At 46.2% G+C, this 128,310-nt stretch overlaps 4 protein-coding genes and 1 long non-coding RNA gene across 6 annotated transcripts; 2 read left to right on the forward strand and 3 right to left on the reverse strand.

Annotated features, from left to right (window-relative positions):
- The first annotated feature begins 6,172 nt into the window (after positions 1-6,172).
- GCSAM (germinal center associated signaling and motility) lies at positions 6,173-17,285 on the forward strand. Of its 2 annotated transcripts, XM_072811653.1 has the most exons (7): positions 6,173-6,599; positions 8,933-9,001; positions 11,945-11,989; positions 13,010-13,056; positions 14,948-14,976; positions 15,833-15,927; positions 16,027-17,285. In XM_072811653.1, the coding sequence occupies exons 1-7, from the start codon at positions 6,571-6,573 to the stop codon at positions 16,142-16,144; spliced, it is 432 nt and encodes a 143-aa protein (XP_072667754.1). In that variant the 5' UTR covers positions 6,173-6,570; the 3' UTR covers positions 16,145-17,285. The 2 variants fall into 2 exon arrangements, with proteins under 2 accessions (XP_072667754.1, XP_072667753.1); XM_072811652.1 differs by having other exon boundaries at positions 6,429-6,599; positions 15,833-17,285.
- Positions 17,286-21,389: 4,104 nt separating this feature from the next.
- Positions 21,390-50,835, reverse strand: C35H3orf52 (chromosome 35 C3orf52 homolog). Its single transcript, XM_072811548.1, has 6 exons — positions 50,549-50,835; positions 45,291-45,420; positions 36,900-37,027; positions 31,080-31,150; positions 27,364-27,545; positions 21,390-22,839 (listed from the first exon to the last, which is right to left on the reverse strand). The coding sequence occupies exons 1-6, from the start codon at positions 50,684-50,686 to the stop codon at positions 22,835-22,837; spliced, it is 654 nt and encodes a 217-aa protein (XP_072667649.1). The 5' UTR covers positions 50,687-50,835; the 3' UTR covers positions 21,390-22,834.
- LOC140624646 (uncharacterized) lies at positions 33,108-36,628 on the forward strand. The gene is made up of 2 exons (XR_012024100.1): positions 33,108-33,197; positions 34,959-36,628. It is a non-coding gene; the product is annotated as an uncharacterized lncRNA (long non-coding RNA).
- Positions 50,836-57,851: 7,016 nt separating the features above from the next.
- On the reverse strand, positions 57,852-93,342 carry TMPRSS7 (transmembrane serine protease 7). Its single transcript, XM_072811722.1, has 17 exons — positions 93,138-93,342; positions 89,994-90,124; positions 87,450-87,517; positions 86,123-86,316; positions 85,113-85,151; positions 84,179-84,407; positions 82,545-82,675; positions 80,444-80,556; positions 74,836-74,942; positions 71,335-71,471; positions 69,330-69,437; positions 66,683-66,793; positions 65,746-65,862; positions 64,684-64,855; positions 62,252-62,520; positions 60,541-60,677; positions 57,852-58,730 (listed from the first exon to the last, which is right to left on the reverse strand). The coding sequence occupies exons 2-17, from the start codon at positions 90,084-90,086 to the stop codon at positions 58,560-58,562; spliced, it is 2,196 nt and encodes a 731-aa protein (XP_072667823.1). The 5' UTR covers positions 90,087-90,124; positions 93,138-93,342; the 3' UTR covers positions 57,852-58,559.
- A 16,679-nt stretch (positions 93,343-110,021) lies between these two features.
- Positions 110,022-123,749, reverse strand: TAGLN3 (transgelin 3). Its single transcript, XM_072812575.1, has 4 exons — positions 123,468-123,749; positions 122,162-122,336; positions 112,243-112,345; positions 110,022-110,495 (listed from the first exon to the last, which is right to left on the reverse strand). The coding sequence occupies exons 1-4, from the start codon at positions 123,645-123,647 to the stop codon at positions 110,354-110,356; spliced, it is 600 nt and encodes a 199-aa protein (XP_072668676.1). The 5' UTR covers positions 123,648-123,749; the 3' UTR covers positions 110,022-110,353.
- Positions 123,750-128,310: the final 4,561 nt, after the last annotated feature.

Consider the following 128,310-nt stretch of genomic DNA (forward strand, 5'->3'; position numbering starts at 1 on the left):
TATTTGCTTACAAAGCCCAGAAATGTCTGCTTTTAAAATTTTTAGATAAAAGGCTTTCTTTCCTTGGTCCTTTGATTCTTGGATTTATTTTTATGTTTTTTAAAGATTTTATTTATTTTGAGAGAATGTGTGCAAAAGCAGGGGGGAGGAGCAGAGGGAGAGGGAGAGGCTGAGCAGGGAGCCTGGAGCCCGATATGGGACTGGATCCTAGGACATTGGGACCATGACCTAAGCTGAAGGCAGACGCTTAACCAACTGCGCCACCCAGGTGCCCCCCTTGGATTTCTTTTTAATTTAAATTTTAACTTTTATAGCTTACCTTTTACAGCTTAAACCCAGCCTGTAATTTTTCCCCCAGATACTTAATCATCTATGTTCTATGTTAGTCTTACCAATGAGAAACCTGAAACATTGCAAATGAAGGAATGTTCTTCCCAAGGGCTATTCATGGTTCAAAGAGTGACAGGAAAGTGCTATACCCTCCGCCTGCCATTTTATTTGTAAGAGTCTTCTCAATGAGCTGAACAAATCCCCGTTTTGTTGCCAAATAGTCCTCTTACCATTAAAAAATAACCCTCTGTGTTATCATGGTTCCTAGCAAGTCAGTGGAACCAAATGTGAATGTCCCTCCACCAGAAAGCAAAATCTCAGCCCCAAAGTCCATTTAGGGAGGTGCTGACACTCTGCAGCTACCTCCTGTTTCAAGCCAAATATGCATTAATGGGAAATATCAGCAATGAATAGCCATAGTTTCAAACACATAACTGACTGCCTGATATTAGCCAGGACTCCTAATCAGCTCATGCTCTGCAGTTGAAAAATCGCCCTCAAGAAGACGTCTCCATATTATCACGCCATGAAGTCTTCACTGCCTCCCCCTCCACACACCCCAGGACCTTAGGAAAGGAAGCAGAATAGGCAAATCTTAGCTAAGCTATTGGATTCCTGACTCTACAGGAACTCTTAAATAAACCAGTTCTTCTCCTACCATAAGATGATCCATAAAGATTTTCCTTTTGCGTAAATATCTCTCCCAGGTCCCTTCCTTAGCCACAGTCTACAAAGGAGTAAACTAGAGCCAGATTTATCCCATCCAGTTCTTTTTTAAAAAGTATTTTATTTATTTATTCATGAGAGACACAGAAAGAGAGGCAGAGATGCAGGCAGAGGGAGGAGAAGCAGGCTCCAGGCAAGGAGACCCATGTGGGACTCGATCCCGGGACTCTGGGATCAGGCCCTGAGCTGAAGGCAGACGCTCAATCACTGAGCCACCCAGGCGTCCCAATCCCATCCCTTCATTCTTGAGACTCTTCAATCTCAAAGTATCCCTCTTATCTGAAAGGTCTCTAACCTGTCTTGGCAGTGGAAGCCAGCCAGGTGCTCGAAAGCCACTCAAGAATTAGGAAGCACAACATTTATGCCAAACATGCATGTTTCAGTCTTTCTAGACATTGGAGTGACACAGACCAGAGCTCAAAGGTAAGTTCATCTTTCCATAAATACCTATTGAATAGGGCAATGAATAGACAGAAAAAGTCCACACTCATTTTGAACTCAGGGTCTTCTTGAGCAAGTCGCTTAGCTTGTATGAGCCTGAGTGTCCTCCTCTCTCAAATAGAGGAAATAGTATGTATCCCACACAATTCTTGCATGAACAATTGAGAAATTATACCTAAAACATTTAACACATTGCAAATCAAATAGTTATTTTGATTATATTAGCCTATGATCTTGAGATACAGAAAAACAGTCCTTGCATTGGTCATCAATTCTCTGCAGGAATGCCAAAGGATAGGAAAGTAAATTTGAAGATTTCAACTCAACCTTCCACTGATTTCACCATCATCTGTTTACAGAGATCAGGGTTTTATTTCCACTTCAATGCCTGTAGTTTCTCATGTATTCTGAGGTCAGTTCTGAGGATTTGGAGGAGGATGAAAAGGATGGTCTGATTCAAAGATTTGTTATTGTGGCTTCTTTTTGTGGGGATGTGCACTGCTATGCTTCCATTTGTGAAGTGGAGATTAAAATTATTTAGTCCAGAGTCATTTTCACAACAATAAATATATGTATTATGTATCAATGTTCTGCTCATCTCTGCTACCTCACACAACCATGGGAAATTTTCATGATGGGTCCCTAACACTTCCACTCAGCTCAGCTTCTCCACCTAGTGGCCTGAGTGAAAGTGAAGCTCAAAAGTTTAGGGGTGATCTCCAGCAATGGCAAATTGATTTCCAACCCTCGTCCCTGTGGCATTGACTCTCTGGACTCAGAAAGCCTTTGCTCAATGTTGGAACTAATTAAGCCACCCATGGGGCACTGTCCAGGCTGTATGCTCAAACTGCTCCACCCAGAGTCTGGGATATCTTCATTCAGACTGATGAGGAGTCAGCAATAGCCCTACTAGTTGGTTAAATGTCCTTGGCTGTTTTGTTTTCCCTCCATGGTGCTGAAAAATTGCGGTTCCCTTCTGCTGACCTCTAGGCAGTGTGAAAGGTACAGAAGCCATTGAGGAGAGGGACTTCTAGACTGAATTGAATTTTTTTTCATTTTTTTTTCCTGAAGGTCATGGGGAAGAGAAAGGTTAATTATAAGTTATAGCAAAGTGTCAAGACTTCTTCACTCTCTCTCTTTCCTTCTCTCTGTCTCTCTCTCTCTCTCTCTCTCTCACACACACACACACACACACACACTCCACTTTCTTCATACACAAAATGGCAGACTTACACACAGAAAAGAAGGCTTTAGATAATTTGGAAGACATTCCCTCAAATCTATCGTAGCTGTCCAGCTATTCCTCCGAGGTGGGGGACTGGGAGATTGGGCACCATCTTCGATGATGATTCCATTTCAAGGAGACAGGTCCCAGATCCTGGAGGAAACATTCCTGGGTTGCTTATTCAGCCTTTACAAAGATTTACTTGCCTTTCAAAGACAAAAAGAACTTAAAAGTTTTCTTATGTAAAAGCTCTAAGAAAAGAGAGGGGAGAAAGTCTCCGCCCTCATTTTCAAAAGAGAGAATTAAACTTCTTATCTTTTCATTTGTATTTGCCCTTAGAGTACTAAAATGTTAGAAATAATCATGTATTTTGCTTTGAACATCAAGTGCCCTAGACTGGCATCGCCCTCTTTCCCTTACAGTTCCTCCTGGGGGCAGGATATTTTCTCCTCCTCCACAAGGACTGTTGGCTCTCTTCCTGCTGGTAGTAAAGCCCTCCTGGAAATCCTCCTCAGAGACAGACTTTAGTTAGAGAAGCAGCTACAAGGGCACAGTGATGTGTGGTGGCTCTGGGGTTGCACAACGAGTGCCTTCCCCATGCTGCTCCTGACAGTTGCGACTGTGATCCCTGCATTGCTCAAGGACAAGCAATAAAGCATTCTGTATTTTGTTTTATCTCATTTCAAGGAGCTCCACGAGGGCAAGGCTGTATCTGTTTTGCTCCACATTGAACCCGCAGTGTCTAGCATATGGCAGATGCTCGACATCTGCCAGTTAAAGAAATGGAAAGACAAATGAGCGACCAAACTGGAACCAGCCATCAAATAGAAGGATAACACCCAAAATCCATGGTTCTTGTCCCCAAGTTCATTTCTTTTTTTTTTAATCTCTTTTTTTTATCTCTCTTTCTCTCTTTTTTCTATTGATGGTGTAGTTTTGGGATGTAGGTGAAGTTTGGTGGGATGACGTCCAGAGCCAACAACCAAGAAAGAATTCTTGAAATGTCTTTGATGAAAAATGGTGGTTTTATGAAAGCCCTGGGACAGGACCCGTGGGCAGGAAGAGCTGCTGCCTCATGGTCATCTGGGGTCATGCGAGGTGGCTGATTACATACTTGAGAGTTGGGGGAAGTAAGGAAAAGGGAGGATCCAAAAGGATATTGAGTTGTTAAAGACTCACAAGACACTGGAGGCCTTGCCGTTGTCAAGTTCAGGTTGGTTTTTTCCCTCTAGCGAGGCATTAACCTTAAGACAGGGGATGTCACACACGCCCCACCTGGAGGAATGTCACACATGTCCCACCTGGGAGGGTAGAGATTGCAGGATGTCAGCTTGTGCTTTGTCCTCAGCTTGCCTTCTGCTCCCTTGAACCTGAGACATAATTTACATACAGTTAAATGCACCCATTTTTGGTATATAGCTCTTAGATTATGAGAAATGCCTACAGTCATGTTGCCACCACCACAAGACACAAAAGAACAGAAAAATTCCCTCCTGTCCTTGCTTGAAGGTCAGTCCCTCTGTCACCCCTTGCTTCTGGCCACTGATGTATTTTGTCCCTAACGTTTTGCCTTGTGCTGACTGTCATAGGAGGTAGACTTGAAGTCTACTTCCCTTAGTAGACTTCCCTTAGCTTCTTTCCCTTAGTGTAAAGCATCTGAGATTTGCCTCTGCTCTTGCAGAGATTTGGAATCCATTCCTTTTCATTACCAGTCAGTATCATAGGGATGCAGCACAGTTTGTCTAGCTGTTCACCCCTTGAAAATCATTTGGATTATTCCAGGGTTGGAAGAGCAATTCTGAGTAAAGCAGCTATTGCATGCAGGTTCTTAGAGATCTTATGTTTAATTTTTTTTAATATTTTATTTATTTATTCTTGAGAGACACAGAGAGAGAGAGAGAGAGGCAGAGACATAGGCAGAGGGAGAAGCAGGTTCCATGCAGGCAGCCTGATGCGGGACTCAATCCCAGGACTCCAGGATCATGCCCTGAGCCAAAGGCAGATGCTCAACTGCTGAGCCACCCAGGTGTCCTGAGATCTTATGTTTTATTTCACTTGGGTTAATGCCTAGGGGTGAGACTGCGAGGTTGTATGAAGAGACTATGCTTATCTTCATAAGAAACTATCATGATGTTTTTCAAAGCACACTGGGCCAGTGCTCAGCAGTGCATGAGACCTCCTGAAGCCCTGCATCCCTTGCAGGCCTTGATATAATCAGTTTTGCGGTTGTTTTCAATGTTAGCCATTCAAATAGGTGTAAATAAGAAAACCACAGACCTCAAATGGCACCATTTAGGCAAAGTCACCAAATGAGGACATAACACCCAACTGCATTTCCCTCAGAAATGTAAGTCTTAACTGGTAAGTCAGAAATTTTCTGATCACCATCAATGAAGTGATCCATCATATGGGTCCTCTCTATTCCTGAAAGGAAGAGGAGGTAATCTACTAATAAGACCCCCTGTCTGTCCCTCTAAGGGAAAGTGACCATGCCTGGAATAATTCTCTCTTTTCTTTTGCTGATAACTTTCCTGTTCCACTCTGATGAAAACATTCCATTTTGTACAGCTCCTCAGAGCATCTCTACTTGCTGGATGGGACGCTGCCCAATTCACAAATTGCTTATAAGACCAACTAAATCTTTAAATTTACTTGATTGAGCTGTTTTTTTAACAAATACCTTTTTAACAAAGTATTACATTGTGGTTCGATTTACATTTCCCCTAATGACTATAATATTCAGCATTTTCTCAAGTATATACTTGCCATCTGTATATTTTCTTCAGTGAAATGTCTGTTCAAATGTTTTGACCATTTTGTTATTGGGTGTTTGTTTTCTTAGTGAGTTTTGAGAGTTCTTTATATATTCTGGATAAAGTCTTCTTATCAGATATATGTTTTATTAACAATCCATAGACCAATTTTCTATTGGTCTATGGATTGACTTAATTTGTTTTAACCTTTTCTTGTTTTACAACAAAATTCCCCCTTTGACTTTTCCAAGACTACAAAGTGATTTAAAATTCAGGAATTTGAAGTGAGAAACCACATGGCCTGTCTGTAATTGCAAATGGGGCTTCCCCAAAAGCTCCACGCTCTCATTGACCAATGGCTTCTGGTTAAGGCCAGGGGTTGAGAAGGAAAAATTTTTCTCCATTCTGGCTAGCCTAAGAATTAAATTGACATGAGACAAATTAACAGGAGAAAAACAAAAGTGTAATCACATGTATACCTCCTGTATACAAGGGAGAGACCCAGGGAAACTGGGCAATAACCCCAAACGGTTGAAACCATCACCTTAAATACCTTTTTCAGCGAAAGACAAAAGAAGATGTTGAGGATGGAGAGTTCTCATCGCGGGAGGAAAAGGCAGAGTGAGCAAGGGTGATGTTGTGATGCAGATATAATGGCCTTCTGCACTAGGAACAGTTTCTAGAGGTTTAGAGCTCTCTTCCTGATACCCTCACATATGGTGATTTCCCTTGTTAGTGGAAAGGTCTCTCACGGTACTGTCATTTCTACTTGATTTTTCAGAGCCTGTTTTATCATGTTTGAAGTTTCTTTAAAGTAACTGGCTTAAAGTAATCACTATGCCAATGATGCATATTTTGAAGTGGCAAAATGTGCTCCTTTTTATGGGTTCTGACATTTTAGGAAGTTGAGCATGTGTGCACCTCAGACTCTCCTCCCCCTTGACGTCCTCCTCCCAGGCTGCAGGAGGTACTCTTCTCCTTTCAGCTCTCTGCCCTGAGAGTGCGGCTGGAGCAGCACCGAGGCAGTAAGCCCCGAGCTGCCCCTGCGAGAGCAGCAGGCTGGCTGAGGGGAAGTCACCAGGAGAACTGACCAGAATGGGGAACTCTCTGCTAAGGGAAAACAGGTGAGTCCAGATTTCTGAGGGGCAGGCAGTGGGGGATGGGACAGGGCCTTGCAGCCAGAAAGAGTAAAAGGTCTTTGGGCAGGGTTGGGGGAGCCCAGTAAAGAACTGGAAAAAAAAAAAATAAGTGCCTACTGATCTTCAGACCCTACATTCAATTCCTCATAGGGTTGACCTTCTCCCCAGAATCAGAGTGAGCAGCTGGGGGAAAACCTCTGAAAGGCAGAAGGACTTCATCAAAGGAGGCCAATGTAGTGAACCATGACTTAAGAAATGGAACAACTTTCTGAGGGCTGGGTTTGGGTGGGGTGGGTGGATGCTCTCCTGAACTCTGAATGCCTGCAAGGAGCTCAAAGACATCACTACTTTTTAAATCGCTATTTTAGTTCCAAATAAATAGCAAGTTTCTGCCCACACTTGAGGCCTCATCCAGTGCACTTTCCCTGCAAGGGGTAAGTAGAGGTCATTAAAATTGGTCAAGAATCTGGCTTACTTTTTCTAGACTTCAGTTTCCTGATTTTAAGAGGAAATAATAATACAATACCTACCTTGGAAGTTTCCAGTGCATGTGATGCTAGCACAGTGCCTTACACACAATAAGGTTCAGTAAGAAAATATTATTTTTTTGGACCATCAGCTTCATTAACCTCAAAGCAGTTGTTGTAAGAATTTGTACCACCCAAAATAAGAGAATCCCTAGTGAGATGGTCTAGGGAGAATGAGCTTGCTGGGACAGGGGGCGGGGAGTATTTTTAAGGGTTATGTTTGTTATCCCAAGGTTGGCTCCTGCCACTGGGAACTGGGACACAGGACCCAAAATGCCACCTGACAGAAGAAGGCTTGGCAAGCCCGTGGGATGTGGCCTGCCCCTCCCTGAGACCCAGGGTTTTCTGAAACTCCTCCCTAGTTCCTCACAGGCCAAGCCATCTGCAGCTCCTGCTTGTTATCAGCTTATAAATCCCCATTTTCATATCCATGTATGAGTTCCTCAAATGTAGAGACTATTTAAGTCATTTTTTTAAAGACTTTATTTATTCATAGAGACAGAAAGAGAGAGAGAGAGAGGCAGAGACACAGGCAGAGGGAGAAGCAGGCTCCATGCAGGGAGCCTGATGTGGGACTGGATCCTGGGTCTCCAGGATCACACCCTGGGCTGCAGGCGGCGCTAAACTGCTGAGCCATCTGGGCTGCCCTATTTCTTAAGTCATTTTTGAATTCCTGTTCCCTGGCATTATTTCTGACAAATAGTAGGCCCTCAAAAAGAGTTTGATGAATGGCTGGAAACATGAAGAAATCACTGTCCTGAGAAGAAAAATAAAATACAGATATAATGTGACTGAGAAATTCATGATTAATGTGACATCTGAATTTTTTTTTAGGATTTTAATATAATTTTTAAAGGCTTATATTTCCTGGGATCTGATTTTCACCTTCACTTCTAGTTCCCATTTATCATCCAATCAGCAGATCCCCACCGTGGCTCTCCAGATCAGATTTGTTACAAAAGCCATGGAAATCTGCCCCCCTCACTAAGCAGAGTGGCACCTAGTCCTCTATGAGAGGAGTTCAGAGTCTTCCTTACTGACTGGTGGTCCTCAGACAAGTTACCTAACATTTTCGGCCTCAGTTTTCTCATTGGTAAAAAATAGAATCATATATACCTCATGGATTTATTCTGAGATTAAATGAAATATATAAAATGTATGTGTTATATACATTTAGTAAGTGGATTGTACGTGTGTGTGTGTGTGTAGAGAGAGAGAGAGAGGTTGAGAGAAAGTAATAAACATATAGTAAGTAGTACTTAATTTTTAGTTCCTTTTTCACCATATTCTCAAATCCCCATGAATGAAAAAAAATGGTCATACAGAAACCCAACCTGCACAATGAACAGATTTATTTTCTTTATTTAATCCTTTCTTCTCCTCTTATCCCACGTTGTCTGCTTTGATGCTATGAGAGATGGTGATTTCCGTGAGACAGGGCCAGTACCCTTCCACACCCCTATGCGCAATCCCGAAGACTACACCAAGTGGTTAGGCCTCTCCGAACACTGATAGTCTCATGGTCATCATGAGGAATCCTGGCCGTGTGGGAACAAAGGATTTAGGACGCGTTATGCGTGAAAGTCATTGGAGAATGTCAACTGTCAGATAAAAGGTTGCCATGTTTGTTAAGGAGGAGCTGTGAACAGATCTGAGGCGACAGGCAGAAGCTGGGGTGATTCTGGGGTTCCACACAAATGGCAGAAATGACAAAAGTGGAAAAATTAGGAATGGAGGTGGGAAGCCTGAAAAGGAAAGAACTTAGCTCATCCCTGATATGTTGGGTTTTAGGTGGCAGCAGGACACTCAAGAAATACCCTGGACTCCGAAAAATCAAAGCCGCAAACAGAGAACATCCAGGTGAGAACAAATCCAACAAACCTCCTCCCAGCCTTTGCCCAGGAAGAGTAAAGTCTGTCGGGTCCTAGACTTGATGTCCACCATGGAGCACCCTGCTTGGCCCAGCAGCAGTTATTGTCATAGTAAAGGTGAAGACAAGACAAAAGGCAAAAACACTTTGAACCTTTGGGCAGGAGAAGTGCAACTAGAAATAAGACCTATTTCCTGCTGTCTCTGTTTATTTAGCCCAAATACCTTTGTCCTCAAGCTCCATCCTGACCATTCCATTTTAAGCTCTGAGTTTCTATTTCTGAGGTGACCGCATCTCCCACATCATCATAATTGTTGAAAGGTTTGTGGAGAGAGACACTTGCAATTACCCTGATGGTGTTAGACCAGGACTTCTTCATTAACCCTTTCTGACTAGTCCCTTTGAGTGCCCGGGAATCACTAAAATATGGAACCAGGGTGTCAGGATCCAAGAATTCCAAAGAGTGTCAAAGCCAGTTGTTCTGTGGCCTGTAGAATTATCTGTACTTCTCCCATGGTTTCAGGAGAAGGTTTTAAAAGAATATCAATTAAATTAAAAAGCAACCACTGAGCCAAAGCTTATGTTAGGAGCTGGGGACCCCAAAGTTTCCCTCAACAGGGTACATCTCTTCAGTGCAAGCTAAGGATCATATATTGGGGTGATATCACTGGACATATGTTAAAGCATACAGTCCAAATAATGAAACAGACCAGAAAAGTCATGGGCATCATAACAAGGGAGAGACTGGGCGGTCTAGAAGGCCAGGGAAGCTTTGTGTAAGAGACAGGAACCCGGAATTGCTGGCACATAGCCGGGTGTCACAGAGATGCATCTGGTCTCCTGCAGAACCCACCCCAAACCAAAACGTCCCAGTTGAAATGCAAGAAAAATCTACAAAAATTTACATTACAGAATAATTGAGTGGGGGAAATGACCAGTTTGAAAACAGCCTTTGCCATGTTGAACTTTATTTGACCCTTACAACTCCAGGAGGTAAGCAGTCTAAGTATCCCCGATTTATGACCGATCAACGGTGGCTCAAATTTTCCAGAGGTATTAGTACAGTCAGTAAGTCAAAATCAGCTATCTCTTTTCATCTCCCAAATCTCCTCAAGTGAACCTGGTTTCTGAGCATGGATAAAGATAAGGCTCGGTGGTTTCCTTCTGGTGTTTCTTTAGCCACAGAAACAAGAGATATAAACAATGGCTGAAAATAGCATGACAGCCTGAAGAGGAGACATGCCTTTCAGCCCCAAAACTCTGATGCTGCAGGGCCCCGGGAGGTTGTCCCAACACTGCCATGCTGGTGCCCACAGCCTCTCCTCCTCTATCACCCTTGGCAAGGGAACTCCCTGGGAAGCTCGCTGGGGTTGATCTTTCTGGATGGTATTTTACAAATGCTTGTGGGTAGTGTTACGGGTAAAGGCAGGGCTTTCACATTCAATTTTGCAGGTAGTTGACTATGACTCAAGTTCAGAAAGACGCCCAGCATGATACTTCGACTTCAGCCTGGATGTCTGACTGCAGAAAGATCCTGAGCCTTTCTGCCTGCCCCAAAAGAGATCACAAGTCCTGTTTATTTTCCTGTACTTTGAGTAAAGGAGGCAGATTTGATGAACTGAGCCAGTTAGAGTTGCTCTGTCCTTGGCTACCCATTCATTTATCAAATTATTTATTGAAAACATATTTACCAGACACTCTGGCACATGCCAGTGATATATACCATGATGAACAAAATGAGTGGTCCTTGACTTTATGAAGCTCTAGTGTAGGATGTAAATAAATGAACTGTTACATAACAAAATTGAAGATCTACCCGTCTTTATTAAAAGGTTCATGAAATCAGCAGCACCCCAGCTAGCAAGTAGAGAGGCTCTTAAAGGAGTTCTACAAAATGGAATGTTTCTATAGAAGGAGGATGGGGAAGAGAAAGTTATCAGCAAAAGAAAAGGATTATTCCGGGCAAGGTCACTTTCTAGAGGGAAAAGGAAAGTCTTATCATGCATATCATCTCACCTTTTTGTGGGGATGGAGAGAGCCCAAGTGACAGACTTGGTGGCACAGATTGAAGAATTGCTGGCCCACAGGTTAAGACTACCTTTCTGGAGGAACCTGCAATTAAATTATGTACTAAGCACCAGTTTGGGAACTCAGTCCAAGTGATACCATTTTTGAGCCGGTGTTGTTTTCAGTTTTTTTCCACCCAACAACCACACTATGGTGTCTAACTGTAATATGGTATAAATAGGAGAACTTCAGAGTGCAGTAGAATTCTCCATAAATATTGCCTAACCTGTACCAGAAAGAAATTTCTAAAATGTCCACATACTGATGCCTGGATTTCCTGGAGATGACTATTGTGTGTCCTTTCTCACAAGAGGCCAAGTAAATCATTGAAATCCGAGATAAGCAAGCAATTCTAAGTAACTTGGACACATCTATCATGCTGGAGTGACTCCTTCCTCTCGAGACATTAACTCACCCTTTGGAAATATGAAAATGATGCTTATCAACACCAGAAAGTTCCTTCCTCAATTAGGAGTTGATAAGCATCATCTTCATATTTCCAAAGGGTGAGTTAATGTCTCGAGAGGAAGGAGTCATTCCAGCATGATAGATGTGTCCAAGTCATTTAGAATAAATACTATCTTGGACAAGGGCAGAGAAAAAAGGTTTTTTGCAGGGGCACCTGGATGGTTTTGGCTCAGGTCTTGATCCTGGACCAGGACCGGGCTCCTTGCTCAGCAGGGAGTCTGTGTCTACCTCTGCCCATCACCCCGCTCATGCGTGCTCTCTCACTCTCTCTAAGGTAAATAAGTAAAATCTTTTTTAAAAAGAAGATTTTTCACAGAAATGGTCAAGGGAAGGGAGTTATCCTAATAATGCTGTAGAGACCAACATTGTGATTTGGTGTCATCTCTGGGTCATTTTAGATGCTGTTACTGCTACTTTGCTGAAGGGTGTTTCTGCCTTCCGTGGTGAGTGGATAATTATTTTCAAGAGTTATTTGCCTAAGTGTGGTTTCAATGTGATATTTGCTGTAAATCACCTGTAACTACCCACTGTCTGTCACCACAGGCGAAGCCTGTCACTACCCAGACACAATCATCTGAGAGGCAGGCAGGAAAGTGAATTGAGTCAGTCAGGCAAGTGACAATTCGAGCCTGGCAAGAAACAGGAACAATAGCCTTGATGGCCCTCCACAAATGGGAAAGCCTCAGAAGCAAGGACGAAACTGGCTCCCAAGGTAGAAGAAGGACCCCGAATCCCACTGCGAAGGGCCGGGCTCCATGTACAGAAGCACACATTTCTGTCCCTCGCACAGAGAACGGACAGCTGGGGTGCTCATATAAGTCATCCTCCACGCTGGAGTAAAAGACCCACTAAAAATAGCTCAAGGTCCTTAACTGACTCATAAGGACATCAACTAGACTCTCTAAGCAAAGTAGGACATATGGTCTTGCTGCTTGGAGCACATGTCCTTGTCTCCTGAGATGATAATGAGTTTCCTGTTTATACTGTGTTTCTTCGGGGACTGGTCTCTACAGAGTAGTTACCTCTGTGCTCACATGGGACATGTTTGATTGCTTGTTTGCTTGCCTCCTAGGAGATCAGAGATGGGGTTTGGGGTTGGAATCGGAAATAATCCTGGCTCCTTATCTCACATGACATAAAAGAAGTTGATACTCTGTTAGGGAAAAATATCCCCCAGATAGTTACCTAGGACATCACCATAGTTCTCTATAAATCAATCCCTCTTCAGCCATAGAAAAGGGAGAAGTGAGGAGAGAGAGAGACACACGGGCCGAGGTGGAGATTTCTACTTGGTCTTACTTTCATTTTTCCTTTTATCTACCTTCGTTTTCCTCCATGCTGGAGGAGGTATGACTTTAACAAATGAAAGAGCTTAAAGATAAGGTTTTGGAGTTGAGTGTCATTTCCTTTGAGAGCCTCTGAAGGGCGAAGATCACGAATTTCCCTTCTCTTTCTTTTTTCAGTAGAAAAATATGCATCTTTAAAGCAAAACCAGATTCCCCAAAGGAGAGTAAGTCATTGCTTTCTTATCTTTTCTGCACTTGATAGACTTGCATTTCCCAACTGCCCCTTCTCTGTGCTTCCCAAGCTCTTTGGGCATCCTGCCAGTGTCATACTTGCACATCCATCTGTGTCATTCGTCCAGCTGCTTGGGTCTTTCTCTGCTAGACTGTGAGACTGTGAGGCCATTGGAAGCAGGAACCGGCCACTGATCTCTGATCCCTCCCTGAGGTCAGGAGGCTGGAGGGGTGAACGGGGAACAATGACCGGAAGGACAGAGGTGCCTGAAGTGCTTCCGAGAAACTAGAAACTAGAAACCCTTGCGACCCAGAGGGCCCGGAGGGGCAAGGCCTCATGGGCAAGCTTAGGATTGCCGGGTTTTGTCCTGAGAACTGCACAACTATTGAGGGGCTTTATTTTATTTTATTATTTTATTTTATTTTATTTTATTTTATTTTATTTTATTTTAGAGGGACAGCACAAGCAGGGGGGAAGGGCAGAGGGAGAGGGAGAAGCAGACTCCCTGCTGAGCACAGAGCCCAACCTGGGGCCCAACCCCAGGACCCTGGGGTCACAACCTGAGCCAAAGGCAGACGCTGGCCGAGGGCCAGCCAGAGGCCCCTGTCGGGGGGCTTTAAACCCAGGCCCGGTCTGAGGCCCCTGCATGAAAAGACCTCACCTGGGCTGCAGTGCAGAGACCCCACTGTGCTGGCCGGTGGCAGGAGCAGATGCTGGAAGATCGCCAAGGAGGTGAGGCCCGGGTCCCTGGAGACAGGAAGCCCTGCAGCTGAGGAGGAGGAATTGGAGAAGGACGCAGAGAGAGAGAGGAAGTATAGGCCTGAGGAGGGGCCACAAGATTTCACTTTTCTAAAGAAGAAAAGTGAGGGGGTTTGGGCCTTGCCTTCCTAGGTGCAAAGAGCAGAGCCCGATCCATTCACTCCGAGTCTTGCAAACTAGCTTGGTGCAGTGTGCAAGCGAATCAACGGCCCTGCCAGCCCAGCGTCACCCCGGGGAGCCCCAATCTCCGTCAGAGCAAACCGTGGGAGCAGTAAGACCTCGACTGCTAAGAGTCACAGACGGTCCCCGTGGTGATGACCAGGGACGTCCCGAGGGCCGTGGGAGTTTCCGGAGCTGAGAGCATGTGGAATGCCGGCCCCGGGGCAGGCCAATCCCTGTAATCCGGGGCGGCTCCCACCTGAGAGCTCCCTACGGAGCTGCTGGGTCTGTGAGGGGGCGGCAAGGGGTTGGGGTGCCCCTGAGCCCCATGGCCTTGGGAAACTGGCCTGCTGCTGTTCCCATCTGCTGGCAAATGCAGGAACGGGAATGCTCAATTTAAGAATTTCCTTCCAGCAAGCTTTTCTAGAGCAGCAGGCCCACACGGTCACCCCTCCAGCCCCCCCAATCCCCCAAACCCTCCCCACCCCACCCCTGTGGCCTGCGGTGGACACAGGCGCCTCTGGACACTGTGGCTCCTCTGAGGCCCTCCGCCGCCTCCCGTGCTGGCCTGTGAGCCCCTGGGGGACAGGACCTGTTTCTGATCTGTCTTGGTCTCCACAGTGGTACAGGTTGGGCATGCTGGGAATTTTGTGTGAGGCAGGCAGGGGTGGGGGGCTGGAGGGAAGCGTGGTTTCCCTCTCAAATCCCCACCCAGTGTGCCTCCCTCCACTCAGCCTCTCTGCCTGAGCTGCCTGCCCCCCTCTGCTGTTTCTTGTTCAGCTGGTCCTGGGGTTCCCCTGGGGTGCGCTGCAGGTTGGGGTGGCCTGATGGGCTATTGGTTGGCTCTCTGACTGCTTCTGTTCCAGTCTCCACACTCCCCGCTCCACCCAGCCTCCCCCCTCTTCCCCACCCTCTCTCCTCAGGTCTCCCCACGGCCTGACGCTGATTGTATTTTCTTTCTCCAGGTAAAGAAATGTCATCTGCTCCCACGCAGGTAATGCAAACATCTCTGAGCCTTTTGCTGAGGTGCCCCAGATGGCAGGAGTTGGCCTCCAGGACCCCTTCAATCCTTGATATGAAAGAGAGACTTTAGATGCCAGTGCTTGTCAGCCCTGGTGGCCGCAGCAGCAGCCACCTCTGTTGCCCATCTCACTGCGAAGGGACTGATGCACACGGAGCCCCGTGCTGACGCCAGGCAGTGAGCTGAGAGCTTTGCCTGTAGTGGCTCATGCACCTGGTACAGCGACCCCAGAAGACCAGCACTATTATTTCCCCTCCTTCACAAATGAGAAAACTGAGAGTTAAGTGATACTGTCCCCAAGCCAGATAACTGGCAGGAAGTCAGGGGCATGATCCAAAACCAAGCCTCAGTCCCAGATCCAGGCTCTCCCTCTTGTACTTTGCTGCTTTGCTCTTTATCTCCTGAGATTCCACTGACTGGGAGCTTCTCTTGAGTGGTTTCCCTTTTGAATAATGCAAAAATCCCTAGAATGAGTAGTTAAATATCATAAGCCAATCGTGTTAGGGTGGCCTCGGGTAGTTCTTATGAGCAGGCTGCCCTCAAGGCCTGAGACTTGGAATTATACCCATTGGCAGGGGTCACTCTGGAACAAGAGGCAGAGAGGACCTGCCTGGGGAGGCGGAATAAATATTCTAGACAGCGTGAGCTCTCTGGATGCCTGGGCTAGGGGTTAGGTGGAGGCAGCCATTTAGGAAAAAGAGCCAAGAGATGGAGGGGAGATGGTCATGGAAGACAGACCTTGCTCGGGGTTGGGTCTGTGTTGAGCCTGGAGTATGCAAAGGGAAAGGCAAGAGGCCCACTCTTGATAAGATTCTTCTTTGCCCAACAGGACAGTGCTGACCAGAGCTCCTCGGAAGATCTCTGCTACACCCTCATTAATCACAGCGTCCTTGGGGGAAAGTCATCAGGGATCTCTGCTGAGAGGTGCTATGAGAACATTTCCCCTAAAACCGAGACACCCAGGGAGTCCTTGGGAAAAACCGAGGTTTCATACGCACTTCTCCGTGTGCCTTCCTCTCCAAGGCATTCGTCTTCCCCAGAAGATGCATATGAACTCATCATACCTAGGAGAGTCTTCTCCTACTCCCTGCAACAGCCACATCCACCAACACCACATTTGGAGAACCGGGTTTCCTACTGATAACGAAACAGTTGGACCAGCGCCCGTCTAATAGCAGTAACTATTAGATAGGGGTTGTGGGGCTTTGGTTGAAGCAGGCATGGCGTATAGGGCCCTTCAGGCTTACCCCACCTCCACACACAACAGCCCTTTCTTAAGGGGTCTCTGCAGAATCTGGTTTGCAAACCACAGGGCCTCATAGATCCTGTTCCATAGTCATCCAAAGACCAACCACCCATCCTGAACACCGCTCTTTGAGAAGGGAGTGGCTATCTGTGATTCCAAATGGCTTTGGAAATGGTAGGAAAGGCTTCTTGGTCCCCTACAGCTATGAGCATCACAAAGGGTCTGCTCCTCTGTCCAAGTTCTTCTTATAAAACGTCCACAATGATTGTCTTCTAAAGTCACAAGGAAGCTTTTACCCATAGTAGTAAGTGTCCCCAGGGGTGTTCACTTGTTCGACACATGTTTGAAGGCCCAACCCCTCACCCAGAGCCTTCCAGGTGAGAACCTGTGTGTGCCTCGCACCCCATGCCACTTAGGTATGTCCTTTGACTCGTTGACCCTTATGGGTTTGTTGGTTATGTGGTCTGAATCAGTATGTTCTGGACCAAGTTTTTATATAATTTTTAATATAATTTTAACCCATATTTTTTAACCTGTATTTCTCCCTAGAAATCTTATCAAGAAAATCATAGCATTAGAGAATGGTAGAGTAGAAAGACCTATGGAGACACTCTAACTCCATTACCCTTTTTGCTTAGAGAGGATAAGTAGCCCAAGGCACCTTGCAAGTTAGTGCCAGAACTTTATCCAGAGCCTGATTTCCTGGTTTCCAATTCAACACTCCTCCAACATACTACATAGAAGAGGCTATACTCAACTGGGTGGTGTATGCGTGGATGAACTAATATACTATGTATAACATATGAAAAAAATGTGTCCACATGGGAAAAATAACACACACACACACACACACACACACACATCCCTTCTCTAATGAGACTTTCTGTATGTTCTGATTATTTTTCTTAATTTTTTCCTCATTGCTCCTGGAATTCCATCTATTGCCTAAAACAGGGATCAGCAAACTGTGACCCAGGGGCCAAATCTGGCCTACTGTCTTTTTTTTTTTTAATATAAATAAAATGATTGGAACACATCCATGCTTATTCATGTATACTGTATACATGTTCATACTGCTCAGCCATAGAAGAGTTGAGTAGTTAGTTGTGACACACTGGAGGTCCCACAAACCCAAGAACACTTTTTTTTTTCCCTTTTCAGAAAAAAAAAAAAAAAGTTTGTAGACCCCAGGCCTAAAGGATGATACTTGGAGATAAACTTAACAAACAGAAGTGTGTTTGGGTCTTGTAACTCATAAGAACTGGTACCAGTAAACTGGCATGAAAATATTAAACCACAAATGAGATGGGCCCAAGAATAATTAGCAAATTAGACTATTTCTATAGTCACACCTGCATTCTCAACTTCCTGTTCTATTTAACCCGTGGCCATTGTCCTAATTTTAAGGATGTTAAAATAGTAGAGGTTTGTTGACAAAGTAGTAGATACATTATGTGTTTAATTACTGTTTTGTCCCCCAAAGTAACTAAATAACTATTATTTAAAATGTAGTTTAGTACATTTTATGCCATCTGTGATTTATGCATTTACGCCAGTGAGGAGAAACCCAGTGACATCAGGTGGGACGTATCAATACAGGTTCGCTGAGACTTTGGCTGGGCGGTGATCTTCAGCTAAGAGCCAATCACATCTGGGTATCTTATCCTCTACTAACTTCCTATTTTCAGCAAAATTCTCTCCCATGGAACCCCAGCCTTGACCCTTGGCCAGGATTCACTTAGGGAAAGAGTATGGACACTAGAATCAGATAATCAGTGACTCACATCATGGTTCTATCCATCCCTTCCTCCCTCTACGACCTTGAGCGTGTAACTCGAAGGTTCAGCTTTATCACCCACCAACAGCAGAATGATCTAATATCTGCAATCCATTTACTGCAGACCTTGAATAAATGCTATCAAAGAGCAAAGAGAAACAAACAAACAAAAAAAAAACAACTTCATGATGTATGAAGAAAAACATGTGTTGACGTGCTTGATTTTCAGGGTCACCCAGCGATCATCCAATGGGTTAGAAATTGCTGGGTTTTATCCTGGAGTTTTTCATTTGGACACTGGACCATTGTTGAAGTTGACTGGCTTAAATATTTTTAGTATGACACAGCTTATATTAGTTTGAGTCTTAGCCTGTGAAAGTATTACTTGTCCCAAATAGTATATGCCTTTTACTATATATAGTAAATATATAGTATTTACTCCAGCAATATATTCAGTATAAATGCTGAGCCAACAAAATTTGTTCTCAAGAAATCTAGAGAGATGAGGGAAGGGGATCACTTTTGAGTAGGAGAGCCCTTTGGGAATGCTTTGTCTGTATATAATGCTAGTCCTGTTTTCCATAGATTTCAGGATTTTGATGAACGCGATGGAAAATACACATTCACACACACTCACACAATGTTTCATTCAATTTCAAGTGCTTGGGGATGCCACCCTTCCCGGAAGGAATTCTTGGGTTCTTGATAAGAAACCGAGGCTGAGGGTTTAAACTGCTCCCTCAGGTCACCCCCCCCCCCGCCCCCAGCTCATCTTACACCTGTAGCAGCCAGCTCACACAGACACATTTTATGCGGCAACTGCAGGTTTTGTGGTTTCCGTTCTATGTTTGTAGTAGCGTCTATAAATAATCCTTTAGGCTGTGAATAAATTCTTATTCAGAACCAGAGGTAAAAGACAAGGGCAAAGCTAGGTCAGGACAACTGACCGTTGATAACAAGTAAATTCAAATGCTGACATTTTTAGAACAACCTTGGGTGACAGGTGCTTCCAATAGTCTGAGGAATGGAGGGAGGGGCAGAGCTGGGACAGGACAGGGGGGTCCCCGGGATGCCACAGGATCCCTCAGACAAAAGGAGATGCTGTTTACATTGATCTGACTCCCTACTTTATCCAGCGGCCCCTTGTGCTCAGAGAGCAACTTGAAAGTCACTAGATCTGAGCACCCCTCAGTTCTGCAGGCTGTGAAGTGGGTCAGCAGTTCCCCCCACTTACCCACAGGGGGTGCTTTTGCAAGGCACTCTGGGGAGCCCTGAGAGGTCATTACCATCCCAGAGTCTTCTGCTGTCTGATGATGACCCCACTGAATGCATCCCCTCCCCTCTCACCATCTGAGTTCCTGGGGGTTGGGGGGGGTCCCAAATTTCAGTCAAGCCTGAAGGAAACATGGCCCCAGGGGCCACCAAAGTCAGAGGCCACTGACGGTGTGAAGGTGCCAAGCACGTTGGACTTTGCTCCCCAAAGCTGCGGAACTCCAGCCTCATCCTCCCACCTCTCCAGACCATGGTTCCCTAAGTACAAGATGAGGGACTGCCTTCGGATGCTAAGAGCATCTGCTCTCTCACCATAAAAGAAGGACGAAAAGGCGTCTGTGGGCCCCACTGCCAGCAACGCAAGGACAGTGAGGATGAGCTTACTTTAAGGCAATGAAGCCATAATGGAATCAGGGAAGGGAAGACGTGGAGAGGCTTCTTTCATTTTTCTCAGCACCGATGAGATGCTAAATAGGGCAGGTGTCCATGCAGAGCCCACAGCTAAAAGGGAAAAGGGCGCATGGGTGGCTCAGTCATTAAGCAGCTGACTCCTTTTTTAAAAAAATGATTTTTATTTATTTATTTGATAGAGTGAGAGAGAGCACCAGCGCGGGGAGCAGAGAAGCAGGCTCCACTGAGCAGGGAGCCCGATGTGGGGCTGGATCCCAGGACCCCGGGATCATGACCTGAGCCAAAGGCAGACGCTTAACCGACTGAGCCACCCAGGTACCCTGAGCATCTCACTCCTGATCTCAGCTCAGGTCCTGATCTTGTAGCTATAAGATTGAGCACCACATTGGGCTCCATGCTGGGTGTGAAGCCTACTTAAAAATAAAATTAAAATAGGGCAGCCCGGTGGCTCAGTGGTTTAGCCCCTTCCTTCAGCCCAGGGTGTGATCCTGGAGTCCTGGGATCCAGTCCCACGTCGGGCTCCCTGCGTGGAGCCTGCTTCTCCCTCTGCCTGTGTCTCTGCCTCTTTCTCTTCGTGTCTCTCATGAATAAATAAAATTTTAAAAAATCTTTAAAAAATTGTTTAAAAAATAAAGTAAAATAAAACAGAATAAAATAAATAAATGGGAAAAGAAAGAACGTGAGCTTCACCCTAATCAGACACAAACATGTGCAAAGGGAAGCCAATCTGTTTATTCCAATCCCACCACGGCTTCAAGTTCAGCTCCGGCGTCCTTCCTAGGCAAGGCCTTCACTGACCACTCTCCCTTCTGACTACCCACAACCCCACGGTCTGTCTCTATTGTTCATCCCAGGCGGTTTTTTCCTGCTGTTTCCTATTTGGTCTGCGCAGAGCCTTGCTGCCTAATGAGACCAGCAGCTTCTTATTATTGCCCTGCTCTTCACTGCTATCTCCCAGAGTTTTCTGCAAAACACATCATTAAAAAAAAAAAAAAAAAATCTACGGAGCTAAGTTAAATTGAAAAGTAGAAAAGAACTGAATGCAGGGACAGAAATTTTGTTGGGGATGGGAGCAGGGGCACGCTCCACTGCTCTGGCTGTACCCTTCCTGCCCACATCTCAGTGACTTCCAGAAAAGACCAGTGTCTCTTCTCAAATCCCTTGGATAGTTGTTGGAACCTTACTATGCCCGGCATTATGCTCATCATGAAGATGCCTGATGACCAATAAATTCATCTCCTATAGCAGAGCAGTGTAGACGTGAATGCCTCTTCAGACACCTCACAAAGTCCAGTTGTCCGCATGCCACTAGAGCCAGAGTCAAGCCTATGCAAAGTTTTCTGTATGACTTGCAAGGGGTCCAGGTAGCTGCGTCTCAGCGCTTTCCAAGGGAGAAGGGACGAACACACTGTCCTCCTTCCAGCTCCAGGCCCTTCGGACACCTGGGCCTGCCAGGGGAGCCCCAGGAGGAAGCAGAGGGGAGAGAGCACCCCGCTGCTCTCCCTGGAACAGAGGAGGACCTAGCCCACTGCAGCCCATCCGGCTGAGTCTTGCTCAAAAGGGGAAACTGCCGTCAGGGATATGAAAACACCAGTTCCAGCACCATTTACCGCAAGAAAATGCCAGCCCACGTCACTGGCCTGGAGAGTCGCACCTGTGAAGCAAACGTGATCGTGACAGTGCCCGTGCAAAAATAATTTATTGTAAATATTTTTAAATCCCTCCCCATTAAAGTCATTCATTACATTCTAAAAAATACAAACACACAACAATTTACATTTGACATGTGAAAAATAAAGAGGAAGAAGGGAGGTGCACCTATTTGGCTGGTTTGAGGAACTGGCCTCAAAATGAGACACCAGGTTACAATAAATGCATCCTCTAGTTAAATAAGAAAGCGAATTCACATTATCCAGAGTCCTGGAGCACAAAAAGACCAGGGCAAATCCAGCCTGAGACACCCCCTTGGACACTCCCCATACACAGCAGCCCCCCACACTGACGTCTACCCACGGCCAATTTAACTGAGATCCTGGAGCTAAGAACATCTCCTTATGGGACCACAACACTCTCTCCTGGAAAATTTCCTGCAAACAATTTTTTTCCAAGGAAACAAACACTCTGTTTCCTCGTGCTGGACAATTCTACGTCCGTAGATGATCAACACAGTCGCTAACATTCCCCCCAGCCTGCAAACAAAGTGGCATTCAGCCTCCCACAATTTACTTCAAACAGAAAGTGGTTCTTTCTGTTTCCAACCACCCTCAGTAAGATACACAACCAGTGCCTGCAGACACTGAGTTTTGGACGAAGCCTAGTCCCAAGGGACAATAAAAAGCCATGAGCCAGCGTGCACGAGGTAAGCAGCCTCAGTGATCCTCTGATGGAAGCTGGAGAAACTGTTGAGTGGGAAAATGATCCCAAACGACAGCAGTGTGTTCAAAACTCAAAACGCTCAAGGACCCACGTTTCCAAAAGGGGTGTTCCAGAGTCACAGGTGCAATGAGGAGGGGCGAAGTAAGAAACACGCATCTCATTTCTGTAGCTCCACATAACACAGTAATGTTGGATGGCGGGTCTCAGGCTGGTCTGCTAAGGTATGCAGCCGCAGGTTCTGGAACCAGACCCAGAACTTTGCTGCTTTGGTCTCCCAGGTGCCTCCCTCACAGTCCTGCTTAGAGGTAGATCATACATCACATCGGGCCTGGGCGAGTGGGAGAAGGATTTCAGTGAGTGATTAGCTGTGCGGTCCCTCACCTCCTGCCTGCACACTCTTCCCACCTGCACGGAGTGGACCCGCCTGAAAGGTCACCTCTGCACTATGGAGTAAGTGTCCCCATGTAGGTGGAAGCAAGCGGTGCTCTAAGAATAGCAGCGAGTTCCACCCACCGTCTGACTTCCTGCCTTTGCCTACACCCAGCTTTGCCCCCACATGCTCTTGCTGGACGCAGAGCCTGGACTTCCCAAGTGCAGAATCAGGAGAAAAAGGACAGCCTCCACCCCTTCACGTCATTGCCAGTCCTTCTCTGGTAATTCACAGGATCTTCTCTGGAAAGCAAAATGCATTCTCTCATCCAAAAACTCAGTGGAGCGCTGCTTTCAGATACAGACCAACATCCTCCACTTCATTCTGGAAAGAGAATACAGACAAACGGAGGTCACTCATTTTTTAAAACCGTGATTATTTTTTAAAGATTCTTTTTTAAAGATTTATGCTTTCATTTTTTTCCCCCGTTGGGTTTGAATATAAACTCTTATGCAAAATTGAAATGCCTGGAAATTCCTAGCAGAGGAAGTTTCCTTTTCGATCAACACACGCGGACACGCATACAAGTGCACGCGCGCACACACCTACCTCTGAATGCTTTACGCAAAGCAAATAACACATTGCTCATTTGTTTTGGCCTAATTCTTGGTAAATAACATTCTGTGAGGCCTTTTGGGTGCTGAAGATATTTAAATACTCAGTCCTTTTTCATAATTTAACTACTAACCTCTAAATTTTCAGTTTGCTATTATGAGAAAGTCTGATGAGGAAATGGTGTGGACTGGGCCTGACCAAGGAGGACATGCCCATGTAAGGACCTGGGGACACCACACAGAGAGTCCACGCTCTACCACAGGGTCCTCGCGGTTGCCATTATGGGCTGGGTAATTCTTTGTCGTAGAGAGCCATCTGTGCATTACAAGATGTTCAGAAGAATCCCTCACGCTACCCCAGACGCTAATATCTCACATACACACCCGTCAGGACAACTAAAAACGTCTTCAGACATTGCCAAACACCCCTGGGGTGCAGTGGGGGCACAAAGTTGCCCCTACTTGAGAATTAGTGCTCCTTGGCTAAACTTCCCAAGTTTCCTGGACAATCTATAAACAACCCAAATGATTTTCTTTGATACCAAGCAGTCCTTTTAAGGACAGAGCTCACATAGTGGCTCCTCCGCCAACAGGCAGCTCATTGGTTCAGCCCAAAAATGTGCAGCCAAGATTCACTGTTCTCATTGCCTACAGTTTTTTCCTCTTTTCTCTCACACAAATCTGGTCTGTGCCTTTGTTTCTCATTTAGTCTACTAGCTGACTCCTTCCCATATGAGAAAACACTACCAAATATCTAACTCATGTTGAGATGTCTAAAATAACTCATGCTGCCATTTTATATTTGTAAAACAAACTTTCTCTCCTCATCCCTGGGCCCCCAAACATCCATAAGGTGAAACAGGCCAAAAAAACAGGGGGGAAAGGGAGGTGAGAGCTATTAAAACAAATCCTTGGGGGCACCTGGGTGGCTCAGTGGTTGAGCATCTGCCTTCGGCTCAGGTCATGATCCCAGGGTCCTGGGATCAAGTCCTGCATCGGGCTCCCGGCATGGAGCCTGCTTCTCCCTCTGCCTGTGTCTCTGCCTCTCTCTCTCTCTCTCTCTGTTTCTCATGATTAAATAAATAAAATATTAAAAAAAAAACAATTCCCTGAACCTTGATACCATCATGCTGCATGAAATTAGACAGAGAAAGACAAATGTTGCATGATCCTCACATGTGGGATCTAGAAAGAACAAACTCATAGGAAAAGAAATCAGACTGGTTGTCGGGCAGGGGACTCAGGGGGTTGGGTGAAGCCATGGCACAAACTTCCAGTTATAAAATAAATAAGTTCTATGGGTGTAATGTACATGGTGGCTAGAGTTAACATTGCTGTATGGTAACTCTGAAAGTTGCTAAGAGAGTCAATCCTAAAAGTTCTCATTATGTGGGAAAAAAATTTTTTAAAGAGTCATTTTCTGGGCAACCCGGGTGGCTCAGCGGTTTAGCGTCACCTTCAGCCCAGGGCCTGATCCTGGAGACCTGGGATCGAGTCCCACGTCGGGCTCCCTGCACGGAGCCTGCTTCTCCCTCTGCCTGTGTCTCTGCCTCTCTCTCTCTCTCTCTCTCCCCCTGTGTCTCTCATGAATGAATAAATAAATAAAAATCTTTAAAAAATAAAAATAAAAAAAATAGTCATTTTCTTTCATCATCAACAATAGCCAAGCTATGGAAAGAGTCCAAACGTCCAGCAACTGATGAAGGGATAAAGAAGACGTGGTGTATATTTATTATATATTCTATATATGGGGTGAAATATAATAGAATATGACTCAGCCATCAAAAAGAAATTTCATTCTTGCCATTGCCATTTGCAATGACATGGACGGAGCTAGAGTGTATGAAGCTAAGTGAAATAAGTCAGTCAGAGAGAGACAAATACCCCGTATGATCTCACACACACGTGGAATTTAAGGAAGAAAACAGATGAACATAAGGGAAGGACTAAAAAAAGGAGAGATGGAAGCAAACCATAAGAGATTCTCAATGAGAACAGAGGGTTGATGGAGGGAGGTGGTGGGGAGGGGGGCGATGGGCTAGATGGGTGCTGGGGGTTCAGGAGGGCACTTGTGAGGAGCACTGGGTTTGTATGTCAGTGATGAATCCTTGACTTCTACTCCTAAGTCCAACATTGACTATATGTTAACTAACTAAAATTTAATTTTTTTAAAAAAAGAATCATTGCTCTCTGTTCCTGCGGAACATTATCTCGGTAGGAAACCAGCTGCCCAGCTCTAACTAACCACCCACTAACTGCCTGGGTAATCAGAGTGGGGGGGAGGGCAGCAACCCTCAGGCCCACAGTGCACATGAACACGGAAAACTGGCTCAGGACTCACGGGGTCTCACTGGGTCCCTCCCAGGGGCTCAGCCTCTCCAGCCCACCCCTCCTTAGCTTGCCCCCTCTCTTGGCCAGCCTGCCTTTCCTAGGTCTCTCTTCTTCCTTCCTCACTTCTCAAATGGTCACTGTGTCCTCTTCCTTCCTGTGACTGATGCTTACATTCCTGAGAATATCAAAGTCTCAACTACCGCACATACGTACTCTAGAAAGTGGACATGGGGTCATGGAAACACCCATCCCCTGCAGCAGAAACGTCTGGGAGGAAGGGCACAATCCCTGGCTGACTCCCAGCTGCCCCCCGGGGGACGGTACGGAGTCTGGCCCTGGGGAAATGTCTCCAAGGCTATCTGCTCAAGGTCAGCCCAGGCTCTCCTCAGGCTCACAAGCCACCCCCTCCCCTTCGTCGCACTCTGTATGGCCCTCTCAACCCCATAATCTTCTCAACTCCTCCTCTACCTTCCTCGCCTACATTTGGAAATTGCTGGTAACCCCCAGACTCCAGAGTGGCCTCAAAAAACCAAGACCCGTCACAACACAGCAGTGGCCACCACACAGAGCTCAGGCAGTGGGCCTCCTCTCTCCCTTCTTCACACAGGAGGGGGCCGAAGGGCTCCCTTGTTTCATCTTTTTCTCTCTTTCCTTCCTTTTCTTTCTTTCTAAAATTCCTATAGAGGGGGGCATAACCTCTTCACTCTCTACATCTATGCCCTCTGTCTGGCCCACAGATGCACTTCTATTTATTCCTGAGAGACACAGAGAGGGAGGCAGAGACATAAGCAGAGGGAGAAGCAGGCTCCCTGTGGGGAACCCGAAGTGGGACTTGAGCCCAGGACACTGGGATCATGACCTGAACCCAAGGCGGATGCTCAACCACTGAGCCACCCAGACACCCCCCCACAGATGCAATTTATTCAGATGTTCAGCGAGGAAACTTCATTCCCAGCGAGCTAAGATTTGGCTTCCTGAATGTCATCCTTTCCACTTATTTGGGAAAAAGAAAGCTTGAAGAACTGCGGTACATAACCCTTTGCCTTCTTACACAGGGATTAGCCTACTTTAACTTCCCATTATAAGTGAAATAAGAAATAAGTGTCATTATAACGGACGTCCCTTCTCATACTATGAGTGGCTGGGGAGCTTCATAACCTCACTGCTCTGCTCTTTGGATGCTAGACTGGGGGGCCTGTGCTCGTGGCTAACCCTCCCCCGATCTGCCTTTCTCAGCCACTCAACAGCATTCGCTCCTACTAGTGGGTGCACAGTGTTTCTGATGGACCGTGGATGATGGAATGTCAGGGACAGTCACATGGGGGGCTAATGGGAGCCCAGCAAGGGGTCAGGGTGGGATGGGAGACCAGAGGTCAGGCCAACCTGGTGCAGATGCAAAGGGGCACCTCTTCCGGGCTCATCACCTGCTTTTGTGCCAAGTCTTAACTGCTCTCAGATTGTGACATGTGGGTGGCCTTCCCTGCTCACTGAGTGACATGCCAGTTCTCTCATTCCACCCTTGGTTTCAAAAGCAGACAAGGTACGTTAACCCTACCTTTCTAAGGAAGGCGACTGGTTTGCCTTGTCCGGCCCCTGGGTCACTGTCAGAGACCCAGTGGCCCCCAACAGAGAGAGACGGGTTCCCCCCACTGGGATCATCGTTCAACAAGCTGGCTGGATCAGTCGCCTCAAATGGAACAGTCACTTCTCCCGTGAAACCGCGGCCTTCCCATGGAGCCTACTAATAATTTGGCCAAGTGGGGTACGGGCCTTCAAATGTGGGTGAAGGACACCAAGGAAACATTTAGCCGTCCTCCTCCTTACAATTTAATTGCCCCCCCCAACTACTCCGTCTGTCCGTCTGTCTGTGGAGGGCAGGCACCTGGAACCTCCCCGCCAGCCGCCCTTGCTCTGGTTCCCCCGTTGAGGCCACACGTCTGCCCTCCTGACTTCCTCCACTTACCGTAGAGCAGGAGCGACGCCGGCCCAAGGCCCAGGGTCTCACAACCAGACACCCCCTCGTCATGCAGACTCTGCAGCAAGACGCCCCGCACCAACTCCTCATTCATCATGTACCGCATAAAGCTGTCGTCCTCGGAAGGAACCCCAAACTGCAGGTGGTAGGCTATCGTGGCATTTTCACCGCTGAAAGGCACAGCAGACAGACACAGCGACAAATGTCAGCGGGATCACACTGCCACTCGGGAAACTGACTTCAGCAGGAGCCTATTTGCAGTTCCTCGGGTTCTCCCAGTAGGAAATAGCACAGGGCCCGGTGTCCTAGAAGGACCCTCTTCTGTCATTTCCTCACAAAAAGGTAGGGGGACCCCACCCTCTTCCTTCCATCTAAAACCCACCCTCTGGGAGACCAGTGTTAGAGGCCGTGGAAGGGAGAGTCAGGGAAGGTCCAAGGCTGGCCCACGGTGGGTGAAGCAGGCTCCCCGCGGGGAGCCCCAAGCGGGACTCGATCCCAGCACCCCAGGATCTGCCGCTCAACCACTGAGCCCACCCAGGCGTCCCTGGGTTCTCCTGTTTACTCCCCTCCCATGTTCCCACGCTCCATCCACCCTCTCCCTGCCCTGACAGGCGCTGCTCAGGACTATTTGGTTTAACCAGTTCACTCCTTGGCCTATAAAATGTTCAAGGTAAGCCCCGCACTCCCCGCCCCCGGCTGGCCCCCGACTCCTGACCCCACAGGCCGCCCTGCAAGGGCAGCAGCAAATCCCACCTGCCCGGTTGGTCTCTGAGGTGAGAAACTTTATGTTGGCAAATCAAACTCCAATAAAACATAAATAAATAAATATTTAGATAGATATTTAGATATTTAGAGAGAGAAAGAGAGAGGAACTCGCCCTGTCCCATTCCCGTCTCCCGGCTCCAGCTCTGCAGGGCTCAGCAAAGGGACCTAAGGAAAAGGAGTTTTCATCTCCCTGGAACGTACCTTTCCATCACCAGAATAAAAATGATCACAGGGCGTCCTTGCTTAATTAGCAGCTGACGCCGCTCGTCAAAGGCCAGCTCGGCATTTAGGTTTGCCAAAGGCATCCTGTGACCTTGCTTCGAGAAGGCCCAGATGAAGAGCCAGCAGTCAAATAATCACGAGGGGCCCCATCTGAGACACCCCCCACCCCCCGGACCCTCCCAGGAGCCCCAGTCGGCCCACGGGGGGACCCCCACCCCCGGCTCACGATGGGGAGCCAGTGCCCTCTGGTGACCAGAGGTCACCCAGGCCACCCCTCCGCCTAGAAACCGCGACCCCCAGTAGGGTGGGCAACCCTGCAGTTCAAACGCAGGACACACCAGCAACCCCCGGCCGGGTGTGCTGCTCCGGGCACGCTGGAAGTGCGTGTTCACACTCAGCCGGCCACACGAGCTTGCAGGTGTCATCATTTGCACCCGAGCCCCGCCTCCGATGACTGCCCTCCGTGGTCACCGGCTGGACACACAGTCACTGGCATCCCACGGTGGGCAAGGCTCACCTCGGCTGCCTGGTGACCAGAGGCTGGCTTTCAGGAGACCAAACCAGGTGAAAGGGAGGGTGGCCCCGCCTAACTCTGTCCCACCCCCTAGCGCCAAGGCCCACTGCGGCAGGTCACCCACCGGGGGACTTTAGACAGGAGGCCAGATTTTGAAGCAAAAGGAGAGATTTGCAAGAAAACAGAACCCTGGGGGCTTTGCCTGGCTGCCCCCCCCCCCCCCCCGCCCAAGGTCAGAATGGGCCTGGCAGCTGATGAACCAAGGAGCCTCCCAGAAGGTTCCTTAGGGGCTTGGCCCGGACAGGACTGAGGCCAGTATCCCCAGGCTCTGGCTCTCTCCTGCCCACTAGCAGCAGCATGTTTTGGGGGGTCAATGGCTTTTGTTTCTCGATTCAATATTGTTAAAACACTGCCTGCACTTCTTGGCACGAAAAAAAAATGCTTCCTGTATAGAGCTCCTCTATCCCAAATCCTAAAACCCTTGGGTTTTTCTTTCACATCACTTTGAAAAGCAAATTCCCTAACATTAGGTCTTCAGAGGTCTAGCCACGTTTGACTCAACTTGATGTCTTTTTCCCCCATGTCCACCCCAACCCATCATGCAATCCCACCTCCTCTAGAGCCATGATATGGGGCTGGATTCTTGGAAAGAAGCAGGTTGAGTGTCTTTCCTTTCTGGGCTCAATCTTTAAATTGCAAGTTGGGGCAATTACTTGGAGGAAGATGTGTTGGGCTTTCCTACTGGCATTTTAATACCCACAATTTGCGATTGAAATGAGCTATGTCGGGGCAGCCCCGGTGGTGGCGCAGCGGTTTAGGGCCACCTGCAGCCCAGGGCGTGACCCTGGAGACCCTGGATCGAGTCCCTCATCAGGCTGTCTGCATGGTGCCTGCTTCTCCCTCTGCCTATGTCTCTGCCTCTCTCTCTCTCTCTGTGTCTGTATGAATAAAAAAAAAGAAAGAAAGAAAGAAAGAAAGAAAGAAAGAAAGAAAGAAAGAAAGAAAGAAAGAAAGAAAGGAGCCATGTCATGGATGTCACCCCAAGGTAACACGCACCACGGGGGTTCCATAAGGGAAGATGGAACAGGAATCCATCACTGTAGGCGCTTTCAGACTTCGGGTCCCTATTGGTCCCATCTCATTGTGCCACTACCTGCTTTCCATGTTTCCCCTCCTATCTGCACCGTGTTTATGTTCTGGTAAATGTGGACTTTGAGAGGGGGGATTTCAATACAGAGCTATCTTCCATGGTCATACTCCAGAGGTACCTTAGGAATAGCGGATAATAAAGCTTTGCCACATAAATCTTGTCCTAACAATACAAAAAGACAATCAAATGACTCCCTCACACATATACCTTTTATCTAAGTCCTGTAGACAGAGACACAAATATTTAAGATTAAGAGACGTAAAAAGAAAAACTATATGTGTGCGTAAAAGCTCTACATGCTTAGTACATAAAGCATATACGGCAAATGTAAGTATAGAAGAAACCACACCAAGCCCGTTGATGGCAGTCCATTCAGCGGAAGGGAGTGAAATGTACTGTGTGTATGGAATTGTCTGGAACATGCAGTATCCGGGGGTAGCAGGCTGGGGTGGAAGGGAGAAGGTAGGCTTTTCCCTTATGACATGTCTTTATATTTTTAATGATACAAGGGGCAGGGAATCCTTATGTTCCTCAAAAGCAAAAGCTAGTGTACGGATTATATCATTTATATCACATTACTACTGGAGATCTGTTTTTTTTTTTTTCTTTTTAAGTAGGCTCCATCCAGCATGGAGCCCAATGTGGGGCTTGAATTCACGACTCTGAGATCAAGATGATCAAGAGCTGAGACGAAGAGTCGGATGCCTAACTGACAGAGCCACCCGGGTGCCCTTTGAGATCTATTTCTAGTCCTACCTGTAGCTTATTTGAGCATCTGCTGTTAAACAGGAATGGTTTACCCAGGACTGGCTTTTCCTCTCTTTTCCGTGTGACCTTATTAAGACATACAACTAATAGGGGCTTGACTGCTCTCCTTTGTACAATCAGGAAGTTGAGCTGGTGGGTGTCCAAAGCCCCTTCCAAAGCCAACAGTCTGTGATTTTCTCATTGGTTCCCTCTGTGCTTTGAGACTCGGGAAGTCTTTCTAGATAAATGGTGATCGGTGTCGCTTTCTAGAGGAGACGGCCAACATGGAACTCTCCACATTCTTACCTGAAGTCCATCATTTCCACTGAAGTGAAGTAACGACTGAGAGATGGGGATGAAGTGTACACATCTGTGAGCTGAAACAAACAGGAACAAGTAAGACAACCACACGCATCACAGCTGGATCACACTGCAGATCACCTGACAAAGCAAAACTACTGGGACACAGATTCCACGCTAGCACTAGGATCCACTTATCTGCAGGCTCTGGATCAAGAAACAGGAGGGTGTGCGCCCACCCCCATCAAAACTCAAGTTAACACTCATTTAAAAGAACCTCATTTATAAGGAGCAAGTGACCAGGCTGGGATTTCCAACATCTCTCGCACGTTGCGATGACACCTATGGCCTTCATGGTGAGAATGGTCAGCAGCCTGAGCCCACACGGACCCCGAGGACCCTGGAGAGGAGATAACACTAAAGTGGCTGGGCAGGTAGCAGAACAGGCCACTCAGGACATGTCATGGGACATGTCATGGGACAAGGGCTTATTCTCTGCTTTCTGTAGAGCTTCGTTGTACAGAGAAACAGCCAAGGGAGCCCCATATAGCACTTTCCCCTGGATAAAGGGACTGGATGAGGCTGGTGGATAACTGCAGAGTTCTTACTGGATGCATGAAATACTGTAATCACACGCCAGAAATGACACCTGTGAGCCCACAACCCACGTTTCTCACCTTCACATTTTACAATATTTAGTTCAGCCCTTCACTCTAAGAAACAAAACAAAGCTAAAGCTACTCCTACACTGTTTTTCCTCCCTCCCACCCCCAACTGAAGGTTCTAACCATTGATTGTCCTGAAGTGGGCGTGTGTTCCTTTTCACGCCTGTTTTTATAAATGTAATACTTCTTTGTGTGATCCTAACGATTCATAATGAGTTTGCTTTTATTCAAATAAAAGGTGCCACATTCTACACAGTCTTCCGTGACTTGCCTTTTTTCACTCAAAATTACATTTGCTATTTACCCGAGATGGAGGTTGTTCAAGGTAACTCCTAACTCCTGCAGAGATCCCATTAAATGATTCCATACACCAACTTTCCCATTCCCCTATGCCGGTGACGTGCATCATTTGAGATTTTCTCTTATCACTAACTCTGCCCAAGTAATCATCCTTGAACATTTCTGCGCCTCTTTTCCGTACTTGTGAAAGCTTCCCTTGAGCATGTGCAGAGAAATGGAACTGGTGCATCCAAGAGTGGGTGCGTCTCCAACCCACCTCATTCTTGCCAAGTTGCTCTCCATCTGAGCAGGTCTACGTGCTCCATTCCCCACACCCTTGCTGGCACCTAGTGTTGTGAGATTTTTTTTAAAAATTATTGCCAACACAAGGGGTATAAAACCACTTTACATTGCTTCAATTTGCACTGTTACTAGGGGGGGTTGAGCATCTTTTCATGTGTGTTTATGAACTCCTTTGGGATGGTTCACCTTCGACTTGCCTCTTGGCTTCCTGTCTTTCTCCTGGGTTGTCTGCTTCTTGGCCGTATCTGTATCTTCTGTATCTGAAGTTTTGGTGTTATATTCTGGACATTAGTTGCTTTTACATTACCAATATCTATCTTCTCCTTGTCTTTGATTAGCCTTTTCATCATGTTTCAGAGACGGGAATGCCAGCCAATAGGACTTGAAGACAGGCAGCTGAATGTACTTACATTGTACTTTTGTAAAATTGGCATTTGAAGGTTACATGCCTTTGTCTTTTGCAGATGGGATCCAGCAGAAATCGGGAGGACCGCCCTGGGATCTGGCCATACTCTCTACTATGGACCCAGCTCTGGGGCTGCGGAGAGCCCACCTCCAGGCCTCTGAGAGCCCAGCCACGCAGACTTCTGCCTAGCATGAAGTCTTAGTCTTTGACATGTTTCTGGAAGGCTCAGTGGCATCCAATGGCCTCCTAGTGCCAAGGTGACTGGCCCAGCTGCACCCATTATGGCTCAGTGCCCTAATACCTCATCCGGTGGCAAGTAGCAGTGCCCCGAGGAGAGCTCTGCTCCTTTTGTCTTCCACTCAATTCCAAACAGAATCTCAAGGAGCCTACACTTCCATACACTCCCACTTGAATCACCTGCTGACAATTCAATCCCTTCGAGGCGGAGCAGGGGGGATCAGAGCACCTACGGTTTGTATGCCTCCAGTCTTGTCATTTCTGTTGCGATCTTCATGAGAACATGACACAAGAGGCATTACTCCCCCTTCCCTTTTTACTAATAAAGGAAACAGCATTCGGAAAGGTTATGAAACCTGCTCAAGGTCACTCTACTCATAAGGAATTCAGTGCTAGGTGTTACAGACACTAAAACCCACCTTCTTCACATTTTACCACACTGCCCAGTGGGGATGAAGCAAGAGGAAAGGTTCCAGAGTATCAAGGAGGAAAGAAGCAACAAGTGATAAGAAGTTTGGGAAAAATGACTGAGTCACCTTACAGTTTTTGAGCCCCAGAGAAAAGAATGCTGCCAACAGGCCAATGCAGGAAGTAAGAAAGTGGCTCTCACAGGGCTGCTCAGAGCAACAGGGAGGAGGAGGAGGAGCAGCCTATAGATGGGGTTTTATTTTTCCAAGCACTTCCTTACACACACACACACACACACACACACAAACAAACAAATGTGTTCTGGCAAGGATGCTGTCCTTCTAGCCTTCTCTGTTCCCTCTCTCCTCTCCTTCCTTTTTAATCTTTAGGGCCTAGTATTGTTTTGCGCATAGTAGGCTCTCGGAAAAAGTTGCTAAGCTAAAATTTTACATTAAGAGCTGGAATGGTGTCCCAGATCACTTCTAGTGTCCACTCTGGTTCTTTTTGGCGACATGGTGCCCTGCTGTCATTAGGACATGTTCACACACCTGGGAGCTGTTAACCACACTACTTTGGGCCTGCAGAAGTGAAATGGGGGGCCCCTCACCCCTTGCTCTGGAGTCCCACACTAACACGGTGCTCCCTGAGCTAGGCGCCCAGTGAGCTGAACCACAGTTGGGTAGTCACGAATTCGGGACCTGGGAGGTATCTTCCCCGTGTTACCAGAGGTGCCACTGTTAATTCCTGCATCTAGCGCACAGGCCAGGGTAACACAGCTAACAGGAGGGCTTAAGCAGAGCAAGGGCCCCAAAAGGAAGAGAACTCTGGGGGTGGAATAAGGGAGAGGCTCGAAAAACTGTTTAGAAAAGCAAGACAAGGGATGCCTGGGTGGCTCAGCGGTTGAACATCTGCCTTTAGCTCAGGGTGTGATCCCGGGGTACAGGATCGAGTCCCACATCGGGCTACCCGCAGGGAGCCTACTTCTCCCTCTGCCTATGTCTCTGCCTCTCTCTCTGTGTCTCTCATGAACAAATAAATGAAATCTTAAAAAAAAAAGAAAAAAGGGGGGGAAGCAAGACAATAAAGCAAAAGCGAGGACTTGGTGTTCCACTATCCACTCCCATTCACCTTCCATATCCGGAAACCTCTAGAAGTTGGCCTGAGCAAATGAAAGAATGGGGTTCTTGACCTGACAGTAAGACTAGTATCTCTTAAGCTCTCTCTTTTGTTCCTGAGCATATTTGGTTGAGACACCAGGGGGCAGCAGCTTTTTCACCTCTTGGTGCCTTAGCTCTTATCTGTAAACCAGGCCATTCTTTTTTTTTTTTTTTTTTAATGTATGTAGTTCTTTATATGCATCTTATATGCACCTGTGGGTATACAGGAAAAGTACAGGATTTCCATTTATCAGAGAAGGAATAGCTCAAACAGGCCTGTGAACTTGTCCCCAGGATCATGCCAGCCCCTGATCCTTTGCCACTACACAGCAATGAGCTAAAAATACCTACAGAATCTGTTCATGTTGGCTCTGTGCAAGCAATAGGCTCTTAGCTGAATGAGTAACATCTATTTCCCTTTGACATACAGAATTTGGTCTGTAACACGTGACACATTTGGATGCTGAATCATCGCACTTCTGCACAGCAAATGTAAAACCCCTGGCTGAAAAAAAAAAAAAAATTCAAGAAGAAAAAGGCAAGAGGCAACCTGCCCTTGAAGCAAGTGGAAGAAAAGGATGAAAAGAGCCTTGCAGATAAAATTTAAACAAGCAAAAGAAGGAGGAAGAGAAGCCCAGGTCATCATCCCAGAGCACAAGCTCTTGTGATCAAGGAGCAATCAAATAACATGCACTTGGGTACCCAGAAACTAACTCTGGGGTGACCGAGATGGAATCCCCTCCTGCCCAAGCTTTTGTAGGAATCAGATGGAAACTAAATGAAGGTGACTCACACCATTCCACCTATCTATCAACTGCAGAGAAGAGTGCAATGGATGGCAGGCTAGACTTGCTTAGATTGTCTTATTAAATACTTTTCTGGGTCTGGCTGTGAACCCAACCAATGCTCACGGTGAGGATGCATGTCCTTGTATTGCACAAAGGACCTTCTCCTACATTTCCTGCTCCACAGAACAAAGCCACCATCCACCCACTAGGTCACCCAACCAGGAGCCTTGAGTCATGTTCTCCCTGACTCCCACATCCCACCAGCCATAAAGTCCCATTGAGTAAAAAGACCTCGTAAATGTCTCTTGAATCCTCCATATCCCTCCTGCCACTTCCCTGGGTCGAGGCCCCCACATTGATCACCAGGACGACTTACTGCAGTACCTTCTAACTAAGCTCTCAGCCTCCAGGATTTCTCTACCACCACACAGCAGGACTAAAATGAAAAGCTGACCATGTCAACAAGCAGATGAAAATGCTTCAGTGCCTTACCAAAGAGTAGGAACACCTTCATGCCTCACTCCTGCGGGTCCCCACCACTCTGTAGGCCGAGGCAGCAGGACACTGCGGTGCAGACCCCCTAACGATCTCTGCTCTTTGATCAAGAACACTCCTGCCTCATCTTTCAAGACTCATCCTGAGTAGCACTTCCTGCAATAAGTCCTCCAAGTCCTCCAAGTCCTTTCCATCCCAACCCCAGGTAGTTTAGATGACCCTCCTTGGTGCTTGTCAAATATTCTGTGCATGTCTCCATGAGAAAACACTTCACACTGTTTTAGAACTATCCATTTAACTGTTGCCTCCACTTGGACTGGGGGCCCTGGCACTTGGCATATTTTCTGGCACATCACAGATCTTCAGGGACACTACAGGTTGAATCAAACGTGAGACCAGAGTAAGGAAACAGAACACGGTCCTCCTGAGTAAGGGACAGGTGTGGGTAGGGTAGGGGGCTACAGGGTCAGGCTCACAGGAATCCCCAAAATGCTGACATGTGAGGAAACCAGAGATAAGGGAACAAACCAGGCCACGCTGTCCTAGGTGTGGGTGGGGAAGGGGACTTTTTTACGACAGTTATCTGTGACCAACAAAGAATAACCAGGCCCCCCCAAAGAAGTAAGCTGTTATGGATGTTATCACCGGTCCTTACTCAAACCAAGACATCACAAGAATCATAAGGCCACAAGCTGGTCAGTTCTACATAAAAGACTGTCAGCGGGGGCCCACGGTGGCGACCCTGTCGGGACCCCTCTCACTCCTGACAGCTTTTTTCTGTATCCTTGCTTAATAAACTTCTGTCTCTTTACTCACTCTCCTTTGTCCTCAAGATTCATTCTTGGACTCCGTGAGACAAGAACCTAACTCTCCTGCTTCACTCCAGGGCCCCTTTCGGTGGAGGGTAGGGCTCTTCTCTCAGCCCTTTGCACTATAGAAAAACCACTTCTAAGCATCTTTTTCTGCCAAAATCCAGACAAAGAAGCCAAGCCTGCAGCTACTTACTTGACAGTGCCAGGCCCACTCTTCTGGAAGAACCCGCATTCTAATGTTAAGAACTCTGTCAACAATGCTGAAGATATAATTACCTTTTTGGTGAGCAAGTGAGGCAATTCCTCTTCAGTAACACACTCCTCTGGAATCTTTAGCATGACCAAGAAGGTTTTATTTGATGATAATTCAAGTATTTCGTTTGCATCTTCATCGATGTAAGTTACTAAAAGGAGGGGATTAAAAGGAAAGGAAACACATGCTTACACACATCGGCCAATGAGCACTGATCAAGGAGAAAGCCTGACAGAGTCAGCAAGTACAAGCAGAAACGCTTTGTCTCCTCGGTGACCCCAAATAAAGACAGGGGCTTGCCTCCGTTGTGATAAAAATTTTGTTTGTTTTAACGCATAAGAGGTCCCAGATTCCAGTGAATACAAACTGGGGGCAAAGCCAGTGGGAGGATGTGGGAAGAACATGAATTTCTTGGCTAAATTGAACCTGTCGCTTTAGTTCTGTACACGGGTGTCAAGGCAGGTGCTTGGAGAGGGTCTATACGGGCTGAACGATGGGGGAGGCAGGAGGGGACAGGGATTGGGAGCAAGGAACATCAGTGAATCACCTTAGTACTGGGCCGTTAGAGACCAGGATGAGGAGGGGACGATGTCATGGACCGGAACAGAGCGGGAACTAGACGTGAGCACGTGAACCATGTCTTGGAATCTCCCAGCAGACAAGGGATGGGGATGAAGCCACCCCTCTGTAGTCTGTCCCATGGGAGAGAAATGTTGACCCCCCCCCCTCTTCTGACACACTCTGTTTGTAGAAGGGAAACCAAAGTGCACTCAGAGCCCCAGGGCCCGAAAGCCTGGCATTCCTGGCACAGTGAGTTCTGTGCAGCTGCTGGGGCTCTAATCGTGGTGAGCTAATGGACTGTTAAGCAGTTAAAGCCAAAGGAAAAACACAGCAGGTCAGGAGCCAGGAGCTGGAGGCTGGCACTCGAGGTGCTCACTCTGCTCCCGGGCTCCCCAACCGCTGGCTGGGCTGCAGGATCCCAGCCTCTGGGGCCCTGAGAAAGGCGTGGGTGGCGCAACCAGAGCTCACGCTGCCTTAGACCTGACTCGCAGACCTCATGCTTCAGACATAACCTAAGCAGCCACTTTTGCTGGACTTTGAAAAAGCGGTGGGAAGGCAGGTGAAAAGAAGTAAGAATCCGGATTCTTATTCCCTGAGAAAGTTCAGGAAATGTGAGGCCCAAGGAGCAAGGGAATGTGCAGGCAAGAGTTCACAGGGCCTGAGTGACCAGTGCAGAGAGGCCTGCACAAGGCGGGGCCCTGGCTGGCCTCTGGGACCCTGGGTCTGGGGAGGGTTCCCTCCTTCCCCTCCCAGGAGGGCCTCACTGCGCCTCAGAACGCTGGTACGAACAACCCGAACAACCCGGCTTACGCTCAACACCCTTCCCTCAGGGCAGCCGGAATTTTAGTATGTTCCAGGCAGAGGCCACCTGCTGGATCCAACCCCAGCAAAACCCTCGCACGGAGCCCCAGACGGGCGCCCCGGTGGACAGCACTTCTCTTGTGTTGTTGCGTGTCCTCGCCTTCGTGCCTGGTTTCCTCTCCATTCTGCTACGATGAGTCTCGACTGATGTGATTTGACATGGGGTCTGGGAGCGAATGGCCAAGAAAGAATTCGTGATATGTTTTGGGGGCCAAAAAGGTGGTTTTATTAAAGCAGGGGGACGGGACCCACAGGCAGAAAGAGCTGCACTCAGGTCTTGAGGAGCCATTGATTATTACCTTTAAGTTGGGAGGGGTGGAGAAAAAGGAAGTTTCCAGAAGGATTTTCATTTGTTAAAGAAGACTTATGGAATCCTGGAGGCCTAGCTATTGTCAAGCTGGGTGGTTTGTTTTTCCCCTCCAGCAAGGCGTTAACCTGAAGACAGTTGGGAGTTCCCAGAGGAATGTCCCAGTCCCCACTCAAGTATTTGTCAATGGGCTTCAGGTTATGAAGAATTTCTTTATCTACATTTCCTTTTTTGCCTTTGCTCTCGTCTATAATCATCTCTATGACTATATGCTGAGCCTCATGAATTCTCTCAGCAAATCACTGGATCTAGGAGTGATTTTGAGGACCCCAAACATAAGGAATTATTCCCACACCCTTATTTGTTGCAAGTCATTACATTATTTGGTCTGACAATAAAGTTATGTCCTCATAGCTGAAAACTTGCCAAGTACAGGAAATTGCAGCAAAAAGAAAAAAATACTGAGAACCCTTGAATCAATGAGTTTCCCCCACATTTTATATTATATATATTAAGTGTTGGGGCACCTGGGTGGCTCAGATGGTTAAGCACCTGCCTTGGGCTCAGGTCATGATCTCAGGGCCCTGGGATCAAGCCCTGAGTCAGGCTCCCTGCTCAATGGAGCATCTGCTTCTCCCTCTGGCTCTGCCCCTCCCCCTGCACATGCTCTCTCACTCATTCTCTCACTCTCTCTCTCTCTCTCTGTCAAATAAATAATTTTTTAAAAGTCTTTTAAGTCTTAATGAAAAGGTAATTTGTATCCTACTTTTTGTTGTTGTTACTGTCATTGCTTTATTTGCCTTGATCCTCCTATTGTTGTTAACATAACAAAAGCCATCCCCCTCCCCCGCCGTGTTTGGAATTCCTTGCAAAGAGTACCCTGAAATGCCAGATGTGTTCAGGAGATGATGGAGGTTGTCAACCGTCTCCCAGGAAAGAAGTGGAGGAAAATCTGGTGATGGGTGGGAAGAAAGGGAACTAACTGGGAGAGATGAGGCAGAGAGGCCACTAGACATAGGATTGGGAGAGACTGATTTTGACCGAAGGGCAGTGGCACCCAGAAGGAAGGAGGAGGGAAGGGGAAAGCCTGCGATGGCAGAAACAGCTGGCTTTCCCCGGTAGCCAGACTTCGTTTGAACCTCAGTGTTGGCTAATAGTTCTTAGCCATGGAATCTGAGCCAGTCACTTAAGTCTCTGAGGCTGTTTTCTCAGCACAAATATCAACATGTCCATGGAGATGGGAAAGGTGGAGACCAACACATAAAAGTATCCGGCAGGATGCCCTGCAGGAAGTAGGCAGGTACTGATGAAAGTTGCTATCAAGACACTACCAAGGAATGATTGGATAAGACTGGGTGAGGTTTGGCCACTACCTAGATATAGGAGACAAGAAGGGATCAGAAACAGTTCAAGATATCAGGCCCAGACAACAAGAAAAATAGCTGCTGTACCAAGCCTTACGTACACTCAGCTATGCACTTGAGAATTGCTCAAATCAACCCCATCAGGTGCCTGGGTGGCTCAGTCAGTTAAGCATCTGCCTTTGGCTCAGGTCATGATCTCAGTGTCCTGGGAACGAGCCCTACATGGCTCTGCTTCTCCCTCTCCACCTGCCCCCCACCCAACACACACACACACTCTTTTAAATAAATTTTAAAAATCAACCCTCTGAGATACATTTTGATGTTTTCATTTTTAAATGAAGATGCTGAAGCTTCGAGAAAATGTATAATTTGTTCAGGTCAATTGAGCTAGTAAGCAGGAGAGTCAAGGTCCACTTACAGACTCAGATTCAGCGATTTTTTATATTTTACAAATGTGGAACCTGAGGCCAAGGTGGGTGGGGGGGGGAAGGGTGTCTGAAAGAATTTGCCCAAAGTTGCACAAATGGAAGGGTGCCAGAGCTAGAGCTTGACTATGAAACTATAAAGAGTGAGCTAACTGGGGAAGAAGGGGATACAAACAAATAGTTTCATGCAATGACTGAGGTGGTTATTGCCAGGTAGAGATTTTCAACAAAGAGTATGACTAAATCTCAAGAAAAGTGTGTGGATGCAGCTCTACGAGTCACATGCAAGGGGGGGGGGGGGGGCTGCTGCTTGGCAGTAAATGAGATCCTTAAGGCAAAGGATGCAGCGTGTGAAGACAAGCCTCATGCACCACATGTGGACGCCAAGGGCAGAAACAGCAGGAGACGTAAGGTCCAGAAGTTCTCTAGACCCACAAGAGTACAACACACTCAACAGAGCTGAAGGCTGCAAGTAGGGCAGGGATGCGGGAAAGGCCACTGGGCTTCACGCTCAAGCGATTACTGCTAACCTCGGGAAATACAACTTGGAACCAATGGGTTAGGAGTGAGCAGGAGGCAAGATCCAAATGCAGACCTCTGTTTCTAGAAGTTTGCCAGTGAAAAAAGTGCAAGAGAAAAAAATTCCTCAAAAGAAGGAGCAGGATTCCGATGGAAGAAAGTTTTGAAGGACAGACCATGCTAACCAACACATTGGAAGAGGCCCAAGTTGAGGAGAGCCTGAAGATGCTTAGTGAGACATGGAGATACCATATGAGGTTGGAGACAACAGGTGAAAACACAAGGAAACTTCAAGGAACAGGGCCTAGAGTTCTGCCAAGTTCCTACCCCAAGGACCTGGCTTGTTTGCTAATGCTGTCTACCAGGGGTTTTCCCATGAGTCACCCTACACCAGGGAGCACTGCCCTGTGCAACCTGTCTGCCTGCCAACACACTGTGACAGCATAAACCGTGGCTCTTACACCCAGCTCAAAGGCAAAACAATCCAACCCATGGCCCTTGTGAAGTCCCTGGCTCTATCTCAGTACCGTAGCGTTCCCACTCTAGGAAAAACCTGTATGGGAAGAGAGTTCAGAAGTCAGACAGAAAGCCATAATGCTGGGGAATATCACATAAGGGTCCTTGGAGTGTTAACTCTGATCACCTTTAAATTATATCTCCAAGTATCCACCTACCTGTCACAGTTTGGCTTTTATAATATTTAAAATACTTTGTCCACTCCAGTAGGGGTTTCATTACTAGGGGTGCTCCTCTCCCCTCCCTGGCTGGGGCAAATCGGTGAAAAAGGCAGAAGAACCCCAGAGGATGCTTAATTAACTGATCCTCCAAATTACCCAGAAAGATGACTTTGAGAGAGAGGCGAAGGCTTTTTTTTTTTTTTTTTTTCTCCTTTCCATTTACATCAGGGAATTTATACTTCTTTAGGGAGACAAGGAGAAGCCATCATTATCTTTTCCCTCATGAACTGAAGACAAAACCAAGCCTCCAGACTCAACAGGATTCCCTGGGCTTTGCTCCCCAAATTGGACGCTTTAAAAAGATTTCACTGTCTACCATAAGCCTCTCCTGCACAGTGTGGGTGCAGCCCCAGCTCAGTGCCTTGAGCTGAGCCATGGTCCTGAATTTGCCATCACTTCAATGGCACGTCAAGGGCAGAGCGGTGGGACACCCACCCCAGATACAGGCAATTAATGGTGTACGGCTTGTAGAAACTTAGCAATAATAAAACAGACCAGGGTTGACGGTGGTCCTCAGCAGTGTCAGCGACAAGATATACCTCTGCACCGAACACTTCACCCCGGGCACCCCACTGTCCCCTCCTCAACTCGTTCCCCCTTCTAACTGGGACCTGTTCATGGTCCACTTCTGTGTCCACTCCAGCTCCACGGTTATTAACACCTCAGCCTCTGAGCCGCAGCTACTACAGAGCCCTGTGACGGGAGAGTGAGGAGCTGGGGGAGAGGAAGGAGGAGGCAAAAGGGCAAAAGGGCAAGAGCTCCTGAGGAACCTCACTTCCTTTTTTTGTTAGGATTTTATTTATTGTGATGAGGTAACTGGGTGATGGGCACTGAGGAGGGCACTTGATGGGATGAGCACTGCGTGTTATACTACATGCTGGCAAATTTAATTTAAATTTTAAAAATGTAAAAAAAGGATTTTATTTATTTATTCATGAGATACACAGAGAGAGAGGCAGAGACACAGGCAGAGGGAGAAGCAGGCTCCAGGCAGGGAGCCCAGTGTGGGACTCGATCCCAGGACTCCAGGGTCATGCTCTGGGCTGAAGGTAGATGCTCAACCGCTGAGCCACCCAGGTGTCCCGAAACCTCACTTCTCAATGAAGCCAGCCATACGTGCAGTCCTTAACTCTCCCAACACTGAGCTTTTCCAGCCAGCAGTGTTTTCCACACAGAGCTCAGAAGCTCTGTAAATTTGATTCCTATCACTGAGGCTTGCCAAATAGGCAATGGCCAATCATTGCTTTTTTTTTTTAAGATTTTTTTTATTTTTATTTATTTATTCATGAGAGAGAGAGAGAGAGACAGGCAGAGGGAGAAGCAGGCTCCGTGCCAGGAGCCTGACCCGGGACTCGATCCCGGGACTCCAGGATCACGCCCTGGGCTAAAGGCGAGGCGCCAAACCGCTGAGCCACCCAGGGATCCCCAATCATTGCTTACTGTCATCCCAGAAGAACCTACGGAGCCACTCTGGGTGAGGCTGGGACTGTCAAGGAGGGGAGCCCTGTCCCCACCCCTTTTACCTATTGCATCCCCCCAACCCCACTCCTATACCACCTACCATGACTCCCCCCAAAGGCACAAACCCCCTGAGGGCTGAGGTGCCGCGTAAAGTAAAAGTATTTCTCCAATTTAAAAAATGTGCAAGTCTGCAAATCTCTTTACGGCATTAGCATTTGCAAATACAATCTTATAACCAAATGGAAAATGAAGTTTGCTACCACAAGTGTTACAGAGTTCTTCCCTGAATATTGTCCTATGAACTCTCACATCCCTTGAGAAACTATGGAAGGAAATGGACTCCCTTCCTCTGCAGATTGCTGTGGTGCGATGAAGAGGTCCGATGATTTCTGAGAATGGAGGACAGCTCTTGGGTCTTGTGCTCTAGAATCCTGAATATTAAACCGGATATTAATAGAATATTAATCCTGGACCGGGATGCCTGGGTGGCTCAGCAGTTAAGCATCTGCCTTCGGACCAGGGCGTGATCCTGGGGACCCTGGATCGAGTCCCACGTCGGGCTCCCTGCATGGAGCCTGCTTCTCCCTCTGCCTGTGTCTCTGCCTCTCTCTCTGTGTCTCTCATGAATAAATAAATAAAATCTTTAAAAAAATAAAATAAAAAAATAAACCAGCTGGATCTGTTGCATCGCCCTTGGTTATAGGCCCCAGATGCCAACAGACAAATTAGCCAATGTTCAGGATAGCACCACCTAATTGCGATGGGAAAAGGTTGCATGGCTCAACTTCAGTTTCAACACCCAGGAGTGGGAGTTGATGGGAAGAGGGAGTATGAAGGGTCACATCAAAACTCTTATCCTCAGCATTTCGGAGGAGGTGTAGCACCCCTTATCAACTTCTCCCTACCTCGAAACCAGCCTGTGGCCTCAAAGGATCACCATCATGTCACCTCAACTCTGCCCTAAGTAACTAAGCAAACACGGCACCTTCCTGAGAAACTCACACGCTGGAGGTTGGCCTATGTCATCAGATTTTCCTATTTCTGGGCAGCCCAGGTGGCTCAGCGGTTTAGTGGCACCTTCAGCCCAGGGCGTGATCCTGGAGACCCGGGACGAGTCCCACGTCAAGGTCCCTGCGTGGAGCCTGCTTCTCCCTCTGCCTGTGTCTCTGCCTCTCTCTCTCCCTCTCTTTTTCTGTGTCTCTATGAATAAATAAATAAAATCTTAAAAAAAAAAAAAAGATTTTCCTATTTCTTCATGGACTTTAATACCTTGAGAGGAGGGATCCCTGGGTGGCGCAGCGGTTTAGCGCCTGCCTTTGGCCCAGGGCGTGATCCTGGAGACCCGGGATCGAATCCCACATTGGGCTCCTGGTGCATGGAGCCTGCTTCTCCCTCTGCCTATGTCTCTGCCTCTCTCTCTCTCTGTGTGTGACTATCATAAATAAAAAAAAAAAAAAAAAAAAAAAAAATACCTTGAGAGGAGAGGAAGGGACTAAGAGAAGGGACAGGAGGTGAAGGGCAACTGTAGTTCCTGAAGAAATTTCCCAGAACCTCTTCTGGAGAGACTCAGGGGTTTCTCATCCAATATTGGGTTTATTAAAAAGAATCTGATTCAAGTTTGCTTTGTAAACACATACAACACAAATATAATGAAGGTATTTCCAAAATAAGTTAAAGTAATGACGTCACATAGATACATGGTTCCATAAAGTTTTTAAGATGCTTTCGAATGGGCTATTCATTATTTACCATTATAATAATGGACTAGGTATATCAGATGATATCAACGATTATTTTGTGAAACAACTGAGAAGAAGGAACTTTCAAATAAGCAGGTGTAGAGACACAATAAAATACAAATTAGTGTTTAAGCTAAAGCTTAAGTAATCTTCAAGATCCGGTGAGCAGATTATTTAAAGTAAAACACTGGTCTCCAGACTTCTTTCAGAGCTTATTAAACAAACAAAAAAATGAAATAAAACAAAGGACCATGGATAGCTACCACCCATACAACAATCCCAAATTCCCAAATTTTTCATATGAATTAAAACCAGTTTTAAATTCATATTATAAATCATGAAATAGCAATGAGCACATCTTCCATATGGATGTAAGTCATAAACAAACATTAAAGAAGTTCTTGAAATGCATCACCTCAGTCCTGTTTCAACCCTCTTACCTCCACTAAGACACAAGCTTACGATGATCACTACAATGAGACCTACGAAAACAGAGGCGATGACCATCCACAGTTTGCACTTCCCAATCAGTTTCTTATTACAGGAGCTCCAAGGGTTCTCCTTGTTGGCCTGGAAAGCAGAGGGACACTGTGAGGCGGTGACTGGTTTCCAGAAGCACTTCTGAAGGTTTGCAAAGCGCCAGTGATACCGAAATGAAGGCAGCAGGATCTTGCCATCCAGGGCCCACACTCCACAGTGAGGTTTACAAAGAAGCAGAATGGAACCTCACACAAGAGTGAGGGAGGGGCGCTGGGTGGCTCAGTCGGTGGCTCAGGTCATGACCCCAGGATCCTGGGATGGAGCCCAGAGTCTGGCTCCCTGCTTAGCCTCCCTGCTTAGAAGAGTCTGCTTCTCCCTCTCCCTCCCCCCCTCCCCTCTCTACCCCCACTGCTTGCATGCACATGTGCCCTCCCTCTCTCTCAAATAAATAAATACGTATTTTTTTTTAAATATGAGGTAGAAAATACCCTGGGAGCTCTGAGGTGGGAGGGAAAGGCAGGATTTTGAAGGATGGATGGAGAAAGGCATTCCAAAGCCAGGAGGGAGCATCCTCAATGCTGATTTAAAACGGAGTTGGCCAAGAGGCCCCTCTGATGGGACTGTGGGCTCCAGAGGTGAGTAATGATTGTTAAGATTAGGGACTGTGAAAGGCTGGAGGATACTCAAGAGGGTTTTCGATGCTGCCAGAGCCGTCTGGACCGACCCCGGTGTGTGCTGGGGACCTGTGGAAGGTTTTGGAGCACAAGAGCTGAGCTGAAGACTGAAGAGCAAAAGGATGTATGGTTTAGAGTGGGCGCACCAAGAAAAGGCGAGTGGCCAGGGCGGATCCCACTGCGGGTCACTACAAAGCTGGCACCTTTTGTCCACCGCCCCCTGTGTCACCGTGCAGAGCTCCGGGTTATGAGCGTGCCTGGCTGCCACAGGGGTGCAACCACTCGGGGCCACCTCGTGCCCCTGCTTCCCCCTGAGCCAATAAGGAATTCCCACACAGACACCTTGGGCCACGATAAAATAAGAAAGCTAGCTCACAGGGCTGTTGTACAAACTACATCGCGTACGTGAGGCACCTGCTAAACAAAGATTAGGAACCCAACACGTGGGAGGCATCATTACTCAGTGTTCTCCAGGCCCACAGAGCAGCACTTCTGCGGCCTTGCCCCGAACTGGCACCTGGTTCACTTTCTCTCCCATCCTGATTGCGGCGTGATGGCCACGAGGAAAGGAAATCGTTCACTTTAGGACTACAGTTCAACCTTGCTCAGAGAGAGGTTCCCAACCTGGCTGCACATCAGACTCCAGCGGAGGAGGAACTTAAATGCACACAGCTAGGCCCTACCTGGACACAGGGGACCAGATTGTAGAGGAGGTGGGGGTAGGCCCCAGTCTTTAATGTTTTTTTTTTTTTTCTTTATTCATTTGAGGGAGGGAGAGAGGCAGGGGCAGGGGGAGAGGGAGAAGCAGACTTGATGCAGGACTCGATCCCAGGACCCTGAGATCATGACCTGGACGGAAGGCAGATACCTAACCGACCGAGCCGCCCAAGTGCACACCACCCCCCTGTCCAGTCTGTATTTTGAGCCTCCCAGAGTGAATCAGGTGCTTTATCAGGGTTGAGACTTCCGTTCTGAAGCCCCATCACTCTCCAGGAGCCAGGTCAGACCTCTCCATTTGCGGAGGCCTCCCTGCCACGTCACCCATGGAGAGATCCCCCGGGACGTGAGCTGTCCACACTGCTCATTTGTCCCTGCTTTGTCTGGTTTCATGTTCAAATATAAACAGATACCAGCCTATCTTCCAAGGTAAACTGAAACCAGATAGAAGGAGGGTGGTTCTTAAACTTCCTCGTTCTTATAAACCCACATCTGTGGCTCATTCAGGTATTGAGCACTGAATTCGTGTGTGTTGCTGAGTCATAGAGGGTTCTAGAATTTTTAAGAAGGCACTTTGAGGAATTGCAGAGTAGAGGTCACACTTCGGAGCCTCTTCGGTTCCGGTGTGACGGGAGTAATAAAGGGAACACGTGGACAGAAGAGACTGCTCTTGAGGTAAGTGTGTTTCTGGAGTCCAAGGACAGGGCCACCTCTCACCCCCGCCCCCAGGCTGAAAACTGCACCAGAGCCACCAGAGCCAAGGGCTCAATAAGGCACATGGGGGAAAACGTCCCAGTACAAGGAATCTTCTACTTCCCAGGGAACAGAAACATATCTTCCTACTTACAGAGCTCGTGAGAACAAAATGACCTGCTGCCCTACTCAGTCCTTCTACAAGGGGCAGCCAGGACACTAAGATTAGTGCAAAACGAAAGGGGCTGGAGTCTCAGATGAGCCGCAAAATGAGAGTCGGTGAACCTCTTTGGCCTCTTGTGCCTTCAAGTATGTTTCCCCTTAGAAATAATAAGCTAGGACCCTGGTGGTATGAGGGGACCATTACTGTGACTCCCTAGGGATGGTCACCTGCCAGGGACACAGCCCTCGCCTGTAGGAAATGCCTCTTCCCATCTGACAGCTTCACCATCTGCCATCAGCCCTAGGGGCGAGCCACTGTCCTTTGCAAAATTAATCTTCACAGACTTTAAGTCATGGGGAAGGATCCCACCAGCTTACTCTCACCCTAGGAATAAATTACTTTCAACTCTGCACATGAGTGTCGACCAAGAAATTTGTACTTTTAAGAAGTTCCCCCAGGAACTGTGTCCTGGGAGCGAAGAGCCCCTGATACACTAGGTGTGTGGCACCTGTGCTGAGACTCCCCTAAAAACCAGATCACAACGACACAACACTGCCTCCTTCATTAGCATCTTCTTTCTCTCATGCCCAAGTTCTAGGTCACGAGGAGACGCCACGGGCAGGTTTTTCTGCAGGGTACTTTCCAGAGATTTTTGCGAACTACATCTTATATTCTAGGATTGCATTATATGGCTGGAGAATTTTTGTGGCTTTCCTCCAAACAGTCCCCCAAACAGTCACATTCCTCTTCAGATAAGGATCCAAATACATGACATAGGGCCCTGTGACAATGGCAGGGTTACTTCTCTCTTGGATACAAAGGCTTTTCTTCTTTTTTGTCTCTATTAGGAGCAGATGTTATATACATCCAGAAAAATTTTCTTAGCATGTAAGAAAAGCTCTACTTTATAATCTCATTGTGGGATTTAATCCACTTGTCCACACACTGAAAATCCAGCTCATTCTTGTCCTAAATTCTAAACAATACCTAGCAATGGGGCTAATTTCCCCTCACGTTCCAAGCCCAGAATAAGCAAGGGAAAGAAATTCTTTCCACTGCCTTCGTAGACTCTCCCAGATAATCCCTTCCAACCAGGAAGTCACCCATGAGGTGGGATATCTTCTTCCCAAAGGTCCCAAGCTGGGCGTGGAGCCTTCTTGAGATTCTCTTTCTCCCCCAGCCCGTCCCCCTGCTTGTGCGTGTGCATGGTCTCTCTCCCTCTCTCCCTCTCTCTCTTTCAATACACAGATAGATAAATAAATCTTAAAAAAAATACACTTCAATTTATTCTATGGAACCAAAGAGAACGATTAACACATGAAATGAGGATTCCCCCCTTTTTAAATGTTTCCTGTTCAAATATTTGAATGCCCCCCAAGTGCTCATGCAACCCTTCACCTTCACGCCATTCTAGTTTTTCCTAATTGGTGACCTACAAAGCTAATTCACAAGGAAGTCTAGGCTCTCAGTGTACAGCTGGCTGATGAGGAAGTAATTAGAACATGAAAGAGCAATCTCTCCTGGGTAGGCACTAAACAATTATAAAATACTGATGCCCTACATACATGTGACATGTTCTCCTACTCAATCTGTTTCCAGCGAAGCATGCCCAGGCCTCCCAGGGAAGCCCGGCTACCCACTTTACCTTAACCATTTGACTGCGGGGAACATACAGACCTCGGCACCTTGCCACAGAGCAATTTCACCTTTTAGTGGTGAAATTGTCACCAAAACCCCTATCGCTGGATTCAGTCCCAGGAGTCGTTGGTGTGGCATGGATCTACCTTCCAGGAAGCAAGTGTTCCCAAATCCATTCCTGGACCCTGCCTTGGAGGACCAACACAGCCAGCCCACAGCTGTGGCCCCTGCACAGAGAACAGAGCATCTTCCTCAACCTTCATTCTTCATATATATATATATATATATATGTTCAATTTGCCAACATATAGAATAACACCCAGTGCTCATCCCATCAAGTGCCCCCCTCAGTGCCCATCACCCAGTCACCCCCACCCCCGCCCACCACCTTCATTCTTCCACGGTGTTCCTCTATCATTCAAACATAAAGTCCCAAGTCAGTCTCCAGGGCACCTACAGGTGCTTAGGAAAGCAGACGCTCCAGTCTTTCCAGGAATCAATGTGGAAGCAAAAGCAATGCTCTCCCTTTTTGATGTCCTTGCTTATCCCTGGAATCAACAGGATGATGAGTCAAAGGGGAAGGGGTGGAGAAGTGGGACCTAGGAAGATCAGCTTGGAGCCATCCATCTGGGGAGCTCGGAGCACCCCGAAAACCTCAAGCCAGCGGCAGGGATTCATCAGAAGGTAGAGGGCTATGAGTTCAAAGTCTCTGCTGTTTTTTTTTTTAAATATATATTTATTTATTATTTATGATAGAGAGAGAGAGAGAGAGAGAGGCAGAGACACAGGCAGAGGGAGAAGCAGGCTCCATGCCAAGAGCCTGACTCGGGACTCAATCCCCAGCCTCCAGGATCGCGCCCCGGGCCAAAGGCAGACGCTAAACCGCTGCGCCACCCGGGGATCCCCAAAGTCTCTGCTGTTTTATACGCATTTGCTGAGAACAACACTGTTCCCAAGAGAGCCCAGCCTGAACACCACCGGCTCCCCTGGAGACCCAGAGCCGGGAGAGCGACTGAGGCACAGTCTGGGGACAAACACCTGTGAACTCACTTCCCATCAGCTGAGCGGGGCAAGTTCACACTCGCCTCTTGCCTGAGTCTTGGGCAGAAGGGGGGGGGGGGGGGAGGCTGTGTGCGTCCAGGGGATGTGAGCCGCGGGGTGGGGCTGGGGCGGCGGGGAAGCCCAGGCCAGGGGAGGAAGACCCCGCCTGTCACTCCGGTTCCCCCCGCTGCAGCAAGAAAGGCGGGATCCCAGGTCCCAGAGCTCTGGAAACCGCCTCTGTCCCTGTTGGTTCCCTCTGAAGCCGGGAGAAGCGTCCGGGGCGCGCCCTTACCTGGGCCGGGCGGGGCTCCTCGCCCGAGAGAGGGACCCCCTGCACCGTGCCGTTGAGGGGCTTCTGCTCGTCCGCCGGCCCCCCGAGCGCCAGGAGCTCCAGGGCTTCCCCCCGCGACGGGGGTCTGGGCCCTTCCATGGACGGCGGAGGAGGCCGAGCAGCCCGCGGCAGCAGCGCGCACGCACGCAGGGGCAGAGTCCACACGGGCTCCCGCCGCCTCGCACCCCGCCCCCCTCCCTCCTCCCCTCCCCTCCCCTCCCCCCTCCCCCTGCAGCGGGCGCGGCGGGCCGACCTCGGGCGGCGGGCGGGGCGACCTCGGGCGGCGGGCGGGGCGGCGCGGCCTCGGGGGCGGGGAGAGCCGCCGCGCCCAGGAGGCGGTTTTTCTGGTTTGTCCGGGGCGCTGCCGCCCGGCCTCTCCCTGCCCGCGCCGATCCAGAGCCGGGGCTGAGCCGGGGCCCCGCTCGGTGGCGGCTGTGGCCCGGACCCACCCCGCGGCGCCGCGCCCCCGGCGACCCTCGGCCACGTCCCGAGCGGCCGCTGCCCCCCCCACCCCCCGCCGCCGGCCCGCTCTGCGGCCCCGAGCAACTACGTCGTTCGTTGCATCCACAGGTAACGACCAAGCACCCGCGGCGTGCGGGCCATCGTGCGAGGCGCTGAGCTGCTGGAGATGACGACCACACGGGACGCAGCACCCCCCCCAGGTCACCCCCGGGGAGCCGAGCATCGTGCAAGGTGCTGAGCCGCTGGAGATGAAGACCACGCAGGAGCACAGCACCCCCACCCCACCCCCAGGTCACCCCCGGGGAGCCGAGCATCGTGCGAAGCGCTGAGCTGCTGGAGATGACGACCACACGGGACACAGCCCCCCCCCCCCCCCAGGTCACCCCCGGGGAGCAGAGCATCGTGCAAGGTGCTGAGCCGCTGGTGATGACGACCACGCAGGAGCACAGCACCCCCCCACCCCCAGGTCACCCCCCGCCATCGTGCGAAGCCCTGAGCTGCTGGAGATGAAGACCACACGGGACACAGCCCCCCCCCCCCTCAGGTCACCCCCGAGGAGCCGAGCATCGTGCGATGCGCTGAGCCTCTGGAGATGAAGACCACATGGGACACAGCACCCCCCCCCCAGGTCACCCCCGGCGTGCGGGCCATCGTGCAAGGTGCTGAGCTGCTGGAGATGAAGACCACATGGGACACAGCCCCGCCCCAGGTCACACACACACACACACACACACACACACACACCGCCATCGTGCGAGGCGCTGAGCTGCTAGAGATGAAGACACAGCCCCCCCCTCCCCGCCCCCCGGCAGGTCACCCCCGGGGAGCCAAGCATCGTGCAAGGCGCTCAGCTGCTGGAGATGAAGACCACATGGGACACAGCACACCCTCCGCACCCCGACAGGTCACCCCCGGCGTGCAGAGCATCGTGCAAGGTGCTGAGCCGCTGGAGATGAAGACCACATGGGAGCACAGCCCCGCCCCCCCCAGGTCCAGGGGTGCAGGAGAGGGCAGGCCCGGGACCAGGCCGCCCAGCTTGATCCCCTGTCCCAGGATCCTAGGTGACACCTGGAGCTTCTCTCTCCTACCGGTTTTCTCATCTGGAAACTTGGCCTCGGAGAAGTGCCTACATAATGGGACTGTTGCCAGGATTAAAAGAGTTGGGGGGCAGTCAAGCTCTCAGCAGTGACTGGCACGTAGGAAACATTCACAGACGCTTATGATTATGGGCCTGTAAGGAGTCACAGACACCCCCTCATCCCCAACAACACACTCCCACACCATCCATAGTCCACAACTTCTGGTTTGCTAAGCACAAATGTGGTGGATCCTCTTAAAGCTGTGTTCAGAGCTGGCTTGCCCCCCACCCCCCAACAGCTATTGAGACCAGTCTGAGGTGCGCACAGGATGCATTTAAATAAGCTTCACTTCAGAAGATGCTGACTCGTGTCCCAAAGTCTGACATCCTCAATGCCTACTGGTCAGAGCCTTCCTAAGTATTGGGTCTCTAGTTGTCTCTTGCCTGGCACCAGATTACCTGGACCCCAGCTGCCTGCCCTCGGGGCGCCTGGGTGGCTCAGTCTGTTGAGCCTCCGACTCTTGGCTTTGGCTCAGGTCATAATCTGGGGGTCCTGGAATCCAGCCAGCCTCAAGCTCCATGCTCAGCATGGAGTCTGCTGGAGAGTCTCTCCCTCTGCCTCCCCTCTCCCCCTCAATCCCTTCTCTGGCTAAATAAATAAATAAATAAATAATCTGGAAAAAAAAAAAAAAAGAAACTGGAACCTTTAAAGAGGGTCCTGCTGCTAGGATCTGTAGTGACAAACCAGTTGCAGCTGCTGCCGGGGCTGCAGCCTAGCAAGAAGGAAACAGACAGGAATAAACACTGACCCCCCCCCCCCCCACCTGCCACTGTCCTCTCCTTCACTCCCATTGGTAACAGAAGAAAATGAAAACGGGGTATGAAGAGAAAGAGAATCTGCACCGTACGTTTCCCTACAACAACTGACATCCTGTCTTCCTTCTCAGACATTCAGCGGTCAGGACACTTCTCTTGTCTCATCAGATTCCTCTTCCAGGCTGGCCCTCACCCGTCCCACTCTAGGGCCACCCCCACTTCTTTGGGCTTTTTTAATTGAAGATTTTATTTATTTATTCATGAGAGACACAGAGAGAGAGGCAGAGACACAGGCAGAGGGAGAAGCAGGCTCCTCGAAGGGAGCCCGACAAGGAACTCGATCCCAGGGCCCGGGGATCATGACATGAGCCAAAGGCAGACGCTCAACCATGGAGCCACCCAGGTGCCCCCGCCCCCACTTAAATGTATGTGATGTTCCCTCTGCTTACAATTTTTTCCTACCCACTTTCTGCGTGGACAATTCCCATTCATCTTTAAATTCTAGCTGAGACATACTTTTTCCACTAACCCTTCCCTGACTTGCCTCCTCCACCAGAAGTGATCTACACTCTTCTCTGCGACCAGTACACATTGTACTTATGCCAAATGCATCAGATTTAGTCCAATTTAATTCAACAAGTAGTACTGAGTGCCTGCCATGTGTCAAACATTCTTCTGGGTGCTTGATATAGGTCTGAAGAGATAGATAAATAAAATAAAATCACTGCCAACGTGAGGCTTATATTTAGTGAGGGGAAACAAACTTAAGCAGTCTTCTTTCTAGAATGTTTGAAATGCCTTATGCATTGGGAAAAAAAAATAAAGCAGAGTAAGGGAGGCTGGAATGTCTAGTAGTGAAGGTTAGGGTTAAGAGGAGATACAATTATAAGCAGGGCAATCACCTCAGGCCCCATCAAGAAGGTGGAATAAATAGGACATGGGGATGCAATGTTCAGCATGGCGACTACAGTTTAAAATGTGTGTTACAGGTAAATTGAACACCAATAAAAAATTTTAAAAAGATAAAAATAAAATATGAGTTACATATTTGAAAGGTGCTAAGAGAGTAGATCTTAAAAAGTTCTCATCAGGAGAAAAAAAAAAAACCTGTGGGTGGGGATGGACATTAACTAGACTTATTTGGTGATCATTTACACAAATATCGAATCATTATGTTGTACACATGAAACTAATACCACGTTACATGCCAATTATTCCTCATCCATGTGAAATTCGAACCAAGAGTTAAAGGTGATAAGGACTGTAGCTGTGCTGTGCGGAAAGAAGAGGGAAGTTCAGGATAAGGACTGTAAACTGGAGCCTGTTCGATTTGTCTGTCTGAGAATCAGTCAAGCAGCCAGAGTGGCTAACGTGAAGTGTGAGCAGTAATTTTTTACTACTGTTTAAGCTCCTTGAATATCTATAAATTCCCGGTGCTTAGCCCTATGTCACCCTATATAAATGTTGGTGAGTTAGAATGATAGGATGGTATTCCCAGCAACGATGGTTTGCTAGGCCCAGGCCTGAAACCCCAACTAGAGTCACAAAGACCCCTCAAACCCTGACCCCCATCCTTACCCAGGGCCCAAATAACCTTTCTCACAGGTTCTCTGGTTTGACTGCAGGAGCATAGTCTCAGTGGGACATTCCTTCCCTGTGTCAGATGAATTGTAGCTCTTTCCCCAACCTGGTTTCCCCAGGAATCAATGCTTAAACTCTCCTTCATCCTCCAGAGGATCAAAAAAGCTACTGTTTACCATCACAAACACTCTGCACCAGATCTCCTAATGCTTTCTGAGTAGTGCCAAGCAGGGTTTATGTAATCCCTAATCTAGATTAGGATGCATTTCTAGAATTCCATAAACATAACCCTTGCAGACAGTTGGTGTCTTTATGCTAATATAGGTTTTAAAGACAAATAGATTTAGGACTCTCACTACTATGTGCTCCTGGGCACAAATTTAATATCTATGAGCTTCTTTTTTTTTTTTTAGAGCAGGCCCACGAGCAGGGGGGTGGACATAAAAAGATGGAGAGAGAGAATCTTAATTCTCAATGTGGGGCTTGATCTCCCCACCTGAGCTAAAACCAAGTTGGATGCTTAGCTGACTGAGCCACCCACGTGCCCCAAGCTTCTTCATCACTATAAAATCATTTCTACCTAGTAATGACAATTAAATGAAGTAATTAGAGTAAAGCATTTATTTCTGTGCCGGACAAATATCAGGGTCTCAGTAAATATTCCCTTACTTTCTGTGACTGTAACTAATACCCACCCACCTCCAACCCTTAGCAGCCAGCAATAGTCTTTGATTCAATAGATTTTTTTTTTTTTATATTGATTTGTGCTCCGATCCTGTCACATTTTCTTGGTCACTGACACTTGCTGACACCTCCCTATATTACCTGAACTACTTAAATGCTTACTTGCAACTTGTTCCTGATTTCTGATAACTGCAAATTTCTTAATCTCCAGAGAGCTGATCTTGAATGTAGATAAGTGTCCCAATCTCTTCTTGAGGACTTTTTCATCCTACCAGTCAGCCTGACTGTAAATGAAGGATTCAGAATGAGTTAGAAAGAAATGTTTCTCCTTTGAGGTTAAACCCAAATTTAGATGAAACACTTCTTGAAAGATTTTTGGGTGAGAAACCAAATTCTACGTAGATTTGTTTTTGTTCCCCCCCCCCCCAAAAAAAGATTTGTTTTTGCCATTTCTTCATAGAGGTAGCTTTTTAAAAGATATTGTTCTTTCATAAAGTCATTCAAACATGTGTTTTAAAGTATTACTGTTCTTGCACAAATAATTTTTTAATATAGTCTCAAATTATTATTTTAAGGAGTAAAATGTAAGTAACGTTAAAAAATTAAAACCTGGGATCCCTGGGTGGCGCAGCGGTTTGGCGCCTGCCTTTGGCCCAGGGCACGGTCCTGGATATCCGGGATTGAATCCCACGTCAGGCTCCTGGTGCATGGAGCCTGCTTCTCCCTCTGCCTGTGTCTCTGCCTCTCTCTCTCACTGTGTGCCTATCATAAATAAATAAAAAGTTAAAAAAAATTTAAAAAAAAATTAAAACCTACTTGTTGCCAAGACTCACCGACCAGTATAGATTTTCAATTTTGCTTTACTTGTCATAGTACTTGCTCTTCTTTCTCCATCTCTCCTTTGAGAGCAAATAATTTCCCAAATGATTATTGTATAAACCAAAAAATAAAGTAACATCATCTAAGTGACATCACCAAAGTACCAAAGCATCTGATTACCTTCAAACAGGTCTGTGCCTCTTGAAAACACAGCCAGTGTGTATCCATATGTTTGTCAGGTGACAAGCACTACTACTGTACACATAGGCAGTTGGGTCAGCCTCTCAGACTAATCAAACAGGAAACAATTGAGAAATGGTTGGTTTGTGATGTTACATTTTGCAGATTTGAAGACACTGTGAAGGAGAGCAAGAGTCCCCAGGAGTCTGGCACATAGAAATGTTCCTGTCTTGGTTTATGGAGGCCATTCCATTCTGCCAACTAAACAGTCTTTGGATTTGCCTCTATTCACACTTTTGTAAGAATAAAGTATATAGTTCCACGTCTCCCTGGCATCTTGGCATAAAATAGCCAAGCAAGTCAGGTTGGTGTTTCTGAAGCTTTTCCCCACCCCTGCACACCTGAGGAACACGGTACACTCACATTTGTGTAAGCAAGTGCATACAATGGTAGCCCGTACATGTGGTTTGAAAAAAATTCCCTGTGATGAATCTAATAGATCATTCCAGGCCTCCTTCATCTCCTAACTGCGCTCAAAAACGTATGCAAGATGTTGGTGATATTTTCAAATAGTAAATCTCCTTAGAACCGACCATGAATAAAAAGTACAATTCACCTTGCGCCTAGGTCATGGCAATCCCGGGCAAAATAAACCCAGGTTTTAAGAACCATCCGCCTAATTTGTTCTTCTCCACAGTGGATCTAGTAGCTAAGTCCCATTGTGACTTAGGTGGTGCACCTGACACCCTGAATTGTACTATGCTACAGCGGGTTTACTGAATCCTTAGGGACCTGTTCAGAAAGGTATCATTAAAATGTTGTGTCTTTTATCTGAGAGAACCAGTGAACTGGTTCTCTGTGAACTGGAAATCATTCACTAGTTCAGGGATATTAAATCCACATTTCAGTTTTTCTATCGGATCCTGGGAATGACCCCTTTTGCTCTCTCTCTCTCTCCTTACATTAAGGATGTAATTAAGGATGTAATGTAATCCTTACATTAAGGCCTCTTCTGAGGCCCCATGAAAATTATTTTCATTATTGTGGACCCTACTTAAAAGGAGCATTGTTGGGAGGCCTAGGTGGCTCAGTGGTTGAGCATCTGCCTTCAGCTCAGGCTGTGATCCTCTGTCTGGGGATCCAGTCCCGCATCAGGCTCTCTGCTTCTCCCTCTGCCTATGTCTCTGCCTCTCTCTCTAGGTCTCTCATAAATAAATAAATAAATAAATAAATAAATAAATAAATAAATAAATAAATAAAATCTTTAAAAATAAATAAATAAAAAATAAAAATAGTATTGTTATTACTCCTTTGACTTTGTCCCAGGGAAAACAAATAATATCATTTTTCTTCCTGCTGTTTTTACCTCATCAGAGAGAGGTATTGTGAAGTCTGGCCTCTGTTAATGGAAAGCTTATTCTGAGATCAAGTTAAAACCCTCTAAATCAAGATCAAATAAATCAATAACTGTGATGTATTGAGCATGTACTACAGGTTTACAACTATGTTGGGTATTATAATGCCCTGATAACAGAAGTAAGTCTTGGCCATTGGAGCTTTATTTAAAAAAAAAAAATCAGAAGCCAAATGATAATATTTCTGAAGATTTTGACTTTCAAAACAATCATGTAAAAATTCCTTTATCATTTGACTGCTGACCAGCATTATCACAATTCCTTAAATCCCATGTAAGTGCTTTCAACCAAACTGCCATGATGTTTCATTCCATGATTTTAGTGAAGATTGCCATCAATTTTGTTGGTTAGTTGATTGGTTTTTCTGTACACGATATTACCCTGTGCCGTGGCTGAAGAAAGCCTGTTATGATGTGGTTAGACAAAATTGGAATGGAAACCAACAGTTCAGGAACTCCCTTTGTCAATAACTGAGCTTGGGTTTATTTACATTTATAAAGGAGGCATTTTTGTGCATTTATTTTATTAGAACACTGAAATTAGGAATTTTTAATGGAACTTTTTATATCAATAAATCAGTTTTTCCTTAATCTTCATAAATATCCATATCTTGAATAGAAACATAAGTTAAAGAATGGATTTCTGAGCAGCTCACCTATTTCTTATTTTAGAGTCTTGATTCATGACTTTACTTTAGGTTTCCTCCATTTCTGAATCAATGACCTTTTGATGCTTAAAGATGAATACAGCTCTACCCTTGAGGCAATTTTTCATGGAATAAAATACATGTAAATCTCTTTGTCGTTCGATAAATACTAAATGTATGCAAGCTGAAATTTACAGATAAAAAAATTGGGTCTCATTTTAAGGATAATTACTGAATTCTTTTTTAAAGAATCTGTCACAGAAATCATAGTCAAAACTCCAACTTGTACTTTTACAAAAGAGAAGGGACATATTTATGAATCCAGGGAACAAAGTTTGACACTCTTGTGTAAACACCAGGAAAGTTTGGTCTTCCACATCCATGTCCCCAGCTAACGATGCCAGTCAAAATCCATTGTCCATCACTGGTTCTTCGACAAGATAAAGGTCCACCCGAATCTCCCTACATAGGAAGAGAATGCAAGTATGAAGTGTCTTTCTCCCGTGAGCACCAATTTTGTCATTAATGAGTATAATGGACTGTATCAAAACTCCCATTCTGGAAAGTTTTCGCTTGGCTAATTACAATGCAGTTTGGAGAAGAGTCAGGAAATAATGTGAGCTTCTAATGTCATTTTAGAACTATTCTTCCTAAAATCAAAAAGCTGCATTTATCACAAGAAATGTAATCCTCTGGCTGAGAATATCTTTAGAATATTCCTGTAGAGGAAACAGCTCTCACAAACCCCAAACAAAGAACGAACCTCAATAGTAGCGGAGGTGGCCATAGTAGTAGTAGTAATAGTAATAATGGATAACATTTATTCAGCATGAGATGTCTGCCAAACACTGTTTTGGGTCTTTTAGCCCTGACAACAACCTTATGAGGCACAGTCATCTTGGAAAGTTGACCTCTGCCTCTGGGCCATGCAAACTGAGTGGCTGGTTCCAGAAGAGGCCCCACTTGGTTAGCCCCGGGTAATCCCTATGGCTCACTGGGCCATAGCCATCGCGGACAAATCACCCTCATTTGAGAGTCCCTTCTGATAACTCAACTCCACAAAGCAAAGGCAAAACTAATTCAAAGTTTAAACATAATTCCCATAGTGTCATCCTTTAAATTATAACATCTGGGCTTTATGTTTCTAGTCTGGAGGACAGGTAAAGCTGCAACTTAGCTAGAGACAAAGATAAAAAAAGCATTCTGAATCTGCCCCTGAATCCCACTCCCCAATTCGAACCCTGATTAGGTAAATTCTGACTAGTAGAGAAACTGGGCTCTTTATTTTAATTACTGCCACACCAGCTCTACTAAGTCTAACTTGACCTGTAAACTCTGGTGACTACGTGGAAGAGGACTGTATAATTGACTAGTCTCAGGAAGCAGCCAAAACATAGGAGCTTTAGCATTAGAGAGATAGGGGTTCACATTCCAGCTCAGGCATTTACTTACTAGCTGTGTGACTTTGGGTAATTTGCTTACCCTCTCTGTGTCCCTGTTTCCTCTTCTGTAAAATGGGCATGAAATAAAAACTTGATTGCATTTATGTAAAGGATCTAGCACTGTGCTTGCCACAGAATAGGAGCTCAGAAGATAAAATCCATTATTATAATAAAATGAGTCTTTGTGGCATGGTGGATAAGATTGTGGAGAGATGTGGGAACAGCTGCCACAGCCCTCTCCATCCTCTAAATAATCTGTTCACTTTTTGGCAATCATATAGCTCTCTGCATAGATTGGAATCTGAGACCTAGAAACGTCCCCAGGAAGATGAACTCCAACTTTACCGCTGTCGGGAGGCCTTATCAGAGGCATAAAATGAGTGTCCTCCATCACCTCTCCCACTCCTCTTTCCCTTCCCCCAGCCTATGCATCAAAGGAGCAAGTGAATAAAACCCTGGTATTTCAGAAGGGAAATGGTTGGTAGCCACCCTAAAACACTGTGTGTGTCGGGGGGGAGGCGGGGGCGCGTGGAGTAGAGGGAGAGAACTGCTTTTCAGTTTTGGGTTATCAGAAAATAAATCATGGCAGAAAGATCAACCCCAACTTCATTTTCTAAATGCTGGAGGAAAATACATGGGAACTAGAAAACGGAGTTTTATAGACCTAATTATTTAATCCCCTTTCCCTGATCTTAGACAATTAGATTATAATTAATATCTGAATTAAGAGAAATATTTGTCCTGGTTATTTCCCAGTGTTGTGCAAGTTAAACGTGAAAGTATTTATGGAAAGTATAACAGCCTGGTAGAGGAAAGGTACGATGACTTACCCTGCAAGCATCTCTCTTCCCTGACATGACCCCCGCACAGAGCATCCGTGAAGTGATGATCCCATAGGTGGAAACGCAGAGGGTTTGGTCAATGAGTTCTACCTCTGCTTGCTGCAAAACAGGGGAGCCTTTATTGTCTGGAAAACACATTGAAAGTAGAAATCATGGTAATGATTACACTTATTCAGGGTGTTATTAGACCATCTACTCACATTATCTCCTTTTATCCTCATAACAATTTTTTATGTAAATTCTCTTATAATCGTCATTTTGCTGGTGAATAAATAGAGGCTGAGGAGGAGGTTAGAGGGAGTGCCCCATGGCGCACACACCTTGCAGGTAATAGAGCAGGATTCAGACCCAACTTCTGACTCAATCATCTGAGCCACTGAGCCATCCTCCTTAACTGTGTACTTCCTGCTTTCCATAGGACTGTGAGTCCCAACTGTTACCAATACTTACTGGTCGAGAGGCCTACCCCTTAAATGGAGCAGCAAAACCGACGTATGGAGTCCTGGGAACTATAAAAATATGTTTTGCTATAGCCCTTTCCCTTCTTTCTTATCCTGTCTGGCTACAATGATTCAGAAAAATAAACACAGTCATGCTTATAAAGAAAATGTCTCATGAGAAGCTGGTTGAACAGACTCTTCCCTCCTGTGAGATAGGATATTGTAATTAGAGCCCCAAGCACTGTCCTGATAGGTTACAGGTGTTGGAGCTGTGAGCCCCCCTCCCTCATTAGGGCTCTGAGACCCCAGCAGGCCATATGAGGGCACATGCAGGCAGTGAGGCCGGGAGAGACTGCCCACAATAAAACTTTAGAGACGAGGCCAAGGGTAAGATTCAAGATTTGCAGAAAATGCATCTGTCCTAAACCCTTGGAAAGGGCTGCATGGGAATCTGAGATGCATGGGAGGTGAATGGAAAGCGTCAGTACGAGCCTCTGGGGAGGCGCTCACAGAGCTGTGGCTTCTTCCCCTTACTGCACACTGGGAATCGGCCATGAATGAAACACCTTGACAGAGCGGATGTAGGGAATTTTCCCTACCACTCTGACCTTTGTGCATAATGGCAGAGGCGCCTGCTCTGGTGAAGGGATTGTAAAGAGGCGACCCCTCTGGGTGGACAGATTGAGGCTGGTGTAACCTTCAGGCCTGAATGGGCAGTCCGGGGAGCTAAGAGCCGGCTGGTTTTCCATCCCAACTCTCATCTACCTGACGAGTTGCCTTTGTGAAGGGAATACTCACATAATCCTCCAGACAGTTGCCTGTGATTTGACATAATAGACTGTGTGTTTTGGGTGGGGAGAGGGGTTGGTCATGGATGTCTTCCTCTTCTTTAAGAAAAGGAATCATTTCTTTGGATGAAAGGGAACCTAAAAGTAGTGAGGAATTGCTCTTCGATAGCAGAAAACCTAGCAACCCCCTCAAGTTTGAAAAGGGCCCATAGTATCTATGTATCTACTCAATCTTGTCTTGCCCATAGACCCCTCCGCCCCTTATTGAGGCGGGTCTTGCTTCTTCTGAGGGAAAGGGAAAAACATCATAAAATAGGATTTAATAACATTTTCCTCTATTCTACTTCCTAGAATTATCAGGAGGCTTGAGTGAGACTGTATGCAAAACTACTCCATGAGCCCCAAAGCACTACATCAACCCAGGCTGTACTATCTGGAAGGGGAGGGCATGACCATTCACTCTACACACACCTGCTTCATGCCTGCGCCCCCAGCCAGTTACCCAGCACTTCTCCCCACTGCGCACTTTCTGGCCGGCAGGAGGGATGCATATGGGCTGAATGAGCTGTTTCAGGGTCTCAGGCCAGGCCGTACTGAGCTGTAGCAGGGCAATATCATAGTCAAAGGTCTGACTGTTATAGTACTCATGGACCACAATTCTTTTCACCGGGGAGATGAACTTGGCATTCCCTTGCACATACATCCCGAGGTGCGCGGTCCATGGCGTGGGGTCTGACAGCCTGGTAGAAAAGGAAGGAAGCATGAAGTCAGTGGCCTGGAGAACCATCCAAGGTTTGGACACAAGCCCTCTGCAGGCAGATGAGGGCTGAGGGAAGGAGGCCTGCCTTCCGGTTCCTATCGTAGCCCCTGGCTCTGTCCATGGACGTGGCAAAAGCACAACTTTTCTGAGCCTCCTTTGTCTCCTAGTAAAACCAGAGATGAAGGAAGGTGTAGTAGGGGTGGTGCCCTCACCCATCCTAAGGAATTGCTAGAAATTCTGTTGCCCTTGCCGTCTCATGAACCACATACAGGTCAAGAACGTGACTGGAATTAATTTGTTACATTCTCCTATTCATGCTGAGATAGGCATTTGATGGGGACAGTGGTCTGGGGATCCTTTTGCCAAATTCCAATGATATGAATTCCAAGATAGTTTAGAAATGAAAGTTCAATAAACAGGAATTTAATGAAATTCCTTCTTGTCATCTACCATAAGCCTGAAAGATCACTGCTATCACTGCTCAAGCATGACCATTCACAGGGGCCCCACTCTTTCTTTGTCACCCCTTCCAGAACTCTACTTCTGACCTCTGTGGCCTTGCACAGTCAGTCACTGAGGGTCTTGTAGTCTCCATGTGAGGCAGCCATCTCCACCTGCATAGCAGCCTTGCTCTAGAGGGGTGAAGACCTTGCAAAAGCTTTGCAAGAAATATAGGGACAGAGTCCAAAGAGGATAGCCCCAAATCTGCTTAGCTAACATCTCATGGGTGGCGCTGGGGACTCGGGAGAGTATTTAGGTTAACATAGTACTCGGAGCAGTGTCATAGTATAGAAGACTAATGATCAAACAGAAGCATAGCCATTTTAGTCATGAACGTGAATTCTATAATTTCCAAAAGAAGCAAATACTTAAATTGTATAAATTGACTGACATATTATACTTTTAAAAATTCAGAATGAGAAATGAATGATATATTTTTGTACCTAAGACTAGTAGATTCTAAATAAGGTTACCTTTGAAGTGAAGTGATTTGTTCTAAGCTTCCCTTTCGCCCTTAGCTGGAAGAGGATCTTCCCCATAATAATCCCATTGGTAAAGGCAGACAGAGCCCTTCCAATGCCAACCCTAATAATGGACCTTTGCTTGATTCCCCTCTGTGATATTGTGATTTATAATAAATATCTATTTGGTATTTATCTTGTTTCTGGCAGAGCTCCTAAACACCCTTGGAGTTTCCCAAGTGACTAGAGCCACAAAGCTGTCTTTTGTTGCCTTGCTGTGTTAATGAGTGACTGTCAGACCCCACCTAAGGTTGGCAGCTGGTTGCCAGGAGAACCAACTATGTGACTGGAGGGTTTGACCTTTCAGTCCCAGACACTTGCTGACCCCTAAAGAGGAGAGACAGACTGGAGATTGAATCCATCGCCAACGCCAATGATTTAATCAATCATGCCTGTGTAATGAGGCGTCCATAAGCAACCAAGAGGACACGGTTCAGAGAGCTTCAAGGCTATTTAACAGGTGGAGATTCAGGGAGAGTAGCTCAGGGAGAGTGGCACACCTGGAGCGGGCATGACAGCTCCTTACCCTTTCCCCAAACCTTGCCCCATGCCTCTCTTCCAACTGGTTGTTCCTGAGTTATACCCTTTTCCAATTAACAGGGATCTAGAAAGTAAAATGTTTTTCTGAGTCCTATGAACTGCTCTAGCATATTAATTGAACCCAAGGAAGGGATGGATGGACTCTCCAACTGATAGCTGTTAAGCCAGACGTATGGTGATAACCTGGACTTATAACTGGCGTCGGAAGTCGGGGAAGAGGGACTGTCTCGTAGGTATGAGCCCTTCACCTGTTTAATCTGATGCTATCTGCAGGCAGACAGGGTCAGAATTGAGTTAAATTGTAAGACACTCAACTGGTGTCAGAGAATTTCTTAGTGGTGTGGGAACCCTCCCTCCAACCGCCACTTTGGAAACTGGGTGCAGAGTCATTACCCGTCCACTTTAAATAGAAGTCCAGTGCCCATTCTCCACACACACACACACACACACACACACACACACACACACCATTTGAATTGATCAAATGTCCCCAGCAGGCAGTTTCCTTCCACAACCCGAGGGCAGATGTATGGTCTGTGATCCCAGAGTGTGACCTTAGAGTAAGAACTGAGATGCCCTACCTGTTTCCATGGAAACAATGGGCTGCAGAAAGAAGCCACTCCCTGGAGATTACCGAGGCTGCGCAGTAGGCTGATCCGACAAAGTGGAGGCTGACTTGCCACGGCCAACCCCCTTCCCGGGTGTCAGTGCCCCCAATGATGCGGTGGAGGGCGGAGGAACTCCTGCTGCAACCTTTAGGAAAGGAAGGGTCACATGATTTAAAAGCCGACTTGGAAGAAAAACTGGAAATTAAGTCAGGTTTAGAGCTGCATTGAGAACTGATGCACCAGGCAAGCAACTGGAAACCTCTTGCTTATCTAGAGAAAAGGCACCGGCAAACCACTTCCTCCCTCCTGAGAACAGGCTCGGACACAGAGTCTCCATAGGATAAAGTACATTTACTCAAGGAAGACGGGACTTGTTAGCAGTAGCTGCCCTGATATGAGCAGTGGTGGTGGGGCTCAGATTATTACAGATTAAGTCCAAAGGCAACAGAACTGAGCTTGTCTTTGGAGGTGTGCTGATTTGAGAGAAAGCATTTGGAAGAGAAATTTTTAAATTTCAAATGAAAACCTATTAAGAAAAAGTTGTTATCAGAACAATTATTTTCCAGGGTAAATTGTGTGGATAAAGATGCATAACATGTTGCCAGCTGGCCAGTTAGAGACCACGTAATAACATGCGGCAGATTACAGTTCTCAAGTCACAGCCAAAGAGAGAAGCAGCACTTGGTACCGATTATAACTTAAGGCCTAAGCAACCGTCATCCACTGTTCCAGGACGTCTCCTTTCTCATGGACTTCTCACTTAGGAGCTTCTCCCTTGATTAGAGTTATCAGAAAGTGAAAGTTCTCATTATAGACATCTGATGCTTTAATGCTAGTTGTCAAGAAAGCAGACAAAATCCACTCCAGAGTTTTTAATTCTGAGAAACCGTGTCAGATGCAGTTCACCAATATTTACTATTCTTCCCTGGACCCCAACTTTTGCCAGGGAGATTTACCCCCGGAAGGGAATGAAAAGGAACAACTGGAAACGGAGGAGGATGCATAGGGAGTCGGAAGGAACGTATTTCTACTCACTGCAGCCTTCTTCGTCGCTTCCGTCTGGGCAATCCACAGTCCCATCACACTGTGCATTTTGCTTCCTAAAGCAAATGTCATTGCCACACTTAAAAGTTCTGTTGCTACATGGAATGCCTAAAAAGGAATAAAAGACGGAAGAGTTTTTCCTGCTCAGAAACAGACTTGACTGAGTGGCACTCACTCTGTCCTCCAAGAGTAGTTTAGCCACCGCATCAGCATTTGCTGCTCTGGGAAACACAGCAGAGGGCGATGGAGGAAGCCCCCAGTGACCAGTCCCCTCACCTCAGCAGAGCCCCTGGGAGGCAGGCAGGGAGGCAATTGATTGATTGATTGTTGAGATCAATCCGATGGCCCCTCCTTTCTTCCACTAGAGGTGAGATGCAAGGCAGTTGGCCCTATTAGTTGCTCTAGGCCATGGCCCCTTTGCTATCCATTATTTTGTCTTATTCTCCAAGAAAATTTTCAGTAAAAATCAACACCCTACTCAGTCCTTTTATGCCATTATGGGGAAAATGGGCAGACTCTGCGAGGCACAGCCCATTTGTTCACAACTCGAATGGTGGGTGTTTCTGCGGGGGCTACAACAGAACGTGTCCCATCACAGTCCCTGGCATCACATCCTCAGCGTCCTTTACTCTCCAGCAACATTAAAAGCAACTAAGTGATGAAAACCTTCCAGTAGTCACAAGGACACACACACACACACACTCAGCACACACATTCAACTCCTATAGTGACCAACTGTTCCCATTTTGCCTGCGGCCCAGCGGGTTCCAGGGAACAGGGATCTTCCGTGTTACAACTGGGTTAAGTCTTGGGGAAACTGAGACACGTCCGTTGCCCTGACTCCCCCCCCCCCCCCACCCAGGTACTTGGGCTCTGACTTAGAAGGGTGTCCAGGAGGAGGAGCAGCGGGCAGGGGGCCGTCCCTCACTCTGGGTGCAGTTGTGCTCATCCCGGCCGTCGTCGCAGTCCCTGAAGCCGTCACAGAGCAGGTGGCCGAGCCGCCTGAAGGAGCTGGCGTTGCAGGCGGGCGGGAGCGACGCTGGAACGAGAGCGGACTGAGCAGCGTGCCCTCCACGGCGCTGCGCCTTCGCTTACCTGCAGCTCAGGGCAGCGTCAGGTGGTTGCTGTGTTGTGTTTTGTGTTGTGCTGTGTTGCTTTAGGGAAAAATCCAAATCCTAGGCCGCTATCGAGACTGAGCTTGCCTGCGCCACCTGGGTGACTCAGTCAGCTCGGACCCGGGATTCCCGCTCCAGGGCTTGCTTGTCTCGGGGCGAGCCTGCCTGAGATGCTCTCTCCCTCTGCACCCCCTCTCTCTTAAAAAATTAAATGAATGGGCAGCCCGGGTGGCTCAGCAGTTTAGCGCTGCCTGCAGCCCAGGGCCTGATCCTGGGGTCACGAGATCGAGTCCCTCGCTGGGCTCCCTGCATGGGGCCTGCTTCTCCCTCTGCCTGTGTCTCTGCCTCTCTCTCTGTGTGTGTGTGTGTGTGTGTGTGTGTCTCTCATGAATAAATAAATAAAATCTTTTAAAAAAATTAAATGAATGAATGAATGAATAAATAAATAAATGAAATTGAACTTGTCTGCCCTCCTAAACAAAAGTGGGAGTGTCCTTATCGATTTTTGTCTTACTCATCTCTGTACCTCAAGCCCCTGAGTCCAAAGTTTTCTTGAGTTGGGGCACCTGGGTGGCTCAGTCGGTTGGGTGTCTGCCTTTGGCTTGGGTCATCATCCCGGGGTCCTGGGATCGAGCCCCACATCGGGCTATCTGCTGCAGGGGAAGCCTGCTCCTCCCTCTCCCTCTGCCTACTGTCCCCCTGCTTTTGCTCGCTCTCTGTCTCTCTCTCTCACTGTCAAATAAATAAATAAAATTTAAAAAATAAAAAGAATTTTAAAATATTAAGTTTTCCTGACTAGATTTACAGTTATGAGTCTTAAAGGACAACAGGCTTGTAGTCTGTGTGGAAGGAACCCTCTCTTTAAAATGATTTTGTCCCAAGGGACCCGTTTCCTGAATTAAGAAACACCACTGTGAATTATCACAATTTTTCTTCTTTGGAATATTTTCAGGAATTGCCTTTGGACAAGTGACAGGTGCAGTTATATCAGTAAGCATCTCTGGGAGGTGTGATTCCTTAGACATGTCTGGTGTTGTGAAAAGTGATCATTTTTGTTATCTGCTCTTGGTTTTTTTTTTTTTTTTTTCAGTGGCATCTTTTGTTAGGGGTCAGGGGGAGCAGGGGAGGACGCTGCTGCCCTGAACTAGCTCATTGAGCTGGGTGGACCTAGCTGACTCCTAGAGAACACTTTGTAAAATGGCACAATGACAAAAATGATTGCCAAAAACAGTCCTTAAAAAGCAAGAATAATCCCTTCTGTCTGAAGCATCATAGCAAGGAATGATAATAATGTAAAAAAACACCAGCAGCCTCACTCACTATATAATAGGCAGTATTTATTTGCTTAAGCAACAGAAAACCCGATAAATTGAAAAGGTCAATGAACCATAAGTTAAGAGAGTTTTATTTTGTTTTGTCAAAAAAAAATCCAAAGGTGTAGAGCCATAAGTTATTTTTCATGAATATAATTTTTCATAGTTATATTAACTGTATGTAATATTTCTCCAAGAATATGAAAGAAACTAAATAGCTTCACCATTGCAATTATATTTGAATTAAATTCTGGGTCTTTAGGAGAAAGTGTTGCCAATGGTGTCATATGGTCTGGTGAACTATCCTCCCCATATTACTCCCTGAAACTGGAGATAGATTCAGGAATGATGTGCACATAGTAATGAAAAACCAAGAGAGAGAATCTCTGTCCAAAATAGGAATATCCAATACCTTAGCCCTTAATGATTGTAGGTATGACATTGTTGCAAACTATACAGGTAATAACGGTAATAATAAGAATTCTCTCATTCACAACACCTGTGCTCCATAAATGAATGTGCTGAAAGTGTTTGCTTTTCTGCAGATTCTGAGCTCCTCTCTAGATAAAAGATCTGTGCTTTAAAATAGGATTGTTGGTTTAAGACTGTGGTTCATTGAATTACTAGCCACAGATCCTCACTCCCTGGGGTAGTATTATACACCTCTACCCTTGCCATGGCCCCAAAGTGTGCAGGATAAACTTGCCTGCCCCTTGACTATGGCCTCAGCTAAAGGGCTCACTTTGACTGATAGAATATGATGTGATGGTGTGCCAGTTCCACCCCCAGAACTCAAGAAGAACCATGTGTTTTTGCTCACCCCTCCTTTGCTCTACCACTAGTTCAATGAGGAAAACAGCCATGAGGACTACACCTGACCCCAACCTGGGAAGAACCAAGCTTAGAAGGACCCACTGCTTAGAGCAGAGCCACCCAGCTGAGGCCAGCCTACGTCAGTCATATCTCAAACATCCCATGGATGCATGGTCCAGAATAAATGATTGTTGTCAGTCTCAGAGTTTTGGGGTAGCTTGTTATGCCTCAATAGACACCAGCTGCAAAGACCCAGGTTATATGCCAACAGCAAAAATGGCCCTGAAAAGTTCACTTATTCCTAACAAAGCCATAGTACAACTTGAATACCCACCACAGAAAAGTTCATCACTTTCATCAAAGCAGTCATTTACTCCATCACATCGCTGGGCCTGAGGGACACACAAACCAGACGAGCATCTAAAAGATCCAACAGGACAGGCTAGAGACAATAAAACACAGGAAGTCTTTGTGAGTCTCTAAAAGTCATTAGGCCACATGAACAAAGGACTATGAAGTATTAGGTGGTTAAGGAATTGGCAATGTTGCAATAGTAATTATACGATTTCTCCACCAAATCCAACTATGGGCCGTCAATGAAAGACAAATAGGTGATTTAGGAGAACAAAGAAAGTGGACATTGCATCCAAGTCACGTGTACAAACTTTCTACTACTTACATGTTTCCCTCAGCAACCCGGCTTTGTCTGTGACTCGGAGATAGCTTAAGCCGGAATATGGTTTAGAGAGTCCAGCACTCTTAGTGTGCAATCTTTAAGACTCCCCAGGGAATTACAAATGGCCTTCTGGTATCTCTGAATCCTATATGATCAGATGCACTGTTCTGAGGAGTCTGTGCTTTTAATTACATTATCAATTATCTCTGTCCCCAAATACATTAGTAGCCACTGCTCTCTTAGACACTTGGACCTAGAGAGATTAGCAACTGGCCTCAAAACTCAGGACTCCTGCCTTCTACCTCCCAGGTCACCTCACCCGGGCTACTCATCAAAAATCCATTCCCTGACTGATCTTGAATCATAAATCCTGGGCTTATTACTAAATATGTTAGAAATAATAAATCCTTCTCTGCTGCTATGGTCTGAATGTTTGTGTCCCCACAAACTAATTTGTTGAAATCCTAGCACCCAATGTGATGATATTAGGAAGTAGGGCCTGTGGGAGGGAATTGAGTGTTGAAGGCAGAGGCCTCATGAATAAGATTAATGCCTTTATAAAAAGAGGCCCCGAGGAGGTCCCTCACCCTCTTCCACCATGTGAGGATATAGGAAGTCTGTGACCCAAACAGAGCCCTCACCTGACCATTCTGATCTCAGACTTCCAGCCTCCAGAACTGTGAGAAACAAATTTCTGTTCTTTATAAGCTACCCAGGCTGTGATATTTTGTTAAAGTATCAGGAATAGATCAGGACACTCCCCTTGTGCATAAGAATGGGGGGAAACATGCGGTCAGGTCAACAACTATTTCACTGGCACATGATGGGGACGGTGAGTTTCTAGAAAATACTCATGCTTTGAAAAAACAGTTGAAAATAAGATGGCTCACTATTTACCTGTAGTTCTTGCTGGGAATTGTAATATTCTGATATTCAGAAGTGTAATATTCCAGATCCAGAAGCAGGTATATTGCCAAAGAAGAAAGGTTCTACACGAGCCTTCTCTCAAGTCGTAACCTCATGGACCCCTTTGTGGTTCACCCTTACTTTCTTACTTTTCCCCTTTTAAAACGGGTTGAGAATTTCCTGAGTCAATATCTACTGTCTCCAGTTCTGAAGACTTCCCTCAAACACTGCCTTCACCACTGGCCACTTCCTGGCCACCGTTCCTGTGGTTCTTCATGTAAAGTGTGACATCTTGGGGCTGATGTTCGAACTCTCCTTGACCGACCAGCTCTCCCGATGCGTTACGGGCCTAAGTAAGTCACAGCAGTTGCCTTCTGATCCACCAAATGTTGGTATAAACGTCATATATACAAAAATTTATGAGTAGCAGGAACAATACTTCAATAAATGGGTTTGTCCCATATTATAGGAATAATGCAAAAAACTATTTTTCAATTGTAATAAATAATTATATTATTTCTCCTATAATTTAAACTGTAGCAGTCACAAATACATAATTTTCTGGTTTCATTTATTATATATTTTGTTTATATGACATATATTTATAGTATATTTATTTACATATTAATACTAATAAGTATTAATAAATAAATAAATCCCTTTTTACTCCTTAATTTCTCAAGGTTTAGAGCTACAAAGTATTAGGCTCTGTTTAACCATTTGTGAAGATTTTCTAAAGAGTTCATCCCAGGCTTACGTTGACTGATGTTGTAACTGCCATATTCCACCAAAAGTGGCTTGTCGGAAAGGCTTGAACTGCACTGCAGCTGAACGTGAACGAGTGGGCTGGGCACTCGGAAGATCGTCTGGTGATCCATGTAGGAACCACAGTACCTGAGGAGATAAGAGTCAGGGAAGAGGTGTGGCATGAGGCCCTGTCAACTGCACCCCCAGTGACCATGAACACGTTGATGGTTTCGTACTCTGGGCTTCACAAGCGGAGATGCGTATACAGAGCTAATGGTAGTTACCCAGTCTGTTAAGTGACTGTGATGGAGTAACTTCTGTCCCCTTGATTTTCCACTCTGCTAAATACAACAGCGATACTACTGACTGTTACCTACTGTTTTCCTCACCAATACTTGTAATCAGAAGAAATAGGGCTCCTCTCTTTCTTCTGCGTCAATAACCATTAACAACAAGAATTGTCTGCTTTTGCCCACAAACCTCTCCACGGAACAGAATAGAATCCATGAGCTCAGGCTGAAAGTGTGCAAAGAGTCCCAGCAGTACTTAAAGCAAAACACAATATTTTTTCAAACTAAATTGAAAACCAACGTGCACTTTGAGGCTTGTCCTTGTTAAATTTCAAAGCAGTAAGGTCTGTCTGCAATATTTCCTCCCCTTGATTTTTCTTACTTCTTGTACCTAAGAGAAAATGCCCCTCTTGTTAGTAATTCTTATTCAAGCAGGGTGATTAGTAGAACATGAAATTCTACTCTGCTGGGGGCCCATGATAAGTTAGGTCTCTGCCATGTGTAGGCAAAGCTCTTCACAGGGTGAAACCTGCAAGGTCTCAAAGGGAAATAGCAAACACACGGGGGCCAGGAGGGACATCCTCCACTGGAATCTGTGAATGCCAATCACTCCTGGCCCCTAAAGGCACTTGGGAACCACGAAAGTTCCATGGATCAGACACTGGCTTTCAGTGGGACAACCACAGAAGTAGTGATCTTAAGGTCCAAAGAAGGAAAGTGTTCACATATATTTCGAGAGGATTCTTTTACAGCTGGCTAAAGCTTAGGCCCTGATGGGCTGATAGACCAGCTCTAGGAACAGAGGAAGAGAAAGCTGCTAGAGGTAGGTGGTCCCAAGTGGGACCCAGGCTCTGAGAGGCACCTGAAGTCCACATTAACCTTTTGGGGCCAGGGTCTACTCCAATTGGTCATCTTGGCATCCAAATCCTGTGTGCCAAAAACATGATCATTGTCATTTGGGTCTCATAGTGATTTTATTTGTGTTTTCCATTAACATTTACTAGAGCTTTCTAACAAAGATGAATCACATCTTAGTTATAATAATAACATCATACTGGGATGTTAAGGAGTAAGAAAAAAGGGATCTTTGAATCCATGCTTAGGCTGAAGTTTAGAGGGGAACAGTATAGAATGGGGGCATAGTGGTAGCCAAAGGAACAAAAGTTAAAAAAAAAAAAAAGTGAGAAATTGGAGAAACCAGCAAGAATTGGCTTACAGGTACAGACACATGAAAGAAAACAGAAGTTAAACGGGTGAAGTAAAGCGTTAAGGTTCAAAATAGCAAGAAAGTAGAAGCAGGATTAGGATACAAGTCTGCCTGGTACTAAAACACTAGTACTTTCTAGCATACTACTAGCTTTCCCATCAGGAACTTTGCTCTGCAAAATATCACAGGAAGGACATCCATGCCTCCAGGGCTCACTTGCTGCATCCTAGCTGCCCTGAGCATGCACACCCCATCCTGGAGTTCTCTGAACTCAGGAGCACTAGGCTTCCTGGTGTCAGCATTACCTTCTCCTACTTCCCCATTACAAACCCAACGCCTTTAGGCAACATTTCAGCAAGGTGTCAGAAATTAGTTCAATTAGAGCCTTTCCTTTTTAGATGAAGAGAACTGATAATGGGAAGGCCTGGTGTTTAAGTCCTACCGGTGCAACTAGCATCAAAGGAATCTGATAGGATTTCAGCCAACCCGCAAGATAAAGTGAAGAGCTGGCCCTTCAGAGAAAGTATTTAGGACAGAGAGCTTTCCTGGTATTGATGGCTTGGGAGAAGATCTTGCTCATAGTTGGGCAGCACACTTTGTGGGTGGTGGGGTTGTTACTTAGGACAAAAAAAAAATGGTATCGCATTTTGAAAGCATAGCTCTATCTTATGCCTATAACTTTATAAAAGAATTAGAAAGATTTGTTTTCTAGACCTCAATCTAATTAAATATCAGAATGCAGTATTCTTAAAACTTGGAGGGGGATCACATTCTGTAGTATTTATCCATCTAATGTCATTTCCAAAGCAATCATATTTTTTTTTTTTAGTATTTCTTTTTTTTTTTTTTAGTTGACGCACGATGTTACCTTAGTTCCGGGTATACAAAATGATGATCCAACAACTCTACCCAAAACAATCTTACTAATTATAATAATGGCTGATATTTTTCGGTATGTCGTATGCATTATCTCATTGAATGCTTGCCAAAAAAACCCCACCTTATTAAGTAGGAATTATTAACTCATTTACAGACTGAAAAATCAAAGAGGTTAAATAATTTGTCCTAGTTAACATAGCTACTAATTAGCAGAGCTGGAATTTGAGCCCAGGCATTCTCCCTCCTACATAATAGAACCTGATTCACATATATTCCCAAAAGGAGTATAAGCCACATCTTAATAATGGAACCAAGAATGCTCTGAAATCAGATAGGATCTATTCCGGTGAAGACAGACCAACAAGCTATTTTAGCACGTAATCTAAGAGTCTCCAGGAAATGAAAGAAGGTTGTGCAGGAAAATCATTTCGAAAAGGAAGGTCTCATTCATTGGATTAACAATGTGCAAAGAATTAGCAGGCAAATCCCTTAAGCTAACTTCACAAAAAAAAAAAATCTTACCTCAAAGTAAACTTAGAAGCTATTCTGCTGCAAAGACAGGACATTCTATCTTTTTCAATACAACATCTATCACAATTTGAGAAGCAAATAAACAATACCAACAGCTAAAGGACAAATTAAGGGTGAGAGTCAGGAGCTCCTAGGTCAGTTCAGGAAGCTCAGTCATCTAGATTTCTTTGATCAGCCCCAACCCACGTCTCAGCCTCAGGATACAGGCAGGCCAATCCAGCCTCTCCTCCTGCACAGAATTGGCCAATGGTTTCTAACTTTCCTATCACCATGACCTCATTTACGATCTCCTCCAGAGCTCCATGGTTTGAAAGACTTTATCTGCCAAGCTATTTTTGTAAAACGCGGAGTGTGCACACCCATAGCCCAGCAGCAAAGAGCAGCGGTGCAGCAAGGATTTGGGAGCCGTAAGTCATGGATTTGAATCCTGGCTTAATCACCTATGATCTGAGTGCCTTTGAGAAAGTACTTTCACCTCGGTATCCTTTGCTGTCCCTATACATAAATAGTAAAGTGCGAACTCTTTGGGGACAAGGAATCCAAGACTTTGAGCCCCTCTGGGTCAGGTCTTTCATCAGATTCCTTACATCTGAAACCCACTTACATGTGCTCATTAATTTCCCACCATCCATGGTCACAGCCTTTCACATTCTTCTTGGTTATTGAATAGTTATGGAATTTCAGTGCTATGCCAAAAGTTGATAGGGACGTCTGAAAAATAAACAGAAGTCAGAAAAATGTTTCAACTGAAGGACATATTTCAGACTGATTCCTCTCTCAAAATTCATTCCCTTGACTTGCCATTCTTAGGGCATTTTATTCTTTATGCCTTATGGCCTTCGGTGGGGTAGACCTGGCCCCCCTGCCCCCAACAAACCAGAATGATGTAAGCATAATAGAGAGGGAAGTGGGTGGCCCAGTGCTCAGGGAGTGGCTATTAGGCCCCAGTTTGAGTGAGCTGGGTGACATGGGACGCATTAGATTATCTCCAAGTGTCAGGTCCCCCTTGTAAATGAGCTCGAAAACACCCCCTTGTAATGAGTGCACAGTTTCCTCCTTCGGTGAACAACGATGACATAGTTTATTTAAAGCATTATTCAGATTATTTAGATAAAGAAGAAATGAATCAGCATTCTCATTCAACCTTGGTATTCCTAAAGACAGTTACTGAGTCACTCCCAGGTGTGCTCAGACAGGATCAAACAAGAAGAGGCTCCCCACACTGCATCTGCCCGTGTGAAAGCATGTGTGGGCACAGGTGCACACACACACATACACAGAGCTGACCTTTTTACAGCACTGTATGACATATACATACATTATGTTTGTTTTGTCATGATTTTAGCCTTAATTTTCACTTTGACCCAGGAATTATATATAGATAGAGTTTACACATTTCCAGGGAGTGGCATTTTTGCTCACTCACTCAAATTTTCTAATTCTATCCTAATTTGTAAGACATTATTTGTTGCCTATACTGCCTTTTAAAAAAAAAATTATTTATTTATATATTCATGAGAGACACACAGAGAGAGGCAGAGACACAGGCAGAGGGAGATGCAGGCTCCCTGTAGGGAGCCCGATGTGAGATTTGATCCCAGGACCCCAGGATCATACCCTGAGCTGCAGGCAGACGCTCAACCACTGAGCCACCCAGGTGCCCACCTATACTGCTTTTTAATGTTTTTATTTACTAAGGATTTTGACGTGATCGAATTTGTGAATGCTCCAAGGTTATTTGAAGGAAAAGGGTAATGCATGTATGTATGTATAAGGCCAAACCCATTACTTGTGTGGTATGATATCCTTCCTAGCTGCAGTTACTGTCTTCACCACCTCCGTCAGGAACCAATGGAGAGGAATTAAAATCTCTTAGTTAAGCACTGTCCATTTCTCTTTCTATTTCTTATAGGTTTTGATTTACGAGTATTGATGTTATGTGCTTTGGTATATAAAAGTCACAGACCTTCATGTGGATCGTCCTCTTTATCCTTACAGATCACCTTCTATTCCTCACCCAATGTTGTTGCCCTAATGTTGACCCCCGTGTTGTCTGGCGCTAAGGTTCTGATCACCGCTTTCTTTTTGTTTATATTGTCTGGTATGATATTGCCCATCATTTTACTTTCAGCTTTATTAAATCACCTTTTACTCTGCCATCTTTTGAAAATAACACACAATTCAGTTTTAGCTGATATTTTCTGATTCAGTCCTGTTGTCTTTTTCTTTTAAGAGATAGATTTTACCCCGGATTTTTATTGCCCTGATATGTATTTTTAGAGACGTCATCATATTTGATGTTACAATTTCTTGGTTGTGTGTGTGTATACTTCTTTCTAACGTGTACTTAAATATAGTAGCCTTCCTCTCTCAACCTATCTTTGGGAGGGAATGAATCAGGCTCTTTATGTCTCTCATTTAAGCATCACAATAACATGGTTAGGAAGGTAGTATGAACCCTATTTTATAGAAGAAATCAAAACTAATCAAAAATAAGTGACATGCCCAAGGTTACCCTGCATTTCCCTGAAGGCCACATGGTGATCTTTCCAGGCGCCTTACTGTATCATGGACCTAGAAATGGACAGTCAGGGCTCAAGAGGAAAAGGGATGTCCTATGTTCAATAAAAACTAAGAGATCCTGAGAGAACACATCAATTTTCCCCCGTCTTGTTATCTGATTGTTTCTTTACATTAAAAAAAATGCAAACTGATAGTAAGTATCTTGAATAATCACTATAATTATATAGCATAAGGACATATTCCAGTGCAATTCTCCATAGGAAGCTTATGTAGGCATTTTCACTGTGTTCCATCGCTCCAAAGTAAAACAGATTTAAATATTTTATTTATTTATTCGTGAGAGACACACAGAGAGAGGCAGAGACACAAGCAGGCTTCCCACAGGGAGCCTGATGAGGGACTCTGGGATCCGGGGACTCTGGGATCACGCCCTGAGCCAAAGGCAGATGCTCAACCACTGAGCTACCCAGGTGCCCCCAAAGTAAAACAGATTTAAACACACCACCGCTCCCCAATCTACAAAACCTCTCCACAGTGAAAGGAATTAAGTCCCCTTGCACACCAGATTTCACTGACACGGATTTGCACACAAATCTACATTTGCCCCCAGATCGGCCAAGAAGCACTATTGATATTAGCCAGCTTGATGAGTGGGCTGATACAGTGCAGTCCCACAAAGCATTATGAGCTACTTTGTTCAACAAATGGATAAAAATGGAAAAACTGCTAAATATGCTATTACCTTCTATGTCCTGTATTCTCTGTTCCCACCGCCTGACCCCTGACCTTTTACCAAGTGAGGGGAGCATGTCTCCTGATCTGGACCTGCTGTATTGAAATATTTCTCTCGTCAGTGATAGGGACAGGATGCAGGGCAAGCTTTATGCTTGTCACTTCTCACTCGCCAGTGGTTATGTGCGCACAGCTCAACCCATCTCCAGTGGGCCCTGGAAACTTCGTGGCTAGATGCTTGCCACAGAAGCAGGGAAGAGGGATTCCTCTCTGGGGAATCCCATCTATTTCGTAGGTGATTCAAAGAGGTGAGTTAAATGGCCCACAGTCATCTCTGCTCGTGTCGGATGCACCTGGATCGGTGTGTGCTAGGCTCATGGCATCTGTGATAAAACAACTCAAAACCCCACTCCGTGCTTTTCTTCCAAGATTGCACAACAACATGTATTAATTGGAAAGCAAAAAGAAGGAAAAGAGAGGGAGGTAAATATTCGACCAAGTGATTGTTATGAAACATAGGGAAGCTGAACAGCTTTAAGAACCCAGAAAAAGAGGGGGGTGCAGAATTTGCTTATGGAGGGGGCATGATTTGTTTTAATGCTGCCTGGGTCACTTTCCATTTGAGTAGCTTCTGGCCAACGGCTTGCCCCGGCTCTATTTCCTTACCTATAGACTGTGACACGAGTCTCCTACATCAGAGGTATGTTTTAAGAGCAAATAAAAATGTGTGTGCCCTAAACAAATGCAGGTGACATGTTATAAGCCTCAATATTCCTTTTTGCTTTTTCTGGTGTCCCCTTCTTCCCCTGCAATCTGTGAGCGCTGGGAGAGCAAGGACTTCACCGCGCTACTAAGGGTTCCCTCTGGTTATGCACCTGACATTCAATAAACATTTGTTTATTCTTGGGAGAAAAATCAGACGGACTTTAAGTTGGAGCAGGAGGTAATCCTCAGATAAATGAGACCTTGAAAACTCAGCTGAAAGGGAGTTTGCAAAAGGGATTGATGGCGCTTCAGTTATATTTGGAAATCGGACCAGGCCTGAGAAGAATTGAGGATGATAGAAATCAACTCTTGCGTAGAAAAGGTTTTGTCATGACTTGAGTCAATATTTTTGTCATGTGGTCATTCTTCTCAGTCGTTTGAAATAAATTTGAAGCTATTTTACAGGTGACATTATTTTTTTATGTGATGTCTGTTTGCAGGTACATGCTAGCACATAGCTCAAAGCCGTCCAAGGAAGGAACAGCTTTATTTAACCTCCACACTGAGGAGGACCAACCTTGACCTCTGGGACATGCTGTCACCCACCAAAGTCTGTTCCCAGTATTTCCTGTCTCCCCTCCCCCATTCTCCATCCCCCCAGTGGCATGCTTTTTTTCTTTATAAAGAGTTTTTTTTTTTTTTTTTTTTAATTTTCTCAGCATTTCTAACCGTTGACCCCTAGTAAAACAGAATCTGATGTTCTTATTTACATCCCAACCAGAACAATGCTTAGGGATCTTCACATTAGGTCTCAGAAATTATCACAGAATCAACGTTTATTTTCGCTCAAAGGAACTCCAAACATTTGACAGAGCTTTTGGGAATGGGCCTTTCTTGTTCTCGATGTCATAAAGGAGATAAAACTGCTTTGGGGAGAGATGGAAGAGACAGGTTTGATGCCTCTCTTTTTCCTTCCCCAACTCATGAGTCACCTGAGGCACTGAGATTCTGCTGCCCTGATGGTGAGCAAGAGCCCAGAACCTTTGGGGCTTAATTATTTTGGAAATATTTGCAATACAATGATAAAAAAAAAAATAACTTGAGGATGTATGCCATCAGGACATTGACACTAAGTACACATTTGGGTGTAATAAAATTATTAAAAATATTTAACTCTTTGTGTACAAATGACATATGCAGCCAGCAGGCTCCTGCCCCGGGGCCTTTGCCTCAGCTTTTCTCTCTCTGCAACACTCTGATCCTAGGGATGCACTGGGTTAGTTCCCTCATCTTTCTCAGGTTTCTGTGCAAATGTCCGCTTGTAGACAAGGCTTCCGCTAACTATGTTATTTAAGGCAATCATTTGCTAACATCCTATCCTCCATACTCTGGACCACCCACTCAGCTACAGAGCCCCCTTCCCTGCTTTGTTCTTCTCCACATTTTACCATCAGGTCACATACTGTACACATTTTTGTTCCTTTGTTGCCTGTCTCCCCCTACTGTACGGTAAGCTCCATGAGAGCAGAGCTTTTGCTCTGTGTGCTGTCAGATATCCTGGATCCCAGCGTCTAGAATACTGCCTGACACATAGTAGGCATTTAATAATGACATGTTAAATGAATGCAAACCCTAAACTGCCTGCCACTTAGATCTAAATGTTATGCCTCACAAAAAATGATTTCATACATACATGTTGAAAGAGCCTTGCCCTATGTCCCTCCACATGACACTACAGTTGGAGAAAGAAAAACAGTTATAGACTAAAATTTTAAAGAAAAAAATAAAGAAGGAACTCTGTTAAGGACAGACAGAGATACATGTATTTTATATAAATTTACAAAATTTGGTTTGCTTACATAGCTGAAATATGAATTGCCTAATTCACCTTATTATGTCTTTATTATTTCTTACTAAAATGTTGATAGTGAAATAATTAAAAATTGATAAATGAGCTCTATCACAGTAAAACAAAAAATTGTTTGATTCCATAACAATATCATTGCATTTTTTAATACAAACAAAATAACATTTGGAAAAATAAGCTTGTCTGCAAAGAAAGGTTAATTTATGGGCAGAGGGTTGAAATTACAAAGAACTTTAATATTCTAGGTAATATATTTAGTTAAGGTTTAAATATTATAAAATTAACTAACATACTTTTTGTGGTAAAAAATACAGGTAATTAAATTAAAAATAAATTGCTACTAAGAATAAGATAACAGTATTTTTCTAAAATAGCAATAGGCTACCTGAAATTTCCAGGTACACTTGCATTTCGGAGGGTAGTAGCTTGGATAATATGGACTTGAAATTTTCCCTTCAAAGCCAGTGATTTCTTTGACCAATACTGTGTTTTCACACTCTGAAAAAAAAATATCCAGTAACACACAATGATTTGCAGTTGCGAGATTATGGGAAATGTATTGCATACATTTAACTACAAACACATACTCCTTGATCAACAAGATTATATGCTTTTTGAAATTTAAACTAATTTTTCCAAAAAGAAAGAGTAGCCTATAGATGGATAGCTAAGCTTCTCGTTCAAATTCTGTATTTGTTTTCAGATCATATACTTTGATTACAGATCTATAGGATTCTTTTACTTTCTTTAAAAACATAGCTTAAATGTCTTTTTTTTAAACTTCTGAGCTTATTTGTTCAAAAGAGTGTATATTGTTGAAGAATATACCCAGTTTACGTAACATATTGTTCTGTTTAAATAAAACAATCTAAACATCTATTTTTACTGTCTGGTTATCCTTCTGCTAAAACATAATTTCCTTGAGAGTATTGATTTTTATCTATTTTGTTTGCTACTTTCCGTAACACCTAGAATCATTCCTGACATACACTGCATGCTCAATAAATGTGTGTTCACAAATTCCACTGCAATATTTCTGAGCTAATCGTATTTTTAACGTTTGGAGTTAGAGATACTTTTCAACCCAGTAACATCTCAAAGAGCGAATTCAATGTGGTTCAATAAATCAATTTTACATTTAGTTTTGTAACAATTCGACAGAGGAAGCTATCAAAATAAGCCACTGCCTTAACATAGAGGTGGACCTATGAAGCTATGACCATTTAACTCAAGCCAAATGCACTGCCCTCCCCACCCACATCTCTCATTCTGATCCTTTTGGCCTTGTCGGTGCTGATAATGAAGTTACCAAGACATGACCTGTAAGATCTGACTGGTTACAAGGCAACAAATATTACAAAAAGACTAGAGTTTCGGTGAAGGCTCTTTTTGTTTTGTTTTACTCCGTCCACCCAAGTCACTAAGAGAAGAATGCAAGGGAGCCAGGTGACTCTTTATTATCACACAGCTCCCAACACACCTTGCAAAGGGCTTCTCTCTCCTTTGCCACCGGGCTTCCTGCCAGGCCTTGCCAACAGGGGGGTGCTACGGGGACCCCAGAAGACTGGAGGAGGGGAAATGGGGCCTCCGGGTTTCTTTCCTTTCCTCTTCCTGGGAAAGCCAGCCCAGCAAGGATTCTTACCCCGTCCCCCAGCACCCCCACATTCTCTCCCAGTCCCCTCCCCCGCCCCTCCTGCGCAGCTACACCTCAGTCCTCTAGCAGAATTGAAGCCTGTTAGCAGTTTTCCCAGCTTCTACTTTATCGGATCTTTCTCAGAGATACCAGCCTGGGTTGGTCTAGCACCCTCTCCTCCAAGGTCTGGGTCCCAAAGTCTGGGTCCCAAGTCCATGAGCACCTGCCTCTGAACTCAGAGACAGCAGCACCAGCTGAGCAGCACCCCTCCCCGCCCCCCAAGGCCTGAGTTTCTGTCCACAGACCCCCCACCCTCACCCCCACCCACTGTAAATTGTAAGCACTGAGACTGCTTTCCTTCATTCTCCCCAGACCCACAGTCTGTATTACACCCGTAACACCCTGCAGTTTTCTTTCTGCTTTTTGAGGGACCTAGCTGCCACCTTGGTGCAGAGTTAACAGTTCTTCCCATTAAATTTTCTGTGTTTTTTTTTTTCTTTCTAAGATTTTATTTATTTATTTGAGAGCCAGGGAGCATGAGCTGGGGGTAGGGGGAGCAGAGGGAGAAGCAGACACCTTTCCCTCACCCCCATCCCCACCTGAGCAGGGAGCCCAACACGCCTGGATCCCAGGACCCATGAGATCATGACCTGAGCCAAGGCAGCTGAGCCACCCAAGGCGCCCCAGACTCTCTCTGTTTAAATAATATGATCTGTCTCCTCTGGACCCCGAGTCAAGGTCGTCCCTGACTCATACAACTGGTATCACAACACAGCTTCAGGAGAATGAGGCTGGAGTATCACAGTAGATGCTTTCCAAGGTGACTTTTTTTTTTCAATTAGGAAAGACTTACTTTCTTCTGGAATGACCTCAAAAAATGCCCGAATTCCTGATAGCCTCCGTATCTGGGGAGACTTAAAGGACACCAACATGAGATTATTTGTGGAAACAAAGGACATTATCGTTCTTGTGGGTTCACAAATTCTGAAACCAGACAACAGAACAAAAGTCCATCAGTAATAGGTTATTGAGCAGTGAGCCTCCATCCACCACTAATTCCACACGTTTCCCCGGCCATCCACACAGTTCTTGTTACCCAGACTCTGCCAACCAGATCTTCATCGGCCCCAGGGCACGCTGGAAAGGAGCTGATAAAAGTATAGAAACTTCTGTCCAGTAACTATCAAAGAATTTTCCTGGATGGCTGACATTGGACCTCCCTTGAGAGCAAGCAAGGCATAGGCAACCACTGAAATGGCTACTACGGTCCTGAGCTCTACCCTCAGGAAAACCGGGTTCAAAACTCAGCTCTGTCACACAACTGGCTGAAGGAGCCTGGGCTTTGGAGTAACTAAGCTTCATGAGTGCCTGTTCCTCTACTATGAAATAATATGGAATATGGTAATAATAAGGTGAGGGTTAAATGAGATAATAGCAGAGTATGTCTGGAAGGATGAAAAGAAACAATAACAATGACTGAGGAATGGGAGCCAGTGACCAACTTTTCCCTGTAGCCATTATATATAGTGTTGGAAGTTCTAGCATCTGCATATTCATCACCAAAATATACATACATACATATATAAGTACTATTAAAAATAATAAAATAATTCGTGTGCCTTTTTAGTAACAAATAGTACATGTTTAATAAAGTGTAACTATCGTTATTAAATTATCAAGATAGTAAGCACTCATAAAAAGATGTCTTTTAGGGGACACCTGGGTGGCTCAGCAGTTGAGCGTCTGCCTTCGGCCCAGGGCGTGATCCTGGGGACCCGGGATCGAGTCCCACATTGGGCTCCCTGTGTGGAGCCTGCTTCTCCCTCTGCCTGTGTCTCTGCCTCTCTCTCTGTGTCTCTCATGAATAAATAAATAAAATCTTTAAAAAAAGAAGAAGGATGTTGCTTCTATTAAAAAAAAAGATGTCTACTGTAAGTAAAAAATATTAGGGTGTGTATATATGTGTGTAACTACATATCTATATAGGAATGAAAATATTTGTGCAAAAAGATAACAGACATTTCTTCTGGGTTATGGGATTGTGAAATATTGATCTTGTTTTTCTCTGATTGATTTGGCTTTCACAACGAACATTGTGTTACCTCTATAATAAGGGGAAAATTTTTAATTGTTTTACTAATGCTATGCGACCATCAGAGAATATCTGTTCTCACACCCTAAATGAAATAGCTTCTACTGCAATTGCAATAAACGTAAAATGAAATGAAAAGTTCATATTTTCAGAATATTTCTACTAGATTTCCAGAATATTCGCTGAAGTTCCTGCTATACTGACTTTGATCCTTGTGTAGAAAGCAAACATTGCATCTGATAGACTCTGGCCAGTACAGGGCATACCAAGTAAGGCATAAGTCAGTCTCTGATCTCATGAGTGCACACAAAAATAGTTTTAAAAGTCCAAGGGAAACAAGCTACTGCCAAAAAAAGACACTGTAAGAGAATCTTTTCCCTCCCCAACCAGAGTACCTATATAAGATGGTGCTCCGGAGTGGCAAGAGGGAGTCATAAATGGTCAGGGAGTCGGTGACACAGTTGTCAGCTTCCATCTGGACGGACTCTACCGAGAGACGGATCAGATAACCCACAATGGCCACCAGCTTGAAGTGGCACATCAGCCTCCCTGAGGTTGCCGAAATCTCCAGAGGGTAGCGGAGAGACAGGTGATCAGCATAGAAGTACTGAGAGCAGCCTTTGTCTGTGGAGACAACATTTTTGTTTTGTTTTAGGAATGACTTTTCTAGACATCTTTATAAAGAGTAAGGAGCAAAGAGTTCATGCGGAGGACATCTGCTATTTTTGCCACCCTGGAGTCTGCTCCCCTCTCTTCTGGTAACAGCACCAAGACTTGACTTTACCTTGCCTCTGTGTTTAGGTTGGGGTTACGCTCATCTCTAGGTCCAGAGATGGGCACATGACCCAGACTGGCCAATCAGAGTCAAAGAGACTGGTTCATAAATGGGCATGCCAGCCAATATGAAACACTAAGTTCAGCCCCAGGACTTCTGCCAAACTTTTGGAAATTTGTGTGGGCCTTTTTTTTTTTTCCTGCCATTGTTGCTACTGATAAACTACAAGCTTGTGCCTACTGGTTGCCATTAATGACACTGCATTACAAGAATACACTCAACGAAGCTTCAACAGGGAAAGAGGAGATGCAGAGTCCTGATGATATTTTATTTTAGAACCCGGCCCCAAACATGCCTGAAGCCAGCATATTCCATGTATGTCGCAGTTGTAAGAGCCAATCAGGTGCCTTCTGTGCTTAAGCCAGTTCAAGTGTATTTCTGTCACAGGTGACTGAAAGACCACTAGCCAATACCATCATTTGAAAAAGAAAACTATAGCCAAAAGGAATCCTAATATGGAAGCAGCATAGGAGAAACTGCCTGCCATAACTTACCAGATCCTATGGTTGAAGAGTAATCTGACCGAAGCCCAGCTGCATTGAAAAAACACATGGAAAAGAGACAGTCAGTTCCAGCATTATTTTGCTCATATCTGGGATTTGCTTTAAAGAAATCCAGGGAGGGTAGGGGAAGTTGCTTATGTAGTTAGAGAGCAAGTGAGATGGCCATGAGTTCATAGTTGTTGAAGCTGAGTAAGGGTGAACTAGAGTTCATTATACTAGTCTATTTACATGATGCTTGAAATTGTCCATAGTAACACATTCTAAACATCATTAAAGCTAAAAAGCAACCAAACAAATCAAATAATAATTAGTCTTACGTTTGAGGTAGTATTAGTGGTACAGACTTTTCCCCTAGAGATTTTTTTATTCATTCATTTAACAATATTTATCAACTACACACTATTACATTACATGCTTGGCAGATATATATATTTATATATAATAAATAAATATTTATATATAATAAATAAATATATAAATAAATAAATATGTATTTTTTAAAATATATATTAAATATACATATTTAAAGGGAGAAAGTTGCATAATTTTGGGGTCACTCAATTAATTAAAGTATTTTACTAGCAAATCTAATAATGAAATTTGCAATTTGGTGGGACTTTCAATAATTTACGTGGAACATTGGGCAACACTGTATAATACAGGGGCAGCTCTGTCTGGACAGGGCAAAAGACAAGATAAGCCTCAGCAAAATTCTTTCTTCTTCAGGACTTGGAGCCTTAGTTTGAAGATTCATGAAGCTGAATTAAATAAAGGGAGGGATACACTTTAACAAATTCAATTTTGTATGAATTTTGAACGCACTCCTATTGTCCAATCATTGTATATAACATTTGGCAACTTCCTTTATCAATGTCCTCAACTAATCCTATTTCACTGGGGTTGTGGAAGAGAATATTTCATTATGATATTGACTGTGTTTAATGACAGCATCAGGAGTCCTGCATGAAGGAAAGCATAAAAAAGAATTACCCAACAGTCACCGTTTAGTACCACAGAGTCCATGTCGACAGCCAAGCCCTGCAAGGTCCCCACAGAGGTTCGGTTTATGATGCTCGTCTGGATGGAGTCCTTCAAGATGGCAGCCACACACTCCTCACAGAAGATATGGCCCTTGGCGTGTGGCATGACAAACACAATCCAAAAGTGGACAAGGAGGCCACCTTTGTTATTGCTGCTGTAGGAAAAAAAAAAAAAGAGAGAGAGAGAGATGTTCAGGTATATATCTCAGGAAGTGGACTCTCATAGAAAGCCAGTGACCCAACTGAATGATTTAAGGTAAAGCCAGTGAGGACAGCTTTCCCACTTCCAAAATTCCTTCTTTAGGAAGTCATTGACTCCTATTGTGGGGATTGGGAAGGGAAAGCATCATAGTATGTGTCTTCCTGTGTTGGGTTCACATCTGGAATCTTTCATGTACAGTTGCATTTGCCTGGAGAATATATGATTTTTATGGGTAACAGCATTCACTGTTATTGCAAATAATAACAATTATGATTTTTGATACTTCACCGTGTCCAGTCACAGTGCTAAATCCTACTTTAGCCTACTTAATCTTTATGGGGAAGGTCCTATCACTCCAGTTACAGAAAAGGAAACCAAGGCCAACCACAACTCAAAACCATAAAGCTAATAAGTAGCAAATCCAGGAATCGAGCCCAACTTGGTTTTTAGCCAAACCCTGGAGCGAGACCTCTAAGTGCACAAATACTGTCATGTTTTATGAAAGACAAACCTTAAGTGTTCTATAGTAAATAAGGAAATAGAAAGCAAACAAACTGCTTTCCTCCGAGACATTTTAGTGCCTTTGATATGCCGAAGTGAACGGTGAGTCTCTGCAGATATATTGGAGGTGGGGGAAACATAGCACACAATTTAAAAAATAAGTTTTAATAAAATAAATCAACTAGAAAAGGAATAAAATAAATTTTAGTAAAAACTATTTGACCACAAGATCCTTTCTTTCCCTCAGGAAATCTCTAGTGACCAGTTTTTTACTGATCACATTTTGAGAAATACCAGACTGTGTTTGGTTTATCCCCCTACCCAATGGTAGCCATGGTGGGGCCATTTTGCCCAGAATCATTAACCCCCGGGGTGGAGCCCAGGATCCCAGCTGTGGGGAGAGGACAGACTTGGGCAGATAAAGAGAAAAACTCAGCACCACAGCAGGGCAGAGTGGGGTCACCGGGTGTGCTAAAGCCACCCCCAGGAAGTTACTCAGAATGGTAAGATCAGAGCCCTTCCACCGCCTTGACAGGAATTCACAGGTGTCAATGCAGAAGTCGCAAAGCAAGGGACATACCCTACCTAACATCGGCAACCACAGACTGCTTGTAAAACTTAGAGAAGGCAGATGTTGTATAAACCAGGTTTACCTGAAAAAGAAAAACCAAGGTGTCTGACATCTTTCCGTGTAGAAGAACCCGTTACCTTCATTCATTCATTGCCATCTGGAGACACCCTAATCAAGCTTAACTGTCTTCTGCCTACTTCAAAGTTTAATCTTCTCCACAATGAATAAATCAAACTCCTTTAAGCATATTTTCTTTTTTTTTAATTTTTTTAAATGTGTTTTTAATTTTTTATTTGAATTCAATTTGCCCACGTATAACATAACACCCAGTGCTCATCCCATCAAGTGCCCTCCTTAATGCCTTTGAGTATATTTTCAAAGGACCCCACCAATAGCATCTTTCCTATCAATGCTCAGCAGGGAAAATGTATATTCTTAGGGACACATCCAGTATTAGCCACCAGGGGGCAGGTGGGGCCCTAGGCCAGGTCTACCCACCGCCTTCCTACTCCGCAGCCTCTCTGAGGAACACCCAGGCCTTTTGAAATGCCAGCTGGATCCAAAGGAGAGCTATTTCGATTTACCTTCTTTGCCCTTCCTTAGCATTTCTAAAGCCAAACTGAGTCTCTGCCAAATCTCGTCCTCCCCTGTTCCCCTTCCTACCTAATGGCAAAACCACCCACCTAACTGTGGGGTTTAAATTCACTATGCAACACAGAGCATGTTACCTAAAACTGCTGAGCCCCACTATTTTTTTTTTTCTTGTTCTCTCTCTCTCTCTTCTTTTTCTTTCTTCTATAAGGTGATCAAAATGCTTACCAATAATCTTGGAGCTAATTTAAGGAATAATTGATATACAGTAAAGGTAAAGCTAAGTTCAGCTACATAGTCCCTATATAGGCGGCCTCGGGTAAATAGGAGCCACTGTGCCCACTGTTGTTTCAGCTTGCCCTCCCTCCCTCCCAGCCTTGCCCCAGTCTACACCGCAGGGTGCCTGTCACAACAGTACAGGGCCACTGTCTCTGTTACTGTGCAGATAAAAATTGGCAACAGCTTTCTAGTTGGTAATATATACCAAGAGCCACGGATAGATATTTTTATACACTCTTAGGGGTTCATCTAAGGAAGTAATCGCATATATAAGCAATCTATGTAGCAACTTTCTGTAGCATTATCCATCGTTGCAAAAATGAGAGACCATTTAAATATCTGATAAGAAGGGATAAGCTCTGCCATTTGCAACCACGTGGATGGAACTAGAGAGTATTCAGCTAAGGGAAATAAGTCAGAGAAAGACAAATATCATATGATTTCACTCATATGTGGAATTTAAGAAACAGAACAGATGAATATGGGGAAGGGAAGGAAAAATAAAGTAAGATAAAAACAGAGAGAGAGAGAGAGAGAAATCATAACAGACTCTTAGCTCTAGGAAACAAACTGAGGGTCGCTGGAGAGGATGGGGTGACTGGGTGATGGGCATTAAGAAGGGCACGTCATGAATGAGCACTGGGTGTTACATGCAAATGATGAATCACTAAATTCTACTCCTGAAACGAATGATACACTATGTGTGAACTAAATTGAATTTTGATAAGTTTTTTTTCTAAAAGGCTAACTTTGGAGCCATTAAAACTTATGTTTTATCCATTTTTTTTAAGATTTTATTTATTTATTTGAGATAGAGAGACTACATGAGAGAGAGAGAAAGAGAAAGAACAAGTTGGGGGAGGGCAGCTGGAGAGGAAGAAGCAGATTCCCCACTGAGCAGGAAGCCTGATGCTGGTCTTGATCCCAGGACTCTGGGATCATGACCAGAGCAAGAAGGCAGACGCTTAACCAACTGAGCCACGCAGGCGCCCCAAAACTTATATTTTTAAAAGAATATTTACTTGCATAGAAAAATGTAACCTAAAATTAAAAGGAAAAAATCAGATTATAAAACTGAATATATATGTCTACTAATATTCCAATATTATTCTGTCCTCTATGTTTATGGGGCCCAGAATAAAAAGGGGCTCCATATCAGGAGATGATGTTAAAGAAAATGTTAATGTTTCTTTTCGTAATTTTCTAATTTTTTATGGTTAAATACATTTTAGTTCTATAAAGAGAAGTTTTGTGGGTTTTTTTAAGTGAAGAGATTTTAGTGTGTTGAGGTTGAGATAAATGTGTACAGCTCCCAGAATTAAGCAACATGCATGTAACCTTAGTTCTGGAAGGCATTTTAACGATCACCCAATCCAATTCCTTTATTTTATAGATGAGAAAAACTGGAGCTCAGACAGCTATTTGCTTTTACTTGCAGCAATAAACAAAATAAATAAATAACTTACTTATAAACAAATAAATTAATTAGCAATTCTATCAGAGAAGCGATGACAGCCAAGATGAGCCAAATCCCATGTTTCCCTGTGACTTCTTCTTTCATCCACCCTGCTCACTTCTGACACTTATGACCCTTCCACCCCAACTCCTCATCCCCTGACCCCTGACCCCACTCTCCCCAGCTCTCACACAACCCTCTGCCCTACCCCAGTCCCGCCCCATCACCTCACCACTTGCTGCACAGTCCGGGCCATGGACAGAAATTCCCTGGACTCCTTCTGTCGGTATTCAGGAAGGAACTCAATGTTGGTGATGCGAAACATCCCAACAAAGTAAAAAGCATCTTTGCTTTCTGTGTTACCTATAAGACAGGAGAAGAAGCGGTGAGAGGCTTTCCTTCTGGGGAGGGCGGTGAGGTCAGTATCGGGCTATTCAAATGGTTTTATTAGACAGCTACATATACCACTGGTCCATAGCCTGTGAAGCTCTAAATGTAGTCAATAACAACACTTCCATCAGCAGCAAATCATCGTTTCTCTTAGGAGAGTCTATTCTATTGACTTCTGGTAGATACAAGGTTAAAGATAGGGACACCTGGGTGGCTCAGAAGGTTAAGAGTCTGTCTTAGGCTCATGTGGGACCCCCTGCTCAGTGGGGAGCCTGCTTCTCCCTGTCCCTCTGCTGCTCCGCCTGCTTGTGCCCTCTCACTCCTTACCACATAAATAAATAAAATCTTTTAAAAAATAAAGAAAGGTAAAAGATATACCTTTTTGACTTCATACATGTCCTAGAGTCACTAAAGGACCAAAAAAGCATACGCAATTTTCATGGATTCTGAGTCTGTAGAAGGTAAGGAGGTAAGAAATATATACTCTCAAGCTCCGAGGTGAAGTGAGCATAGTGGGAGAAGAGGGAAGGGCCCTCCAGCTGACCTTCCCTGAGCTCCTGGGGGTCCTCCTTAACTGACTTGTGTGGCTCTTTGGCAGGGTGCTGGGCAGGTCTGCAGCTCTGCGATACACGGAGAATTCATTCTTCTCATGAGCCACAAAGTCTGGTTCCCAGCCCAGTGTCAGGTCACTCCTGCTTAAATACTCTGCCCAGTGAGGACCATGGGATTAGATGTCAGGCCTGCCTGGAAACCCCTGACAACAGGAGCAGGAACACTGCTGTGTCTGAGCTGTGTTAGAGCACCAGAGAATAGCTTGGGGAGGGGTGGGGGAGGTGGAGATGAAGGGCTCTTCTTTCTGCTTTTCTTTGTGTTACCGAGGCCTCACTCCAAGTGACACCACTCCCCAGGCTCCCACTGCCATGGTACATTTCTCGCCTGTGACATATGTCCCACTATATCATAACTTCTGTCTGTGTGTCTGTCCTTTAAGAGTCACAGTAACTTCTTTTTTGTCTCTCAGCCCCTTCTGTAGTTTTGAAGCTCAATAAATGTTTGTGGGAAGGAAGTGAGAGAGGAAGGGTGGTAGAGGAAGAAAGGGAGAGAGTATTCTCTGCTAGCACAGTGCCCAGTACATGGAAATGCTCCATAAGGGATGGTTAAATTAGGAAGAAGGGCCACCTATGTGAGTGATAGGAAGCCACCTCCCTTGTGGGAGCCATCCAGGGTCACATTAGTCCCATGCAGTGGAGTCAGGCTGTGGAGGTGTGGGAAAGGGTCACAGGGGTTGAAGGCCTGAGCTGATGTCCTAGATTTGTTCTTTCAAGCTGTGTGACCTTGGATGGATCACTTTGAGTCACTAGTCTCCTATATAAAACAATAGTTGTTTTTATTCCTGATTTTTGCAGGGAAGTGCTTCTTAGATTGCTGCTGTTGTTATGGACTCTAAAACTTGAATGAAAGCCATGCCTTCCATCTAGAAGCTCGCACTTATATTAGTAAGTACTCAAGGGTCAGGATAACCACAATACAAACAAGATCAATTTAACCTTGAACTAGATTACATTTACCTAACTCTTCAGCTCAGCCCAACATAAAATAACCTGCATGGTCACAACACTGTTGCTTGTTGAACAATTCTCGATTATTCTTACCAGTTTCCCTTTGCTCACACTGGTCTACCTTCCTGAAATGTCTTTCTCTGATTTGTAACACAGGCAGCAGACTGCTTCTACACAGGGATGTTCCAAAACTTTACACAAAAATGCTGAGACAATGTGAGTGTGTCAGTTGAGGGCCAGCAGAGAACTGGTGGGAAATAAGTTGGTTTGTTCTAGGTTGAGGTTGTGTTTTGTGTTTGTCTTAACTGCCTAATGACTTGACTCCCTTCCCTAGTCTTTAATCTCCTTAAGGATAGAGATCTTGTCTGCTTTCCCACTCTGCTTCCATGCTGATCACAGGACCCAGCTCCTGTGGGCATGCTCAAGATATGAAGGAAATGAATTTTGAACAACCAGTTCATGAAGTCTTCTCTGGACTCTATTCCTGGGCAGGTTAGATCCCTCTATCCTGTGATTGAAAAGTAATTGCTTCAGCAAAATAAATAAATAAACATCAATAAAAATAAAAAAACAACTCACACCCCCTCTCCAGCACTGAATTATGAATTTTTCTGAAAGTAGAAAATGCATCTGTGAGCTTTCTGAGGGTGGGAGATATATCTTGGTATGTCTGATGTCTTACATTGTACCATGCGAAGTACAAGTAATCAGTTTGTATATGTATAAGTCACCTGAACTGTTCAATACAATATTCATTAATTCTTTGCCTATAAATCTTGCTTTGCAACCAATTTTTAATACCCTCAAGAGTACACATATCTTGTAGCAAACATATTAACATGTATGGGGGTTGGAAGTTGAGCATAAGTCGACAAATGCTATAGTTACTGAGCTGCACGGGTAAATGCTCTTTAAGAAAAAGCTCAGTCATAACTCCTGTCCAACAGGATCAATCTGATGGACAAAAACACAACCCATCAGCTTGACAAAAACACTGGAGCGAAAGATGCATGAGTAAAAGGAAGCTCAGGGAGCTGGAAGTGTGAGGTTGCCTAGAAACCAGCAGTGGGTGGAATGAGGAAATGAGACAATTTAGAATTCCATTCATTTCTTAAAGCTAAAAATGCATTACATTTCTGAACTAGTCCAAAGCTCCTGAGCATCTATCCTCCTCAGCTCTTGTCATACCATCCCCCATCTCTGCTCTTCCTGCTCCCCTGTGGGAAGAAAGCAGTGGTAAAAGAAGAAATGGGAAAGACAATTCTGTTTTCTTCCTCCTTAAGACCTCAACAGCTTGGGAAGTGGCTATCAGTCTCGGAACTTGGGAAATTCTATCAGACACACCCAGGGGCAGATTGGGTGTGCACTGCAGAAGCTGAATCCATAGGCCAAGCCCTAGTTCCAAAAGAACATGGATTTTCACTCACTGATGTAGAGCCACAGAAGCGTCCAGGCTATGACTCCTAGGATGAATAGAAACACTGTGAAGACAATGATTTTGTTTTGGACATTCCAAAAGGGAGCTTTCTTCTTGGATGGCTTCTTGGGTTTGACTTTGCCGATGGGTTTTCGAGGTGCTCGTCTACCTGGCAGCTTCCCTTGGGCACTGACCACCTGAACTGAGATATTGGATATCTTAAAAAAAAAAAGAAAAGAAAGAAAGAAAGAAAGAAAGAAAGAAAGAAAGAAAGAAAGAAAGAAAGAAAGAAAAATAGAGAAAGAAAGAGGAAGAAAAAAAGGGGAGGGAGGAGATATATTAGTTTAGAACACGTTTGGAATGGAGCCACCCAGTCAGGAGACTCTTAGTGCTAAAAGGCCTAAGTATATCCACCAATTCATTGATATAAGTGTAATGAATGGACTTGCATTAAATCATGCAATTAAAATCAGAAAAATCAGACATTATATGAACCACAATGAAGCAGTCCCCAAATCCTCTCCTCAACTTTTCAATTCAGCTAAGTAGATGCTGTAGAGAACGGGCCTGAATTTCATGGACCCTCATGGCCCAGAAGACCCGAAGGTCAGGAGGTTAGGAGTCAATGAAGGTAACATCGTGTGTACACAGCCAGCTGTGGGAATATGTGTGTCTTTCACGTGTTTGTATTATATCGTTTTACTCCCACCATCAATTTCTTCTAAGGCAGGACTGAACATAAGTGAGTTCCTCATAGCAGCAGATTGATTTCTTACTTATGGCTTCCTGACCGGGTGATAGGAAAAAAAAGTTAAGGATGATGATGCTCTGGCTCATGTAGGTCTGTGGGATAGGAACCAGTGCCTCCCGTGCATGCACTTTTAAGATTACCAATGAGACGATCAGGGACCCAGTTTCTCAATGGCAAATAAAATAATTATTTGAAAATAAAGAATGAAATAGAGGACTTGGAAAATTCTTGGTTTTAGCGTATTGATATGCAAAGTGTTCTGTGCAAGAGGAAAAAATGCATTATTTAATTGTTTCCCTCCTCTTTTTTTTTTTTTTCTCCTCTACCCTCTGTCACCTGATGCTGTGAATTCTTTAATAATGTATGCAAGAGTTTAGCTTCTTTGAAGGAGAGATTTATACATGTCAGGGTAACTAAACTCCGGTGATGAAATAACTTTTAACCACACATTCCTTCAAAGGCAACAATCTAGAACAACACCAACTGCAAAGAAATCATCTCTTTTTTGAGTCCTCTTAAAGAGTTCTCTCATTCTCTCTTACTCACCCTCACTCTCCCCTTCAAAGTCCGTGTCTTCCAGTCTTTAATCCTACCAATTAATGAGGTAATACGTGGCCAGGTACATTCTGAATTATTCATGGCCCCCTCATTCTTTTTGCCAAACACCCTTGTCAACCCCTGGAGCTTACAACATCCTTCCTGGTGAAATTGAACTAGACCAGGCCTCATTTGATGTGATGTCCTGCAGGCACGAGGGTGGTGTTTCTACAGAGAAAAAGCATTCTATTGCACAATGAGCTAAATCTGGGGTCAAACTACTTTCAAATAGTTCCCCAATGAAGCAAAAAAGGGAAACACACAGGAATGCTGGCACATGTAGGACTGACAAGGCCAAGGTTGGGGCTTTCAGGGCAGGAACACATTATAGGCAGTCTCAGTTAGCACTGATTAAATTTTAAAATGGAATTTGTACAGAGATCAGTACAATTTCCCTGGAGTCTTAGAAAAAACAGTTGCAAATCAATTGCCAAGTACAGGGCTTTGAAACAGGCTCACATTGGTAAAATCCATTAAGCATCGTAAGAAGACCATAAGTCTGTTATTATTGGTCTCTCTCCCTTTTTTTTTTTTTTTTTTTTTTGTGTGTATAAAGTAACACGGTCTCATTTTACTATCAAGGTCACCAATAAATGGCGTTCAAGTAAGACAGAAGGCTTCCCATACCCTACTTACCTTCACGTCAGCAGGCTTGGAGGAAACATCAGCGCTTTCTTTGTCCATTGTTAGTTTGTCCATGTGTGAGCATCCAGAGGGGTCTCAAAGCCAGTTTGATCCCCTTACATTCTTGCTTGGGAAGAATTGGTGGCTGTGTTCAAGCTAGCTTTCAGAGGGAAGGAATCAATTTACCTCCACCGGGTTCAGTCCAGAAACTGAAGCTGCCTCATTGCTATATAGTGAGTATTAAAGGGACCTAGCACCCCAACTTTGCACCCCAAACCACAGGTTGCTGAATGTAACTCTATGAGGCAGGCCCTCCGGGCAGAGCCTCAAGGCAAGATTGCCTCATATGGACACATTCAACAATCTGAAAATATTTACAAGCCATTATTAAAATGTTGCCTCCCGGTTTTAAAATTAATAACAGGAAGGAAAAGTTAAAAAAAATTCAAAAATTTTTTACCTGTATCTTCTGAGAGATCTAACTTATAACCCTCAGTCCTGCTTCTTAGAAATCTCCACAACCCCATTTCTCTTGCTTGGATCCAAGAAGGTTCCAGAAGCCTCACTCTCCAATTCTGCCCTTGACTGTGCAGTGCTGTGCTCTGAAAATCCCCATTCAAGAGGAATTTTTGCTTTCTTCTCCCCAATCTTGCAGTCCTGGGTTTTTTTGGATAAAACCTCCCCGCACTCGTCTCTCCCGTTCTTGCCCAAACCAGGCTGCATTCGGTTCCAGGGTGGGAACTGGGGAATTCCAGGGCCATCTGCCCTTAGCACACAGGGGAGGCAAAGGCCTGGCTTGCTCACACATTACACGGCTCGTCCGTCCCTGTGACACACACAGGCTTTCCTGTGAGCACCAAGCATTCCTGGAAAGCTGATCAATGGCCCTTTAGGAGAGAAGCGCTGCTCAAGATGCCATGTCCGGAGTCATTTCATAAGAAAGCATGTGAGAAACTGGCTGCTGAAAGCAGTCCAACATTAGTCAGGTAAAGACAGAAAGACGGACAAACTATGTCATGTTGTACTGATTCCCTGTCTGGCTTTGCAATTAATTAATAACACTGATGAAACAACTAATAGTGCTTTAGGTTTTATCATCATAAGATTGGGAAATCTAAAAAGAGATTGCCCCTCTTTTCTGTATAATTTCCCTTATTTCTAGAACTACTCCTTTACCAGTATTAGTAAGCCCCATGTCCTGGGCTGTGGGTTAACAAAGACTCTCTGCTTGAGAGTCAACCCTGAGACAGGCTCCTCTGAGCCCTCTTTTTGACTAGGTCACCTCCTTGGGCCCTGTCCTCAGCCTACCGGTTGTAGCAAGAATCCTGTTGTCAGTTTAGTGAGAATCCCTACCCCCACCTTGACATCTTGATCACCCTTGACACCTGATCGAGGTCCTCATCCCTCACCATTGATGTATAAAATCCTTAGCCTGTCATCCCAACCCTTGATGTTTTCTCTTAGTGATTTTCCACCCACGGGCTCCCTTACTCTGCTCATTGACTGCAAATCCCCAGCTGTCTTTACTATTTTTGGAGTTGGGCTAAGTTATATCCTGCGGTCTCTTTCCCCCATTGCAACAGTACTGAATAAAATATGTCTTTGGAGCCTTTTGCTGGGCATCCAGCTCTGTTTCTCTTTGACATCACCATGAGTGGGGAGGGTTAGCAAATAATGGAAGGCTGGTTTAAGCACAGAATTTTAAAACAACCAGAAAGCCAACTAAAGTCTGCTTTCTAGTATTGCCATATGCCAGCAATTCTAAAAATGTCTAGGGATGCCTGGGTGACTCAGCGGTTGGGCATCTGCCTTCCGCTCAGGGCATGATCCTAGGGCTCTGGGATCGAGTTTCACATCAGACTCCCTGCAGGGAGCCTGCTTCTCCCTCTGCCTATGTCTCTGCCTCTCTCCCTGTGTCTCTCATGAATAAATAAATAAAATATTTTAAAAAAAAAATCTAAATGGGCAGCCCAGGTGGCTCAGGGGTTTAGCATCGCCTTCGACCTAGGGCATGATCCTGAAGACCTGGGATCGAGTCCCACATCAGGCTCCCTGCATAGAGCCTGCTTCTCCCTCTGCCTCTCTCTCTCTCTCTCTGTCTCTCATAAATAAATAAATAAAATATTTTAAAAATAAATAAATAAAAATTTAAAAATCTAAATAATGTGTAAACAAAAGAATACTCCTCCCTGAAAAAAAGCTTTGACTGGGATAACTTTGAAACAATTTCTGCTCATCATTGCAACTGAATTTTAAAAAAGTATTTATATACAAGCTTCACATGAGCACATTTTTATTCTCATCTTTCAATAAATAATGAATGTCATGTAGAAGTTCACTGGGAGAACTCCCATTTGTACACTTGGTCTCAAACACAAAAGGACTCTGTGACGCATGCTTTTTTTAGGAGTAAGTTTCTAATGGTCTGGAATCATTTGAACTTAGTTGGTGCAGAATCCTGGATTTCCACAAACCCCATGGAGCTACATATTCTTGCAATTAAACAGAAAGTTAGCTTAAGCAACAATAGCACTATGACAAAGATGAAGATGTGGAACTTCAATTATTTAATTTTTGTTATTCTGTGTGACCACTTGGAGTTAATTTACATAACAAATTTAAAACAGGCACACAAAGGTGTAAACTGTAAAGTGTAATATTACTTATATAATATTTTGTGTGCAATATTTATCTTGTTAACTTCATTTTTTACTTGCATAATTATACACATAATGTTGAGTAACATTTTCATTGTTTTTTCAAGTTATTATTCATTTCATTTCATGATTATTACTGAAATGATTTGCAGTGTGTAAAAGAAAGGATTGTTTAAAAAGGATCCACTCTAGATGGAGAGATACATGATAAAGCAAGTTTATCAAATATTAATGGTGGACTCCAGATGGGTACATATGTATTTACACTACAGAATTTTTTCGACTGCATGTTTGATATTTTTCTTAATAAAATGTTGGAGGGCTGTGGGATTATCAGTTCTAGGATTCAAATACTCTAGATAAGCCATTGGTTTTGAAAGACAATGACAAAGAAAGCTGGGATACAAGATAAAGTCTTGGTGACTGAGCTTGCATCTATCTCCTTGTTGCCTTTACTGGCATGGAAGTTCTGGTACAGAACCCCTTCCTTCAACTCCAAAACATATGGTCAAAGACAATCACAAAGGCCAGATAAAGGTTGGTGCTTCTTATCATAAGCAGTTTGAAAGACAGTGAGGAGGTTTCTATTCTCTTCTTAGGAACAGAGATCCCTGTGCTGTCTGCTGGCTGACCAGCTAAGTAAGATAGGTGCAGCGACCTGGATCGAAGGAGGAATACCTCTCATTGAATTCAGCGATGATCACTGGGAGTGCCGGACTGACCCAACACATCGAGTCAACCAACACACAACATTTTTAAAGTTTCAACCTTCTATTGAATGGCAAGCCTGATGCATCTGAAGGCCAGGAGGTAGAGCCAAGTCATCCATCTAACCCGAGCAAGGTTCTGAGCCCCTGGCATAGAAGGCACTTAGCGGGTGCCACCTCCATCCTTGCTTAAGCAGAGGAGAGCCCAGTTCCCCAGCAACTGATAACGTTTGTTTCTACTACTTAGGACCCACTTCTCTCTACTACGATAAATGGCCACATGCAAAGTTGCTATCTGATCACCACTTACCACCAAGCTCTCTGTGGAAGGGGAGTGAAGCCTGAGGAATCACAAGGCGGCATAGGAGCCTGGGAAGCCAGCCAGCCATTTAACCCTATCACCATTTAACCCTATCACCATTTAACCCTATCACCATTTAACCCTACAGCACCCTTAGGGTGCTGTAATAAAATGACATGACAGTGATCCTGGTTTCCCTTTCTCTGCTGACTCACATGGACCATAATCCTCATCCTCTTTGTCACATCACATGAATCTTTTTTTTAAAAAATGAAGTGATAGTGAGGCATCTTAGAGAATCCCTAGATCTAGACTATTGAATATCCCTTTATCTGGTTTCCTTCCTCTGGGCTCATCCCTCACAGGTGCACATTACTGCTAAATAAATATTCCTAAAACAACTCCAATGTCACCTCCTGCCATGGGCAGCCCAGTCTCCTTCTATTCAATGCCCCCAGGCTGACATTCAAGGTCTGTCTCAATGTGGCACGAGGCTACCTTCTTTTGTCCTCCTGTCACATCCACTAAATCTGCTCCGTTAAATCATGCATTTTCAATCTTTATTGCATCCATTTACTCACCCATCATCATGTACCCAGCATTTATTACATGCCTACTGTGTGATGGATGTCAAATATTGTTAAATGAATAAAATACATCACTGCCCTTTAAAAGCTCTCAATAGAGGGAGCAGATGTAAACTACAGATTACAGTATTTCATAATAAGGGCTATCAGAGAGGTGTCAAGAAGCTATAGAATTGTAGAAGCAGATGGCAACAGCCCTCCCCTTTGAACCTTGTACCCCCAGGTCATATAGCTGTTCAAATACTAACCACTTTCATCATTCCACTTGTAGCTCACCTGTGAGTTTTTCACTCCAGCTCGCGTACCCTCTTCTCCCTAACTGAACATCTTTATTGTTCATTATCATTTATATATATGACAGTACTTGAGACTTTGTAATGTTATAATGATTCATCACACACTACTTAGTAACATCTCTCGTATTGTCTTATTGGTTATTTCTCTTGTTATATGTATATCCTATCTCCAAGCTCCTTGAAGACAGGAGCCCTTGAAGCAGGTGCTTGAAGACAGGCATTGAGAGCTGGGTGGCAGCCCCTTCAGAAATCTGCTGTGTGTGGGATTGGCTTCACCTTACTTACTAGCTAAGTAATGAGCTAAGTCAGCTCATTACTATTTCATGGATAGCAAAAGACACACAATTTATGGCTCAACAAGTGGCATGAGTAGCAGAAGGTTTGCATCAGTTCCTTCTTTCCCAGAGTCCCACGGGGTGACACAACATGGTTCAGATGAGTGCAGTGGACTCACCTCACAGTTGAGGAGTACTGAGCTTAGGGAATCCACCATTTTTATAGCAAGCAATAAGCAAGACTGTCCATTGTCCAAGATGGAGATATTACCTCACCCTTTAAGGTTATTCACTGAAAACACACTCAGAGAAATGGCCAAGACAGAGAGGAGTCAGGACACTGTGTTCTGGGCACACATGGTGTATTAGTTTTCTGGGGCTGACGTAATAAAGTACCACAATTGGTGGGGGCGAGGGTGCTTAAAAAAACAGAAATTCATTGTTCCACTGTGCCGGAGGCTTGAAGTCCAAAATCAAGGTGTCAGCAGAACCATGCTTCCTCTGAAAATATGTAAAGTTAAATCCTTCCTTGTCTCTTCCTAGCTTCTGATGGTGGCCAGTGTTGCTCAGCGCCTTGGCTTTCAGCTGCAGCACTTCAGTCCCTGCCACCACTGTCACATTGGATTTTCTTTTTATGTGTCTCCATGTCTTCTTACAGGACACCAGCCATATTGGTTCAAGGGCCCAACCCACGCTGGTATGACTTCATATTAACCAATTACATCTGCAATGACCCAATTTCCAAATAAAGTCCATTCTGAGGTAGTGGGAGTTAGGGCTTCAACTTACCTTTTAGGGTGACAGAGTTAAGCCCATAATGCCCCACAAATCTATAGAAGTGGGAGAGACTAATGGAGGATTGTCACTTTCAACAGAGTAAACCTGCTTTAAATGGACAGTATTGTGAAAATTCTATAGCCTGGTCATAGTCTGGGGCAGCTACAAGTATATTCTAACCAAATGATCTAGATGCCAGCCTGAAACTCCGTCACACTCTTCCGACTCCCTTTGCCTCTGTGATGAGAAGGAGGGAGGATGGAGAAATAAATATGACTGAGTCATGGTCCAGGAGGAGCCACTACGACCTCATCCATGGTCAGCCACATCAATACAAGGGGCAAATTGTCCTGCATTAGGCCACTAATGGAAGAATAGAGGGGAGGATGGCTAATGCTTCTTCTCTTTCTAGTTCAATAATCACATTAAAAAGATCTCTTTTCTCTTTTTAAGTGCCTGGTATAAAGAGGGCCTGGTAAAAACATGTAGTGGGGCTGAAGAGCACTGGAATAAACTAGTCCAGAAGTGACTCTACAATATATCCCTAGCCAGACACACCCTAGAGCGCTCAGATGGGCCCACACTGGTGAAAAGCATTCACACAGGAAGCTATCACTGTATTGACCTGGCCAAACATCTGGTTCCCTGTAGGTGCTGAATCAGCTAGATCCCTGATGAAAGAATGAAGCTGCCCTAACTAAAAAGGATTGACTTTGGAACGTATGCAAAGGTTACTAGATTATAAAGGAATACTTTGAAACCAACTTTAAAAATCAGATGAATCCAATTGAAAGGCTAGGATTGAGGAAATAACAGAATGATGAGAAATGAGAACGGTGTATGATAGAAAGGATGAACTAAAACAGATAAATCAAAACAGAACTTGGCACAGAGAGGCATGGGGAAGAGGGAAGAGGAGAAAACAAAAAGACAAGAGCCAGCAATCTGAGCTCCTTTGGAGTCCAGCCCCTGTGTCATACCAACTTTCCCGGAGGCTAGGTGCATGTTCTGGAACCTGCAATAAATCCCATTCAACTATTTGCTCATTATCCTGAATCATTCCCAATTAGAGAACCCAATGCCCTTGACATAATTTGCAAATGGCAGACAAGAAATACCTCTCAGTATGTATTCTGGTCATTTCTGTCGAAGATCAGATAGATGTTTGGGAGCATAGCTAACAGCCAAATAAACACATCAGTGAGGTGGTAAATCAAAAATCCTATCCCCAGGAGAGCCTTCTGATTATCATAGCTTTTCTGAGATTTCCAAATTGAATTAGACCTTTCCTTCTAAAAGATAGTTTGGCTCTCCAGCATTTCCACTCTAATTGTGGAAAGTGACATCCTTGGGAAGCAGCTCCTTCTCCCCTTCTTTTTGCAACATGAACCAGTTGTAGGTTCGGGTTTTGTTTCAGCCAACATGTACATGTCTCTGTGTGGTTTCTGTCATGGTAGTTGCTCAATTACTTTTTTGCTCATTTCCACTGGTATCTCCATTTGATTCAGCTTACCTAAAACCTCAGGTAATCTGAGATAGGTGTTTGTCACCCTGTCTCCTGGCTGTCATATTAGGATTTATCTCATTTGAAAATTCTGAAATATGGTTGGGAATAATCTTGGACCTAGCGTCAAAGGCTCCAGTGGCGTTTTATTGCCTTTCCCCAACAGGCCTTAAGTACTTCTGACTTTTTGAGGGCAGTTGTTGCCATCCTCTCGCTTTCCCGTCAAGCATAAAGGGCATATGAGTGGTTGTCTGTGCTAAGTGATCATTCAGTGCATTAGTTTGCTCCAATGGACTGGAAAGTGTTTTATCTGAAATGGTATTTTTGCACTTCTTTCACAAGGTGAATGCAACTAGAGGTCCTTGAGAGCGCCAGCTGACAGCGATCCACAGCTGCCAAATCTCCTGTCTCAATACAGGCTCCTCAGCCTCTCTAATGAAATTAGTGTCCTACCAAACCAGCAAAGACTGGAATCTGTCCACTGGGCTGGTATCAGACTCTAAGAGTCATTGCTCTTGCATGGTAATCCAGAGCCAGGAGCCAGGAGGCAGGTCTACACAGGGAGGAGGCTCCAGTCCTGACTCTCCTAGTGATAAACTCAAGTCAGCTGAGGGAGTCTCTGTTTTGTCTTTTTTTTTTTTTTTAAAGACTTTATTTATTTATTCATGAGAGAAAGAGAGAGTGGCAGAGACATAGGGAGAAGCAGGTTCTCCTACTGAGCAGGGAGTCTGATGCGGGACTTGATCCCAGGACCCCAGGATCACGCCCTGACCCAAAGGCAGACACTCAACCACTGAGCCACCTAGGTGCCCTGGGAACCTCTGTTCTTACAAAAGGCTGAGGGTAGCATAAGGCTTGACATATAGCAAGTGCTCAGTAAATCTTGGCTAATGTGTTAATTAAATATAATTAAGAATATCCACTAACTACCATGGATTAAGGAATACAACACTGCCGAAGACCTAGTTTCTCTAGACTTCTTTTGCCACATAGGGGTGGATGTATTACAGACTAGTTTTCTTCTCAAAATTAAATTTTCTGCCCAAGCAGAGATCCTCACTCACCTTAGCCTAATTCTGGCCCTAATTAAACAATTCCAAAGAAAAGGAAAAATTTATGTAACATTTATATAGTTTTGCAGGAATAATTCTGATCAAGAATCATATGTTAAGGGATGAGTCTCTGCCTCTTTCTCTCTCTCTGTCTCTCATGAATAAATAAATAAAATCTTTTTTTAAAAAAAGAATCATATGTTAAACTTCTGCATGTAAAACAAGATATCTTAAGTATTGGTTATTTCTCTATATACTATATATGATATATAGTGTTATAACATAGGTTATTACTATATACACTATATTGGTTATTTCTATATTCCTCCCTTCTGAATTCAGGGAGGAATTAAACATGTTTTCTGAGCTGGGTCCAGAAAATCGTACATATTTGTGCTTTCCTGAATTATAAACAAGTGAGCTCTTCACCAGATTAAATGCTGGGTGAGCCCAGGGGGGATCCGAGTCTTCACCTCTACAGCCCCCAGAGCCCAGCCGTGTGTCTAGGATGTGGAAGGCAGTGTAGTGTAATGGAATCCACAAAACTCTGGAATCATAATATTCAGTTCAAATTCTAGTTTCCCCATAACTAACTGTGAGAGCTTGGGCAGTCCTTCACATTCTCTGATTCTCACTTTTCTTATCTGGAAAATGATGTAAGTACTTACCTTGCAGGATTGTTATATGCATTAGAGGAGATGGATTATATAGAGTTCCTGACACTTAGTAGGTGCTCAATAAATATCCTTTCAAGTGAAATTCCCTTCGCACATTGTTTTTTCCTTCGGTTGTTTTGAAGCAAGATTTCTTCTCAGGCAGACTTCCTCATTTTGTAACTTCTGTGAGCCAAACTCATTCCATCATGAGACTGATGCAGAGGCCTCCCAAAGAATTATTGATCCAAGAATGAGGAACCAGCATGGATCTTTAATTTTATCCGACAGAAGGACATTCAATATCTGTTTCATTAAACTAAAGGTCAGCAGGGCAGTAATCACTCCAAACCCAATTGGACCATAGTGAGATTTATCCTTGCCCTTCAAAACAGCTTTACATTCTCCACCCAGGGCCATAAAAGTTGACATATTTATTTTGTGAGTATATAACAGGCTTATATCCACATCAGATCTTTGATTTTTGCTGAATGACAAATTAGCCACATTTTGCTTTAGTTCTTTGGCCTAAGACATTCAAGTTGAATTCTGGAAGTAATCATTTCTGCTCTGGTCTCATATTTTGCCTTTTTATTTTTTTTTAACCAGTTGACTCTTCTGTTTTACCAACCCTGTGTACGTCAGAGTCAGTAACAAGCATGAACAGCTCATGGATTTAATATGCTCTTTGTGATGAAAAATGTCAGGATTTGGGGTTAGGACCCAGCAGGCATAAAACTCCTTGGCAGCTGCTCAGAAAATATGCTAAGTTCTACTTATACCCTAAAATGGATGACGTCTTTCAGAACATCACAAACATATTTTTTTAAGTGATAATGCTGATGAGAGTGTGGAGAAATAGCCACACTTATCCCTCACTCGGGGGAGACAGTCATCTTAAACTTACTCATCGTCTGCATAACGTGGGGGCATTACCGAGCTTGCCTGACACGTGGCCTTGAATCTGCATCACTCAAGAAGCTGTCATCTGTTTAAATGGGGACATTTAGCTTTCAGGATGTCCAAGGGAACTGAGCACCCAAAACAGTCTGTAAGGACGATGTGCTCCTTTCTGCCAACAATGCTACCTGAAGTTACTTTGTGCTTCGTGTTACCATAGCAGTGAAGGATTCATAGTCAACAGAGTTACTTTATTTTTTAAAAAGATCTTATTTATTTATTCACGAGAGACACAGAGAGAGGCAGAGACACAGGCAGAGGGAGAAGCAGGCTCCATGCAGGGAGCCCGATGTGGGACTCGATCCCAGGACCCCGGGATCATGCTCTGAGCCAAAAGCAGATGCTCAACCACTGAGCCATCCAGGTGCCCCGAGTTATTTTAACGATTGATGAAATCAGCAGTTTGAGGTGTTGGCAATTACATTTATTATCAACAATAGTGCTGCAACCTATGATGTCAGGAAAGCTTTCTATAAATGATAACTAAAGTGACAGCATGCCTGCGAATAAAAAAAAATTGGCTTTATGAAACTTGAGCTTTGCATTTCCTCTGACATAAGACCCAGCTTCAATCAGTGTTGCTGGTGGGAGTGGTGCCGGGAAAAGTAGAAAACTCTGCCTGGTCTGTCTGCCTGGAGTCAGATGTTTTCTTAAATCCTCTGTCTTTGACGTATTAGACAACCAGGAATGGGACACATTTTCACACTGCAACCTGGCTCACGACAGGCCGCATGCCTACAGAGGTCTCTAGCCGTTAGCAAATCTTTTTGTCTCCATGATCATCAGGCTCTTGATCTTGGCTCCTGGATTGAAACAGATTGCAGCTGAGAGCTGGCTGTCTGGATCCCGTGGTGGACCTGCAACCATCGCCAGGGAAAGTTTTAGATGTTCTGTACATCCTGTACATTGCACAGTAAGGTGACTGAATTGTCCTTTTATTTATTTATGTTTAAAATTTTATTTATTTATTCATGAGAGACACACAGAAAAAGGGAGAGACATAGGCGGAGGGAGAAGCAGGCTCCCTGAGGGGAGCCAGATGTGGGACTCGATCCCAGGACCCCAGGATCACGACCTGAGCTGAAGGCAAGATGCTCAACCACTGAACCACCCAAGTGCCCCTGAATTATCCTTTTAAAAAATAAGTTGAAAACAAACAACTTTGATGCCTTTTTTAAAGATCCTGACCCTCAGCCCTGTCTCCTAGAGGTCTAGGGTGGAATGAGGCTCCCGGCTGAGTGCCACAGGTGCTCCCCACGTCACCATGGCCGTTGCTTAAGTCCACCCGGCAAGGATTCTTCTTGCCATCCAAGCCTGTTCCTCAGTGTTTTAACTCAGTTGGGCCCAGGCAGGTTGGGACAATGGTAAGGCTGCCCACACAGCCCCACGATGGCACAAAGCAGAAATACCCCGAGTCCAGCCTCCTCCGGCAAACATTGCCCGGCCAGCCCGGCCCGGGGAACTCTTCCTTGAGTCCAAGTGCACGTGGCTGTCATTTGGCTCTTAAACAAGCAGCTGATACAAGGAACTGCAGAGTCGATTCTGTTTGTTCCACTAGACTACAAATTCGTTCAATTAAAAGTCATATTTATGTTTCATCGTCTCCCTAATTTGTAGTATAATTCCACAAATACATTAGGGACTCCAAAAATTCTTGTTGACTCATTGATGGCAAGGATGGTTTTCTGGTCATTTTCACTCCTTCAGCACATAGATGGCTTTTGCTGATCACCAGGACAGTTTTTGAATAAATAAATAAATGAAAAGAATAGAGTGCTACGTTAGGACATTACTTACTGAAGCCACAGGAGGAATTAGGATTAGCAGGAAGGCTGAGTAAGTAAGAATAATGAAAGAGTCCTGCCCTGGAAGCCTCTAAAGAAGCCTCTAAGGATTAGCCAAATGAGGGAGGAGAGGTCATTTCACCTTTGGTCTCTAGTATTATTACCAGTAAGGCTCAAGGCTCAGAATAGGTGATATCTCTATGATTTTAGAGCAGGAAAAGGAAAGGGATGGAACATGGGTTCAAGTTTCTACTCAGAGCTAGCTAGGGATGGGTCCCCAAAGAGCCTGTCCAATTAAAAAAAAAAAAAAGTTCTCTTAAAAAGAGAGAAAAGGGTTCATTCTAACAGATTTTCGAAATTCACTGCTGGAGTTGATTAGACATTATTTTATTCAGAATTTTTCACATCTATGTTCCCAAGTGAAATCACTCTGTAACTTTCTTGTTCTTATTGGGTTTGGGAATCAATGGTAAAAAAGCTTCATGAAGTTAGATTCAATATGTTTGTCTTTTCCTAACAATTTCTTAAATTCATCAATATATTTATATTTCCTCCAAACAGGACACTTTCTTTTTCTTTTCCTGGACTGTTATGGATAAACTTTCTCTCACTCTATTGTTTAGTCCTGGTTTATTTAAACAAGAATAAAATTTTCTCTTTTGCTTCTCATTTCCTATATCAAAGAGCATTTTCCCGGGAAGGTATTTTTCTAATTGGAATCCTTAATCCAATTATGTCCTCAGAGGGTTTTTGTTAAATATTTCTGTTCTACTTTTGGGCATAAAAAAATTAGTTGGTATGTAGAAAATTACATGTTGGATGTTTTCTTTTTTCCCCTTCAGCTCCTTGAAAATATCACTTTATGTCTCCAGGGTTACTGTTGAGAAATTCAATGTTAATATGGTTTTCCCCTCTTATATGTAATGGGCTTTTACTTTTTAAAAGCTTTGAGAGTTTGGTATTTATTCTTAGTGGTCAGACATTTCACTACAATGTTTCCTGCTGAGGATTCTTATCATTTATTTTTTTTGGCATCTTTGTAAGTCTTTTAAAAATTGAGTCCTTCGGTCTTTATTTTTAATTTTTTTTATTTTTTTTATTTTTTGGGAAATTCTCAAAATCATTTCTTCAGATTTTTCCTCCCCTATATTTTTTTCCTTTCCTTCTAAAATTCCAATTTTATGACTTTTGACCCATATCACTTAGCATTTTCATATTTATTTGTGTCTATCTTTTTTTACAGACACCTTGTTTTGATATTCCAATTAGCTAGTTCATTTTTATCCGTTCTACTCTTGATCTTTATTTTATTTATTTTTTTATGCTCTGTGTCACCAGTTGATTTTTCTTCATAATGGATTATTGCTTCATGTTTCCAATACTTTCCCTTATTATTTTTAGTATATTTATTAGACTACTTTTAAATGATTCGTCTGGTCCATGAATTCTGCTTCATGGGGTCGGGGGGATCCAGTGTGTCATTTGATGAACAGTACTTGTGTTCCTTGGGATACTTCCAGATGCTGCCCAAGAGCTCACATTGCCCTGAGGTTATTTGTGGATAACCTTGATTGCAAATACAAAGTGGAGAAAGAGGGAAAAAAAACCTCAGGCCTCAGTTGGATTGCTTCTGGTGATTCTTGGGAGCTGGAAATACTACACTGAGGCAGGTAGTCTTTGGGATTACAAATTGGGCTCTCTCATTCATTAGGTGTTAACTCCTAGGACTCCAGAACACCTCCTGTCCATCCCCTCACAGGGCCTCAATTTATTTAACAGCCTCATCTCCAGGCAGTCATCATGCATTGTCAGAGGTGAGAGCCTGAGAGGCTTGGGGGGCTCCGGCTGGGAGGAGGAAATGCCTGGGTACCAGCAAGTCTATCAACGTTGTCACCTTCTCCTGTCTGCCCTCAAGCACTGCCCTGGGATTTTGCAGCTACTGATTTCACTTTTTCTGCCTCTTTGTGTCTCTGGCACAACAGAAGTGGAGCCAGGCGGTGGGGGCACAGAACAGGCCCAGCCTGCCAGGGTCTCACAAGCCTTTCCCACCGCTGATGGAGGCCGTGTCCCATGCCCTTGCTCCCAATCCCAGCCAGGGACCTGACCACCTTCTCTCTCCAGGAATTCCCTCCCAGTTTTATTTCACTTTTTTTGGGATCCATCAAGCCGGTCTCTCTTGCTTTTGTGGAAACTCTCAGGTCCTGGTTTGGCCGTCGTGGTCATGTGACATCTTTCCAGGAACAGACAACCCACCAGTGGCTGTCAGGGTCAACAGGGCTCCTACAGGACACATTAGGTCCTTTAGGTGACTCAGGCTCATTTCCTTCATTGTAGCTTTTATTCTTGTGTGTGTGTGTGTTTGAAAACATTAGAAGTTTTAAAAAATCTTATGCTAAATCCTAACATGTAAAATAGATAAGATCCGTGGTGTTTTCACTAAAGAAGGAATAGGGACCCGGGATTCTGGCTTCTATAAGCAGTGCTGCCCACCCTCCTGGGGAGCCCATAGAAATCTCCAAGGAACCCTGGAACTGCAGAAAACAGTCTGAAAAGGCACCACCCAACTCTTAGAGGGCGACAAGATCTATAGTTTCATTTATTTTTATTTTTTCTTGCTCCTGAGCAATCCGTTGAACATGAACAACGCTTTATTTCTTTTCTTACTAAATGCATCACTTTCTTCCCCCGTTTCTACGGGTAGGAAAGAGTAAGATTACGTCGTGGCCCTCGGGTTGATTAGCCTTCTTAATTTTTATGTGGCTCACGGGATCTTTAGAACCTATCCCATCTCAGCTAGATCTCAGTCTCAGGCAATTTCCAACAGTCTCAGGGATCTCGGCCCCATAAGTGAGTGGAAGGGAGCAATCAGCAGTGCCCCTAACTAACTCCAGGCTTCTGAAGAAACTGTATCGATGTGCAGGGGGAAGGTTATTGGTACAGACGTGAGAGCTGCACTTCCCTTCCGCTGTCACCCATCCATTTCATAAAACCACCCACCCAGAGAACGCTTCTTGGGCATCCATAGGAGAGTCCCTTAAGAACTGGGGTTTCCGTCTGCTCATGCCGGTGCCCCCCACAGGGCCTAGCATCATAAGCACAAGGTCAGAACTTTGACCAAGGGGATCAAAGAGCTTGCTTGGTCTTGAACCCATGGCTTTCGGTGGCCAAAGTGGGCAAAGCCATTCCTGAACTTCTACGGCCACTGCCAAGACGTGCAACACAACCTTCTTAGAGCGTCCTCCCAGCTACCCTCTATCTCTGCACCTGCAATCAGAGACTGTTCACTAGTCCCGTGGCCCCGATCTCTGGAGTGTGTGGAGGCCAGCCCTGCCGGCCAAGGCCCGATGGTGACCGAGAATGATGCTGACATTGAAGACACAAGACTAATCTGTTTATTAGGTGTGTTCAGAGAAGTCGAGGAGGGGAATTTTTGGCCAATAAATAAATAAATAAATAATCGGACCAGAGGAGGCTCGGGCTAGGAAGGAGCTGGGGGAGAGGAGGCGGAGTCTTTGCATAGTTCTCGGGGACACAGGTGGCGGGGGGCAAGGCGGGTTCTCAGCGGAAATGCGGCACTTGCAAAAACCAGAAACTGGGAGGCTCGGAGAAAGAGAAGGTCGGAAGGTGACTAACTATTTCTTTATCACAGAGACGGTGTGTGGAACCTTCATGCTCCCTCCGGGGAGGCGGGAGGCAGCCTCTCACATGATCTGCCTGGGCATCCCGTACCCCGTCATGCCGGCCTGGGAGGCCCCCTTGTTGCTGCCCATCTGCAGCCCGATGACGTTCTGTCCCTGGCGGAGCTGCTCCTCTGAAAATCCTCGCCGATTCTGCTGGGCTTTCCTGGGCAGAGGAAGTGGGGTGGAATCATGTCATGCGGACGGTTTTCCAACCCTTCGCAAGACACGCGGTTAGACAGGCTCTCCTGGGGGCCGCCAGACAGACACGAGGTCCACCAAATAGAGCAGGAGGCCCTATACTGGGCTACAGTACTGGCAGGAATGAGGGCCCTGCCCCGAGCTGTGGCCCTGCCCCGAGCTATGGCCCAACCCCAAGCTATGGTCCAATCCTGGACTATGGTCCTACCCCAAGCTATGGTCCTGCCCTGAGCTATGGCCCTGCCCCAAGCTATGGCCCTACCCCGAGCTACGGTCCTACCCTGAACTATGGCCCTACCCCAATCTATGATCCAGTCCTGGGCTATGGTCCTACCCCGAGCTATGGTCCTGCCTTGAGCTATGGCCCTGCCCCAAGCTATGGCCCTGCCCTGAGCTATGGTCCTACTCCAAGCTATGGCCCTACTCCAAGCAATGGTTTTATCCTGAGCTATGGTCTTATCCTGATTTATGGCCTTACCTTGAACTATGGTCCTACTCTGATCTATAGTCCTACCCTGGGCTATGTTCCTACCCTGAGCTATGGTTCTACCCCAATCTCTTGACCTATCATGAGCTATAGCCCTATTCCAAGTGGGCTTTTCCATGATACATGAGCTCTCTACTCCTTAGATGATTAATTAATCCAGATGATTTTTCAGAATTTCCAGGAAAGAATCAGTGGCTTTCTCTCTGAGGACTTAACCCTCAGACAACTTTTCCTCTCACTCACTCTCTTACAGTTACCTCAAGCCCTTGTGAAAATTACAAACAGCTCTTCTTACAAAGCATGCCATTAATTCCATTCTGCCTTGCCCTGTGTAGGGCCAAGTATCAATGTTCCCATTGTAGAGCTGCAGGACCTAAGAGTCAGGAGGAAAAACGTCTCATTCTTAACCAGAGGTCAGCAAGTTTCAATAAAGAGTCAGACAGTAATTTTGGTTTTGTGTGTCAGAAACCATGGTATGTCACTGACAAAGCTGGGACTAAATCCAGAGTTTCAACATGCCAGTATCTAGGAAGTTTTCAAACCAGGTTCATTTAAAATGACACAAACTGGTACCTTTTTATAACTGTCTAGAAGAAGAAAGAGGGGTGAGGGAAATGTAAGGCCAATTATTTACTACAAAGTGCTCTTTGGTCTTCATTGCCCACTGAGCTATTGTGTTGAGTTCAAGCTCCGTTGCTTCCCCTACCCCTGAAAACAACAACAAAATAAATCCTTTACGGACGTGACCACATAATACAATATCCGGGCCAGGCCACTTTTGAAAGTGAGAGTGACTATTATCAATAAATTCACTGGGACAGCAGGACATATTGTCCCTTCACTGAGTGCAGGAAAAAGCAGAATAAGTAAGTTGACTTGGGGCTTCTTAGATCATAATAAAACCAAGTTCAGACCTCAAGCCACCTCTGAGAATAGCCAGTCAGTCCTGCTCAGCCTCTGGAGAAAGCGCATATGGCCAGAGCTGGAGAAGAGTCCAGGTCTCTAGCAGGAAACACTCAACCATGTCGGCCCCGGGCAGGCTGCTGGCCTCAAGGGCAGCATGGGCCTGTCCTTGCTCTCGGGAATCAGCTGTGGGACAGGAGTGCTTGCTCCTGAGGGCTCGTGTTGCAATAGCCTCTGGGGCTTCAGATGCCCTCGCTTGTAAAAATCATCCTCTGCTGCAGGGGAGAGGGGTAGGGGCAGGGAGGCAGGAAGGGATGTTCACCTGTGAAACCAGGAGGGCTCTCCCCTGTAACAGCCATCATCCTTGGTGACTGCAACGCTGCCGAGAGCCATCAGGGTCCTCTGCACAGCTGCCATGTCCTTCCCTGCAAGTCAACAAAGAGAGTAAAGCCAACCCGGTGTCAGGCTTTCCAGAGGAATCTAGGATAGGGCTGGCCCTCTGGGAAGGAAGTTCTGATAGGAGACTGTAGGTGGTCCCATCCAAGGGGGAGGGATAGCAAATAGTTCTCAAAGTCCTGAAGCTCACCATAGCACAGCTTCCCAGGAAGGAACAGAAATCACCTGCCTCGTCTCTACAGGACTTGCCCAGTTTCTCATCCTTTCATAGCTGCTGTAGGAATAAAGCGTTCCAAACTCTTACGTGCTCAGATATATACGTAGGTCCCCGCCCTGGGCAGAGGCCCCTGCCTCGGTGGGTTCTACAGGCTGTGGCAAGGGGAAATCCTGGGGATAGGCTCAAGAGCTGGTTGGCAGAAGAGGATTTGTCTTGGATGGATTAACTGTGCCCAACCCCAGGTTGGCTCCTCTCTTTTTTATTTTTTCTGGGTTAAAAGGGTCTAAAATCACCCTTGTGCATCTGACGGAGTACTTACTTGGCTCTGGGCTGGCGGCCAGAACATGAAGAAAAGCAAATGACAGAAAGCACTCGATGTGACACAGATGATAGGCCCTTTCTGTTGTGTAGCTTGGAAGGAGCTAAATGGAGATAATAGAGAGCTGGCTTGCAGGTGTGTGTGTGTGTGTGTGAGAGAGAGAGAGAGAGAGAGAGAGAGAGAGGTGTGGTGTGCCCTTCACACGGTGGGAGGGGAGGCAGTGTCACCTGAGGAGCTCAGGGACACTGAACCCACAGAGAAGGCAACCGGCCCCCCAGGTCAGCCTGTCCTCCCACCTCCTTTCCTCCCTTCCAGCTGACCACTGCCCTGGACTGGGAAAGGCGCTCCTGCATCGTTGGCCCTGATTTAGGGCCAGATCCACGCAGGGCACAAGTGTGGAGAGCAAAGTTTAAGGCACGGGGTTGGAGCGGCCCAGGGTGTTCAGCGGGGCGGGGGGCAAAGCTGTGAAAGTTAAGGACAAACACAGACAGGCCCTGTTTGGGGGCACCTGGGGGGCCCAGGCGGTTAAGCATCGGACTCTTGATTTCGGCTCAGGTGGTGATCTCAGGGTCCTGGGATGGAGCTCTGTCCTGCACAGGGCGGGGGTGGGGGGTGGGGGGTAGGAGGATGGGGGTCTGGCAGGGATTTGGGGGGCCTCCGTGCTCAGCAGGGAGACTGCTGGAGATTTTTCTCTCCCTCTGCCCCTCTGCCCATGCATGCACACTCCCTCTCTCTCAAATAAATGAATACATCTTAAAAAAAAAAAGGAGGGCCCTCTTTGCACTGAGGGAACCATCTGTGGTCCGTGCAGCCGGCTGCCGCAGCTGGGTCACCAGGGACCTCAGAATCACAGGAGAAAGGCAGATGGAAAGGCGGCCCGGGGTGGGACTCTGGTGGAGTAAGCAGTTGAGGCCCACGGACTCCACTTCAGGATGTGCATCTATTCAAAGGGGGAGAGAGACAGCACATCCTTCTTTCCCTTCCTTCCCCCCTCCCCATTAACCACAGAGCAATTTCGGGGATCCTGAGGCCCAGTGCGGGGAGGGGAGGCCATGCTGTCACAGGAGACCCCCCCCCCGGGGTGCAGGGAGCAGCTGGGGCGCTGGAAGCAGAGTGCTGGGCAGCAGATGGCCGGAGGAGGCCACACGCCAGAGAGCCAGCCTGCAGGTGGCTCCGAGAATGACTTCTCTCCATAGATAAGAGCTTTTCTGTAATTGTCACTGTGTAATGTGTTCCCTCCACCCGTTTTTTTTTTTTTTTTAAATAGAGCTGCAGTGATGATATTCTGAAGGATCATTCTGGAAAGAGGCAGAGAGAGGGGCTGCTCTTAAATCGTGAGCTATCAGAAAGACGCTAGACCATGACTAAGCACAGGAAGTGTAGGGTAGGCCACGCATCTGGACTCTGTACAAGAAGCACACGGGACATCTGTTTCTGGTGGTTGGAAAGAGCCAGGCCGGTGGGCCCAGGAGCTGGGGGAATGTGCAGCCAGACACCCAGCAATCCAGCCACGGACAGTACCCCAGAGCCCCCCGGGGTGCAGCGGCAAGCTGTGCAGGAGCACCGACCCGACCTCCCCAGCCTCCTCCGCCAGCCCCTAGCTGGAGTACACACCACAGGAGGCCAGCAGGGAGGAGGGGAAAGAGCTGGGGGCAAGGGTCAGACACCCAGCAACCCAGAGCTCTTTACACCCCCCATCCCCATCCTGGAGAGCGGAAAAGGGAGCAACTCCGTGATTGGGAGCAGGAGAAGCTAGGGAAGGGGGCTGTATCCGACAGGACCACATGGGGGAAGTTTTTCTTTTTCTTTTTTTAAGTTTTTAGTTATTTTTTCGAGAGTGAGAGAACACGAGCAGGGGGCAGGGGCAGAGGGAGAGGGAGAAGCCAACCACCTCACTGAGCAGGGAGCCCGACTGGACTTGGAACTCGATCCCAGGACCTGGATGGACATGACCCGAGCCGAAGGCAGGCGCTTGACCAACTGAGCCACCCAGGTGCCCCGGAGGAGCTTTTCTTAAGAAAGGTCCCGAGGCAAGAGATTTGAAATAAATTCTAGGCTAGACACTTCATTATACATGACCTCAACCCAGTGGTGTTGATATTATTCCCTCTGGTGTACGGATGGGAAAACTAATCCAGGAGGTTAACTAACCAGCCTAGAGTCACTCAGCAAGGAAAACAGAGCCTGGCTGTAGCTCAGGTGTCAGAATGCAAAGTCCACCAACAGTCCACTAGGCCACCATCTCCCAATGGTCCCCCATCACAGGCTGGTTGGGATGGCATGTTTCTTGATGATCCGAGATGATATGAAGGGGTGGCAAGGGTTGCTTCAGTGCCAGGCTAGAGGGTAGGCATTGAGGGGACAAGACCCGGTCACGGTTCTTGGTCCCCATTAGTTCAAGGGTACCAACCCCAAGGACCATAAAGTCTGAGTGTTGTTGTCTGGAATCATTTCTCCAGGTCTTAACCCAAATAAGGTTAAAACAAGAGGAAGAGTTGGAGCCTAGAGTCCCCCAACCATGTGCCAATCAAATTTTTTAAAAAATTTTTTTATTGGAGTTCAATTTGCCAACATATGTGCCAATCAAATTAATCATTGCCAAGATTCTAGGAAACACTGAGCAGAAATCTGCCTCTCTAACTCTGCCCAGCTTGCTTTCCGCTCATGCCTGGTGAGCTTTCTCACAGACGTCCCTTATGCGGAGCCCCAGCGCTCGGGGATTGATGGAAAGGACGAGGGCCTTTTCCCAGCTTCCTGTCTCTTCCCAGTTCAGAATTCCAGATCACATGCTGTTGCAGGGAGGGGGCCGTTTGTGGGAGCTGACTTCTGCAACCAGGGGCCACATATTCAATGGCTAAAGGAGTAATGAGGTCAAGGAAGCTCTGTGAATCTTGTCACCATCTGCCTAGAAAACGGCATTTCAGAAGGAGGTTTCCCAAGCCTCTTGGGCTATTTACGGGATGCTGCAGGGGAAATCGCTTTAAAAATATGAATTTTGACATCATTCCCCTGAAAGACTGATTCAGCAGGCCTGGAGGGAAGCCTGGAAGTTTATATTTTTAATAAGCTCCTCGGGTGATTTACACTATCAGGCAAGTTCCAGAAACATGATGACTGTCAAACCAGACTGATCATCCGAAACACCTGAGCATGTTAAAAATTCAGATTCTGGAACAATCTCTGGGGATGATTCTGAAACAGCCAGATGGATAGGCAAGCACTGCTCCAGCACTTTTTTTTTTTTTCCCCACTTTTTAAAAACATCGCAACGTCTGGCACATGGCGAGTATTACATGACATTCCTTAGGCAATAACGCCTCCCTTCAGAGAGATCCTCCATGGAATCAAATGGTAAAGTCAATAATTGGAAGGGCTCTGATCCAAGTTGGGAGCCAGCTCAGAGTCTGGCAGCATGGAATCTCTGCTCCCTGAAAGCTACCCCTAGATATTTTGGCAAGACAGCTCGAAAACCACTGCTCAGGGCTATTCTTCCAAGAAAAATAAAACAAAAAACAAAAAACAAAAAGAATGGTTCTAAAAGAAGTACCAACTAGTTGGGAAGTGCTGGGAATTTTCTAGATGCTGAGTCCTTGATAGTGACCTACAATGGAGATCACTGCTCTTAAAAAGAGAAGTGACGTATGGACTAGGAGGTACCAAATGTAACATTAACAGCTCAGCATTTGGATCCCGCAAGCCGGCCTCTCCTCGTCTCCTCTTATGGGAGGCGCTAATATTATACTTACAATTCTAGAAAATGCGACAGTCGTATAGTACAGTAGCCTCCTTTGTCTACCCTGGCAGACCTCTTCTCGGGGGTCTTGACACCTGAGTGTGCCCTCCCTCCTGCATTATCACAGAGCAGTGTTTCCCCCAGTGTGGTCTTGCACTTCAAACTACGAAATGATAACCTCCGGGGGCGGGGGGCAAGGGTATCATTAGGTTCCCTGTTTCCCCAACCCAGGATGTTTTTTTTTTTTTTTTAATTTTTTAAGTAAGAGGCTCCATGACAGCATGGAGCCCAATGTGGGGCTTGATCTCACGACCCTGAGATCAAGATCTGAACTGAGATCAAGAGTCGGATGCTTAACTGAGCCGCCAGGCAACCTTACTACCCATAAAGTTTGAGTGCAATTACCATAAGGACACTTAAACAAGGATTTTGTTCTCTTGAATTTTTTTTTTATCACTTTTGTGATATTTTATGCATGTCTCTGGAAAGAAAAAATAATCGAAAGGGTAGAAGAGAAAGAAGACCACAGAGAGGTCACTGGGTCAGGTAAGTCAGACTGAACGCTCTATTTTCAATACTAAACGTTTTTTACTGTTTTCAGGCAAAACTCTTTGCTTCAGAGCTACTTCCTTTTTTTTTATCAGTCTTGACTAGTCTTTGTTACTTTTGGAATACTGGCTTCTTTTTTCATCTTTTCTGGGATCATTTCTGATTTACCTGAGTGATAACTTCGGCATGGCCCCAATTCTCTATTTATGGTAGAGAAACTGTTGCTACAGTCAAAGGAGAAATGTCCAAGAGTAGGTTGGGCCTGCTCTGTGAGTTGTATGGATTTTTGTTGCTTGCCTTCCTGGAGACACTCTGCAGGGCAGTGGTTCTCAAAGCGGGGTTCCCATGCCAGCAGAAGCAGAGTCACCTATAAATTAGTAAGCAATGCAAATTCCTGGGTCCTACCCCAGATTTAATATCTCAGAAACCCTGGGGTGCGTTTCCCTAAGCCCGCCGAGTGATTCTGATGTAGACTGGAGGTTGAGAACCACCGCTGAAGGGGAAACCTGCCAAACATGATCACGAGCAGACCTTGGGGTAACTGAGCTGACAAAAGAGGAGGCTGCCAGCAACAGGCATGTGTGATGACTCAAGTCACTACAAGTACCTCACAAGATCCCAAAATGTCTCTCAGGCTGGGTGAAATGTTTCTTTGCTTTTGCTGTTAAGGAATGACACACACAGCGTCACCTCCCCAGAGAATATACTTGGACCTTACAGGTACTCCACCCCCCGATGTAAACCGTACTCCCCCCTAACTCCTGGTCATCACGCAAGGGGAACTGGGAGAGGGCAAAACCACGGGTCCAAGATCCCTGTCAGTAGGACTACTGAGAAAAGTAATCAGACAATCGCCTTATCAGAGTCTTGCCTGCTCTGATATTCTAGAATTCTACATGTCTAATGCTTGCTCAGCATGTGGCGAGGCAAAGAAACCCAAAGGTTAGTTGTTGATGGTCTTGAAGCTGGAGAAAAAACGAACATTTATTAGGTGTCCATTAGCCAGGCATTGTACACGCTTAATCCTTATAAGAACCCTCTGAGGAAGGTACTAGACCTATTTACAGAGAAGGAAACTGAGGCTCTTGGAAGCTAAGAGCTCACAATGCTGGGATGTAGCTAAAGAGTTTGGACCATCTTCCTGACTCCAAACTCATGCTCTTTTCACTGCACCGAGATCTTCTGGGTCTGGAATTGGCAAAGCGACATAATATGGGGAAAGACGTCAAGAGGGTAATGACTACAAGATAGAAAAATGTCAAAAAAGGCAAAGCCAGTCCCTCTGTGTTAGAGAATGGCCGATGCACCAAAGACACCCCAGATGATAGAGGGCAGATGTCATCCAGGCGACCTTACCGGCTTCTGTGTGAAACCATTAACGGAGTCCATCTGTCCCAAGACAGAATCTGTGCCTTCCCAGCCTTGCTCCTGCTGCCCTCATTTCCCATTTGTCCTAAAAAGGACAGGCCAATGACAACAGTAACTTTTACACTGCCACCGCGTATAATGCTCTATATTGCCAGACACTACGCTACGCACTTCTAACGCATCATCCAATTCCATCCGCATGTCAACCCTGTGAGATAGATACTATTCCCCCATTTTACAGAGAAAAAAATCCCCCCATTTTATATGAGAAAAATCGAAGTTCAAAAAAGTTAACTGATGAGGGGTGGAGGAGAGGTGTGAAGTAGGCCATCTCGCTTCTGACTCAGAAACCTGCCTTCTACTAGCTTCCAGGGTAAGTTTTCTTGGAGTCTTTTGGACCAGCGCATTCCCCAGCTCCCACGTGTTCTCGCTCATTCTCTCTGTCTCTGTCTCTGTCTCTCTCTCACGAACACGCACACCTCCTTTTCCTGCTCCCCTCTCTTCCCCTTCCCACTTTCCTTGCACAGGAAAGACACTGACGTCAACCTCCGGAGCGCTGTCCTGAGTCATGGACAGCTGAGATGGCCCCACTGCTGCCCCTTCCCGTGCCCACAGCAAATCCAGAAGGTGCCAGGCGGTGGCCTTCCCTCATCCAAGAGGAAGACTGCTCCAGGCTCCAAGCGGCCCTCACTTCTTCCCCAGCCCTGGCGGAGATGGCTCCCCCTCCCTCCCTTCCTCCCTCCCTCCCAGGGGACCTCCAGGAGCTTTGTCTCTCATATCCCTGGGATTGGCTTGTTTTCTGGGCCATTCTGCCCTGGGTTCCTTTTCAAAGCCCGAGTCCCTTTATTCTGGTATCTCCAAGTCCATTTCACACATTTCACTGTGCCTGGAAAAGGGGTTCCAGGACAATGGGTCCACCCATCCGGGGGCCTCTGTGTCTCTAAAAAAAACCCCAAGCCCTACATGAGAAGGCCTCCAGCAGCTTTATCCACCCACAGCATCAGAGCAACATGGGCCACGGGGGGGAGGGGGGCGCGCAGGCTCCTGGGCAGATGCCAGCAGGGAGGCGGGCAGGGGGCACGGAGGCCTGCAGCGTGGGGGCCGCGGGCAGCGCCCGGAGTCGCCCTGCAGAACGCGGGGAGACGGCCCAGCTCCTTGCAGCCTGCGCCCGCCTCGTGGCGTCCCTTTGATTCCCGCCTGCTCAGCGCCACGCAGGGGCGCGCACAGCCCGGAGGGCCCAGCCCAGCTCCCTGCGTCCCCAGGGCCTCACCCAGGCCCAGCCCGGCCCGGCCCTCCCGCCTCCGCCGGAGGCCCCCGCCGGGCCACCTCCTGCCGCACCGCGTGGTACCTGCGCCGCCGGCCTTGTCCCCGACCCTGAGCCCCTGAGCGCCCTGAGCACCCTGAGCATCCTGAGCGCCCTGAGCGCCCTGAGCATCCTGAGCGCCCTGAGCATCCTGAGCACCCTGAGCACCCTGAGCACTCTGAGCATCCTGAGAGCCCTGAGTACCCTGAGCATCCTGAGTACCCTGAGCACCCTAAGCATCCTGAGCACCCTGAGCGCCCTGAGCATCCTGAGCGCCCTGAGCACCCTGAGTGCCCTGAGAGCCCTGAGTGCGCTGAGCACCCTGAGCGCCCTGAGCACCAATTGCCACTAATGCTCGGGATGACCAGGCCTGATCCTCCGTCCTCACTGTCCCACTGGGGGCCCTGGGGCCCCTGCAGGCCACCTGGACACTCCTGAGCACCTGCTTTGCCGCTGCTGGCCATGGCACCCTCTACCACATTAGCCACATTGCCCTTGGAGCCAGTCTCCTTCTCTTCCTTTTAAGCTTCCTACTTTGCGCCCCAGGGATGAGACTCCTCAGCGTCAGCCTCGTTTCCTCTTTTCTAGAAGCCTTAACCTGGCCTGGAGCCCACCTGGCCACTACCCTACCTCGGGCTACCACAGTTTCTCTCACGCTTCTTGACGCCCGCTCCCCCTTCTCTTAAGAAGCATTAACCTAAAAGGCTGGGGCAGGCGGTGTAGACCTCCCCTGCTCTGTTCATCAGGGGCCATCGCCCACCCCTCCCCTCCCCTTCACTGCCAGCGCCTTCCGGGTATGGTGTTTACCTGCCTAGTCTTCGGCAGGTAAAAACATCGTCAGTCCCATAAGGACAGGAGAGCACACTCAGGGGCCCCGTATCCCATAGACCTTCTGCTTTCTTCCTCTTCCTACACACTTCCTATACTGGGGGGGGGCTCACCCTTCTAGTCACATGAACCCTGTTGTGCAGGGGCTCCATCCTTTGTCCCACACAGCCCCGACTCCCCCTCCTCCTCCCCTCAGTCACTGTTAGGGCCCAACAACCTGCTCTGGGCGCAGGTGAAGGAGGGAGCCTCCTGCCCGAAGTGGGGTACACTGGTTGAGGCCCATCCTCTGGCATCAGAGTTGGGGCGTGAGCCTTGGCTGCTAATTGCCAGCCATCGGACGTGGTAACCGTGGACAAGCCTCCGCTCCATCCTCCAGGAAACCGGAAAACACCACGTCACCAGTCCTAGGAGAGCGGGTTGGCCCTCGCACCAGGCCCGCTGCGTGGGAAAATGTCCACAAGCAGGGGCTCTCGTTATCAGCTGGGGGAAACATCATAGCTCTGATCTAAAGAGCAGACCCCACAAGCCTGGAGTGTGACGTCCAGGAGGACTTGGAGGCGAGCGCCCACCAGGCCCCAGGGCCTGACCTGCAGGCCCGGAGATCTGCGCTGCTAGGCATTGGCAGAGCGCGGTACACTGGTTGGTGTCTTAGGATTTTAACAACTCACCAGTGAAGGAGACAGGAAATACCACCGGCCCGGGCATCCTACTGGTTGGACCACTGACAACACCCAGTGGCAGCGGGCACCGAGAGCAGGGCCTGCCTGGCAGCCCGCCTTCACCTAGTCTGTCCCCAGGGCCTACACGGTTGCACGCAGGCGACAAGCATTTGGGCCCAAGGGCACCTCTAGGCGCTGTGACCGTGGGTCCCAAATTCTCGGGCACAGTCTCCCAGTCACATCATGTCCCCCGACAACGGTGGATTATTAAATATGTCCGGAAATGTGATTTGATTTTTATGCCTCATAAGACTTCTTAAGTCACCAATGTGAAAGAAACAAAAATCATGTCACACTCTCTGAGCAGAATACATATCTGGGAAGTAGAGTCACTGAGCCCGGTAAGAGGTTGGGGTGCTCTGGATTTCTGGGCTTGGAAGACAGAGCTGCGCCAGGCGGCTTTGTCTGGAAGCCCTGCCGCTGGTGAGTCAGGAGCGTGCTCACCACCTCCCTTCTCTTCCAGTAGCTACCATTTGTGCAAGAGTACGTTGTGGGAGGGGTAAGAGCAGTAAAAGCCATCCCTGCAACCATTATTGGCTTCCTGTCCTCAGAGGCTTCGGTGTCTGCTAGTTGCCCGACCCTGCCATGGCCTCGGGGTGTGTGTTCCCTCAGAGGGGACCCTTTTCAATAGAATGTCCCGAAGGGGTGGGGTCACAGCGGATAACCCCCCCCAGGAGTGCACACACACACGTGCACACACACGTGCACACACACACACAGGCAGATGCAGGCAAGAACAGTGTGAGCAGGTTTCACAGAGGAGGAGGGGACGTGGAGGGGGACGGGAACAAGGCCCCGGGGCTGTTTACCTTCCCACAGATCCACCGTCTGAAAAATGTCAGTGGTCCTGACCCCGTAGATCTCTGCTGCTTTTAGGAACTGGGAGATTTGCTCCATCTGCTTAAAAGCCATCTTCGACTCTGAGATCTTGGGAATAGGCTCCTGTCCGGGTGGGTATAAACTGTTTATCAGCTTGCACAGGACCTGAAGCGGGAAGGGGAGCCAGTATCAGTGTTTCCCTTTGTACGAACCGGTGGCTGAGGCAGAGGAATCCCAGGCCCCACAGGGCACGCCTCACAGGTTTGGGCAGCGGCAAGTCTTTGGCACCCCATGCAGGCCCCGGCTCGGCTCGGGGCTGGGTGGCCCGGTTCCCACAGCACATCCCAAAGCCCCAGCTGGCCTGGCTCCCAGGGCTGCTCCTGACCGCAGTGGGTGCTGCAGCCCAGGCATCCCCTTCTCGCCCTGCTCCTCCGGGCCTTTCTCTGGCCTTTCTCTGGCGGAGGGAAAGCAGGTCTACAAATAGGGAACAATATGGGGGATGGGGCCTGGGGTCCAGACTTCCAAGGGAGGGAGGAGAAGTCAAATAGTAGAATCTATTACTATGTCCTCTATGGAAAGGCAGATCCGAATGAGGCTTCCGTAACTCATCCCCTGTGTGCCAGCCACGGATACCAGGACTGGACCGGGGACTCCCGGATGCCTGGAACCCGGGTCCTGGGCAACCCAACCGAAGCGACACACAGCTGTTATGTAACCGTGCATGGCAGCCTGCAGACGGGATGGGCCCGTTCCCCTCGGCAGGCCCCAACCCCCAGGCGCCCAAGAGCATCGGGTCCAGCAAGGATCCCCTTCGGTTTCTGGAGATCCCATGTGTTCATCAGACATTCACTGCCTCCAGGCAGCAGGGCCCCGGGAAGGGAAGGGAAAGGAAGAGGGGGGGGTGGTTAGTGTCCTCCATCCCTTCCTTTGTTGCACCTTGTAACTAACCCAAACCCCGGGGCCTGGGGAAGGACGACCCCTCCCGGAGCTGATGGACCAAGAGGCTGGAGAAATCCTGATGGGGGTCCTTCCCGGGCTTCCCTTCAATGCAAAAGGCTTCCCCTTTGGCACTAAGTCCCGGGGCAGCTGCCCGGTCTCGGGGGGATGGGGATGGGGATGGGGATGGGGATGGGGATGCGGATGGGGATGGGGATGCGGATGGGGAGTGCTGCGGCCTGCTCCGGGCTGCCGGGAAGGGCGCAGGGGCGCGCAGCCCGGGGGACCCCGGCACGCCCACGCCGTGCCCCGAGCGAGCGCCAGGAAGCCCCGGGGCCCCGGGCCCGCGCCGGCCCTTACCGTCCCGTCCATTAACCATTGCTGAAAGTGGGCCCTGCCGGGGGGCGGGTGCGCGATGTCCTCGGCGCACTGCAGGATGATCCAGTCCACCAGCTTGTTCTCCAGGTCCGCGTCGTACTTCTGCTCGATCTTCTCCTGCACCTCGCGGCTCAGGCCGTAGCTCGGGCCCCGGTTCGCCATCTCGGGAGGAGCGCGGAGGCCCCGCGCCGCAGCCGCAGCCACAGCCACACAATAGCGGCGGCGGCCCCGCGCCCCGCGCCCCGCGCCCCGCGAGCGCGGCCCGGACGTGCTGGGCGGCGGGCGGGGTTAGATCCCGGAGCCAATGGAGCCCCCGGCGCCTCGGCTACCAGCGCGCAGGACCGCGCGGCCACGCGCCGGGGACTCCAGAATAAAGCCCTGCTGCGGGGGGGGGGGGGGGGGGGGCTGGACCGCCCCTCCCCTCCCGGTCCCGCCTACCGACGGGTGAGTGGAGACGATGCACGCGGGCGCACCACCAGGCCGAGCTCCCCGCCCAGCGCCTCTCCCCGCAGCACGGGGCTGGGGGTGGTCGACACCCGCCCCCCTCCCCCCCGCCCCGCTGCAGAAGCACTTTGCGAGCCAGGGATGCGGAGGTGGACGAGCAGGTCACGAACTGGCAGGCGGGCAGGCCGCCTTGACGGTCACCTGCGGATGCTGCGCGGCGCCCGCAGAATGGTCCCCGGAGCCGCTGGGAGTGTCCCCCCGCCCCGCACACAAGGGGCAAGTGGGGGCCGCTGCTAGGAGCCCCCCCCACCCCCGGTGTCACTCAAGCCCGCCCGCCTCGCCCCCGCTGAGAGCTTCTTTCTGGCTACACAATTCTTTCCCCTCCTGGGGTGGGAGGGGGAGGGGGGTGAGGGGTTAGAGGTGGGGGGCAGGGCCGACTGTCTAGCAGAGCAGCCCACGGGGGTGGGGGTGGGGGTAGAGGTGGGGGGAGGGCCTATTGTCTAGCGGAGCAGCCCACGGGGCTGGGGGTAGAGGTGGGGGGCAGGGCCGATTGTCTAGCAGAGCAGCTCACAGCTGCAGGGGCCCCGGCCTGGGCCTGGGGGGAGGGCCCATTCTGTCCGCAGTCCACCTGCCCCCGAGCTGCCCAACCACTTTCCCTCTGTCCCTCTGCCCAGAGGTAGCAGTTGTCTGGCTGGACAGGAGGGAGGGGCTGAGAGCTGCAAGCATTCATTTGTTCAGCTGCCAGCTGCCAGCCAGATTCCATCCGGAAACTTCCATCCTGGTGGGGAGACTGTTGTGCCTCAGTTTGACTTATCGGAAGGATGCACCCTTTTAAAAAAAAAAAAAAAAAAAGATTTATTTATTAATGAGAGAGAGAGAGAGAGAGAGAAGCAGAGGGAGAAGCAGGCTCCATGCAGGGAGCCCGTCCCTCGTGAGACTGGATCCCGGGTCTCCAGGATCAGGCCCTGGGCTGAACCACCCAGGCTGCCCAGGATGCACCCTTTTATTATTTATTTTTTTTTGGATGCACCCTTTTAATACTACTTTTAATCAGAAGATACTGAGAGTGTGAGAAATCAATTAAACGAGAGCACACAGAGTGAAAGGTTTGGGTAGAGTGTAAACATTTCATCTGTTTATTTTAGTTAAGGACCTGGCAGGCCCCACTGACGTGCCACCAGTATTTGATGAAACAAGACCCTGGGACTAATCAACTTAGACCTAAGTTGGCCTGAAATTTTTGTAACTACTAAGGGGCTTAGCAGCCTGTCTTCCTAACTAAGCCACCTGGTAAGGTCTCATTGTGTATGCCTCGGAGTACTTTTTCTCTGAGAAAAACACTCAAAAAAGCGTTCTTTGGGGTGCCTCAACTGTGGCTCAGCAGTTGAGCGTCTGCCTTTGGTGCAGGTCATGATCCTGGGGTCCTGGATCGAGGTCCACATCGGGCTCCCCGCAAGGAGTCAGCTTCTCCCTCTGCCTATGTCTCTGCCTCTATCTGGGCCTCTCATGAATAAATAAATAAAATCTTTAAAAAAAATGCATTCTTTTGGTTCATTCAGCAAATATTTTTTGAGTGCTTAATTGTGCCAAGTACTGCACCACTGCACCACAGAGGAATCAAATACAATTCTTTCCCCTGGGATGGATGGATTGTTCAATTGACTCAGGCATATTAGATAAAGCAATTCTGGTGTATGTAAAGGTAATCCTGGTGCCTGGGCAAAATTGGTCAGAAGCTAGGCAGGGAATGACTCCTTCAATATTACATGTATTAAGAGAAATCTCCTGCCAGCTGGGGCCTGGGCTACTGAAAATGTAATCACTTAGTAGACATGTGGGAGGTTTGCTTGAGAGAGAACCCTGAGACACAGAGCGCTGTAAGAGAATCCACTTTTAGGAGAGCAGCAGGTATAGAAAAAGGCACAGCAAGGCCTGACTAATGCAGATCTTGAGGCTGCATGGAATCATCGGTTGAAGAAGCTCTAAAGACGACAGAACTGTCTCTGGAGATTTGGGGCTCAGGGGCAGAGTTTGGAGCAGGGAAATTGTCAGCAGAATTTTGGAAGTCACTAAGTTGCACTTGGGTGACAGCAGTAAGGTCAATTCCAACTCTTGACTAAGGAAACGGAGCCCCGAACAGAAGGCATGTTACTTTCTCTGTGGCTGGAATTGCTCTAAGGAAGAGGTTGGTTGGTTATATAAAGCTAGAAACAAGTCTATAAGATGTACTGTGCATTTATCTTCCTTCCTTCCTTTCTTTCTCTCTGTACTGTGCAGATCATTTGTATCCAAAGATTTCCTTTCATTGCGACAAAACAGCTGGGGTGCTTTAAGTGCCTGATTGAGCTCATGGTTCTGGGGAAGATACAGTGGCAAAGAGTGGGGGCCGCAGCAAGCAATAGGTTAGCAGTGTCCAGCAATCTACAGAGAAAAAAATGTTTGATCCCTCGGAGAAATGGGCTCAACCCTCCATTTCCTGAGTGCTTCTACTGTTCAGTTTCTCAAAAACATCTTTTTTTTTTTTTTTTAAGATTGTATTTACTCATGAGAGACACAGGCGGTGGAAGAAGCAGGCCCCTGTTGGGAGCCTGATGGGGGACTCTTTCCCAGGACCCCGGGATTACGCCTTGAGCCAAAGGCAGACGCTGAACCACTGAGCCACCCAGGTGTCCCTCAACTTTTTTAAAGGGCCTGTGTATGGGGATCCCTGGGTGGCGCAGCGGTTTGGCGCCTGCCTTTGGCCCAGGGCTCGATCCTGGAGACCCGGGATCGAATCCCACATCGGGCTCCCGGTGCATGGAGCCTGCTTCTCTCTCTGCCTGTGTCTCTGCGCCTCTCTCTCTCTCTGTGACTATCATAAATAAATAAAAATTAAAAAAAAAAAGGGCCTGTGTATGTATGCACTCTGGATCTTTCATGAATAAAACAAAGAAAATCTTTGAAAAAAAATAAAGGGCCTATGTATATGAGTACAAAAATGCATGAGACATGGCAATGTGGTCTAGAAGCAAGGTTAAGCTTGTAAACAATAAGTCCCAGCCAGGTATCATGCTAAAAGTATGCACAAGGTACTCAGGTACGATGATACCTAGAAGAAGGAGGTAGGGATTGGTGAAAAGGTTTACAAATGAGATGACTTTAAACCTCAAAAGATGAGTGGGCGTTTGCCAGGTGGATGGGGTGAAGCAGGAGAGATTGGGAATTCAGGAATGGGCTTGGCAAAGGCAGCTTATTTAGGCAGTGAAAATGTTCTAGTAACAACAAAGCATAGGATTAAAGGCAAGAGACCTATAGGAAGAAAAATAAGGCTTGGCTGTCAGACAGGCACTAGACCATGAAGTAGTCTGTTTGCAAGTGCCCATGGTCAAATTTTCAGGATTTTGAGAGCCAGTTGTCACTTAACCATTATAAGCAAATAAATTATGTAAACTTACAATTAAATACATTACAAATGTTAAATACTCAAAATAGATCACTTCCTAATTTATTTTGCTACGTTTTACTATTACCTGTGCTTTGGGGGATATTATTATGTTTATTGTCTCTCTCTGGTGTATACACTATGTAATGGTGTGTTACTGGCCATTTCTTCCCAGCTTTGTTGTATTCAGTGACAGCATAGAGGTAGCTTCAAACCAGTCATTAACAGGTGTATTAATGCCATGGATGTTGGCAAATTTATAAATCAGGCTGTTTTTGTTTTGTTTTGTTTTTCTGGAAAGCTGGTTAATTGTAAGTATTTATTGGCTTTGTTTACCACTGGACTTACACAAGAGGTTTTTAGTTTTATCGCAGGAAAAGAGAATCATCCAATTGATTTGGGCGAAGGAAAAGGGGATGATTAGAATGACTCACAAATTTGACCTGTAAAGTAGGTTAAAGTGGTGCCATTTATTGTAAAGGGACTTGTATTTGGGGAGGCACGTGTACGCGAAAGGTAACAAGGTTTGTACTTACTAAGTCTGGGGGCCCACGATCCATCCCAGTTCGTTAGATACGTGGTTCTGTGGATCTGGACCTCAAGACAAAGATCTGGAATGGAGGAATGGACTTGAATCATCTGCACGCGTTAAAGCTAGGAGAGAGGTAGGGTGTCCGTCCTTGACTCTTGATGTCAGCTCAGGTCATGATCTCAGGGTTGTGAGATCAGAGTCACCTCACAGTCTGAGGTGCCTGGGGATAAGCCATGTCAAAACAAAGCTCCTGACCTCAGTGGTCCTTTGAGAGAGGGAGGTTGGAATATACCAGAGAATCTCAAAGCACTTAAATTCTACCAAAAGGGGGGAGAACAGAATGCTGTTCTTGAGAAAGCACAGTGGACCAGGGACAAACTTATTAGAAAAAAGAGGTGGAAAGGAGTTGGGAAAGGCTTTCCCTGGGA

The sequence above is a fragment of the Canis lupus genome, chromosome 35 (genome assembly GCF_048164855.1).
Source record: "Canis lupus baileyi chromosome 35, mCanLup2.hap1, whole genome shotgun sequence".
Lineage (NCBI taxonomy): Eukaryota > Metazoa > Chordata > Mammalia > Carnivora > Canidae > Canis > Canis lupus.

Coding starts and splice junctions, on each gene's coding strand:
- GCSAM (XM_072811652.1), top strand. CDS start 6,571: ATGGGGAACTCTCTGCTAAGGGAAAACAG. Junction 6,600..8,932: donor TCTCTGCTAAGGGAAAACAG/GTGAGTCCAGAT, acceptor GTTGGGTTTTAG/GTGGCAGCAGGACACTCAAG. Junction 9,002..11,944: donor CGCAAACAGAGAACATCCAG/GTGAGAACAAAT, acceptor GGGTCATTTTAG/ATGCTGTTACTGCTACTTTG.
- TMPRSS7 (XM_072811722.1), bottom strand. CDS start 90,086: ATGTTTCGCATCACCAACATTGAGTTCCTTCCTGAATACCGACAGAAG. Junction 62,521..64,683: donor CATTGTTTCCATGGAAACAG/GTAGGGCATCTC, acceptor CTTTTCTACCAG/GCTGTCAGACCCCACGCCAT. Junction 58,731..60,540: donor GGAAGAGAGATGCTTGCAGG/GTAAGTCATCGT, acceptor CTTCCTATGTAG/GGAGATTCGGGTGGACCTTT.
- C35H3orf52 (XM_072811548.1), bottom strand. CDS start 50,686: ATGGAAGGGCCCAGACCCCCGTCGCGGGGGGAAGCCCTGGAGCTCCTG. Junction 45,421..50,548: donor AGGAGCCCCGCCCGGCCCAG/GTAAGGGCGCGC, acceptor TCTGCTTTCCAG/GCCAACAAGGAGAACCCTTG. Junction 37,028..45,290: donor AAGCTTGTGTCTTAGTGGAG/GTAAGAGGGTTG, acceptor CCCTCCTTTTAG/TAACTTACATCGATGAAGAT.
- TAGLN3 (XM_072812575.1), bottom strand. CDS start 123,647: ATGGCGAACCGGGGCCCGAGCTACGGCCTGAGCCGCGAGGTGCAGGAG. Junction 112,346..122,161: donor GACGGTGGATCTGTGGGAAG/GTAAACAGCCCC, acceptor GTTGACTTGCAG/GGAAGGACATGGCAGCTGTG. Junction 110,496..112,242: donor GAGCCCTCCTGGTTTCACAG/GTGAACATCCCT, acceptor TCCTCTGCCCAG/GAAAGCCCAGCAGAATCGGC.